This window comes from Bos javanicus, chromosome 10 (genome assembly GCF_032452875.1).
Source record: "Bos javanicus breed banteng chromosome 10, ARS-OSU_banteng_1.0, whole genome shotgun sequence".
In the NCBI taxonomy this organism is placed as follows: domain Eukaryota; kingdom Metazoa; phylum Chordata; class Mammalia; order Artiodactyla; family Bovidae; genus Bos; species Bos javanicus.
Window position 1 is genome coordinate 65,193,897 of NC_083877.1, and position 144,179 is coordinate 65,338,075.

At 39.1% G+C, this 144,179-nt stretch overlaps 1 protein-coding gene across 6 annotated transcripts; it reads right to left on the reverse strand.

Annotated features, from left to right (window-relative positions):
* Positions 1–232: 232 nt before the first annotated feature.
* DDHD1 (DDHD domain containing 1) lies at positions 233–66,428 on the reverse strand. 6 transcript variants are annotated; one of them, XM_061428907.1, is made up of 14 exons: positions 65,390–66,427; positions 47,185–47,358; positions 39,219–39,320; positions 37,218–37,346; positions 36,025–36,172; positions 31,985–32,091; positions 30,627–30,733; positions 20,756–21,018; positions 19,057–19,132; positions 14,574–14,723; positions 11,664–11,916; positions 10,469–10,660; positions 7,817–7,900; positions 233–2,878 (listed from the first exon to the last, which is right to left on the reverse strand). In XM_061428907.1, exons 1-14 carry the CDS (start codon positions 66,234–66,236, stop codon positions 2,697–2,699), a joined length of 2,814 nt encoding a protein of 937 aa, XP_061284891.1. In that variant the 5' UTR covers positions 66,237–66,427; the 3' UTR covers positions 233–2,696. The 6 variants fall into 6 exon arrangements, with proteins under 6 accessions (XP_061284891.1, XP_061284893.1, XP_061284892.1 ...); XM_061428910.1 differs by lacking the exon at positions 233–2,878 and adding an exon at positions 5,489–5,652 and having other exon boundaries at positions 65,390–66,428; XM_061428909.1 differs by lacking the exon at positions 39,219–39,320 and having other exon boundaries at positions 65,390–66,426.
* Positions 66,429–144,179: the final 77,751 nt, after the last annotated feature.

Consider the following 144,179-nt stretch of genomic DNA (forward strand, 5'->3'; position numbering starts at 1 on the left):
CTTCTGAAGTATAAATTAGTTACCAGGAAACCGAGAATATTTTGTAATAAGTGCTAATATCTGTAACACTGGATTATAACACAAGTATAATTACTGTCAAAAATAAAGTTATGAACTAACAAAACATCCTCCTTATTCTAAGTATAAATAATTCTTAGGGGCTGAACTGGATTAAAATTGTTTGAATGGTCTGACCAGTACTCAGAAGAATCATCAGAGCAGGTACACAAAGTAGAGAATAAAATTTTAATGTATCAAAAACAGAACTTTTTGGCCAATTTAGTACTTGCAGGAATAAAGTTGCAAAATGTTACTCAGTAACTGACTTAGCTTCTAAATCAAGCTAGAATTACACATACTCTGTATATTACTTGAGTATATACAAGTACATTCCATGATAACATGCAGAGACATGGAAACAAGAAGAGTACTGTGAAATAAAAAACGCCATGTTTATGAAATAATGAATTGAAAACAAAACACCTGTCCAATAATCCAGAATATCTCATTTCGAAAAGGTGGTTTTGAATATTGCTCTTTTCAAGAATTCAAATAACTTCCATGTGGCTAAATTGGATTTTTTCCCTAACATGAAAAAATGGAAGCTGATATCTTCCTATAGCTATGGGAGTATACTTTTCCTTTTACTGAATATCAAATTAAAAGGTTTGATAGGTTTTCACTCCCCTCAGGTGAAAGGGGCTCTTAACATTCTAGTGGTTAAGAATGAATCCCTTAAAGCTCTGAGGCATTTGAATGTCTTAAGACCCAAAGGCTCATGTACCTTTAATGAAACAGTATATGAGATGGAAGTTTAATTCTCCTGAAAACTAAATAGAACTATGAAATAAACAGGGTATGAGAATGACCTGAGTTCACAGGAATCTCTAGATTTGAAAGACATTGCTTCAGCTTTGCTAAGATAGCATCAAAAGCCTTTTATAGCAAGAGTTTCTTAGTGAGTCACATATTTGGCCATGAAGCCTTAGGATCTTTTTAAACACTAAGAAGTGCTTTATGTTGTGCAAATTCAATGAAAGGCCAACTAAGTAAAGCCTACAAGTAAGCCAAAGATTCTATATCTTCTAAAGAAGGAAGGTGAGATGTATAACTGACCAACTTTGCTCCTAGTTTGACAATGATTTCTGTGAAGCTAAGATAAGCAAATACAGCACCTTAAGGAGAACCCAGTAGAAGCCTCTCAGAAGTGAGGGTTGGCTGTGGCAGAAATGGCTACTGATTCCTTCTAAGTAACTCCTCCTTTGTGCGTGAGAACCCAAGAATGTATATGACCAGTAGGGTGAAGGACTGGTTTCAGTCATTTCTCCAAATTATGAATGGCAATTTGTTATTATTTGCAAAATAAAAGGTCACGTGTGAATTATAAGTCAATGAACAGCACATAAAAGAATATGGCCTGTCTTCAATCTGAGCTCTCCTGGTTTGCTATGTCATCTAATTCAAGGCACTTTATATATTTTGGTGCCTTAGTGTGTTAACATGTAACATGAGAATAACACTCATTCACTTACCTCAAGGAACTTCTACATAGATTATTTAATCACACAGCACTTTGAGCTCCTCAGATGAAAAGCACTGTGGAAAAAATGACAGCCAAGGAAACTCTTTCGATGCCTCAGAATCCTGAACATTGTGTCTATGTTGCAACTACAATTCCTCAAAACACTTAAAAAATGTTAGGGCACTCTATCCCCTTTTTATATGTTAATTGTTTGGCACACAGATGCTTATATACTTAATTAAAATAGTTATACTCCCTACTCCAGAGAAGTTGACTAATTTTCCAATAAAGTTTACTAAATGTACCTATTCTGGAGTATTCTGTGTCAAGTAGAAAACTTCAGTTTTCTTTGAGGTGCATGTGACATCATAAAAAGTTCACTTTCTTTTTCAAAATAATTGAACTAGTGTTATTTGTGTGAAACTACAAGTTTTTAATGGAAAAAATACTGAAATTATGCCACAGTGTCTATATATTCATCTGAAGAGTACAAAGATGGAGTTCTGAGAAAAAAGGGTCTTAACATTATAGAAAATAAATGTGGTTCTTAAATTGTTCAAAGAAATTTTAAAAAAATGTAATGTTTCATACATTGACACAAAGCAATTAGTCAGAGGTAATAAACTATAAATATAGTAGTTCAAATGTTTCTCTCGGCATTAGAGAGTTAAACAAGTTAAATTCAAAACATTTTAAACTTGTTATACTCATGTTTCAAAGAAATTGTGGAAATATAAGTTTTCATACAAATCTAAAACAATGATACCACCTTGTGATCTTTACATAGAATATCCTGGACCTTGATCATTTTAGATTTATAACATACTTTGGTTAATATATTAGGTTCAACCCATTAATATGCCTTTATATTTGGGAGAAATTAGATTGTGATTTATAAACTTGCAGGTTCCCAAATCTTCCTCAATTCCAGGTCCTCCTTGATTCTCTGCAGGGGGTTCTGTCAGACTCATAATTAAAATGATGAAAATTATAAATAACTTCTTTTGAACTGAACATTTGTTTTGCTTTTTTAAATAAAATAAAGTGCTTTCAAATTCAAATATTTCTTGCCCTAAACAAAACTGAAACATACTTAAACCTGAAACTTTCATATCTTGACACACATATTTAACAAGAAAAAATCAGTTTTGGGCCATTAATGTCCTTCAAGGGTTCAGACTGGATCTAAACTGGGTTTCACATTATTATCGTGCTCGTGTTTGTACATGAAGGTTAACAGGAAGAGGGCAACATCCAAGGATGACCAATAGGCAGTATGCGACGTGACAGCTGACCAATAGCGGCTCTCCACAAGGCCTTCTCTGAGTTCAAAGTCAATTCTGTGATCCAGTTCCACTAAAAAGAAGTCAAACAAATGAGTAAGTATCACAGTAAGATTGTTTCTACACAGACTTACTAGATTTGGAGAATAAAAATTTACCAAACAGAAGTGACTCTCCTAATTATTGTTACTATTTTTTAAAAAGTGACTTTCCACTCTCATCTTATGGGAAGAAAACACTCAAGAGCCTCAGTAGCTCAGGATTCTGTCTGGTGAATCCTCTCCTTTGTATGCTGAGGTCAGTATGGAATAATAAAGTAAGAAAACAAAAATCTCACCTGGTACCATACAGTATATTTGGAATAAAGAAACTGGCCTCAAATCCTGGCTTTCCTATTTAAAATTTGTGCCTAACCTGAAAGATACAGCAAATAGTCTTCTTGCAGAATGACGGGTCAGCCTTAGATGCAATAATGTCAGCAGGAGTGCAACAGCGCACGCAAAGGCTCCTTCACAGGTGAGGCTCTTTACGTTAGCTGGCTCAGGGGAACACGTTGGAATAACATCTACTACAGTCCTACGATGCTTTTCTCCCCACTATGCTGAATTCCTCAAAGGGCCACAACATACTCCTCTCCATGCTGTCAGCTGGGCCAAACAGGCACCTGGGACCGCTCGTGCTCAAGAATCCACTGGCGGGGAAGTGAGAGTGGGAGGAGCAGTGGTAGCCCTTGAGAGGAAGGACTTCATTTACAAACGTGCTGTCCTCAAATAGCTCAGTAAGTTCAATTAAGTTTTTTCTAAAACACACAGAAAATCCTTGTAACACGTGAGAAAAATCACCTTACCAAATCCAAGGCTATACCACTGCAATTGGTTAATCTAACAAATCCTTAAGAGATAAAACACTTAGACAAATGATAATTTCATCTTCAGGAATCCCTCAAAAGCTGTCAATAAGCCATACAGTATTTTGAAGGGTCTGTCTTAAAAATAAAAATCACTACCGTTCAGACTCAAAATCTGCTCTTTTGTTCAGCGTGCTAGCAGGTATAAAAAGTAAAAATTGGCAAAAATTAAGGAGGTTGGAGAAAAAGTTGGGTTTTGCTTTGGAAATCGCATAAAGGAAATCATATCATTTTAGAGCATGATTTCATATAAATGTTTAGCTACTGTTTAAACAATACCATTTGGTGATTTAAAAATGCCTTTATAGTTATTTTTCTATTCAATCGTGCTTTTCTGACAAAGAATGTCCATGGATCTTGTCTAAAAATTTTTAGATAAGGTTTATTTACACTCAAATAGTATAAATACCCAGTCAGGTTATAAAGCACTATGAAATATATTGACATAGACCTTTTACAAAACTGCTATTTTTCTCATTTAAATTATAAGCTAGTCCATAAGAAGTCAGAAATAGTTGAAATCCACATGATGAACTGTGGGACAGGAATGTCAATCTTTTATCTTTCATATTCCATGGGACATTTGTGTTAAAATTTGTAGGTATATTCTGGCACAAGAGACAAGAAGATGAAAAGAAGAAATGAATTCTTAAACACAACTTGACTCCTTGAAGAGGAGTCAAGGTGAAGTCACTTATGAAGAAAAAAAGGAGAAATAAGAGGAAAAACGAAGAGATGGGAAACACACATTAAAATTGGTGAAGCCCATACCATGTTATTTCTAAGAATTCCTTTTAAAGGCCACTGTAGAATGCCTTCCTAGGCCAACAGTCTTAAACAACTGTTATTCTAAAGTTAAAGGGAGATTTTTCCTGTTACAACCAGTGTTACTCGGCTCCACTTTGATTTTATGTCCCTGAAATGTATTCTTATTGTGCTATCACTGTGCAACACTGCCTTTCGTATACTACAAACTCAAATGATGAACTTATTGCCTCATTATGTGTCCCTGTCCTTCTTATCACCTACAGGATTTTTAATAAGTGTCATTAACTAGATTGGCTTACCCCATCCCCTCCCTATTTATCTGTAGGTTGTCCCCATCAAAATGGAAATTTAGGTAACCAGCTTGTACTCGATGAACCTATTTTACAGTCTCTCATCTTCCTTAAAAGGTTTACCCCAGGCAGTCTGGTTTGCAGCTGACACCTGTTGGTTTTACAGGTGGGTGGATGGATGGATGTAGGTGGGCCAATGTCTCATCTTTTTCTTTAAGTAGATCACAGAATTCCCAACGGTGTGAGGTCACTACATGGTAGTACTATGCTACATGTGATGTGAGATGTGCTCTTGGCCAAAGACGGCCCAGATCTACACGGAGTTGCCTTGGACCAGCCTTCTCATTATTATTGTATCAAGAAGGGGTGGCACTAGACAGGTTAGTATGTTCCTAGTTTCTTTCACTGAATTAGGTCAAGAAAAAGGAGAACATAAAATCACTCAATCCTTTTCTCTGGAGTGCCTACGAGTTAATATTCCTATATCTACGAAAAGAGAATTTAAGATTCCTCAAAGTTGAGGAGAGGTAAAAATGAAAAAAAAAAAAATTTGCTGGCTTTTAACAATCATCAATAATTTGCTTTCACTGTTTTAAAACATGGGTTGAAGGAAATGGCAACCCACTCCAGTATTCTTGCCTGGAAAATCCCATGGACAGAGGAACCCGGTAGGCTACAGTCCATGGGAGTCACAAAGAGTCGGACACGACTGAGCGACTTCACTTTCACCTTTTATTTTCTTTTTGGGGGAGTCATGCATATGGGCACATTTCCTTCCTTATTCTCCAAGCAAATGTCTGCCATCTACCCAGGCTGAAGGCAGAGTTTCCTCAGCACTCTGCCTTCAGTAGAGTGTTCTTTTGTGCACAGGGCTTGTCAAACCTGGAATATGGTGTTAAAAAGTAAAATACATGAATAGAAAGTAACCATTTTACCAACTGGACAAGTTTCTTCTATTTAAAGGGAGTGTCTTAACTAAGAAAACCTTAGTATCTAGTACTAAGTAGAAAGTACTAGTAAAGGAAACTGGGTTTCCAAATGACTGACAAAAGAATCATTTGCAATATATGCTCAGAGTTCTTGATAAATTATATCTTATTTTTCCTCTGCCTGAGAGCAACCATATATTTTATGTAGTTAGATGTTTGATAGTCAAGGAATATTTACATTTTGTGACTTATCATAGCTCCAAATATATTTAAAAACATTCTCTAAAAATCCTTTATTTAAAAAAAAATAGCAAAAACTCCATAATGAGCTTTATAATTAGTTGCCATTTTCTGATCTCCAAATTTCCCAACACTAATCTACTCTGAAAGACATTCAGACACCTAACATTTGACAACAGATGGGCTATTTGGGGAAACACAGGCTCATAAGAATACAAAGGAACTTCTGGGGATGGCCAGATCTGCTGGATCCTCTACCATCTGGTTGGAGAAATGTTCCTCAGCATATTCAAAACTACTCCCTTCTACTCATCCTTGGTTCTTCTCAGAACTAACTTCTAGATCTCTGCATAACCTGTGCTTCCCATCTCTGTGTTTTCGCTTGTGCTGTGCTGTTTCTTTTCTCTGCAATGTCTCTTCATCTCTGCTTATTTAAGTCCTACTTCCACAAAACCTTTTTTTTTCATTTCTCCAGGTGAAAACATTTTCTCTCCTTAGAATCTCTGTCATGAGGTTCAGCACATTCTACCATATATTATATTATTTCTGTAGTTATCCACCTTCCCTACAAGAATATACGCCCTCTAAAATATACTTAAGTTTCCACATAAGCATTTAACACCTTTATGGGCAGCACTGAAATTGGTTCATCCTGGTGCCTCTTCTAGTGACTATCTACTTGCCTCATGGTAAAACTGTTGAATGAATAAAAACAGGAGAAGAGAAAATAGAAGCCATATACATATTACCATCTGAATCAATGTGGTGTAGTTATGACAAGTGGTCTAACTGCTTAGGTAGCTGGGATGGTTTAAGGGAGTGGATAAAAGGACTACTTGAATGTAGGACAAATAGATTAACGGATTAATTTTCCTTTCTCTAATATTCAAAAAGCACAAGTCAGTTATTTCTTTACAGAAGTGACTATTACATGAGCAGGGACTAGAGACAGCACTTATAAAAATCATTTCTTGAGAGGAGTTCACTGAATTAGATCATCACAAACTGCTGTCACGGGGCTAAAAACCCAAATCAGCTTGTTATGCTGACACCCTGTTTTGGGAGCTATATCTAGTTAAGAATTTTTTTTTTGAAAGAAGAAAAAATGCATGAAAATTAGCAATTATAAACATGGAAATTGCAAAATTAGATACGGTTTGAAAACACAAGGAGAAACTTGTAACTTACTTTTTTGGTTAAAGACAAAATCCATTATTTTTAAAAAAGGAAAGAGAAAGGAGATATAGAAAAAAAGGAATGAGAAGTTAAGATAAAAATAATTTTAAACTGCTAAGATTAATTTTTACTAATACATTTTGAATCTGCTGAAAATCAGGAGATTGAAAATATCTCTTGTAGCCAATAATTTTTTTCAAAGCAAGCCTATACCTCTAAAGACCATTAAATATTTGTGTTGAAACCAGGTATCATCTGTGGCATACTAACAGTCCTAGGGATAGTGTTATTAATATCTGAAATAACTAGGAATGATTAAACTCTTTATACTATGAAATCCTTTTATATTTAAATATATTACACAAAAAGAACAGTGAAGCTCTCTGAAGGCTGGAGGGCAACAGAGAAGAAAGAAAATGGCCTAATGCTTTTCTTCTCTCTCTAAAGAGTTCCTTCTTTGGAGAAGCACATAGGAGTATGATATACTTTAGCACACTAAGTAACTAATGAATACTCCGGTTTCAGGACCACTACCATTTAAGATTAGGAAATACAGGAAGAGAATACATTTGAAATAGTCTGTTAATGGTAACATTCAAGCTGCTCTCATAGAAAAACTGAACAAGTTTTCAGTGAGCAGAAGAAATCTAAGTAGACCGTTTTCACAGCGTTCTGAATGCTATTCCTGACATATACCATACCGAGGGTATTATCTTTATTCTGTATTACATTTTCCGGAAAAAGAAGTTGTGGGAGATTAAAGAACGATTCTTGAAGTCTGAAATCTGTGGAAAAAAAAAAACAAAACACAAGATGCTTTAAAGTGTTGGCTGATGGTTACAAATGGCCTTCAGTGATGCAGTGGCCAAAAGTTAGAACAGTACTCCCAAATAAGCTGATTAAACCTAGCAAACAAAAAGAAGTACACAATTAGGTTTCTGTAAAGAGCTCTGTCGTGGAAAATGTAAGCATAATTAATTTTGAAATACAATGTCATAATCTGTTAACGCTCAAACATCCCCCAAATTTATAGTTCATTTAAGTTCTAACCTAGAGGCAAAACAGTGCTAAAAGAAACAAATTCTTTTCATGATATGTTACAAACACAAGGGGGTACAAGAAAAGAAACAGTAAAACCACCAGAAATAAGCCTATACTTTTCAAAAGAAATGAAAAGCAGCTATATAAGATGCTTCAAATTGATGTCAATGAAGTAGTTTCAATTGACAACACTAACTCTTCAAAGAGAGAAACCCTGATTGATCACGAATTCAGTCTGTGTTCATCTTACCCTCAAAAAGCAGGAGAATCAAAGTCGGTAGCCTTAGAATGAAGGTTATCGAGAAGAACTGAGGCAATCAATGTGAGCAAGAAGGAAGCCAGAATCACCTAATCACAGTGATCAAATTCCAGAAAGAAGATTTAAGGAAGAACGGTTTTATGATTTGCAAGATACAGCCAAAATAGCAATTATGATTTAAGAAATTTATCTAAACCAGGATTACAGAGAAGAGTATATTACTGAAGCAAGTCAAAGGTAAATCTAGAGGATTTGATTTAAAAGGCTTAATTCTTCTACAGCAGTTGTCCAATGTCAAAAGTTGGACTTTTAAAATCTGTATCTAAAGATGAAAACACAAAACTAAGAAATCATGTTAGCTCAGTTAGCTGAGTCTATAGTTGGTAGGGAATTTACCATTAGAACCAACAAAGAATTTATATGCAAGAATGACAGAAAACGTATTTTGTTAAAATATTATAACGCAATAAAACTAAGCATTTCTACCTTCACATGTCCTGGAAGAAGAAATAAGTTTCTTCTTTATTATCATTATCACTTTCAAATTTCTATGTTAAATAGCAAAAACACTAAAAGACAGTTTTTTCCCTCAGATACTATAGAATTCTGGTATCTTCCTTACCCCTTCTCTGGGGCTCAAATTTGACCCTGCTTTTCTTGTTCCCTTATTCACCCTCATGTTTACTAGCATCATTGCTGTGCATTAACATTACAAGTAATTGTGGCTTTTTACCCGCCATCTTACAAAATTATTTAAAGTTATTTTTCTTCAGAAGTTTATAGTTTTCTTTTGACATCTGTATGTTACAACAAAATTTTATACTTTCACAATCTCATTTCTGTTATTAAGCAATAAATCATAGAGTAACTCATAAAAATATGAATTTTGTACAAATATCAAAACCTAAAATGAATTTTTTAGGCAGTGTTCAAAGGCTTGAAATTATAAAATTTCTAGTATTCAGAGTCAGGCATAGGATTAAGTTTAAAAAATGGAATTGGCCCAAATAGGAATGTCCAACTCAGCAATGGCTAGGATAATTCATCGTGGATTGGGGCTGACTATGGAGAAAGATCCAGCCTTTAGGACTGTCACATCTCAACTTCCTTTTTAATTTTTTATGAACGGCAATGAATGCTGTTCATTTTAAAATTCAGAGCAGCAGACACGGTAAGAAAACAAAGCTAAGCATCTGAAATGAACTGTTTAAACATTTTTAGAGAATGAAAATAAAATTTTCTTCTTGCTATAGTTATGGAAAGGAAGTAACTAGTTTCAGAATCTACATTTCCTTATATAAGTCAATGGAAACTAGGACTCACTGGTTTTACTTTACTGGACATTTATAAATAAGCTTTAAGTTTAGACCCTCAGAAGTAAATATACACTAAGTGTTTTAGTGTTTCACAACTATTTAAGATTTTAGACCTTATAAATCCACTGGAAAAAATTAAATAAAGCATCATTCTATTGCTAAGTCCAGTATAATTACCCATTCTTTCATTCATTTCTTGAGTATCTACTTTACACAAGTTAGTAGGGACAGGATGGGAACCACAGAGTGGATCTAATACAATTAAAGTTTTGAAGGCTTTATAATTAGGTTGATAAAGGGAGCTATGGGATTAGTACCAGGATGGTTTTGGCAGAGCATTTTAAAAACGGTATCAAGAGTAGATACAGCATAGATCTGCAGCAACTAAATGAATTTTTAAAGCTGAGAAGACCATGTTTAAAAATAAAAACAAAAAACTACTTTTATGGGAGTGCTTACCACAAAGAGATTTGTTTTATCCTTGATGTGTAAGATCTCTGTGCGACAAGGCACTTACTAATGTTCTTAACTTAATTCACCCATGCAGAGAGTAAAACTGCATTTACCTGCGAATTATTCCTGAAAATGTAAGTAAAGAAAAGCACTTTTTTCTTTAAAAGCTAGGGCGTACTTTAGATTACAGAGTGGACTGCTAGTGTTAATATCTTAATGCTCTTTGTCTTCCTCCAGTTTAAAAAGGACACAGTATAAACCTGGAAAGAAGAGTATGAACTAACATGCAGAGTCAAGAAAGCCAGAACTGCTGTGTGGAAGGGTCTGCGTTGCCACGGTGGTCATGGGCGGGGAGGCAACTGGCTTCTTCTCGTCTTCTATGGAGTCCCTTGATGTCTCAGATGGCTGTGATGCAGATGAACGTCCAAATCTTGAGAACAACATTCCTCCAAGTCCCTTTCCAATGCTTGCAGCCCCTGCATTTCACAAAACAGGCCAGTCATTCTGCTGAATTACACCACGTACCAGGCTAAAGAGCACCACCCATAATTACAGTCAGTTGGCAGAGAGACTAAGCCCTAGTCATGTTTTTCCAGGGTGGGAACACAAAAAATTTGCAATTTATATTGTAGGTTTCTAAATAAAAATAGTGTTGAACAGAATGAGAGTTGTACAAACTGCAGGAATATAGCTTACAAAGAAAAAAAGATTCTATTTTATTCAAGTGATCTTTGTTTTTTAAAGTATTTTATAAGATTAAAAATATTAATAAAAAGAACCATTCTATTCATATGGGCATATATTTACTATTGGTATGCCTACTCCGGAAGTGAAGTGGATCTGTTATAAAAAGCTGTGAATAAACAATCTCTATGATGAATATCAATGAATCCAGCAGATAGAGCCTGCTTACAGTGCCATCTTGTGGCATTTTATATTAAGGCAACTTGTAACCAAAAGCAAAGGACAAATTAAGTGGCACACAACTGAGCTCCAGCGCCACACCAAACACTGTGGGTGGAACTGGAGACCACGCAAAGAGAAATTCAATATCCTTGTTGCTCTCAAGGAGGACACGATTTGAGAGACTTTTAGGACACAGATCAGAGAATGGGTTGGCAAGGGCACCCTTAGTACTCAAGCACACCCTCATTTCACAGATGAGGGAGACGAGCATTAAAAACTACGTGACTTCTCCAGATTTCACAGCAAGTGATGGGGCCAAGGTTAAAATGAGGAACTTGATGCCTCCACCTTTTGGGGTGTGTGTGCATCAAGGTTTCTTATATTCTCTAACTACAGGATCTGATCTAACTAGAGAATTTAGGGCTTTTGCCTTCAAATATAAGGAGAGTAGTTAACTCTATACATTAACTCTCAGATGTTTTGTAATATATAGAGTATTTCCAGGTACCTAAAATTTAATGACTATATAAAATTTCTTAAGTTCATTGATGAGGAATACCGAAGAGAAATTACCTAATATGCTTGCTTTGCCTATATTTGTTATAGATTCCCCATAGTGTCGGCGAGACAAGACTGGCGAAGTCACAGGGCTTGGTATTGTTGAGATGCCTTCATTCTCTGAAATTGAGGTAGGATCTTTCGCTGGGTGAAGAAAGCTTGGCTTCATATACTCATAAGGTAGAGGATTGGATGTATTATACCAGTGGATCTGCACAGGTGAAATGTTGCTGTAGTGTTTCAGTATTAATGGTTCTAATCTATAAGCCTTGATGTAAAAAAATTCAAAGAAACAAAACATTAAGGCACAATGCTTAGGTTTTAGTAAACTGTTCATTCTGATTCTACTGTGTGCTCAGAGGACCTTAGGAAATGATTAAAAACCTGACATTCCTAACATGTATTCCTATTTCTTCACTGTTAGTAATATATCCTTAATGATGAGACTACAAAAAAATTAGAGTTAGTCTAGGCTAACAGTGCCCTTTAAATTAGTTTTTCAGTAATATTAGTTGCTCAGTCGTGTCTGACTCTTTGCGACCCCACGGGCTGTAGCCTGCAAGTCTCCTCTGTCCGTGGGATTCTCCAAGCAAGAATATTGGGAGTGGGTTGCCACTCCCTTCTCCAGAGGATCTTCCCAGGGATTGAACCCCGGTCTCCTGCCTGTGGGCATGAGCTACAAGGGAAGACCTTGTAGCTACAGGGAAGTTTGAACTACAGGGAAGACCTTGTTTTTCAGAGGAATATTCATTTTTATTATGTTCTGATAACATCTAGCAATTAGATTATATTAAGTCTCATGAACAAAACTGAAGCAGTAAACAGTAACTTGGAACACAGTAAATAAGCTCAATTTTTAACATATAAGCTCTCAGTTGACCCTATTTTCAAGCAGATTAATGTAGTACATGAGATGATGATATAAGACCATTTGTCTAAGGTGAAATAGGGACGATATAGCAGAAAAGGCAATGGACTTGGCATATAATTCCCTGCATTCATATTCTGGCCTCTGCCACTTATTAACTATATGACACTCACCAAGTCACAAAGTCTCAGAGCCTCAGTTTCTTAAGCTGTAGAAAAGAAATAATACTTTCTAATTTCTACTACCTCAGAAGGATGTTGGGAAGAATAGATAAGTTTAGAAAAACTGCCTAGCACAGTTCTGACATAACTATTAAAAAAAAAAAAAAGCACAGAAAAATTGTAAAATGAATAACAAATAATTTGTAATAATGAGTTTGTAATCCTCCATAATACAGCTGACCCTTAAACAACACAGGAGTGAACTGCATGGGTCCACTTATACGTGTGTGTTTTTTTTCCATAAATAGATATTAAAGCACTACATGGTCTGCAATTGGTTGAATCTGTGGATACGAAACTGTAGATATGGAGAGCTGACTATCAGATTACACACCAATTCTTGACTGAGCACAAGGTTGGTACCCCAACCCCAGAGCTGTTCAAGGGTCAACTGTATAATAAAGTTTAAGATTATACAAAATATAGCTCACAGTTCACCTACAATCTTAAGTTCACTTTCAAGTTATAGGAAAATCAGTAAAATGAATGGATATAACAATACACTTAAGGTCTAATTAAGTGTTTTGCATATGTTTTACTTAATCCTAACAACCTTGAGGTAAATATTATCATCTGCGTCATATAGATAAAAAATAGATAGTCTCAGAAGTGACCTGGCCAAGATTGTACAGTCAGTATTTGAATTTAACACTAGATTCCATTTCAGTGAAATTTATTTCTTAAATATAGTAGTTTTGATTTTTTTAACATATGGAAAATTTTCTAAAATTCTAGCGTTTAGTCAATGTTATATTTATTTGGTACTAGCCAAAGATCTTTTGAAAGACTTTAGAGTCATATAAAGCTGTTTTTCAGAAAATAAATGCTATTTAAAATAGTTTGTCTTAAATTTAGTTATATTTAATACTTGTCCCCAATATGATTTAATGAAGAATTTTTCTCATCCAAAAATCTTACTTCACATTAAACTGTTCACCTGGATGCAAGATCCTTATTTACATTAGAAAAATTTATTTTTATTTACAAAAATTTAAATTTATTTACATTAGAAAAATTTACAAACATAACAGAGAATGCAAAAATCCAAAATGTTGTAATTCTACCAGACTAAAATAAATTCTTCCACTTTTCCATGTTTAATACACAGTATTTAAATATTCTCAATTTTAAGAGGATCTACTACACACATTTCAATGTTGCAACATGCTTTAGAGAACAAAGTATTTAAAGTGGATTTTTAAATTTTATGGCTACTACATTATTGGAATTACAACTGGTTAAGGTTTGAAAGTTCAGAAGACTCCTGTCCTTTGGATTAACTGGATCCATTAACTGGATAGTACTTTTACATTATGCTTTCATTCTACAAATACAACATAAACAGAACATCTTTAAGGTATTTTACTTCCTAATCCCTAAACCAAAGAAAAATATTTAAAAAATATGAACTTATCAAGCGTAATAGATAAAGCATACCTCAGAGGTACTGCATGTTTGCTTCCAGATCACCGCAATAAAGTGAATCACACAATTTTTTTGGTTTCCCAATGCATATAAAAGTTAAGTTTCCACTATACTTAAAAGTCTGTTAAATATGCCACAACATTATGTCTAAATAGCAAAATATATACCTTAATTAAAAAATAATGCTGTTGGAAAAATGGCATCAATAGACTTACTCAATGCAGGGTTGCCACAAAACTTCTTTGTAAAAAATAAAAAACAAAACTGCATTATCTGTGAAGTGCAATAAAATAAGAGATGTCTGTAAATGAATACTTTCTCATCAATTCAGCAGTACCTTGCAAGATTTCTTACAGATTCTCTTAGGAAAAATTTAATATTGAGACACAGATATCCATATTTACAACTCACCACTGGATCTGTCGGATGGAAAATGTTTAGTAATCGGTTACAAATCTCTCTGGGCAAAATATGGTCTTGACTTCCAGTGTTTCCCGGGCGGATGCCACGCAGTGCCAAAAAAACTGCTAGTGGGGATCCCATACAGAAGAAATTTTCAACCTACAATGATAAAGTCACCCTAAATTTAAAAAATGGTGAACTGTTTTTCAAAGAATTTGGACATAATGTAATATATGGTAAAATACAAATAATAAAATTATTTCCAAAATATATAATTTTAAATGAGTTGTCTAGATTGTATTTGCATTACTTGTTAAATATATAACCACCATTAATTATTTTAAACTATCCAGGAGCAGCTTTAGTACCTTTAAATGTAACAGAAAATGAAGAATGAGAATAAGGAGAAGGAAGACTTATTAAGCTACTATTTTGTGTAAAGTAATATTAGGTATTCTGAAACATATATAGACCAATAAGGCTGAGCTTCTACACCCAAGAGTTTATAATCCTGCAGAGGAGACAGAGTAAAATAGTGCATAAGAGAGGGAAAGTGTGCTACAGGTGAGTAGATAAAGGATGTGCACTGGCCATAAGAGATGAAGAGGATTTCCAAAGTTGGGGTTGGGATACACTGGGGCTGGAAAGATATTCCATACTGATAGAACCACATAACCTAAAGCAGAGGCGGAAAAGAACTTGGCTTAATTTTGAGGAGAGAAACAATCTGATAAGGTTGAAGACTGGCTATGGGGAAAATGTAACTGGAATGAGAAATGTACAGAACCTTGACTATTTGACTAAGAAAACAGGGCATAATTTATTTTACAGGTAGTGAAAGACAACAGGATTTGACCCACATTTTAGGAGGTGAGTAAATCTGGTAGTAGCTTGTGAATGAACTGGAAAATTAAGTAAACCACGTTTTTGTTCATAATTAGTTTGAGGTATCTGTAACGTACCTAACAGGTAACTGAGAATTTAGGACAGGAGATATAGAATTGAATATGTCATCATCTAAGTCTATGTGTCACCATTATAGAAGTGATATATAACATTGAGAGAATGGATAAAACTGCTTAGGAATCACATAGAATAAAGTGGCTTTAGATAGAACTACAAGGAACGTCTGCATCTGATGAGTAGGTAAAACTACAGAAGAGAGGGTTAAAGAAGAAAGAGAACCAGGATAATGCAGCAGCATGGAAGTCAAGGGAGGAGAGGGCTTCAAGAAAAACAGGGTAGTCATGAGTACTGGATTACATACAGAACATGATAGCTTTCCCTCCTAAACCCACTTTACCTCTCTATGTTCCATATCTTGATTCAAGATATCACAAATTCATTCCTCCCTCTTATCTCCAACACCTAAGAAGTCATTCCAACAGATTCTAACATTTCACTTCATCACTTCTCCTCTGGACTATACTGTAACAGTGTCCCTGCCCCCAATCTTACATATCTTTAATCTCTTCCCATGCCCTTGGAGATTTTTTTTCCAAGTGAAAAAGTATATATGAATGAATATATATTTTGAAATGGTAGCTTAAAGCTAAATAAAGTTTAAGAAATTTTTGTTTTTAAAGAATGGAGTAACTTAAAGATGTTTGAAGGCTGAAGAACTGTATGAAGAAAAATAAAAAATATAAGAAAAAGCATCTGGAATAACAGTGACAGGGATGAAAGCATCAATTCTGAAAGGATTACTCTCATTACTTCTTCTATAAAGTGAGAAAAGAATAAAAGATAAAGATACAAAAATAGTTAAGATAGAAGAGAAAGCTCTGTAAATGAAGAGAAAGCTCTGTAAATCCTTTCTGCTTGATATACACATGCACGTGTGCATGCACACGTACACCCCGGCAAAATGGTTTCTACACTGGTCAGGCACTTCATAAATGTTTAACTTGCTAAACCCATGGATTAAACAACTTTTCTTCGTTTATGATTGATTTGCAGTTTGGTTGACAAACACAAAGGAATTCCTTATCTCTCCAGTAAGAGTAATGACTGCTTTAGTGTTATCTACAGCTGTCAAAAGAATTTTGTGGGTGAAGAAAAAATACTTTAGACATTTAGTCTAAGTACTCTGTATAGAGATCAATGAACAGAGGAATTCAGAGATATTAAGTAATCTGGCTAATATTACATAACTAGTTAGTGGCAAAGCCTCATGATCACAATCGAAGTCTTTTACTCTCCAGATCAATGTTTGTTGATACTTTTTTTACTCTTTTTAAAGTTCAGTGGTCACATGTGACCAATCTAATATTTTATTCTGAAAGTAAAGCCATCTGCCAGTCAACAGGCATATAAGACTTCTGTTTCTTTTAGAACTCTGAAGTTCTAAATAAATTTGCCAATGTATTACATATTCCTTTTTGAGCATGCATGCTAAGTCATTTGTGTCCGACTCTTTGCAACCCCATGGACTGTAGCCTCCCAGGCTCTCCTGTCCATGGGATTCTCCAGGCATGAATACTGGAGTGGGTGACCATTTCGTTCTCCAGGGGATTTTCCCGACCCAGAGATCAAACCAGCATCTCTTACGTCTCCTGCATTGGCAGATGGGTTCTTTACTGCTAGTGCCACCTGGGAATTTTAAATTTCAGTTATCTATATATTTTTCTCTATAAGTAATTACATAAGTAAAAATTCATATTATTAGACTACATGACCATGTATTAGAAAGATATACCAACTATAGGGTGTCGACTTAAAAAAACACGTAACAGGAAAGTTGTGAGTTAGGTTTTATTTGGGGCAATATGAGGACCGCATCCTGGGAGACAGCACCTGAGGCAGCTCTGAGAAACTGTTCCAAAGGTGCAGGGGGGAAGGTCAGTATATATGTGATTTTGGTGAAGGAGGAATACATGCAATCAAGCACATATTTTTCCAGAAGGTTTCTGCTAGTCACGAGCAACAGTCATCACTATGAATGATTTTAGTGCTTTTAAAGACATGAGGAGATACAAGAATTGTGCTCATAAAATTGGCTCTGGAAAATACCTAGCTATCTGAAGACCTGTCCTGCCAGTCTTCCCAACCACCCCCCAAATCCCTCCCGCCCCCTGCCCTGAGTACAGAATGCCTCATTTCTGCTCTTCACCCTGAACTCCTTTCAGGGGGCTGCTGAAGGTTAGCAGCTGCAGCAGCACATGATTTAATCCTTATGGAGGTAGATGGCAAGTCCCAATTTGTGGTTGACAAGGGCATAAATTCTAGTAAGGTGATAATTGAATTTTGAGATTCTAATATACTTAGTGGATAATACTCAACAAAACCCAGGACATGAAATAGAAGAGTTTATTTTTCCTATCAGAGCAATTCTACATATTTAACATTGATCATATATAATAATGGTGGTAGATATGGAACTCAAATTCCAGGTGGGGGTGACTCCAAAGACCATGCTCTTATGGGTTTTGAATGTATCTTATAACTTTTTTATACGGCTTATAAATGTTTAAGTTAAAAAAAAAAACTTTATAAGTCAGAGAAATAGATTGAATAAGTATGTCTGCATCATTCTAGCATGTAACATGTATGTTAAGTTCCTATGATAAAACAAACAAGTATCAAGAAGAGATAACACAGTACACTAGACATGGGCATATATTCAACTGGAAATGAGTATTAGGAGACTTATGTCATGCTCCATTTAACACTGCAAATAAGCTGTTATTCAGCTATAAGCTGTGTCCTTTCCAATAGGCCAATGTCAATGTCTCTCTGCTACTTTTTATTCTTTAAACCACTGCTAAGACAGATCTATTCTGATGCTCAAAAACCCTGAAAAGCTTTCCACTATCCCATCAAATCTAGGTTCTCTTCCTACTTTCCCACAGCCCCCATGCCCTGCATCTTGTATCTTCTAGCTGAACTGGCTTGCTCACCTTGCTCCAAACTAACTGCATTACGTGCACATCTTGTGCTTCTGTCACACACTTCAGCTGACACGCCAGCTTTCCATCTGTGGAATCATCACTGATATACTTCCAGCTATTTTCCTTACCATATACAACTAGTTGGTCACAAACGTTTAATTTTAAATACTAGATATTTCCCAGATCTGTCTCTATTTTTGGACATACTATGGGTTATATCCCTCCACACCTTGGTTTATGCTGTTTCTTTTAAGAACAGAGCGTTTCTTCTTTCCTCTACTTGGCAATATCCAATTTACAGAGATTAAGTACAAATGTCATTCATTTATAAACCTTTATAGGCAAAATTAAACCTCCTTCTTGTGCCTATATATTATTCTATATAATAACCCCAGTAATGCTGTGTTATGTATTTTGAGCCTTGTCCATTCTTTTCTTAGTAGAATCTAGAAACCAGCAGGGTCCAACACACTGTAAGGGTTCAAAAAAAGACTCATTTCAAAGAATAATTAGGATTTCATTTGATCCCTAATGTCATGCTTCAAATGATGCTTGACAAAAAACTGAGATGAACAATGAAAATCTGATCTGTCTTTCCTTACCTTAAATTTTAAGGCAGGTGTTTGTGTCATAGATGATGCTTTCAATCCATGTAGCCGTTCTTCAATTTCTCGTAGCCTAGGGAGGAGTATGAGATTACGTACACATTCATATTCATGATTTCGTAAGTATTAGATGCTCACTAGTCTACTAAACATAAAGAAATCATCCAATTCCTCAAATTAATCCTTGACAGTATTTAATAAATGAACTTGCTGTAGTACAGAAAGTCTATAAAAGTTTACAAAGTAATTAGTAAAAGTATCCCATTCTTCCAATACATGCTGTTAATAGGTTTTGGAGGGGGGAATCTTTAGTAAAATGTGAGGCACATACAAGCATATACACACTTTAAAAAAACCACACCAAATGTTCATACCACACCCTTTTCTATGGCTTTCCTTTTTCTACAGTTAACAATGAATCTTAGCAATCTTTTCACTTCATTGCCTCCTAACCTACTTCAGTCTTTATAACAACTTTAATTGCCCATATCATATAGATAAACCCAGTTTAGCCTTTCTCTGTTGATGAACACAGGTTATTTCAACTTTTTCCTAATACAATGCTCTGTATGTACTTACATTTAATAAACAGTGGAACAAATTTAAGAAGGTTCAGTTCATTTTCTAAACCTTTTAAAAACATTTTACTTGAATTTGTCTAAAATACAGCGTTACAAAAACAAAAAACAAACAAAAAATACAGTGCTAAAGTTTGCAACATGACATTTTCTTTCACAACTATTAGCTACTTTGATACTATAAAAGTTATGTGTTTTCCCTATGGTACTTATTAATAAAATTCTAATGAAATCCTTAGACAATTTCTATATGATGAAAATAAATTCAATTCTTCCTGAGTAAAGGTTTAACTTAACTAAATTGGCTGTTTTATATAATGCTATCAAAATGAGTGATGTTTCACAGATCTCTTAGAGTCAGTTGAATGACCATCAAAAGAACAAGAGCATATAATTAGAGATATAGATAGGAATGTAGCAAAGAATTAAAAGACAGTATCAGGCATATTCTAGGATTAACAGAATCAGGGGCTTATTAACTTAATGGATACTTATAATCTCGAGTGCATCTGATACAATAGTATATATATTTACTATTTTTTAAAGAAAATATTCTAACACATTAACAGTTCTCACATGAGATTATGCATGATTTTTATACTCTTCTTTCTACCTGATTTATGTTTTATATTTTGTTCAATTAACCTATCTACCAGTTGTATCAGAAGAAAAAAATAGATAATGCATCCAACTAAAAAAGATAGTATCAGAAAGGATGTAAATGATTAAATAATTATAAAATCTGTCTAAAATATATTTGCCAAGAAAAAAGGGCTTTAAAATTATTTTCAGAATACTAATAAGGTGGAGGCCCATCAGATTCTACACAGTGACTCAGCATGGAATAAGTTTTAGATTTCATTTCTAATTAACTGTGAAGAAAAAAAGAGAAGCAAAAAGAGGAAGATGGTAATTTTATGCTACAGAAAACACATGTAATTAGTATCAAAATTAATAGTCTCTTGCTTGATTAGGCATATTATTCAACAATCTTTGAATATTCTATTCTGTACCCTAAACAATGTATTTTTTCTTTATTATGAAAAATCTGAAGTTTTCTACTAAGAAGTCCAGTGATTCCATGAAGACATTTTAATTTCTTTTAAGAGATTTTTTACCGTCGTTTTGTTATATAGAGTTCATCAAGAAGATGACGTTCTTCGTAGCTCATCCATCGTTCATCAGGCAACTCTTCTTCCTTCTGCAGCAACTGTTCATAGAGTCGAACTGGATTCCAGCCAGTCATTATGTCATAAGTGATCACACATCCCAAGGAATGTGACACTATTGAGACTTTACCCCCTTTTTCCTCAAAGTTTGGATTCCGGGAACAGAAAAGGGAATATAATCGATTGAGCTCTTGCTGAAGGCCTTTAACTAGCTGTTTGAAATCAGAAAATATCAAATTAGAATAATCACTTCTATAAAGGTTACTTCTAAACTCAAATACGCTAAGAAAGAAAAATCTATTACTAGCCAGATATATCTAGGTTATTAAAATTACCTCAGCTGCTTCAGAACCCTACAGGAAATGATGTAAGGTAAAAGTGAGTCACTCAGTCATGTCCGACTCTTTGCAACCCCATGGACTATACAGTCCATGGAATTCTCCAGGCCAGAATACTGGAGTGGGTAGCCTTTCCCTTCTCCAGAGGATCTTCCCAATGTAAAGATGTACATAATATTATAATCCATAGCAACACTAAAGAACAAAGACAGATGTTACCCACAAAGATTCTTTCAGTCCTTAAACCAACTACTTAAGCCAACAGTTTCATGCGTTAAAAAAATAAGTTCCATGTAGATTCTAGTAAGATTTCCAAAAAGCCTCTGGATATTTTTTCTTCATTGTAATGGAGTTATATGTTATTCTAAAGTCTTGTACCTTGTACTTTTTAAGCCGCAGTAAATTTAGGAAAAGAATATCTGAGTTTATGATAACAGGGTTACTAACATATTATAAATGCAACATATTATATACATTATTACTTTCTGCATTTAGATAAGAGTAACGTAATGAAAAGTCACTGTATGACTAAGGAAAATGGTTATGTTGATGTACTTGATATCCCAAAATTCCCATCACATTGGTAATAAAAAGTATTTTAAAATACTTTTAAAAAAAGTTCTATTTTAAGCAAGTAGGAATTTTTTAAGGTTTAGAAGTTAATAATGTGGGAAGTATCTTAGCCATTTTTATTTATAAAACTGCTTTCTTTGGAAATTTAGCTTTAATAAATATTACTGAAGTATTCTATGAAGTGAGAAGAACAAGGTTCTTTTGTTACTCAAATTCATTCATACAGGGCCCTGACCTGATTTTTAAGGTAGTCCTCTCCTCTTCCTATCACTGCTTACTACTATTTGGTTATAAACTTCCTGATACTCAACTTCTCATTTCAGTTCTTTTTAATATGTCAGCTGTTATTCAGACATACAAACGTTAATTACTAAATGCTTCCATATCTTGTTATTTTGTTTCAAGAGACAAGTTGCCTCCATTTGGTTCACTGAACGTTCTTTAGCAGAATCAAACTGGAAATTATTTGCGCATTCATGCTTGGCTGGGTTGGCAGTGACATGAATGAAGGTGCAATGTTCTGGTTGCTAACCTCACAGACCTCTACTGTACAATACTGAGGTCCTTGTTAAAGCTACTGAAACCATGTACATGGTCTGGAGGGCTTGTTAAATATAGATTGCTAGGTTCCATCCTAGAGTTTCAGATTCAGCAGTTCTGGGGATCACACATTAGTGGTAAATGCCTATAAAAATATCCCAAGACATGGGCTGTAGGTAATTCTAGTCAACAGAATTTAAAAAGTAGGCAGTATGATGTGAAATTACATGCTTTGTTCAAAGGGAGCTATAATGTAATGCTTTGGACTTGGCTTTGATAAGAATATGAACCAACCCTTAAAACTTTGTAATTTTCTTAATTGATAATCTACATGAAGGGAGGTACTGAAAAAGCTAATTTTTTAATAAAATACATTTCTTTAAAAGCAACATTTGTTGATAGTGTTTACTTTTGAAGGGCTCGATTTTAAAACTCCTACCATGAAGTCTGCTGCTGCTGCTGCTAAGTCGCTTCAGTTGTGTCTGACTCTGTGCGACCCCATAGACTGCAGCCCACCAGGCTCCCCCATCCCTGGGATTCTCCAGGCGAGAACACTGGAGTGGGTTGCCACTTCCTTCTCCAATGCATGAAAGTGAAAAAATAAAGTGAAGTCGCTCAGTCATGTCTGACTCCTAGCGACCCCATGGACTGCAGCCCACCAGGCCCCTCCGTCCATGGGATTTTCCAGGCATGAGAACTAGAAACACTAAAAGATAAATACCTAGGTACTTTGGCAAAAGATAACCCAATCTTTTTGTTTTTTTAAAATACCACCCCCATTAAAATTAAATAGTAAAAAATGGAAAAGATCTACCAGTTCCTCTACCAGTGATTAAGCTATTTCATATTTTAAAAATTTAAAGCATCACTCATTATACCAATAACTTCCTTAATCTAGCAGTCATAAAAAGTAAATATCCAACAAAGAGAAAGTCTTATTCAACACTGAAGTATTTCACCATGGACTGAAACAGAGAATGTATAGTTTCTGAAGAGCTGATGTTTTCATCTGTTTTAATAATCCTCTATGTGACTAGAAAAAATCTTTGTGTTTTCTTATTAGAACATATCCAGATATAGTAGAACTTAAAATCTCTGTCTGCAGCTTACACATTTAGGAACGTGTGTGGTCAATATATTACAATTTTGAAAGACAACTTTTCGTGCAAAACAGCCTTGCACTACCTTTAAATGTCTTTATAAATCATCCACTCAGCAGCAAAAGAAGAAATTCACCTTGATGTTATGTCCAAAAAGTCTACTCTAATTAGGGTTTGTTTTTCCCCTTCTCCTTTCTGATCCATTTATGTTTCTCCAGCTAGCATCCCTTTGTGACCAACTATATTCATTTGGGATATCTGAACCAAGATTAATGATATACCCTGTTATCTTAATTTTATTAACTCTATAATATTATCTAATCAATTTAGCTAAACTCTCACACAGAGAAAGCATTAGATGGCTCTTCAAAAGTTTAAGTTTCTCATTTTCATAACCATTGCTCAAAAATTAAAATTTATCAAGAAAGTCAACCAAAAAGGAAAAAAAATCCAGCAGTTTCAAGAGAGATTCTAAACACCTAAAATATGGCTGAAGAACATAATTAGTCATTTGTCTTTCTCTCTCCTTCAGGAAATTTTAATGAGAATAAGTAATTTAGAGTTGTAGTCATATATAGCAATTAAACAATTTTCAAATAGCAATGGCAAGATAGGACCATGACAATTCTTTTTAGCTCTTCATTTTTAAAAATCCGTTGAAAAGAGAGTTCTGTTGCACCAAAGAGGTAACAGTTCTCTCTGGAGTTTCCATGTTACTTTATTTAGGGTTGAACAAAAGAGCCAAAGGCTCTCTAATGATGTCTTGATAGATTGCAGTTAGTTCCTTTAAAAAAACAAAAACAAAAATTGGTCCTCAGAAAGTGTGACCTGAGAAGTACTGTTCAGTATATACAAATTTTCCCCAAAGCACAACTTTTTAGTGCACAGTCACTAATTAGGGTCCTCCCATGAGCACTGAAGAAATCTGAGTGAAAAGTGGCCTCAGAGATGATTTAATTCAAACTCCTGTGAAGATAAAAGTCCCTTCAGTAACACCCATGTAAAGGGATAAAGAGCTCAACATCTACCTCAGTGAGTACCTTTATCCAGAAGTGGTCACTTCTATTTAAAAAAAATTTTTTTCCCTCAGTTTTACCAAGATATAGTTGAGATATACACTGTGTAAGTTTCAGGTGTACAATGTAATGATTTGATACAGATATATACTGTGAAATGATTAACACAGTAAGTTTAGTTAAAATCCATCAGCTTACATTATCTACAAGTTTTTTCCTTTTAACACTTCTGTATTTTTAAGGCAACTACAGTTATTTCACAGTTCTTCATTGAGTAATCAAACATGTTCCTTTCCATATTTTCCTTATTTTCCTTTCTAGAATTAACAGAGTAAATCTATTCCTTTTTTTAAATGGTAGCCCTTGAAATACATAAAGACAGATATATACTTAATTACAACTTGAAAATCTAAGCTCAAAGAACTGTACTGGAAACTATATCATAATATCTTTGATCCTCATGACAATCTTTGTGTACTAAGTCACTTCATTGTGTCCGACTCTTTGTGACCCTATGGACCCTGTAGCCCACCAGGCTCCTCTGTCCATGGGATGTTCCAGGCAAGAATACTGGAGTGGGTTGCCATGCCCTCCTCCAGCGGAGCTTCCTGACCCAGGGATCCAACCCGTGTCTCCTGCATTGCAGGCGAATTCTTTACTGCTGAGCCATGGGGGAAGCCCCATGACAATCTTTATCAATTGTGTAGTGTATGTCCATTTTAAGTGAGGAAGCTGAGAAATTGAGAAATTTTATGTAAGCTAGTTAAGTGGCAGATTTTAAAACTGCATCTATTTGACTACAAAGGCTGAGGAAGAGGAAAAAGGCTCTTGTGCCTATCAAATAAACCTAACAAGGTTAATTCACCAGACAGGCCTTAATCCTACAGAATCTTTGCTGGCTGTTATTTGTCATTACTTCCCTCAGGAAACATACACTATTGAAAAATAATTCAGTCTAGATATTGCCTAATACCAAGGAGTGAAAGTCGCTTAGTCATGTCTGACTCTTTGCGACCCCATGGACCAAACAGTTCATGGAATTCTCCAGGCCAGAATACTGGACTGGTTAGCCTTTCCCTTCTCCAGGGGATCTTCCCAAACCAGGGATTGAACCCAGGTCTCCTGCATTGCAGGCAGATTCTTTACCAACTGAGCTATCAGGGAAGCCCTGCCTAACACCAACCTTGTGCTAAATGAACTTTGATTTGCAGAGTCAGCTTTCCTTTTTAAAGAATAAGAACAATTTTTGCCCACTTCTCACTAAGTCTTTTTTATTTTCTTTCATTCTTCACAACGACTTAAGAAATGTTTGTCAAACTTTTCTGATGGTACCACCTGCGGAACTGTCAACAACACAAATTCCCAGGCTCTATCTCAGACCCACTGAGTCAGGATCTCCAGAGAAGGAAACTGCACAAGTATTTTTTTTAGTTTCTTTTTCGTAACTTTTCATTTGGGAGTAATTTCAAATTTATAAAGCGTTGCAAAATAAAAAACTATACAAAGATCTTACACAGGCTTTATCCAAGATTCACCTAATGTGAACATTTTTCTATTTGCCTTATCATTTGTTCTGTTTCTATTAACACACACAACTTTTCATTTGGGAGTAATTTCAAATTTATAAAGCGTTGCAAAATAAAAAACTATACAAAGATCTTTCACAGGCTTTATCCAAGATTCACCTAATGTGAACATTTTTCCATTTGCCTTATCATTTGTTCTGTTTCTATTAACACACACAGAACTTTTTTGTGACCCATTAAGTACATGTTATGTATTTCATGGTCTTTTACCCCTAAATACTCCAGTGTATATTTCATAACAAGCACGGTGCTGTTATCAAGTTCATAATTCAGTCACATATTTCATCTAATCTAGTCCCATTCAGATTTTGTCAGTTGATCTTATAATATCCTTTGTAGTGTTTCCTCTGATCCTGTAAAGTATATAGTTTAGTATGAGAAGTTAAAATTAACTATCATGTCTCTCTAATCTTCTCTATCTGAAACATTTTCCACAGCCATTCTTTTCCTTATTATATTAACATTTTAAAATAATACAGTCTCAATTCCTACTTTTAAATTACAACTTCCTCATTTTACATTCGTCTGACGTTCCCTTCTAATTGGAATGCTGCATAAATTATGCTCTGTCCTCCTCTGGATGTCCCTTAGAAACAACCCATAAAGGCGTTGCTGGATTTTTCCACTGTATACCTTTCTTTATTTTTTAAAAGCCATTCTGTTTTTTTCTTTAATTATGGTTTTATTCTAATGAGAGTCAACCAAGAGTTTAACCCAGGGAGTGACATGATTTAGTTAGTGTTGTTTAAAGATGTTTTTTTCCCTTGGTTGTGCAGCATGTGAGATCTTAAGTTCCCCAACCAGGGATTAAACCCACGTCCCTTGCAGTGAAAACATGGAGTCTTAACCACAAAACTGCCAGGCAAATCCTTCATTATTTTTAAACTAAAAGCAGTCGAGAGGATACACTTTATGCAAAAACTCTGTTCTGCATCAAACAACTACCCTCATTTTATTTTTTTTAACATAAATTTATTTATTTTAATTGGAGGCTAATTACTTTACAATATTGTATTGGTTTTGCCATACATCAACATGAATCTGCCACGAGTGCACGCATGTTCCCCATCCTGAACCCATACCATCCCTCTCTCCCCATACCATCCCTCTGGGTTATCCCAATGCACCTGAGCATGATACAGTCCTGAGCATCCTGTATCATGCATTGAACCTGGGCTGGCGATTTGTTTCACATATGATATTATACATGTTTCAATGTCATTCTCCCAAATCATCCCACCCTCGCCCTCTCCCACAGAGTCCAAAAGACTGTTCTAGACGTCTGTCTCCTTTGCTGTCTCGCACACAGGGTTATTGTTACCATCTTTTTAAATTCCATATATATGCGTTAGTATACTGTATTGCGGAGAAGGCAATGGCTCCCCACTCCAGTACTCTTGCCTGGAAAATCCCATGGATGGAGGAGCCTGGTAGGCTGCAGTCCATGGGGTTGCTAAGAGTCGGACACGACTGACGACTTCACTTTCACTTTTCACTCTCATGCATTGGAGAAGGAAATGGCAACCCACTCCAGTGTTCTTGCCTGGAGAATCCCAGGGACGGGGGAGCCTGGTGGGCTGCCATCTGTGGGGTCGCACAGAGTCAGACACGACTGAAGTGACTTAGCAGCATACTGTATTGGTGTTTTTCTTTCTGGCTTACTTCACTCTGTATAATAGGCTCCAGTTTAATACACCTCATTAGAACTGATTCGAATGTCAACCATCCTCATTTTAGCATTCACTGATGACTTTTGCCCAGTTCTCTCCTGCTTGATCCTATCATGATGGCTGCAAAATGAGATCTTTCCAACTCCAGCTTTCCTTCCATACTTACTAGTAAGCTCTGGGCATTCTACTGTAAGCAAAGGACCTCTCTTCTTCCCAATTTGTTTATCTATTTATAAGCGATAAGGACTTACAAACTTTTCAGTGATTTAAAATTCTTAAGTACATTAACCTTATTATAATTCTATAAAATATACTAATAATTCCTTACATACTTGTAATAGCTGTTTAGTTGCTAAGTCATGTCTGACTCTTTGTGACCCCATGGACTGTATAGCCCACCAGGCTCCTCTGTCCATGGGGTTCTCCAGGCAAGAAGACTGGAGGGGTTGCCATTTCCTTCTCCAGGGAATCTTCCCAATCCAGGGATTGAACCCAAGTCTCCTGCATTGCAGGTGGATTCTTTACCACTGAACCACCTGAGAAGCCTACAATAAGTAATAATACTAAATTATTTTGGTGTTCAAATTCTTCCAGATTTGGTCAGTGGGATCTGCTTCTTTAAGTCATTCTATGTCCATGCGTCTTGCCTCATCGTTCTTTTGAGCAGTTTTCCACCTTCTGTCAAAACAAGTTCTTTCGGCTTTGACTTGAACCTATACTGCCCTAGTCCTGGAAGCCATTTTCCCAAGAAACTCTACTTTTTCTTAGTGGGGAGTAACAGTACTAGGCAAAGATCTGGGTGCTAGGTGTGTTCATTAAGTTGGGGTGTCTGCTTCTTAGTCCTTTCAGTGGACAGAGATAGGAAATACATGCATATATTATGCATAACATAACATAACATAACATGCATAATACATGCATAAACATATATATATGTTTAAACATGTATGCTTAAATATATAGATGTTATCCACATACACCCACTTCTTTTCAAAGTCATATATTCACATTAATATCCTCAACTCCAATGCCTCCCATGGGGGTATTTTTAACGGGCACCATAACTGATTGTTCTAAAAAGGTATGTTTCAGAAACACTGCTGAAGATTGCTGATGAATCTCAGACACAAGTTCTCAGTGCTTTTCCATTAAATTCAACTGGATCAAAAAACCAACTAATTTAAAGCCCTGGGTGTTCTCCTTCCATTTCACTTACATTAGCTATCAGTTCCCTTCTCCTACTGAATATCTGTTTTACTCAATTCCATTCTGAGGAGAATATCTTTGAAGATACAAGAGCAAAATAAAAGGTGATCACTTTCTCAGTCATCATTCGCCAATGGCCAGAGGTTTGAATGTGACAGTTTTCCCTTTTTAGTTTTTCTGGATATTAATGCCAACTTTTAAAAAAGCACGTGCTACTTTTAGAGGACATGACTCAGAGCATGTTAATCTTGAAGACTCAGGATACCTTCTTAGGGATACTACCAACTGTGTGTGTGTGTGTGTGTGTGTGTGTGTGTGTGTGTACAGTAATATGCTTTCAGCCCTTTTCTTTCCCTTTTCCTTCTCTCACTGGTTTACTTGCAATACTATAGTTCAATACCCACTGTACACTATAAAGGCCTATAAACATGGAAATTATTAGAATTCTACTTTACCGACTAGGCCTTCCTTTTTGATCAGAATTAAGTCCAGAGGATGAGATGGTTGGATGGCATCATCGACTCAAAGGACTTGAGTTTGAGCAAGCTCAGGGAGACAGTGAAGGACAGAGAAACCTGGAGTGTTGCAGTCCGTGAGGTTGCAAAGAGTCAGCCATGACTGAGTGACTGAACAACAAAGTCCAGAAGAGCAGTTCTGCTTACAGCTCTTGTGTGTATGTGCTCAGTTGCTCAGTAATGTCCAATTCTTTGCAATCCCATGGATGGTAGCCTGCCAGGCTCCTCTGACCATGGAATTTTCCAGGAAAGAATACTGGAGCTGGTTGCCATTTCCTATTCCAGGGGATTTTCCTGATCCAGGGATCAAACCTTCATCTCCTGCATTGACAGGCGGATTCTTTATCACTGCACCATTTGAGAAGCCCGAAGCTGCTTTTACTATTTTCAAATACATCAAGGCAAACCTTGCCCAATACTGGCATATGGCAATGGGGGATACAGAAAGAGAAATAAAGAAAAATCCTAAGGGAATGGTAGTTGGAAGAGAAGGAAGCTCCTATGGCAACTAAGCAAACATGCTTCTATAGATATACAAAAGATATCATGGATAAAGTTAGCGAATGAATGTGAATGAACAAAATTCGCAATGGATTGGCTTGGAGCAGCACAGCTGCTCTACTGGTAATTACTCCTTGTACTAGTTTCTTCATCCTTCAGATGAAGATACTAATCACACTGACTTCACAGGTAAGAATTAAACAAGTTAATGCATGTTAGGTACTTAATACTGCTATTTCCATGAAACCGAATTCTTTTTCTCTTACCAATGAAGTGACGAATTGCATTCATAGAAATTCTCTCATCCCTCTGATTAAACTTTCACTCCCTCACCTCCTTTAGGGTTACTTTTATGATGGATGAGCACCATTACCATTTGAGATCTATACAAATCCACTATAGAAATGATACAATAAAAGTAGGCCTATTATATACAAAACTCTAAGTGTCTAAAACTTTTGTGAGGACAATCCTCAAAGATATTAATCAGATTTATGAAAACTGACATATTTTCACAGAGCTATTTTCTAACCAAACTCTCACTTCCAAGATTATCATGTTACAATATTATTATCATGTTACAATATTGTTATCATGTTACAACATTAAGGGTCCCAATGGGCAGCTTAAGACTATCAAATGCACTATGAAACAGAGGCTATAATTTCTTATTTGCTTGTAAAACAAAAGAGAACATAAAATGTTAAAATTCAGGACACACATGCTATCACTCTAAAAAATAACCAATAAGCAACAAGATAATCATGATACTTACTTCATCTCTATACAGTGGGCTAGTATAATACATTATGTCCATTGCACTGCTGTTTAACATATCCCTTAAACCTCGCACTTTGTCTGGAGTAATGGAATCAACAGTGTCTACAAGTTAAAAAAAAAATGAACTGAGAAGATAATTTTAGGGAAAAAAACAGTGAAAAAAATACATTCCCTCAGTGTTTCATATTAAAGTTTAAATATTCAAGACTACCTTTGAATCTGATGAAACTTACCTTCTTGAAATTTTACTATTTGTTAACTGAAAAATGATGAAGGGTATTTAACTACCACAAACATCAATGTACTTATTGGTGCTGAAAGACTGAAAACATTTCCTTTAAATCAGGAACAAGCTATTTAATAAAATTAGAAAAATTTTATTGATGTTCAGCTGATGTACAATAAGCTTTAGATGAACATAGTAATTCAAAAATTTTTAATGGTTATACTCCATTTAGAGTTATTGTAAAATATTATCTATTGTCCTTGTTTTATACAATGTACCCTTGCAGCTTATTTATTTTATATGCAGGAGTTTGTACTTCTCAATCCCCTTTCTTGTCCCTGTCTTCCTGGTAACCACCTGTATGTTCTGTTTCTTTTTGTTATATTCACAAGTTTGCTTTTTTTAAAGATTCCATATATAAGTGATATCATATAGTATTTGTCTTTGTCTTATTTCATTTAGCATAATATTCTGAAAGTGCATTCATGTCAGTGCAAATGGCAAAATTTCATTGTTTTTTATGATGTATTGGAGCTTCAGCTTCAGCATCAGTCCTTTCAATGAATATTCAGGACTGATTTCCTTTAGGATGGACTGGTTTGATCTCCTTGCTGTCCAAGAGATTCTCAAGAATCTTCTCCAGTACCACAGTTCAAAAGCATCAACCTAAACATTCTATTTTAATGGTTTTAATATTCAAAGGGCAAAACTTATTGTAAAGATGCATATTTTATGTAATTTCTCTGTGTTAGAGTAAAATTCATCAGCCCAAGGAATGCAGGAATGACAATAAAACAAAAAACCTAAGATTTTATCTTCCAAATACAAGGGAGGAAAATTATCAGGAAGAAACTGTAAACTCATATGAAATTGTACAACAAATGCTTTAAAAGTATTGACAAGTCATTTTTCTGTCAAAAACTTTAGGGCATTCATGAAAACTGTACTATCAGAGAAATCTATATGGTGGTCCAAAATGATGTTAAGTCAATATAATAATTTTTTTAAAAAATGGATTTTATTTTCCTAAATAATCTAGAACAAAGAGTGAGTATACATCAAGACAAATAGATTAAAAACACTTCATTTCCATTGACTAAATCATTTAATTTTTAAACAAAATGTACCTCCATCAAGAGTAAGTTTTGACCGCCACTCAACAGGCAGAAATTCAACATGTGTTGCATGGTTGGAAAAATGCCTTTCTTCTATTTTTCTTGCAGCCTCTCTCATCCTTAAAAAAACCAAACCAAAACAAAACTGTATCAGAGCAACTTCACATACGCATTTACATGGTATAAAATGCCTTCAATCATAACACTTCCAAATTGCTTATAACTCTGTCCAATTACGTTTAAATTACTGCTACATTATACAATAGTCTGTAATACTAAGACACCTTCATTTCAAAACTGTTTTCTTAAATTTGTCATCTCTGATTGCAAATATTTCAAGATTTGATACTATATTCTAAATAATTATAAGTCTTTAGTGGAGAGAATAATATATAATAAAATACCCTGTGTGTGTGTGTGAAGTCGCTTCAGTCATGTCCGATTCTGTGACCCTATGGACTGTAGCCGGCCAGGCTCCTCTGTCCATGGTATTCTCCTGGCAAGAATACTGGAGTGGACTGCTATGCCCTCCTAATAAAATACCCTACCTCTAAATAATTAGCACATTGTGGCCTGCCTTATTTCATCTATTTCTCCACACAATATAGGTTTTTAAATTCTACTTTGAAAATTAAGGTACAGCAAAATATTTTTTTAAACTTTTGAACTGAGCTCCAAACACAGCTCATGCATTGCAAATGTTAGATGTCTCTTAAGTGTCTTTTAATCTATAGATCCTTCTCTTTCTTTTTTTGGCTTTGTAATTATTTTTATGTCCTGCAGAGTTTCTCAGTCTAATTTTTAATGACTGCATCCCCATAGAGTTCCTTAATTAGTGCTTCTTGTTGCCTATTTGGTGGTGAGATACAGGGGTCTTATCAGATTCAAGTTCTACTGTTTTGGCTAGACTACTACTCCATATATATACACACACACACACACACACATATCTGGTTTTCTCTTTTTCTGGTGATACTAGCAAATGCTGTGATCACTGCTTAGCTCCACTAATTTACTATGGTTGCAAAAAAGTGCTTTTTAAATCTCACTACTCCTTACACTTCAGGAAAGAGAAATTCTCCCACATCAAATACTTGCTTGCTGCTTTGTGATACAATCAAATAGTTTCTGTATGAACTGAGGAAAAGCAGGATAAATGGTTAAGTCTTCTCTTTTATTAACAATTAAATACTGAGTTGTTAAGAGGTCTTATATTTTTTGACATTATTACTAACTCATAGATTTAAAACATATTTGAACTGTTCTAAACCATTGTAGTTATTATCTTTACTGATGCTTAAATCGTTTCCTTTCTGGTCAGTGAGTCTCTTCAAATTTACTTCTGTATTCTTTTAGATATGACCTCGGTAGCTTTTACTTATTTATTTATTTTTAAACAATTCAGTTGCTTTTAGTATCATTAAGTTGTATAACCAACACCACTGTCTAAGTTCAGAACACTTTCATTATTCCCATAAGAAACACTCTACCCAGAGTAGTCAAATCCCATAATTCTTCCCTCTAGGCCCTGACACCATAAATCAACTTTGTCTCCATGAACTTGCCTATTTTGGATTTTTCAGATAAATAACATCTATAATATACGGTCTTTTGTGTCTGGCTTCTTTCACTTAGCATAATGTTTCAAGGTTCATCCATGTTGTATCATGAATCAGTTTTTCTTTGCTTTTTAAGGCTGATTGATTCTATTGTATAAATATATCACTTCTGTTTATTCATTCACCAGTAGATGGACATTTAGTTTTTTTGGGGGGGCTATTATAAATAATTCTGCAGTGAATATTAAGAAGTTTTTCTGCAGATACATGCTTTCAATTCTCTTGGGTATACACCTAGAAGTAGAATTGCTGGCTCACATGTTAACTCCACATTTAACTTTTCTGAGGAAAGTGCCAAACTGTTTTCCAAAGCAGCTGTACTATTTTACAATCCCATCAACAACATATGAGGGTTCTTATTTTTTTTTACATCCTTGCTAATATTTGCTATTTTCTATCTTTTTGATAAGAGTCATTGTAGTCAATAGGAAGTGGTATCTCCCTGTGGTTTTGAATTGCAATTTCTTAATGACTGATCTCCTTTAGAATGGACTGGTTGGATCTCCTTGCAGTCCAAGGGACTTTCAAGATTCTTCTCCACCACCACAGTTTAAAAGCATCAATTCTTTGGCGCTCAGCTTTCTTCACAGTCCAACTCTTATATCCATACACGACCACTGGAAAAACCATAGCCTTGACTAGACAGACGGACCTTTGTTGGCAAAGTAATGTCTCTGCTTTTTAATATGCTGTCTAGGTTGGTCATAACTTTTCCTTCCAAGGAGTAAGCGTCTTTTAATTTCATGGCTGCAATCACCATCTGCAGTGATTTTGGAGCCCAGAAAAATAAAGTCTGACACTGTTTCCCCATTTATTTGCCATGAAGTGATGGCACCGGATGCCATGATCTTAGTTTTCTGAATGTTGAACTTTAAGCCAACTTTTTCACTCTCCTCTTTCACCTTCATCAAGAGGCTCTTTAGTTCTTCTTCACTTTCTGCCATAAGGGTGGTGTCATGGAAAGACGGTGAGTCCAGCAGATCAGATCATGGTCGTGTACAGATTCAGGCAGTTGCAGGTGATACTACCAGTCATTAAAATGCATAGACTAGCAGGGACTTCTGGAAAAAAAGACTAATTTCCTTCTTCCTGAACTCGAATACAAGATGATATAAACCACATCTAGAACCACAGGAGATGTCTGAAAATAGCTAAAAAATGAAGGCGTGTAGAACAGATAGAAACTGGATTCTGATAACTTGTTTGGCAAATCTTAGACTTCTCAGTTTTATGGACTACTAAATCCTCCTTCTGAGTTAAGTTTTCCCTCACTTGTACCCAAAGAAATCAAGCTGGTACCTTTCCAAATATGAACAGCTCCAGAGAGAACATGTTATTAAACCTACTTCTCAGATTCCTTAGGTAACCAAGGAGAAGATTAGCATCTTGCCACAAGAATGTAAATATTGTGGGAAGTACAAATCATCAGAAAAGAAAATCAGAATCAGAGGGAAGAGATCTCTGTAATACAAGCTACAGAGAATGACAAGGATCAGAATGACCTGGCAGTGTCTGACAAAAGATTTTTTGTTTTTTTTCAAATTGAACTGTACTTTTAATTTAACCCATAAGCTGGCATTAAAAGGTATTACAATAAAAAGTAAAATAGAACTCAACATTGTATTATTATAGAGATATTGCTGAGGACATAGTTCCTGGTATCATACAGGATTTGCTTTATTAGGACTCAAGAAACACATTTACTTGAAATTTCAGAACCTGATAAACTGTGTTCTCAACACTTGATTTTTTCTCACCACATTATAAATCTGATCAGATTTTTCTTTATACTGGCTGCAAGTTGAGAGCCAAGTTTGTGGCAGAACCCATAACTCTAAAATTTCCTTTTCACACTGTCCTAAATATTTTTGAAACTCATATATAAACATTCCTTCTCCCAACAACATCTTAACAAGCTTTTAGAATAAAGCTGAATACAAATAACTGAGGTAAATAACCTGCCTAGCATGTTGGCAAAACACCCACTGTTTGTTCTCTATAAAATTTAGGGTTCAGTTTCCTCTGGTTATAATTAATTGGACAAGTTAAGCTGCTAACTGGCAACTTACACAATTCTTAGCTTTTTCAGAATTATACAGTATTCTCAGTTTCTGCAATGCAGAGATTAACACAGAAACTTAAAACTAGACTTTTTTCTTGCTTTCAACTTTAATGTAAACTAATAATACATTAAGTAAAAAGGCTTTCTTATCCCTTCACTTCTCCATGTTAAGAGGGGAAAAAAATCAAATAAATATTATATCATCACCTAGATTATGATCATTCTCAAAATTTGGTCCAAAAGCTTCATCTACAACTGAAACAGAATAGCTGCACCGGAGAAACATGTGGACTAATGATTAAACTATATTATACCCTGGACAAAAGTTTGGACTCTGACTAGATGGAGAATGTAGTCATCAAAACACTCACATGGCAGTATTTTTGATAATTCTTCCTTGGTCCATTTTCTGTCCAATGCCATGCACAACAAATACGATATGGGTAGTCTGAGATGGCTTGTCTTCTAATGTCGCTTCTTCTACATAACCTCTATGAAGTCTGGTCCCACTACTTGATGCTGTGGGAAAATCATGGTTCTAAGTTTATTACTTATTACAGAGATAGCATTTTCATTATATTGAAAAAAATAGGGGGGATAAAATTTGTAAGATATAGAATGATTAGCTCTAATAAAAAGGACTGAACTAGACATGACAGTGAAGCCAGAAACAAGGCAAAAAGAAAAAAAGATGAACTGAATACATAAAAATTAAAAACATCTCTGTAAGAAAATATTATGAAGCAAAGATAAAAGAAGAATGACAAATGGGAAAACATCTTGCAAAACATGACACACAGTAAGTTAATTAAAGAACTTATTAATCAAAAAGTGAAATGAATCATCCAAATAGCAAAATGGGCTAAAGGTGTGATAATCCACAAAACAAATACAACTAATGAACAAATAAATGTGTAAGCACATCTATTAACAAAGAATTTAAAAAGATAGTAAAAAATTATCAGACAGAAAAAATTTTTGAAAAAATATTTTTGATATGCACTCACATCTTTTCCAGGTATCAGTCCCTCTTTTCTTCCTTTTAGTCAATTTTGTTTTGTTTAAAGATTTGTCTATTCTCAATGCCTCCATTTCTTCAGGTTCTACTTAAACTTCAACTCATGCCCATCTGTCTCTGTCCCAGAAATTCATCTAAGTCACCAATGATCTACATTTCACTAAATCCAAAGAAAAATTTCCAGTCTTCACTTTTCCTGACACTGTTTCAATTGCTTGTCAATTGTCGTTTCAACTGACACTATTTCAACCGCTATGTTTTATTTCACATCACTGTCTCAGGTCTGACTGCTTTTGTGCTTTGAGAAGTAAAAAAAACATATTTAATAATCTTGCCAGATCATTCCTAATATATAATTATTTATTAATGAATACACGTCAACTCAGTCACTTTAATTAAAGTTAGTTTAACATGGTAGAAACTGTATTAAACTTAATACATATTTAAAATATACTGAAAATAAAATCTGAATTGTCTATTTTAAATATAAGAGAAAAAGTCAGAGTCCCAACATTTTGACAAACTCTAATAATATTTAACAAATACCTTTAGAAAATCCCAGTTTTTGAGTAACTGTTCTTGCAATTTTGGATGTTGTTGCATCACTATAAAGATATACTTCATCCACACTGTGCCAGTCCACGTGGTTTCGACTCAATTTGAAACTATGAATAGCTGTTGCAAAAAGGAAAAATCTGAAGTTCTCCAAGACAAACTTCATTTAAGTGAAAATACACAGATTTTTTGGAATGAATATTTTAACTCAGTTCAACAAAAAACTTTTATTGAAACATATATCAATGTGAAACAAGTCACGGACAGGGACTTTATTTTATAAATTATTAAACATGCTATAGGAAAAGGGAACTTGTTAGAACAACATGGAATAAAACTGGCTTAACTACCATAATTTTAACCTCTTTAGGAAATATGCTTTGATTATTAAAGAACTGCTTTCCCAGGTTATCTGATCATTCCTTAGGTCTAAGGGATATACACCTTCATGAAAGTCCTCAGTACCTTTGATATAGAAACTTAAGTTCCATTTCTTCTGTTGACTTTACTTTTTGTTCTGTGGAAACTACTCAGCATAAGATAAAACAAGACTCAGGTGAAAAAAAAAATTATCTTTAAACTGGGAAGAGAATAACCTAATTTATTAGAATATAAGGTATTTTGGGAATGGGTATTAAAGCCAATTATCACTGGATACTGCTCACTCTAACAGAACCCCAAAGTTGAAAGAGCTTTTAAAAAGAAATCAGTTTTTTCCTACTATTATGTTCAAATTAGTATGGTTATTTCATTTCTGTAATGAGGTATGCTTGGTGAAATGAGCTCTAAAGAAAAAAAAAAAGCCAAACCTATATTCTCTGGGAATAAAACTCTGTGAGGCAGGGACTATACCTTAATCACTTTGTATCACTACCACCAAACACAGTCCTAGCATACTGTTTGACATGTATCACAAATTTAGTAATGTTTGTGGAAGCAACAGATTAAGGTAATTCTCAAAACATGTCCACCAATTCATCTTTTGATAATTCTTACAGTCTGAAGGACTTAAACTTTTCTCTTTATCTCTTATATAGAGGTAAGAAAAATTCACATACCTTTATAAAACCAGTCACCTTCAAATCATTGTGCCTAATTTATGTCTTTAAAACACTCTTAAAGCAAAATATTATGTCCCATTATATATAAACACATAGAGGTATAAAGAAAGGGATTAAGTGACTTGCCACAAAACTAGCTAGTGACAGAGTCTGACTCTTCTGTTGAGGATAGAGTCCTGGTGAAGATCTAAGACCATAAGACACTTTTTGTGAAAAGGTATTTCTTACTAGAATACAAAGAAAAGCAAATCCTTGCCAAGAAAATGTACTTCGGAGTTATGGTTAAAAATGCCATTTCAAAAATTTATGAAAAACCAATTTATACCTTCCTGACCTACCAGGACACATTACTACTAACATTGAACACAAGACCAAGATGCAATTAACATAACAAACCTGAATAATACCTTCTCTTGCAAACAAAACAAAACAAAACACAAACCCAGTGTAAAAACTCAGTCTTTTAACTAAAAGAACTTTCCATAATTAAAAAATCTTTTGCAAGAGTTTAAGTTATTTACTTTCCTAAATCTATGTCTGATTCTTAAGTCAGTACTTTAAGCCTTTTAATCCAATGTTTCAAAACTGCATTTTTGTTAAAACAGTTCTGAGTAACATATTCTTAAAACATTAAAACTATAAGACCAAGATATTAACAGTGTTAAGTCAACAAAATTTTGTTTCTCTCTAAACCATTCACATTGTCTTAAAGCATGTTAATATTGGCAAATATCCTATTGCTGAACTATATACATGGTTTGCAAATGTTTATACCACTTATAATTAATACTAACCAAAATAACACACTGGATACATTTCTATAAAACTAATAATTTCTATGCTCTAAGTACAACTGAATGCTATAGATGCAACTGAAAGCTACAAGCCAGGAATATATCTACAAGGAGAAATAAAACTACAATTACTGTACCTTGGGAACGCTTTCGTTTAAGACCTGCTGCATCTGTACTCTCCTTATATCCTCTCCATTTGAACAGAGAAGGGAGGGAGAAGGGAGGGAGGTGGTAGACAACTAAGAAAGCAAAAACACTGAGCTTCAAAGTAAATTTTAAATGAGGTTTACCATTTTGCCTTTTTGTTGTATTAACTTTAAAAAATTAGTTGTATTTGACAAACATTATTCTAAATGCTTTATATAAATTCCAATTAAAAATCAGTGAAGCAAAATATTAGTTTAATAATGTTTATCAAATATATGCTTCTACTTTTACTCAAAGTAAAAAGGCAAATGATATCTAAATATATCAAAGACACCTACATGATCACCATTTTTAACATCTTTGTATAGATAGAATAAAAAACAAAACACGGCATTTTTGTATGCATAAGAGAATAATAAATCCCCATCTTTACAATACTAAGGTCATTTACTCTCAACAAATTTGTGATTATGACACAGCCAACATCTGATATGCAAATTGAAAATTCAATAAACAATATTAAACATCTAATGCAGCTTTCCTGAGAAGGTACCATAGTACACATTCTACTAGATGCTTTCCCTCCCTGAAGCATAATACAGCCTTCCTGTAGAAATATTCTTTTCACAATTCTATTCAACAAAGTTGTTAACATATTTTCAAAAATGAAAACATGAAACTTTTCAAAAAAATTAAACTGAAAGCTCTACTTTGAACTGATTTTTAGTGATAAAATAATGAAAGATTTATTAGTGACAGAATTACAAGAAAAAGTTATTAAAAATGTATGCTGTGACATCTTGTAAGTATAAAACAGACAACCGAGTAAAGCCAGACAGACTTGATATTTGGCAAATCAGTAAATAACCTTAAAATCAACACTTTCCCTGTCAAATATTGCTAGTTATATATCAACAAATTTCTTCACATTTTAAAATAAGCAATTATTAAAAAAAATCCACTAAGAATTAAATCTTACAATCAGTTTCTCTACAGTCCAGTTAATGAATCACAGAATCTTTATGATTTAGTTCAAATTTGATTCCCTGGTAGCTCAGCTGGTAAAGAATCCACCTGCAATGCAGGCGACTCTGGTTCGATTCCTGGGTTGGGAAGATCTGCTGGAGAAGGGATAGGCTACCACTCCAGTATTCTTGGGTTTCCCTGGTGGTTCAGCTGGTTAAGAATCCGCCTGCAATGTGGGAGACCTGGGTTCGATCCCTGGGTTGGGAAGATCCCCTGGAGAAGGGAACGGCTACTAACTCCAATATTCTGGCCTGGAGAATTCCATGAACTGTGTATAGTCCATGGGGTCGCAAAGAGTCAGGCACAACTGAGCAATGTATATACTTCACATGTTTGATTTTCATCCTCACTCTCTTCTACATTAATGTGACATTCAAAGATTAAATACTGCTCAAATACAAAAATACTTAATTCCAACTGTATAGTACTAGAAATTAAAAAAAAATCTTACATATAAAATAAATTTAAAGACACATGTGATAAAGGTAATTGAGAAATGCTTACAAGGCATTTCATAACTTTATATGTAATTAGGTGATTATAAAAAAAGTACAGACAATAATTACAAGCTGAGTTGTAACATCAGGATTATAAAAATCTTTCGCTGTCACAGAAGGGTGGAAAATGACAACCAAAACAATTTTCTGCACTGAACATATTTCTTCTTTCATGTGCTTTCTGGTCACTTACTAAGGGGTAGATATACCACTTGCAGGAAAAAAAATCATTAGGAAAAAGCTAACATATCCAAGTAGATCAAATCTGAAATATACTTGAGACTTTACTGCTCAAACAAAGCCTAGACTTACAAGTCTACTAGCAAAACTAACGATGCCCTCACTGAGAAATAACTAGAGGGAAACATATGGACCACCCGATCACACTTTAAAATTATGTAAACATTTTCTAAAAGCTAGTCAATATATAAAAATGAAAGCTTTTACCTAAAGGAATACTAATGTAAGGATTAACAACAAGACAAATATCCCAATATACTAAAATCAGAGAAACATATTCAAAACATTTTCACAAAATTAAAAACATGCTTATTAACCTTCTTCTCATATTTAATTCTTATTTTCACTTGAAAAGCATTGGCTTTGTTACAGCATCCTGTAGCATGGAGAGTTTAATTTTTTTCAACCCAAAGCAAAGAATTAAGTACCACCACAAGTAGACACAAAAAGGTGATCCTTTTTGTCCTTTGATCCTTCCAACAAGGATCACTAAAATAAAGTTTTAGTTAAGAATTCTTACATTGTGTTTGTTAGCAAAAGTATGCACAAACTCAAAATACAACTGAAAATTCTAATTAAATGCTAACATTTAATAAAACTTTTCATTTATGTAGTAAAGTCTTACACAGCAAGGAAAAAGATTTTAAGTACTAAGACACTGTTTTCAATAAATTTCCTTACTATAATTCATGTCTTACAGAAATGGCCTTCATTATATAATTCTGAAAGCAGAGTATCAAAAAGGAGGTTGCTGAAGTATACTACTCCCTAAAATAGAATAACTTTATAACTTTTCCCTTTGCAAAAGCTGGCAACCTGGATAATCTCAACTTCAGGGAAAGGAGATTTGCACGTCTCATATCTGCCAACTAGAATGAGAAAACTCCTGTCAATCTTCTTGGATCTCACAGAACTAAATACATACATTTGTAAAAATTGATTAATAATTAAAAGCTAGAAGATGGGAATCCTGTTAGCCACCAAACAGGAAAAGAAAAGCTGGTGAGAAAGGGTTATTACTCCTTCCTTCCTTTTCCGCATTCTCCCTTCCTCTCTCCCCTTCCTGGCCTTAGACTTTGGAAATGATATATTCAGTTTGGGATATCCTTATCCCGCAATAGGATAGGTATATAGACTACATGCCGAATTGTTAAATGCTATAAATCCCTGGGGATCCACCAACACTTGTGCTGTCATAGCATCCCAACTTAGCTTGAACAGTAAAAAGTCCTTTTTTTTAAATTTTTTAACTTTCAGCCTATGTGTGATTTTATATTGAGTCCCTGATAGCTCAGTTGGTAAAGAATCTGCCTGCAATGCAGAAGACTCTGGTTCCATTTCACATTCCTGGGTTGGGAAGATCTGCTGGAAAAAGAATAGGCTACCCACTCCAGTATTCGTGGGCTTCCCTTGTGGCTCAGCTGGTAAAGAATCTGCCTGCAAAGAGGACCCCTGGGTTCAATCCCTGGGTTAGGAAGATTCCCTGGAGGAGGGAATGGCTACCCACTCCAGTATTCTGGCTTGGAGAAGTCCATGGACTCTATAGTTCATGGGGTCCCAAAGAGTAGGACACAACTGAGCACCTTTCACTTTCACTTTCTTTCACTTCATGACTCTTGCAGACACATATAGTTGGATTGTGCATTCCAAACAAATCTGTCAATCTCTGCCTTTCAACTGGAGTGTTACTTCACTTACATTTACTATAGTTTTTGATACGGGTGAATTGAGGTCTATCATTTCCCATTCATTTTCTTTGTTTTATCTGTATTTATTTCTCCTTCTGTTGTTTCTTTTGTTTTATATATATATATATATATATTTACTATTTTAATTTCTCTACTGGCCTTAAGAAAAAAAAAATAACATCTTTTTATTGTGGAATAATTTTCAACCTACAGAAAAGCTGCAAAAACAGTACAGAGAGTTATCACTATCATATATATCCTTCATCCAGCTTCTCCTAATGTTAGCATAACCATACAGTACAATGATCAAAACTAAGAAATTAAGGTTGATATAATACTATCAGCTAAAATACTGACTTTATTCAGAATTTTCCCGCTTTTCTACTAAAGTCCTTTTCTGTCTTTGGATCCAATCCAAGATACCATGTTGCATTTTGATGCTATGTTTCCTTAGTTTCCTCTAAATTGTGATGAATTCTTTAATCTTTCCTTGTCTTCCATGGCTTTGACACTTAAAAAAATTTTTTTTTCAGCTTTACTGAGGTACAATTGACAAAATTATAAGAAATTTAAAGTTTACATAATGGTGATTTGATAAACACTATTAAAAGGATCCTGACTCCATCCGGTTAATTATGACGTTGACATTTCCAAAGAATACTAGTGAGTTATTTTGTAAAATGTCCCTCAATTTGAATTTGTCTGATGTTTTCTTGTAATTGGATTGAGGTTATACAGTTTTTGACCAGAGCAGTTGTAGGACTAATTCATTTGATTAAACCATTTTTTACTGATTACTGCTTGGATAGATAAATTATAAAATGAGGGAGATACTACTCTAGGACTTTTAAATATTTACAAAGTAACTTATTTGAAGCCCTGCCTTTATTTTATGACTCAAGCACTTCCCTGGTGGCTCAGATGGTAAAGAACCTGCCTGTAAGGCAGGAGACCAGGGTTCAATCCCTGGGTTGGGAAGATCCCCAGAAGGAAATGGTAACCCATTCCAGTATTCTTGCCTGGCAATTCCACAGACAGAGGAGCCTGGTGGGCTACAGTCCATGGGGTTGCAAAGAGTTGGACGTAACTGAGCAACTAACACTAACTCTACAATAACTTTAATCCCCAGTGAACTTCTAGCTTTCATTTGTTAGGCTGCCAGATAAATGTATCCTAGCCTCGGAGGTGGGGTTGGAAGAGAATCATTTTTTAACTCAGAGAAAATGAAATTTAAACCACAAAATACGATTATACTTTGGGGGGTTTATCTTTCTTTGAAAGATAAATAAGTTATGCTAAACTTCAATTTAATTCAGTGTTTAAGATTAGTAGGATAATTAATAAGAAGATAATAAATATATTCAGTGTATTTGTGTCAATAACTACACTAACCAAGATACAGATAAGGTCAGAAGGAAAAGGAATTAGGATTTTATTTGAATGTCCTTCAAGGAAAGAGGGACTTTCCTTGTGGCTCAGCTGGTGAAGAATCTGCTTTATGCAGAGAGACCTGGGTTTGATCCCTGGGTTGGAAAGATCCCCTGGAGAAGGGAAAGGCTACCTACTCCAGTATTCTGGCCTGGAGAATTCCATCGACTGTATAGTCCATGGGGTCAAAAAGAGCTGGACACGACTGAGGGACTTTCACTTTCACTTCAAGGCAAGAACTCTGTTAAGCTTCTTAGGAATTCCCCAGAGAACTTAAAAAGAGTTCCTGAATAGGTTTTTTTTTTTTTTAATTTTAAATTATTAAATATGATACTTTCTCAGAAAGTCTCATTTGAGTAACTCCACTGCACTGTGATTGCCAATTCTATATCTCTTTTTCAAGAATGTATAATATGCACTGTCTACTTTGTTATCTTGTATTTATTCTCTGTAACTTCTCATCTGCAGGCTTTGTCATCCCCAGTGGTTTAAAACTCCTTGAAGGACAAAACCCTGTGTTTTTTTTTTTTTACAAAAGTAATGAGCATAGTACTATTTGCACAAAGAATCTTCAAAATCTTCTAGCAATATGAAGAGTCAAGGCTTTACTTAGGTACAATAAGAAAATTTAAGTGGAAAAACTATTTTCCCCCTAAAATTAATAAAATAGGAAATTTCAGAAACTTAAAGGTAAGAAGCAAAATAATCAAAAGATAATACTTTTTTATTTTTGTATTGCAAATTTGAGTTATTTTTCCAACAACCTAGCTTTTTGGACAGCAAATGTTCTTTCCTCAAGACCAGTGATAATTTTCAAATGTACTACAGAACTTCCCATAATCTTCAAAGTCAAAAGTCACATTTTAATACATAAATGTATGTTCTGTGTAATACTGAATAACAAAATGGCTGGAAATTCATGACAACAGTACATACAATGAATTGAACTTTGTTGATAATAAAACATCCTGATGTTTTATGTCACAATATATTAAAAAAATCAATTTTTCTTCTAATGAACCTCAAAAGATCATCAATTTGAAAGATTACAATACCAAAGTGTTCTATACTTTAACAATTTTCTATTATTACTAATTAGAATTTTACCACCCAATCTGTATCTTTAAAGCTATCAAAAAATACAGTAATATCCTAGATTGACAAGCCCAAAGACATGCTGAAAAATTTTTTCATACAAATAAACCATGTTCTTTTATCAGACTTAAATGACTGGCTCATAAAATTAGAGCACTTTGAAGAAAATTTGAGTATGCTGCTCCATTTAACATTTCAGATTCCAAGTAGATGGGATCTAGAGATGAAACAGAGCTAATGACTAACTTCCACAGGGCGAATTAGCAAGTGGAAAAGAAATGCTTTGAACGCAGTATGAGAAAGGGGGACAATATACTCATTTTTATTTTTCATACTCATCCTTTTCTCCCTTGAAGCTCTTGGGTTTTTCCCATGCATTAATAGTAAAGAATCTGGGAGTATAAACTGGGTTGTTAAGGTGAATTGCCATTTTTGAGAGAAGACTTAAGGAGAATTAATAGAAAGGAAAAAATCTAGAATTCAGTCTTTTCCAATAGATATGAAATTATGAAAAAAGTTCAGCCTTTCAAATACTATGAAGTAGGTTTTTGTGATTATTTAGAATGGTGATGAGAAGTTCTAAAACATGTCAGTCACCAATAAAAGATCAGACATATACAAAATTTGATATTTGTGCTTTAATCAAAGTATTGTCTTTATGGCAGTCTTCAGGAATGTAGACACAGCTGTGCCTTATAGACACTGAGCTGTTCTTATATACTGATATTTAAGAACCTTGAGCTTGAATTTTACAGTGAAATAAGAACATATTTGACTCTAGGGATTAGGAAAATGAAATATTTAAAATTCCTAGAGTATGGTATCTGGCATATAATAAACATTTCTTAGATTTAATCACTGATTTACTTAGAAGCCAGCATTTTCCTCAGTTATGTAGAGTTTTAAAGATATAAAAAACACCCAATTTTAAGCTTATTGTTAATGGACATGAGTTTGAGCAAGCTCTGGGAGATGGTGAAAGACAGGGAAGCCTGGCGTGCTGCAATCCACGGGGTTGCAAAGAATTGGACATGACTGAGTGACTGAACTGAACTGATGTTATATAAACAATTACTTCCAACTACATAATTCATTTCTTCCAAGCTGGATCCTGTGAATTACTTGATCAATAATTGAATTTTTCTGCTTTATAGATGTTTTACAAGGGGAGGGAGAAAAATCACTAATTCATAGTCTAATTTACTCGCTTAAGTAGGACTTGCCAAGAAACTTCCCAAACAAAGGCAAACATGGATGAAGAAACACTTTTAGTTAAACAAAGAGAAATCTAAAAATTCTAATCTACCTATACTGTTATACTCACCAGAATAGTTGATCCCACTGCCTGCAGTAAATGAACAATAGAAGTATTTTTAACTTGACCACACATTTTGAATTTTACTCAAGATCAGACACATAATGAAACATGATCATCTTGGCTAGTATATAAGTATTTTAAACTATTGTCAAAAAAAAGAAAATCCAAATGCTGAATAAGGAAATATAAGGAGTAGATTGTTTCAAATTAAAAATTGATATGGTTATCAATATCAAGACAGCTAGACAGGACTTACACAAAGGAAATTAAAGCTTTTTTAAACTTCAGGAGAACCAACATTAAAATATTAGCAAAAGTACTCTTTCAGTAGAATAACAAGGGATTTTGTTATAAGTTCAATTTTCTTTCGTAACTAAAAAGCTACTCAAAAGGACTAATTCATAAAGTATATTACAACAATTTGTACATTTACGGTAAATCATGTTAGTGTCATATCAGTGAAAGTACATGTTAAGTAAAATGGAAATAGTTGAGAAATTTATAGCAATTTTTGTTCTAAAATAACAATCAAATGTTTGAAATAACCAGAAATCATATACATTTTAACACTTCTGAATTACTATTTCAAACTTAGGAGCCACTCTAAGTTTTGTCAATAACTTACTTGTTTATAAAACATATTAAATGTATTAATTGGTCTTACCATCTTTTCCATCTATGGGTTTCGACACTTCAATATCAAAACTTTCCTGCATCTGCTGTCCTCTAAAACGGCTAAGATGTTCTTGCTCAATTAAATTACTTTCTTCTTCTTCTAGTGGCTGCCAGGTACCATCAATAAACCACTGTCCACGCATTACTGGTATTTTATCAGACTCTGAAAAGAGAAACCACAGAATTATGCTTTATGATCCAACCTCCCAAGAAGTGACATAATAACTACAAGTTTATATTTTGCTACTGCTATGGCAAAAACAGACTTTTGTGACCCAATAGAATCATTTAAAGTTTTAAATTTCAGATTTCAAGCCATAGTATATAATTTTTTTACAACATATAATTTTACTTGTATTAAATATTAAACATAAAAGTTACCTGATGTTAGAAAGGGAGAGGAGCAGTTATCTATATAACTGAGGCCCCAAGTAACCAAATCAGTAGGCCAAGTGGTTGACAAACTTCATGCAAGACTCTATTGATAATTCGAATGTCTTAGAAAATACTGAGATAAATACCCACAAATAGTTTAGAAACAGTATATTGTAGTAGTGTGGTACATTCTTTAGGGCTGCTTTAGAGATCAAGGGCTCACAGTGAGCATACAGAAACAAATGAAACTGTTAATTACAATAAGTTCCTCACCCATTTCAGGAAAAAATTGAGAAAATTTTTTTTGAAAAACTGAACGCTTTTTTGATTAAACACTATCTCCAAAACTTAATACTTTTAGTTGTTATTTATAAACCATGACTGTCATCTAAGTTATCCTGAATTCCTTAATAAAAAAAACCCAAAAGCAAAGCAAAACAACAAAAGCCTAAAAATAAAGAGAGTTGGTGGTTTAACTACACATAGAAAAATTACTTCAAGTGGATTCAAAAGACAGTAATTTGTATATATATATTAGGATATAACCCTATGGACAGAAGGAACTCCAAATACATCTTAAACCTTTTGCAGTAGCTATACTAATTGCTAATGATTGTAGTAATATTGGTATTGTTAATTTCAAAGTGCAGGTATTAAGATGAATAATTAATCTTGTTAATATCATTAGAAACTAAGATTTTCTAGCAAAAGTAAAAAGAAATACAAATATAAAAGTGAAAGAAATAAACCTGTATTTTAAATTTCAACTAAAAATGTCAGCATGAAACAATGTATATTTTCTCTTAAAAAAAAATACATATATATCCTAAGCTTTGTGTACTGAAAAGACTTAGAAAAGAAAGACCAACCCTGTTTAAGTGAGCAATTCTGATATGAAGATTGTGATCTCTAAATATCATTTCCCATTCCCGTTAAAAGAAACCAATGGCCAATTTCTACTTTGAAACAGAAAATTTATTAGATGATCATGAATCACTTATACCAGACTGATGTACTGGTATAAAAGTACATGAGTACATTAGTACATGTACTAAATATTATGTGTTTCTATTTTTTCTTGCATTATCCTTTATTCTCCTGTAGCAATTCTGCAATAGTCAGGTGTTTGCTGTATTTGGTGGATATTCAAAAATATAAATTCATTGAGAATTATGGGGTTTTAACATAAAGCACACTGCTGTGTTTGATTTTTTTTTTTACTAGATTCTACTTTGTCTATCAAGATTACAACTGCTTTCTTATTGTTTCCATATTCCTGTGATGTTTTTGCACATCTCTTTATTTTTAACCTTTTTCACTATTTTAGATGTGTTTTTCTTTTGACACGTGAGTTAAACCCACTTATGCTTATTGATATAACTGGTATGTTTGAAATATTTGTCTATAATCACCATTTTTATTATTTCAACTCTTTCTCCAGTTGATGATTTTGCTTTTCAAAAAAGTCTTCCTTTGGTATTCAGGAATATTTGCATTTTTGGTTCTAGTGGTGACTTTTACACATTCATGTGTTTATTTATGCATTTTTGAGCGTCCTAAATCCCTTTTTTGTTTACTCAAACCTTTACTATGCGGTGTGTCCATTTTAAATGGTATCCAAAATTCCCACTTACTATTTACAATAGGGAATGATCTTATTCTATTTTTCCTTTGTCTCCTGACTCACTTACATATAACAATTGTACCCATATCCCCACCACTGTTTTAGTCTTGGATCTATAATCTATTAGATTCTCATTGTTTTTCTATAGCCTCGATACTTGAAGGACAGGTTGGCAAGCTTGAACTGTGCTTCCTTGAGTTTTAAAAAATGCTGTTTCACTGCAGCCTTCCTTTGTATATCATTTCTAGAGAAGTCAGATGCAAATCTAATTTTTAAATTAGTAATATGAGTTTTTTTCCCCCACCTAGGGTCCAGAAAAAAATTTACCTTCAAAATCTAAAACAGTTTTTCTAGTCTCTAAAGTCTAACAGTCTATGTCTCAAAGTTCATTGTTTTGGATCTATCTGCCAAGGTGGGTCCTTTTAATTTGTAGATTTCAGTTTTCCTCTTATTTCTTAAAAGTTTCCTTGGACTATAGTTTAATATTTAGTTCTGTTCCACTGATTTCTTCTGCAGTCAATCTAGTTATAAATACATTGGGGCTTCCTTTGCCTATATTGTATTTTAAGGACTTTCTCTCTGAAGCTTTTCACTTCTTTCATCTCATTTTCATTCTTTTGGTTGTTTTCCTTTCTTTTATCAGTGCCCCTTACATCAACATAACTTTCATTAATGTCCCTATTAGTATGCCCATAAATTTCAGAACATTTGGTTGGAGTGTTACATGTACGGTCTCTCTTGTTTTGTGTTTGCTTTTTGGGGAAGAACTATAATCAGTGGAAATGTACTGATTCACACTTCCTGCATTCCTCTTGCAGTAGCTTTGTATGGCATTTATTTCTGTTTGTGAGTATTTTAGGGACAGACTTCTTAGTTTCAGAGTGTCTGCTGCTGCACATTATTAAGAGCAGCTCCTATAGTGGTGGCAGGGGTGGCAGTGGTTAAGTGAAGACTGGACTGGTGTTTCTTGTTTTTCTTTCATTTCTCCAGGACCCTTCATTTTCTCCTTACTTCTTTCCTCTTATTGTCACAGCTCCAAAGCGCAGTATCCTTTTCTCCTCTCCCACCTGCAATGTTTCTCTGATGCTGCTATTTCTGTCCCTCTCGCTTTCACACACCCTCCCTACAGTTCAGTTCACAGTTCAGTTGAGTTCAGTCGCTCAGTCGTGTCCGACTCTTTGCGACCCCATGAATTGCAGCACACCAGGCCTCCCTGTCCATCACCAACTCCCGGAGTTCACTCAGACTCACTTCCATCAAGTCGGTGATGCCATTCAGCCATTTCATCCTCTGTCGTCCCCTTCTCCTCCTGCCCCCAATCCCTCCCAGCATCAGAGTCTTTTCCCATGAATAAACTCTTTGTACGAGATGGCCAAAGTATTGGAGTTTCAGCTTCAGCATCATTCCTTCCAAAGAACACCCAGGACTGACCTCCTTTAGAATGGACTGGTTGGATATCCTTGCAGTCCAAGGGACTCTCAAGAGTCTTCTCCAACACCACAGTTCAAAAGCATCAATTCTGCGGTGCTCAGCTTTCTTCACAGTTAAGTGTTATTAATTACCAAGCTTCAAGTCTATGGCCATAGTTTGCTTGATGTGTGGGGGACATTTTCTTTCTGTGAGTGGTTTTCTGCTTCATTTTAACCTCTGATCTCTCTTCTTTCACTGTCTCTTAAAAAGCAGAGACTTTTCCAACAAAGGTCTGTATAGTCAAAGCTATGGTTTTTCCAGTAGTCATGTATGGAAATGAGAGTTGAACTATAAAGAAAGCTGAATGCAGAAGAATTGATGCTTTTGAACTGTGGTGTTGGAGAAGACTCTTGAGAGTCCCTTGGACTGCAAGGAAATCCAACCAGTCTATCCTAAAGGCGATCAGTCCTGGGTGTTCATTGGAAGGACTGATGTTGAAGCTGAAACTCCAATACTTTGGCCACCTCATGTGAAGAGCTGACTCATTTGAGAAGACCCTGATGCTGGGAAGGATTGAGGGCAGGAGGAGAAGGGGATGACAGAGGATGAGATGGCTGGATGGCATCACTGACTCGATGGACCTGAGTTTGAGCAAGCTCTGGGAGCTGGTGATGGACAGGGAAGCCTGGCGTGTTGCAGTCCATGGGGCCAGAAAGAGTCAGACACGACTGAGCGACTGAACTGAACTGATAATGTTTGGCATGTCTATATATATACATGGTTTTAATTTTATATTGGGGCTTCCCAGATGGCGCTAGTGGTAAAGAATACACTTGCCAATGCAGCAAATGCAAAAGATGGGCATGACAGAGAGACTGAACTGAACTAAGCCTCTCCTTGCTGCACTCTCCAGATTCAGAGGTTTATAGCAGTAACAAGAGCTGTTGTAACTTGCTGTTTCTTTAATTACAGCTAACTTAAAATTTATGGTATCGTCCATCCTGTAGTAATGTTGGATGTGTCACCTATGTATGGTTTAAATGTATGTGGCTTTTGGGGAAAATGTGTGGAGATTAACATTTGGATAGCTTCCATTATCCTCCAGATCCATAAGCTCATCTCACTTAATCTTAAAGATAGCAATGATGTCCCCAGTTTTACAAATGCGTAAAATGAGTCTCAGTGAACCTAAATAATTTGCTTAGAGGCACACTGTTAAGTATTATGAGAACCAAGATTCCAACCAAAGTTTGACTCCAAAGTTCATTCAAACTCTCTACCATACAATGCAACCTATATTCTTAAACAGGAGAAGTCCCTTTTTAGCTCTCTCCCTAAATAAGAAATACAGTCTATTCAGCTGTAATTTTAAAAGAAATAATTTCGGAAATTTTACACTGCTAGGCTATAATAAGACTTACAAACCAGAGCCAAACATGCTTCTCCATAAAAAACATGGAAGTTAAAAAGCAGAGTCAAAAAGAGTAAAACAAATTTTAGCACACATCTACATCCCCAAACTTTTCTCCTCTTAAGCCTAATAAATCTAAGCATTTATTCTTCTGGATGGATATTTTAGGAGCTTTACACCTAAGCTTTAAATTCCACCAATATGTGGTCAAGTACTACATCTTTTTGGTTCAGGCCTCTGTCTCAAACTCTAAACCCAAACATTCAACTGCCAATTAGACGACTCCTGCTGCTGCTAAGTCGATTCAGTCGTGTCCGACTCTGTGCGACCCCAGAGACGGTAGCCCACCAGGCTGCCCCGTCCCTGGGATTCTCCAGGCAAGAACACTGGAGTGGGTTGCCATTGCCTTCTCCAATGCATGAAAGTGAAAAGTGAAAGTGAAGTTGCTCAGTCGTATCCGACCCTCAGCGACCCCATGGACTGCAGCCTTCCAGGCTCCTCTGTCCATGGGATTTTCCAGGCAAGAGTACTGGAGTGGGGTGCCATTGCCTTCTCCAAACGACTCCTAGTAGAACAATTAATAGCTACCAGAATCACAAAAAGCCATGGGACACAGGAAGTTCCTGGAAGAAACAAAACAGAATACAAATCTGTTATTCCATCTCTATTCCGTATCATGACAAGTGGTGTACTGACAGTATTTAGCAGGTCACCTGGTGAGCTGCTGTCTCTGGGGTCGCACAGAGTCGGACACGACTGAAGTGACTTAGCAGCAGCAGCAGCAGCAAGACAGAAATCTGGGATCATCCAGGATGTTTCCTCTTTATATGTGCCTTACAACTATGATTGGACACACAATGAGTACTATTTATCTTCTAAGTCACCCTCAAATTCACCCCTTACTCATCAGGTTTTGGGGTGTGGTACTACTGGTATCTAGGCCAGGGGATGTTGGTAAAGAGAACAGCTACCCCCAACCTAAGGTGCAACAATGAGTTATCTGGCCCAAAATGTCAATAATGCTGAGACTGAAAAACTCTGGCCTAGCAGTACTTTTTAAAACCTAAAAACACATGTATCTTTTATAGACCAATTCTAGAAATACACTTTATAGAAACTCTTACAAAAATGCCTAAAGATATACTACAAAGGCATTTATCTCATTTTATAATAGAAAACAAAATCAAACAAAATGAGCTATAATTTCTACCAACAGATGATTGAATATATAAATGATGCTTGGCTCAGTAGGTATTAAAAATATTCATTAAATACATCAAAATATGAATGGATAATAATCCATAGTGAAATAATATTCAGAAGACATGGAATAACGTCTAAAATTTAAATGAAAAATTAAATCATAATACTACATGCATATATATTTGTGCATGTGCATATACAGTTATAAATAGTATAATCCTGTTTTATAAAAGTATACATTGGTAAATGTACTGAAAATAAGTGGAGAAAAATACCCTAAGCTATTATTAACAGGTATCTTGGGGAAGTAGGACTATAAGGAACTTTCTCCTTCTACATTATAAATGTCTATAATGTTTGGCGTCAGATACGCAGATGACACCACCCTTATGGCAGAACACGAAGAAGAACTAAAGAGCCTCTTGATGAAAGTGAAAGAGGAGAGTGAAAAAGCTGGCTTAGAACTCAACATTCAAAAAATAAAGATCATGGCATCCGGTCCCATCACTTCATGGCAAACAAATGAAGAAACAATGGAAACAATGACAGACTTTATTTTTTTGGGCTCCAAAATCACTGCAGATGTTGACTGCAGCCATGAAATTAAAAGATGTTTGCTCCTTGGAAGAAAAGCTATGACCAATCTAGACAGCATTTATAAAGCAGAGGCAATACTTTGCCAACAAAGGTCTGTATAGTCAAAGCTATGGTTTTTCCAGTAGTCATGTATGGGTGTGAGAGTTGGTCTATAAGAGAGCTGAACACCGAAGAATTGATGCTTTTGAACTGTGGTGTTGGAGAAGACTCTTGAGAGCCCCTTGGACTGCAAGGAGATCAAATCAGTCAATCTTGAAGGAAATCAGTCTTGAATATTCATTGGAAGGACTGATGCTTAAGCTGAAACTCCAACACTTCGGCTACCTGATACAAAGAACTGACTCACTGGAAAAGACCCTGATGCTGGGAAAGATTGAAGATAGGAGGAGAAGGGGATGACAGAGGATGAGATGGTTGGATGGCATCATCGACTCAATAGATATGAGTTTGAGGAAGCTCCGGGAGTTGGTGATGGACAGGGAAGCCTGGTGTGCTGCAGTCCATGGGGTCGCAAAGAGTTGGACACAACTGAGTGACTGAAATGAACTGATAATGTTTGGCATGTCTATATATACATGGTTTTAGTTTTATATCGGGGGTTCCCAGATGGTGTTAGTGGTAAAGAATACACTTGCCAATGCAGCAGATGCAAAGATGTGGGTTCGATCCCTGGGTTGGGAAGATCCCCTGGAGTAGGAATCCCACTTCAGTATTCTTGCCTGGGAATTCCATGGACAGAGGAGCCTGGCGGGCTACAGTCCATGGGGCTGCAGAGTTGGACACGATTGAGCATGCACAGTTTTATATTCAGTGTGATTAATCTTTTTAAATTTAAAAAAAAATTTACTTATTTATATTTATTTTTGGCTGTGCTGGGTCTTTGTTGCTGTGTATGGGCTTTCTCTAGTTGCAGCAAGCAGGGGCTAGCTCCCCGAGTTGTGGTGTTCAGGCTTCTCATTGCACTGGCTTTTCTTATTGCAGAGCATGGGCTCTAGGGCACTTAGGCTCAGTAGTTGCAAACACGCAAGCTCTACAGTTTGAGTTCAGTAGTTGTGGCATATGGGCATAGTCGCCCCGTATCATGTGGAATCTCCCCGGACCAGGGATTGAACCTGTCCCCCATACTGACAGGAGGAGTCTTAACCACTGGACCACTAGGAAAGTCCTGGTGTGGTTAATCTTAGGCATCAACGTGACTGGGCCAAAAGGTACCCAGATATTTGGTCAAATGTTCTGGGTGTTTCTGTGAAGGTGTTTTCGTTCTTATTTATTTATATTTCATATTTGAGTACAGTTTGTTAGCAATGTTGTGATAGTTTCAGGTGTACAACAAAGTGAATCAGTTATACGTACACATCTATCTATTCTTTTATAAACTCCTTTCCCATTTAGGTTATTACAGAATATTGAGATTTCCCTGTGCTATTCAGTAGGTCCTTGCTGGTTATCTATCTTAAATACAGCAGTGTGTACATGTCAACATGAGGATGTTTTTGGGTGAGATTAACATTTAAATCCATAGACTTGAGGAAAGGAGACTGACCTTCATAATGCGGGTAGGCAGCCTCATCCAGTCAATTGAAGGCCTGACTAGAACAAAAGGCTCACCCTCCCTCAAATAAGAAGGAATTCTATCTGACAGCCACCAAGCTGGAATATTAAGTTCTTCTTTTTGGTGATCTTTGAACAGGGATACTGGCTCTTCCTGGTTTTAACAGTGGCCAGTTGGCCTATGGATTTGAATTGGGACATCTCTGCAGATTCTAGACTTGCCAACTTCCCTAATTACATGAACTGATTCCTTATAATCTCTTTTATTCTCAGGAGAATCTTTATATATTCAGCAAAAAAAAAAAAAAAAAAAAATCACATATTTTGGAAGAAACTGCTAGATGCCTATCCTATATCTATTCTCGCTCTCTTTCTTGTAGCAGAACACCAATTTATCCAGGGCAGTAGTATGCTCAATAAAAAGACTATTTCTAGTTTTCTTGGGCAACTGGGTTTGGTCATGTGATTGAATCTGGGTGATAGGATACAGCAGAGTTTACTGGTGGTATAGCTCTTTGACCTTCCCCTCTTATCTTTTCTGCTTCCTATGTCTTGAGCTTCTGAAGCTCTCTTAGATCAAGTCACAAATGAAAAGCTGAAGAGCAGAAGGGACCTCCATTCCCCATTACAGTGGAGCTGCCACATAGCTCTGAACTCTAGGTATCTATACTTCTTTTAGGTATAGCCTCTATTTTAGAGAAACGGACCCTTTTGTGTTTAAAGCCACTGTTATTCTGGCTTTTAAAAATCGTAAGCAGTAGAACCTCATGCTGATAGGGACTTGCATAGATATATACTTAAAATGTCACTTCACTTAGTAGTTAATGGAATAGAAAGACCTAGATACATAGCCAGGGACCAGAGACAAATTTTTCAAAGGGCTAATGGACTAATAGGCTATAACTAGATTAACAAAGGTATTATGTTTCATTTATAACAACACTTATCAAGAGTCAATTTAAACTTAATATAAAGATTAGTACTTATCATGACCACTTGCCTGGAAGAAAACAACCAGGTAATTATAACTCTTAGGTAATCATGATAAAAGGCAGGTCTTTACTGGACCCAAAAGAAAAAATGTGGGTCTTCCTTGACAAGAAAACAATTGCAAGGCACATTTTCCACTATGAACACTTCATTAAGCCTGAGTGACTCTCTTATGTGTGGGTAGAGGAATTCTGGCAATAAACATTTTATGTATTAAAAAGCTACACTTATACCAGAAGGCAGACGGAACAATTATAAGATTCCTAAAGGACTATTTTCAAGAACTATTTCAACCCGTATTGTACTCCTCAATGTATGATATGCACAGACAGAAAGTCTTGGCACTTTTCCTCCAGCTTAGCTATGTCCTTACAGCTTTACCCACTTAGGGTCCAAAGCATGCCTATAATTCATGACTCTAGAAACTTCCAGGGAAAATTTGACCACACAGAACTTAAAGAGGAAGGAGGTCACAGAGTAAGGGAAAATAGGAATGGCAGAGTGCTGCTATTCAGTGGGAAAAGAGATAAGCAAGGACAAGAGATATAAGAAAAGTAGAAGACACAAGGAAAAGTGAAGGAGATATGAGAGACGAGGCTAGAAAACGAAGAGGTGGAAGATTAAGAAAAATATGTTGTCATTTAGTATGGCTTGTTGTAAACCTACTATCCAGTACCATACACTCTGAATATACTTTTCATAGAATTAATGCTGTAAATGATGGCTAGGGTCTCAGATCAACCCCACAGAGGCCCACTTAAACCATTATATGGCTAACATATTGATGAACTACTTCTACCAAACTGTCCTTTGTAACAGAAAAGGAAGGGGTTTCTCTCTGGTTTCAGTGTGCTCACCTTCTGAATTCTTACAGTGTGTGGACTGTATTTTTTAGCAGCGCCCAGGTGCTAACAGCAGTGGCACCTTCCCACGGTCAGCTTCAGCCAGGACCACAACTCTCCAGGTAGTTTCACGGTGGAATATCACCTGCCAGGCACCTCCCTTGAACTACTTCTCCTACACCCCTGCAGGCAGCCTGTGGCGAGTTCCAAAGGAAGCCTTCCCCCAGCACTGGTGATCTCCAGCAGTCCCAGAGGGGCAGCACATGAGACCGCTGCCACACTCTCTGGGTCAGAATCTCAGCACTGAGCGGTAACGGCCTTTTCCTTGGGTGCTCTATCTCAGTCCTAGGGACAGTGGCTGCTACCTGCACCTGCTATTTCTGATGTTTCATAGAGAATAAACCACAAATTTGGGAGAGGGATTATTTTTGGACTGAAGAAAAGGGAATGGGAGATGTCACAGACGAGATTTTGATTATACCTGTAATGTTTAATAAGCTAAGCAAGGGAGAATACTAATTGTTGGTTATGTAATCTAGACTTTTGTACATATATGAGATAATTCACATTAAAATCAATATTAAAGTTAACAAACTTTCTCAAAACATGGGTGACAGAGTAAAAACATTATGTATGAAACTAATTATGTTTAATTGGTAAATAGAATGAAAAGTAGTAAATTAAGAACTAAATAACAAGACGCTGCCTTCCATTCTAATACTTGAACACTTGCTCATTCACTAGACAGGAACTATGTTCTAGAGGAATACTGTAGGACAAAGGTGACTAAACAGTCACTGTCCTAATCATCATTAGCTTGGCTACAAATGTTGCAACTCCAAAATTTCATTAGTTGCGAGCAATCATAAAAAATTCTACCTTATGAAAGAAATACCTAAAACCTCAAAACACATTGGGGATCCCACCTGAAAGTAACAATTACATTAAGAATACTAATTTAATTTAGGCAAAAGCTACTGTTAATATTTATGACTCACTGAGTTTAAATCCATTTCACAGGGGTAAGAAACTCTGGACAATATAATTATACCTTAAATACTATTTGCTTCTTTTAAGAAACAAGGCCATAGGGGTTTTAAAGAATATATTTCTTATGTCTTAATTAGTATAACAGTAAAGTTTAATAGTTCAGTTGCTCTGTCGTGTCTGACTCTTTGCAACCCCATGGACTGCAGCACGCCAGGCCTCCTGGTCCATCACCAACTCCCAGAGTTCAGTGGAATAAATGGTTTGTGTGTGTTAGTTGCTCAGTCGTGTCCAACTCTTTTTGACCCTATGGACTGTAGCCCACCAGGCTCCTCTGTCCATGGGATTCTCCAGGCAAGAATATTGGAGTGGGTTGCCATTCTCTTCTCCAGGGGATCTTCCCAGCATAGGGATCGAACCAGGGATCTCCCGCACTGTAGGCAGATTCTTTACCATCTGAGCCACCAGGGGGTACTTAACATTAAAATGTGTTGGTTGTTAAAATGCAAACTTTCCTGACGATCTATCCTAGGTGAATCAGGTAGAAATGAGATACACCTGAGGGGCCTGCCTATTAGCAATTCTATAGAATAAGAAGAAAATAATGCACTCGTGTCTAAAATATTAACTGAAAGTTGATCATCTGTAGTAAGTAGTAAAATACAATGCGAGATTGCATTTATCTATGTATATCAAGGCTCAGAAGTAATTTCAACTCTGTTCCTTGTACTTCACCTAAAGTTATTTTTGCAGCTCCTTCTATGACATGTGATTTAGAATCTTATGTTTTAGCACAGTTCATCCAGTTCTTTGTTCTGTATCATGTTTCCCAAGGACTATCTGCATCAATGTTCAGAATGATGGTTCTCTAAGAAGTAGCCAAAGAGGGAAGAGTAATATTAGAGTTTTCCATTCACACAGTTAAAATTATACTTTTGCAAATAAAAGCTTAACTCTCAATAGATGGCTATTTGGAAAAGCCATCTATTCAGATGGAATTTATATTTCTTAGAGTCCAGATATCTGAGGTCCTGGGGTACAGAAATACTACTAACATTATAATTTCCAAAGGCCAGCCTTGCCTCCAATAGTCAGTCAAGAGAGTTTATTTGACTATACAAGTGTAATAAATATAAAGATTACCTATATAGCTAAATGTAACAAGTGTTTAGAACAAATATTAATGATTGTATAGTTTATTCTTATGTATGGTAATCTGGCAAAATTAGAAAGCAATACAGAATATAGAATACAACAATATAGAATTTTATATGCCTGTATCAATATTTCTACCAACTTCCCTTAGTTCTCTGGCACAAGCAATTTCTACTTTTCACCACTTTGAATTTCACCTGTCCCCTAAATCAGGGATATAAAAAAGTATCTGCATTATGCTTTTCATCCCATTAATCCACTCTTCTGTCAGTGATTCAACATCTTTTTTTAAGCACAATCTCCCTTTACCAAGGCAAACTCAAAAAGTAGAATTGTAGGTTATATACAGTGGCTATAAAAATGTTTTTCTCTGTTTTACTTTTTAACTGAGCTTTTAGGAATATATTGTGGCAAAAAAAGAAGAGACTGTATCTATACCTTTCGTCAGTGTTGAAGTTCTTCTTGATAAAGGGCACAGTTTAAATTTCATCAGACTCATGAAAAGATAAAGGTCTTGGATCAGATTCCCCAACAATCAGGGGTTCTGGAACTGCCTGCCCTCCGCATCTCTTCTGCCAGTAATCTTCATCTTAGGCTTCCTGTGAACACAGGCTGCATTTCCCTCTCTCCTTTTAATGCCCCTGCTCTTCTCACCCAGTGACCGTAATTCTCAGAGGATTTCACGATCACCACAGCATATCCAGCTTTTCCTTGTTCTCTACAGAAAAGAATCAGCCCTAGGGTTTCAGACATCAAAGATCTTAGCAAAACAGAAATTAGAGGGTGTGATGTGAGGATAAAAGACCCAGGAAATACAATTTGGAAGAGATTTGGGACCCCACGGATTGTAGCCCACCAGGCTCTTCTGTCCATGGGATTCTCCAGGCAAGAATACTGGAGAGGGCTGCCATGTCCTTCTCCAGGGGATCTTCCTAACCCAGGGATTGAACCTGCATCTCCTGAATCACAGGCAGAGTCTTTACTGTTTGAGCCACTAGGGAAGATATAATTTGGGAGAACAAAGAGTACAAAAAGTCTTTTCAAGGGCAAAATAGTAAAGGAAGAAAGAAGAGAAGACGGTGATGACAGATGGAAGAAAGAAAAACATACTAATCACTCTGAACATTTATATAAAGTAACTTGCAGAACATGTAATATCACATTTGAGCTGTACACAAACAAGGTGGATCAATAGCTGATATCAGTTTTTAAACTAATGGCATAGTGCAAAGGGAAAGAAAAGTCCTGAATGCCTCCATCGGGTAGTGCCAAGTCCTGCCCTCCGTACAAGTCACCCACTATTCATTCATTATCTTTGTGCTGTTTCAGTAGGTCATTGAAAAATGGTCTAAAGCAGGCTTAATCTGGAATGGAGCTCTCAGAAGACTTCTGCCAGGGTTCTAAAAACCTGAACAAATAGAATTCCAATGATACCCAAGGCTGCTTTCCAGGCTGAACGAGTGGGAGATAATGCAATTCTCTGATAGTTTTTCAGAGTCAGGCGTGTCTAGTCCCTATAGTTCTGCTTTACTGGAGGCAGAAACTGATCAAGAAAGATTACCTTCTAACAGCTTGGACTCTCTTTACTTTCTCATGATGCCGTGTGCTTCATAAAGGATTATTACTTATCAAGGTTATTAACCCTTAAATAAAAAAGACCTAAAAGACGGTTACAGCTGTGCCAAATTAATAAACACCATATAATTTGGGTACTTGCAGAAAAAGCCCTAATTTTTCTACCTTTTTATTGGGATAATAATATTTTCTCTTCAATGTATCATAAAGACCGATTAATTTCTGAAGTATCTGAAACTACAAATGGTTTAGGATAATAATGCATGTAGGTCTTATAAGTACAGAAAAAGAGGGGAGGGTGGGGTAAGGGAAGCTGTGGCTTATAATTAATAACTGTTTCTGGAAACTACACATTCATAAAAACATTTGGTCAATTAAAATAACTTTAGTTAGTGAATGGAAATTAGTAATATATATTCCCTAGTGCATGCTGCACACATCACTGCTACCAGAATTGCTTTAAAACTATTCTTAACTCATCAAAAATCTCTATGATGTTCTAAATGCCTTCCCATAACTACTACTAAATGCTTTGGCCACTTTCCTGCTATTATTCCTGACACACATTTATAGGATATACATATACATATATGTACAGCTGACTCACTTTGCTGTGCAGTAGAAACTAACATAACACGCTAAAGCAATTATACTCCAATAAAAATTAAAAAATAATCAGAATTTAATTGAGATGCCAGGTTCATAGCAACTTACATCTTTCTTTTTCCAGATAATCTGAAGATCAGAATTCAAAAGATTTTTTTCCTTTTTTTCTTTAAACTTTTTATTTTGTATTGCAGTAGCTGATTAACAATAAATGATTTTTAAATTAAAAAAATTTTTCACCTGTGATGAGGTAAAGACCAGTGAAAACAAACTTAACAATTTGAATACCCAGTCTTACTAACCAAAAGTTTCTACAAGTAAGGTATATTGCTTTCTTGCTAAGTCACTTCAGTCGTGTCCGACTCTGTGCGACCCCAGAGACGGCAGCCCACCAGGCTCCCCCATCCCTGGGATTCTCCAGGCAAGAACACTGGAGTGGGTTGCCATTTCCTTCTCCAATGCATGAAAGTGAAAAGTGAAAGTGAAGTCGCTCAGTCGTGTCTCTTAGCGACCCCATGGACTGCAGCGTACTAGGCTCCTCCCTCCATGGGATTTTCCAGGCAAGAGTACTGGAGTGGGGTGCCACTGCCTTCTCCAATATTGCTTTCTTAGATCCACACAGATACAGTTAACACCTAGTGCTTGCGCCACCATTGTTCTAAGCATGTTATAATAATTCTCAAAACAAGCCTATAAAGAGGCTACAAAGAGCTTAGTTAAAACATGGGGAGTGAGGGAGTTTACTCAGCCATTACTCAGCAATGATCAATTTTTATCTAAAAGGTCCACATGCAGTCAGAAAAACATCTAAACAGTCAATAAAACAAAAATAAGCTTCCTATAAGTAATACTTCTTTTCGCATGTAATAATATGGGCTTCTAAGCTATTGTAGACAAAACTTCTATTCCCCTTCCAATTCACGTACTCCAAATTGGTTCAAATTTTATCTATTAGAAAGGAAGAGTGAAAATAAATTAACAGCTTTCTTTATAGCTAACTTATTGGCTTCAATACCCAGATAAAGTGACTCAATTAGGTCACAAAAGTCACTGGAATCCTATCACCATGGTATGTAGGAACTTACTGGACTTTTTAAAACTTTTTATCAGTAGTCAGAAAATTCCCAGAAAGGTTTAAAAAGTAAAATAAGAGAAAGGTCAAAAGCTGCAAAATTTATAAATTTTTCCATTTGAAAAGGCTGAAGAAATCATACTGGGATTGAACTCTCCTTAGACAGTGTGGAAACTTATATAATAATACACCGAGACCTGAAAAACCAATTAGAAGGAAGTTACATGGGATTTTGTGAGAAGTAGTAAATCATGGACAAAAAGCACTATTGCATTTTCGTCGTAAATAATATTAAGCCTTGGGACACATACTGGATTGTATCTTGCAGAAAGCTATCTAGAAAATGCAAAAATTGAGTCAAAATAAGTGTTGCTGTTATGCCAAACAAAAATTAATTTATAAGCTATAACTAGTCTACTGGTGATCTGATCTAGGAAAGATGATTTGAGAGGACTAAGACCACTTTTCCTTTCAGGTTAATTTTTGTAGGCCCTTACTGTTGCTCGATTTATGACACTAGCATTCTAATGATCTTCTCTACCTGTCCAATTCAGCCTTTATGTGGTCCCTAGTCACTTAAGAAATAGACAGCCTTCAAGGGTTTGGTTCCCTGACGCTCAACAGGGTAAAGTCCAAATTCCTGAGCACTGCAAATCCGCCCTCCTCCTTTTCTAGCTACTCTCCTAAACGTAGCACTCACAAGGCAGGGGCTTCCTTCACAAACTCTGGTCTCTGATCAAACACCTCTATCTCTGTGGTGGTCAAATTCCAAAGCTAGGCTCTGTGTTTTGACCCCTGCAGGTACAGGCCTAGTTTCTTCAAAATGCCATGCAGTTTCATGCTTCTGTATCACTGCACATGTTATCCCATCTAGCTGGAATGCCTTTCTGTTTTACCACGTTCCAGCTGGGTGACCTTGGACAAGTTCATTAACTTCGCTGAACTCTGCTTCTTCATATAAAGAACATTAGCACTCATTTGCTATCACTATGAAATAATGAATGCGAAAAGTCGCTTTGTAGACAGTCAAGCACTATGCAAGCATTAACAATCTTATCATAAATCAAAAGAGCACACAGTATTCTTGGTAACTATACTTGAGTTGACCTAAAAGGGTAAGATTCATCTCTTGGTTTCCAGCCCCCTCTCCAAGAATGCCCTGCATTTATCCCACTTTCTGACTCCAATAAGTCCTTGTCCTTCTGTCTTCAAAAGATAAAAATCTATCATGATGTCTAGGTCATTTGAAGAAAAAGACTTAGTGGGAAGCTCCTCAAAGGTAAGGACTGTCCTTTCTTCCACCTTTCCTATTGCCTTCACAAGAGTACTGTGTGGTGCACAAATACTGGTAAAAAGGAAAAAGATGAACGAATGAGTGAATGCAAGCATATCTTGTCCTCTGTGAGCTTATAATCAAAAGAAGTGAGTGAGTGACATGGTGGGTCCTAGATGAATCTGGCTTTATGAAAGTGGTAACAAATGCCTTCAATGTCATCAAAGGGACGTAAGAAACTGAATTTCCTGCTATGCTTGTTTTATTTGGTGATTTGATACGTGTTGTAATTGCTGTCTTAGTGACTCATGCTTAACATGTGAATATTTTAACATTAGAATCACAATATACAATTCAATATCTGTTTTTAAAAAATTTTCTGCACTAGGCTCAATGAGAACATGAAGATAAAGATGATGGATTTTCCCCATTAGATGCTAAACATACAGAAAAGAAGCTAAGTCATCAATACATGTAATTAATACAAGGCAGAATGTTATAAGGTGTATGGAAGACCTAAGGCTAGTGACAGTGAAGGAAGACATCTGACCTAGGGCACTGGGCCCATAAAAATTACAGCTATATATTACAAATTACTGGGCGCCAATAGCTTATGTACCATCGAATATTTATTTTACATATAAAACATGTTACATGCAATGGCGGATATTTCTGACCGTCTTCCTCCTTAATCTAATTGCAAACCTAACTGCATTGTTATCTAAGGAATAAGGACTTACTAGTCACATGTGTGCCAAACACAGTTCCCAGGCCCTTAAGCATATTACCTCATTTAATTTCCGTAACAACCCTACGACACAGATACAATTATCCCTATTTTACAGATGAGAAAAACCAAGGCCCAAGCCTTGTAACTTTTCAAGGTTAAGAGGCAAAAATGAAAATACGTAAGCAAGGACCTGGGAGAGAAATATGAGTATTCCACATAGAGTGTGAGCGGACGCACTTGTCACAACTGCTTCGAGCAGTGCTTTCCCACCTCTCCTGAACGTACCGGTGAGAACAACCTCTATCCCTTCCCTTCCCGCCAGGGATTGATTTTCTTTCCCAAATCCATAACGGAACCGTTATTCAGATTCTCTCAAACATTTCCAGTCCAGAAGCCAAACCGGTATTTAAATCATAAGCAGTGCAGGGTAAACGAGACCGAATCAGATCCCTGGATGGACAAAGCTCAGGTAGGAATCACGAAATTAAACCTCTCGGGTTGGCCATCCATTCCTGGATCACCTCCAGGGGATGGCTGCAGCACCCGGCTTACCCAGGAGGCGCTACCTCGGCAGTATCCTCTCCTCCTGACCCCAGGCGACTGGGCTTTTGCCATCTGCTCGCTTTACCCTTCACCTGCCGGCGCTTGCCTGCACGGTCTCCATCCTGTTCGGACCAATCGCCAGGCCTCACGCGCCTCGCTCTCCCCGCAGTTAAGTTCCAAACCCACCCGGGTGCGTGTCGGCCCCTGCAGAGGCAGCCCGTCCCGCTCCCTCCCCCGGCCGGCTACTCACGGTTCCAGTACACCGGGTAGCATTCTCCTTGGGTCACATCCACCTCGTAGAGGCCGCCCCGCACACACACCCGCTCGATGTTCACCAGCTCCTCCATCTCGCGCCCGTGCCCCGCAATGCGCGGGCAGAAGCCGCAGACGCGGTCCTCGTCTTCGTCCTCCACGGAGCTGGAGGCCGGACCCGCGGGTGAGGCCGGGCCGCACACATGGTCGCCGTCCGGGTCTTGGGCCCGGGCTCGGGCCCCCGTGGCCTGCAGCAGCGTTCGGAAGGCAAGCTCGATGCGGAGCGAGTCGTAGCCGATGAAGGGCTTCCAGGTCTTCTTGTCCTCCTTGTAGAACCAGCGCACCTCCTCCGGGCCCAGCTCCGTCACCACCTCGTATCTGTGCCGGGCGGCCGCGCCGCCGGGCCGGGTGCGCTTCCTCTCACCGGGGCCTCCTCCAGCCGCCCCGCCGCCCCCCGAGTTCGACGGGACCAGCGGCTGCTGAGGCGGGTGCAGCGACGAGGAGCTGCCGCCGCCTCCACTCTCGCCCTCGCTGTAGTAGCGCAGCGAGGAGCCCGACTCGGCCGAGCTGAAGTCATAGTTATCGTCACTGAGGCAGGGGTCCAGCGCCAGGTGATGGTTGTGGTCCTCCGCGCCCGGCGCCAAGTGCAGCCCGGGCTCCCCGCGCAGCAGGGCCAGGGGCACCTCGTCATCGCCAGGGTCCCCGACTGGCAGGTGGTCGAAGCGGCAGACGCTGCCCCCGAACGCGGGTTCCGTGTCCGAGCCCAGCTCCCAGGCGGCGCCGTCGCCGCCCCGGCCGCCGTTACGCTCGGAGCTCCGCGGAGACCCATGGCCCGGGTAATTCATGCTGTGGAGACGCCGCCGGCCGCCCGGCTCGGCGCCGAGCCGTGGTCCCCAACGCTTCCGCCACACATTCAACGTCGCGGCCCTCTCCACCCGGAGTTTTTAATCTTTCAAATCCCGAAGGGGGCTGCGGCGGTAGAGGCAGCGGCGGCTCCACCCACCCTGAGTCCCCCAACCTCCGCAGCCGCGTGCCGCCGCCCGCCCCATTGTCACGCAGCCCGACGTAGGCGGTGCTTGCCCCTGGGCCCCGCCCCGCCGGCCGCGCGCGCCGTCCCGGAAACCCCTTCTCAACCCGCACAGGGCAAGCGCGGCGCCCGCTGCTTCTCCCGCCGTGGGGTCCCGGTCAGCTCAGGATTCTTCAGTTCTCCTCCCCTCCGCTCCCATTTCCCTGCGGTGCTGCTGCCTCGGCCCCCGTCCTTCTGCGGGTCAGAGCCCAGGTGTGGAGAAGCTTTACCGGATTCATCCTTGCAATCTGGGTCATGAGCCAAGGCTTAAGCTACCCTTTGAGAGGGCCCCGGGAAATTGGATTCTCCTGACACTGCTTCTGTGACCTTAGGCCTGCCTGCAGCCCTGGGTGGACCCTATCAGCCACCTGGCTCTGGTCCCTTCAGAATTGGCCCACGCGAGGACACTCCATTCCTTGCCCACTGATTCCTAATGTGGCGTCTCCACTCCCACTCAAACCCAGGTCTAGATCTGCTTTCATATGCCGTCTGGTATTATTGTCTTTCAATACTTATTTCCTGTTTTCTCAACCTCGTGAGGCCCCTGTTGGAGACCAAGTCTGTATGTCTCAATCTCTCCCACAGTGGATGCACAATGTTGATTATTATAACGTCAAGTCCAGCCAGTTACGATAGATTACTAAATCGAAAACCAGAAAGTCAGGTTCTAGAATTAGTTTTGATAACTAGCTAAGGCTAGTTACTTAACCTCCATTTTTCTGGTTTCCTCATCTGTAAGATTAAGTAATTATTGGACTAAGTGATCTCTTGAAAAAAGTCTCATAGCAATGTGATTCTGTAACCTTCAAGTTTTCTTCCTGTTATCTATGCATCTCTGATTCTGTGGCTCATTTTCTGGAACAGGCTGAATGCTGAAGCTCCCCTATGTGATTCTTTGACACTACAAAAAAAAAAAAAAAAAAAAATGCTTATAAAGCCAATCACCCTGTGTTGAGAATCCAGAGAAAAACAATCTCCAACATCAGTATTCTCAAGATCAGACAATATTCAACTTTTTGTTTTAAGATTTTTTGGTGTGCACCATTTATGGAATTTGTTACTCATTGCTCCTATTTTATGTTTTGGTTTTTTTGGCCTTGAGGCATGTTGGATCTTAGTTCCCTGACCAGGAATTGAACCTGCAGCCCCTGCATTGGAAGGTGAAGTCCTAACCACTGGATTGCCAGGGAAGTCCCAATATTCAGTTTCTTCCCCCTACCCCCACCTCCATCTGTGGTGGAATCAGACTGATAGAGAATTTTTTCTTGCCCTTGAGATCTAACCTGTCATTATTTAAAGGACATTTTAATTATTTAAAAGATAATTTAAATTCTCTTTAAAAATGGCATTGTTTCCCATGGGCAGATACAAAGTACTGTTGGGGTTCATGGCTTGGTAAATAGAACATACGAAAGGTATCTGCTCCAATTTGTGCCCTTGGCTGGATAATCTTGCACAATGAAAAACCAGCTGGACATTGCAGCCCTGACTCAGAGCATGTAAGATCAGAGCACTTGTTTCTGTTTCTGTTGCTTTCTGAGTACCCCTGTGTGTCAATTTCTTCCCCAGTCTTTTCTATGGACAGTTTTCAGAATCTGAAATAAGGTCTGAGCTTTGATCTATTTGTTATCCATTATAGCATTAATTCTACAGGATTTTGATGTCACCTATGCACCAGAATCTAGATGTGCTAGATTCTAATTCAAAGATAATGGGAGAGACTCAGTTCCTTCAAGGATCTTACTGCCTAGTGGGGGATACATACAAGGAAACATACATGGTATAGTACAGGGTGCAAAGTACTATGTGTGTGTGTGCTAAGTCGCTTCAGTTGTGTCTGACTTTTTGCCACCCAATGGACTGCAGCCTGCCAAGCTCCTCTGTCCAAGGGATTCTCCAGGCAAGAATACTGGAGTGGGTTGCCATGCCCTCCTCCAGGGGATCTTCATGATCTAGGGATTGAATCCAAGTCTGTTACATCTCCTGCACTGGCAGGTGGGCTCTTTACTGCTAGTGCCACCTGGGAAGCCTGAGCAAAGTGCTGTAAGTTCAGTTCAGTCACTCAGTTGTGTCCAACTCTTTGTGACCCATTGGACTGAAGCACACCAGGCCTCCCTGTCCATCACCAACTTCCACAGCTTACTCAAACTCATGTCGATTGAGTCAGAGATGCCATCCAACCATCTCATCCTCTGTTGTCCCATTCTCCTCCCACCTTCAGTCTTTCCCAGCATTAGGATCTTTTCTAGTGAGTCACTTCTTCGTATCGGGTGGCCAAAGTATTGGAGTTTCAGCTTCAACATCAGTCCTTCCAATGAATATTCAGGACTGATTTTCTTCAGGATGGACTGGTTTGATCTCCTTGTAATCCAAGGGACTCTCAAGAGTCTTTTCCAACACCACAGTTCAAAAGTATCAATTCTTCTGTGCTCAGCTTTCTTTACAGTCCAACCCTCACATCCACACAGGACTACTGGAAAAACCATAGTTTTGACTAGATGAACCTTTGTTGGCAAAGTAATGTCTCTGCTTTTTAATATGCTGTCTAGGTTGGTCATAACTTTTCTTTCAAGGAGTAAGTGTCTTTTAATTTCATGGCTGCAGTCACCATCTACAGTGATTTCGGAGCCCCCAAAAATAAAGTCTCTCACTGTTTCCATTGTTTTCCCATCTATTTGCCATGAAGTGATGGGACCAGATGCTTTTATCTTAGTTTTCTAGATGTTGAGTTTTAAGCCAACTTTTTCACTCTCCTCTTTCACTTTCATCAAGAGGCTCTTTAGTTCTTCCTCACTTTCTGCCATAAGAGTGGTGCCATCTGCATATCTGAGGTTATTGATATTTCTCCCGGCAATCTTGATTCCAGCTTGTACTTCATCCAGTCCAGCATTTCTCATGATGTACTCTGCATATAAGTTAAATAAGCAGGGTGACAATATACACTCGTTTTCCTATTTGGAACCAGTCTGTTGTTCCATGTCCAGTTCTAACTGTTGCTTCCTGACCTGCATACAGATTTCTCAGGAGGCAGGTCAGGTGGTCTGGTATTTCCATCTCTTTAAGAATTTTCCACAGTTTATTGTGATCTACACAGTCAAAGGCTTTGTCATAGTCAATAAAGCAGTAGTAGATGTTTTTCTGGAACTCTCTTGCTTTTTCGATGATCCAGTGATGTTGGCAATTTGATCTCTGGTTCCTCTGTCTTTTCTAAATCCAGCTTGAACATCTGGATGTTCATGGTTCACTTACTGTTGAAGGCTGGCTTGGAGAATTTTGAGCATTACTTTGCTAGCGTGTGAGATGAGTGCAATTGTGCAGTAGTTTGAGCATTCTTTGGCATTGCTTTTCTTAGGGATTGGAATGAAAACTGACCTTTTCCAGTACTGTGGTCACTGCTGAGTTTTCCAAAGTTTCTGGCATATTGAGTGCAGCACTTTCACAATGTCATCTTTTAGGATTTGAAATAGCTCAGGTGGAATTCCATTACCTCCATTAGCTTTGTTCATAGTGATGCTTCCTAAGGCCCACTTGACTTTGATTTCCAGGATGTCTGGCTCTAGGTGAGTGATCACATCATTGTGGTTTATCTGGGTCATGAAGATCTTTTTTGCATAATTCTTCTGTGTATTCTTGCCACCTCTTCTTAATATCTTCTGCTTCTGTTAGGTCCCTACCATTTCTGTCCTTTATTGAGCCCATCTTTGCATGAAATATTCCTTTGATATCTCTAATTTTCTTGAAGAGATCTCTAGTCTTTCCCATTCTATTGCTTTTCTCTATTTCTTTGCATTGATCGTGCAGGAAGGCTTTCTTATCTCTCCTTGCTATTCTTTGGAACTCTGCATTCAAATGGGTATATCTTTCCTTTTCTCCTTTGCCTTTCACTTCTCTTCTTTTCTTAGCTATTTGTAAGGCCTCCTCAGACAACCATTTTGCCTTTTTGCATTTCTTTTTCTTGGGGTCGTCTTGATCCCTGTCTTCTGTACAATGTTATGAACCTCCATCCATAGTTCTTCAGGCACTCTATTAGATCCAATTCCTTGAATCTATTTGTCACTTCTACTAATTGTATAATTGTAAGGGATTTGATTTAGGTCATACCTGAATGGTCTAATGGTTTTCCCTACTTTCTTCAAGTCTGAATTTGGCAATAAGGAGTTCATGATCCGAGCCACAGTCAGCTCCCGGTCTTGTTTTTGCTGACTGTATAGAGCTTCTCCATCTTTGGCTGCAAAGAATATAATCAATCTGATTTCGGTATTGACCATCTGGTGATGTCCGTGTGTAGAGTCTTCTCTTGTGTGTTGGAAGAGGGTGTTTGCTATGACCAGTGCCTTCTCTTGGCAAAACTCTTATTAGCCTTTGCCCTACTTCATTCTGTACTCCAAAGCCAAATTTGTCTGTTACTCCAGGTATTTCTTGACTTCCTACTTTTGCATTCCAGTCCCCTATAACGAAAAGGACATCTTTTTTGGGTGTTCTAGAAGGTCTTGGAGGTCTTCATAGAACCATTCAACTTCAGCTTCTTCAGCATTATTGATTGGTGCATAGACTTGCATTACTGTGATATTGAATGGTTTGCTTTGGAAATGAACAGAGATCATTCTATGGTTTTTGAGGTTGCATCCAAGTACTGCATTTTTGACTCTTGTTGACTATGATGGCCACTCCATTTCTTCAAAGGGATTCTTGCCCACAGTAGTAGCTATAGTTGTCATCTGAGTTAAATTCACCCATTCCAGTCCATTTTAGTTCCCTGATTCCTAAAATGTTGATGTTCACTCTTGCCGTCTCCTGTTTGACCACTTCTAATTTGCCTTGATTCATGGACCTAACATTCCAGGTTCCGATGCAATATTGTTCTTTACAGCATTGGACTTTCCTTCCATCACCAGTCATGTCCACACCTGGGTATTGCTTTGGCTCTGTCTCTTCATTCTTTCTGGAGTTATTTCTCCACTGATCTCCAATAGCATATTGGGCACCTATCGACCTGAGGAGTTCATCTTTCAGTGTCATATCTTTTCGCCTTTCATACTGTTATGGGGTTCTCAAGGCAAGGATACTGAAGTGGTTTGCCATTCCCTTCTCCAGTGGACCACGTTTTGTTAGAACTTTCCACCATGACCTGTCCATCTTGGATGGCCTTACATGGCATGGCTTCATGGCTTTAATGGTTTTATTGAGTTAGACAAGGCTGTGGTCCATGTGAGATTGGTTAGTTTAATGTGATTGTGGTTTTCATTCTGTCTGCCCTCTGATGGAGAAGGATAAGAGGCTTTTGGAAGCTTCCTGATTGGAGAGACTGAGGGGGAAACTGGGTCTTATTCTGATGGGGTGGGGTGGGGCATGCTCAGTAAATCTTTAGTCCAGCTTTCTGTTCTTGGGCAGGGCTGTGTTCTCAGTGGCCCCAACCCTGCAGCAGGCCACCGCCAACCCATGCCTCTGCTGTACACTCACAAGCAAGTCTGGATTAGTCTCTTGTGGGGTCACTGCTCCTTTCTCCTGGGTCCTGGTGCACACAAGATTTTGTTTGTGCCCTCCCAGAGTCTGTTTCCGCAGTCCTGTGCAAATTCTGGTGGTTCTTTGGTGGGGTTAATGGCAAGCTCCTCCATGAGGGCTTATGCCATACCCAGGTCTACTGCACCCAGAGCCCCTGCCCCTGCAGCAGTCCACTGCTGACCTGCACCTCCGCAGGAGACATTCAAACATAGTTCTGTCTCAGTCTCTGTGGGGTCTCTGAGCCCTGATGTGGACAGGTTTGTTTGAGCAAAGTACTATAAAGCTCGTTTAATATAAGGCATATCACAACATTTAAAATATCCCTATCCCCTTAGGTTTCTTTTCTTTTTTAAAAAAGGACTTATTTATGCTTTTATTTATTTAATGTTGGTTGCTCTGGTTCTTTGTTGCTGTGCATGGGCTTTCTCTAGTTGCAGTGAGTGAGAGCTACTGTGCACAGGTTTCTCTTGGATTCTTTTATGGAGCATGGACTCTAGGCATTTGGGGTTCAGTAGCTGTGGCACACAGGCTTAGTTGACATGCAGCAATGGGGTCTTCCCAGAGCAGGGATCAAACCTATGTTCCCTGCATTGGCAGGTGGATTCTTAACCAATGGACCACCAGAAGCCCACCCCATCTTTAGATTTCTTGATGGACTACCTGTACAGCACTCTGATCAGAGTATCAAAGTCTAACTCTTGAGGACAGCGCAGTTCCCACTAGTGAGTATTATTCTCTGGGAGAAAAAAGAAAGAAAATTGTTCCCTCCTCTGTATTGAATGAATGTTTCTATTGTTTCAGTGTTATGCTTTTTAGGTTATATTGAGAAGATTATCTTGTTGGGGATCATTGCATAAGGCCACAGTCTTTTAGGTTGCATGATATTTCTTAAAGATGTTGATCCTCAGAGATGATGAAAAAAATCACAATCCAGTTGGCAGGAGGAACAGGGAACCTCAGGTTATTTCCTGACCTTTCTATTTTGATTTAGACTTTGGTGAAGGCACATGCCAACCAGTATTTGTGGGAGTTGAGATTGCCTCTGCCCTTTGGAATGAGCTGGTTCTAGGAAAGAACATGTAGTCAACTTCAGGCTGACAGTGAGTAAAAGATATTTGAAAGTGTAATATCTAATTTCACATAACTGTATGTGTTTATTTCATTGTTATTCCTTAGCCATATTGAGGCCAAAGCCACAAAGCTGCTCTATTCAGCGTTTTCTGCTTTAAGAAGTCATCTTTTATCTGATTCTACCTGCTACCACTATCCTACCTTTGCTTTCTAGACCATCTTTTCAGATCATATAATCTTGAGGGGGGAAGTGTTCCTCTGTTCCAGTCCCCACCTGTTGAAACAGGTGTCAGGTGACTCCTTACCATTCTACCTTATTAGTGTATGTGATTCGCACAGCAGTATTTGAACTTCCATGGTTCTATGTAAAGCATTCTATTTTATTTTAATAATTACCCAAGACCAAAGCTTCTTCACATAAGCCAAATAAGTATGATCGATTCAGACTTTTGGTATTTGTGGACCCATGGTGCCACAGTAACCGGGCAGATGTGGAGCCAAGTCTGGAAAGTTCTTGTTGGTAGGGGAAAGGAAAAGAGGAAGAGCCAGCTGGTTTGTAGTATAAGAGACTGAAGCGTCTCCTTTGCACATCCTGTCGTCCTCCCTTCACTGTGGGGCACAGGGCAGGGGCTATCTCGCAGTAACAGGCATCTGCCCCTCTCCACCTCTCAGAAGTTACATGGTGCAATTTCGTGGCCATGTTCCCTTTCCTTCTCTCTTAAAGGTTGTCCCTACTGTCCATTTTAATTCATTTTCATCTGTGTAAAATTATTAGAGTTAGACTTATGCCATATAATTTATTGAGTCAACAACCCACACTTCCACTTGAAATAACTTTGTCCAAAGTATATGACAGAATATTTACAGTGAAGAAAGTGATATAACCGTACCCTTCAACCTCTGCATTTCCTATTTGATAAGACATCCGGTGCATTAAAATTTATATTTTATTTTTTATTTTTAGGATTAGAATTTATTTCATTTCTTAAAATGTGCATGTCTTGGTCCAGTCAGGGTGCTATGACAAAATATAATAAACTATTTCTTATAGATCAGGAGGCTGGTAAGTTCAAGATCATGATGCTGACATATTCTGTGTCTGGTGAGAGTTTCCTGCTTCATAGATGGTTATCTTTTCACCGGGTCTTCACTTTTGGAAGAGGCTGAGGAGCTCTGTGAGCCTTCTTTATAAGGGTTTTCATGACCTAGTCATCTTTCAAAGATCCCACATCCTAACATCATCACCTTGGGGATTAGGATTTCAACACATGAATTTTGGAGAGACACAAACATTCAGACCATAGCAGAGAGTGTCTTTGGTTACAGACTAAATGCAACGATAACTAGCCTGAAGCAGGAAATATTCATTTGAACATGTATAAGATGTCTATAGAGTTTCAGGCACTATGCTAGACCCTACAGTGAAGAAGTCAACATCTAGAAAGCGTTAGTCGCTCAGTCGTGTCCGACTCTACGACCCCATGGACTTCAGCCCACCAGGTTTCTCTGTCCATGGGATTCTTCAGGCAAGGATACTGGAGTGGGTTGCTATTCCCTTCTCCAGGGGATCTTCCAAACCCAGGGACTGAACCTGGGTCTCCCACATTGCAGGCAGATTCAGACTGCAGCCACATTGCAACATCTAGAGGTATCTTTAGATAAACCCAGAATGCCAACTCTTTAGTTCCTGTGAGGAAAATAACTGTAATTCCAGAATGACCACAAGAGTCACTATTTCCTTAAAGGCAAATCAATACAGGAAGCTGAGTTACAATCAAAAGGCAGCTAGGCAAGCAGAAATAACAAAAATACATAATGAATAAAGTCATTCATCCTTTTGTTTATTCATTCAACAAATATTTATTATCTAGAGCTATTTTACTGATGGTTGTTTTTATGTTTAATTGAAGTCACACTTAAGATGTAGAATTACTAAATCCATTTACTTAACGATTTGTAAGAGGTCTACCCACAAAACTATACTTATCAAAACCTCATAAATTTTAAAAATATTTCTTCTGGACATAAAGGTCAACAGTATTGAAGGTATATGTTAAAATGAAAAAGTTTATATTGAAGGTATGTATCCAAATGAAAGAAAAGGTAGATCAATACAGTATTGCATACTTAATGGTGGCAGCCACAAAATCATCATCAACTTATTTATATCAGAAAGAGGAGATTGGCTGTCTCCCTGATCTTTCATTATATAAAAGTGAGTTGGGCTATAACCATAGGCTGCTGTGAGGTCCACATTATGTATCCATTAGAGATGCATTTGATGACTTTGGTGCTTTAGGATTCTTTCCTAGCTCACCCTGAGGATAAAGTGAAAGTACTTATTTATTCACAAAGTATATAATATATAACTCATATGGGTCTTCAATGCAAAATAATTAATAGGCATAATATTAGGCTGAGAAAGAATCAGCCTAATCTTAAAGCAGAATCTTGTATGTGTGTAGTTTATTCTGGTTTTCATAGGACAAGAGAAAAAGCAGAGAAGAAAGAAGCTATGTTTCAGTAGAGATTTCCATTAGAGTAACTCTGGGTGATTTGCTGAGTTTTTAAAGGACTGAATGGCAGAATCAATTCACTGTTTTTGCAACTGCTGCTTAAGAAAGTATATTTATCCTTATATCACAAATCAGCATTTAACATATAAGGTTTCAGTTTGAATAATATGTAATTCTAGATTCACTAGCTCTTTCACAGCTTTCCTATTGGCTTTTTGAAACATGCTAAACAGTTGCTAGTGTGAGGTCATTAATAAATTAAAATAGGATGATAGGAAAGCAAATTTCTTCAGAAATATAAACTTCAAGATTAACAACCTCTATTTTAAATACGAGAAATGAGTATGGAACTTCTCTCACGGTGCAGTGGATAAGAATCTGTCTGCCAATGCAGGGAACACAGATTCAATCCCTGGTCCAGGAAGATCCCATATGCTGTGGAGCAACTAAGCTCCTGTGCCATAGCGTCTGAGCCCTGTGCTGTAGAGCCTGCAAGCCACAGCTACAGAGCCTGTCTGCTGCAGTTACTGAAGCCTGTGGGTTCTAGAGCCCAGGAACTTCAACTACCGAGCCTGTGTGCTGCAGCTACAGAAGCCTGCACCCTAGAGCCTGTGCTCTGCAGCAAGAGAAGCCCACATGCCACAAGAAGAGGAGCCCCGGCTTGAGGCAGCTAGAGAAAGCCCATGCACAGCAACAAAGACCTAGTGCAAAGAGAAAAAAAAAAAAAAAGAAATGCGTGACAGTGGCTTTGTCATTATATTCTTTCTTTCTTCGCTTCTTATGTTTGGCAGTTCGGATTCAACCTAATACTTAATTAGCAGTGATGGTGAACAAAGAGTTCTTCATCAGGTTATTCGTATCACCACACTTCTCAAATTGGAAATTGTAAACCTTGGCACTCATATTACTGTATTTCCAGGTTAGAAACTATAATCCACAGGTGCTCTTGAGATAATTTTAATGAAGGTATAGAAGGATTGTGTGTTCATTTCCTAAAGTGTTGTGTTAGTTGCTCCTCTGTCCATGGAATTCTCCAGGCAAGAATGCTGGAGTGGGTTGCCATTCCCTTCTCCAATTCATTTCCTAGGGCTGCTGTAATTGATTTCACAAACTGTGTGGCTTAAAACAGTAGAAACTTATTCTCTCCTAATTTTGAATGCTGGAAGTTCAAAGTCAGGGTCTTGTCAGGGCAGCTTCCTTCTGGAAGCTCTAAGGGAGAAACTGTTCCATGCTTCTCCTAGCTCCCACCGGTTGCTGGCAGTCTTTGGGTTTATAGCTGCATCAGTCCAATCACTCCATCTTCATGTGGGCTTCTCCCTTGTGTGTGTCTGTTGCTGTGTGTCCTCTCCTCTTTTTATAAGACACTGGTCTTTGGATTTAGGTCCCACTCGAATCCAGTATGACCTCATCTTAAATCATTGTATCTGCAAAGACCCTATTTCCAAAAAAGGTCACATTCTAATGTTCCAGGTGGATAAGAATTTTAGAGGAGACACTATTCAACCCACTACAGACAGTGAGTATGCAATCAAGTGTTTAAACAACTTTGTTGAACATATATATATATATATATAAACAATGTCTAGATTAATTTTTACTTGGACAACTCTTGTATATGTAAGTGAAAATGGTAAATGTAAAATCATAAATACAGATTCAGGAGTTCAACATTCCAAATACTGAAAAGCATATGGTACAAAGGAGGCTTTGCAAAAATGTTTACTACAGTAAGGGCAGTTATTTGTTAGAAAACAAAAATGATATCTGCAGAGGCAACTCAAAAAAGTGAGCTCATTCAACTGTTTCCATTCTCCACCCTTCCAATTATCTGTTCACCCTCTCACCTATTCAAAAAGAATTTAAAATGATTTCTAAAAGTGCATTCAAAACAACGAGTATAAGTGAAAAAATTGGATAAAGGGTAAAAGTGAGTTTAGAAAAATAAGAAGTCAGGAACTAAAACTAGATTAAGTCTGATATATTTGTGAAACAGAGATGGACCACAATTTGGTTCTGAACTTTCCAGTAGATTAGTTACATGGTCCATGGTCTTGGTAAAATGAAACAGTTATTGATAAGTTTCTTTATATGTAAACAAGGAAATAGAACATTATTTAGCAAATGGAATTACTTATTTTCATCTTTAGAATTTTAGATGATAAATATATTTTTGTAATACTTTACTTGGATAGTCTTTTCCTAAATTTCTCAGAAAAGTCACAGGTTTTCTACAGAACTTTTTTTGGCCGGGGGTGGGAGAGATGGGAGAGAGATTATCTTTTCTAAATGCTTACAAACAGAGACATAGTATATTATCTCTGTTTTGAAAACAACACAGTAAGAGCAAACAAAACAAAAAAGCAACCAAGAATAGGAAGTATTTTGGTATTGAAATAAAAGTAGAAGAATGGTTAAATAATCTATTCTACACCTGTGAAACTATAGAATATTATGCAAAGAGCAATTGCAGAGAAGGTACTGGCACAAAAAGGTCTCTAAGTCATATCACTAAGTGAAAATAATGAGTTACAGAAGAATGACCTATGGTTTGATTGCACTTTTACATTAAAAACACAAATAAACCCACACTCTATATATGTGTATAGATACATGTTTGTGTATATTCACCTTTGTTGTTGTTTTATTGCTAAGTTGTGTCTGACACTTTTGCGACCCCATGCATTGTAGCCCACCAAGCTTCTCTGTCCATAGGATTTCCCAGGCAAGAATATCGGAGTGGGTTGCCACTTCCTCCTCCGGGGGTTCTTCCCAACCCAGGGATCAAACTCTTGTCTCCTGCATTGGCAGTCAGATTCTTTACCACTGGGCCACCTGGGAAACCATATATTCACCTACATATGTGTAAATAATCGGTAAAGTTTAAAAGGATAAGCTGTAAATTACCCATATTGTTACTTCTGTGGTAGAGAGAAAATGAAGTTGGACCTTAAGTTCTATATTAATTGAACTTTATATAAGCATACATTTGTATGTTACCTGCATAATTTAAAAATACTCTACAGATATTATCATCTTTCTCATAATGTCCCACCAGGGGCTTATCCTCTTTGTTCAGTTTTGATGGGAAGGACATTGCAAAGCTCAAGCTAATTCAAAATATTTCTTCAATAGCCTGCTGTGGTGGGTTCTCCTTTCCTATCTTGTCTGATATATGCCCATAATTTGAAGCACTTTCTTGAGTTATATAATAAAGGTAGGAGTATTATTCTTGTATATGTATCCTTAAAATGTATACAACTGGTATGGCCAGGCTTTTGACTAAAGCATAAATGAGGTCATATTAAGTTTTTAATGTCCAGATTATAACTTGAGCTCCTACTTACTTAACTGCTAGTCAGTCATTTCTCCAGTGTTTCCTGTTACCCCCAGAATGATGCCTTACATCTGCTTACAATTTGTTCTGTCCACTGCAATAATCATCCTCGCCCACCACGTTCCATTTCAACTGCTCTGGTAACACTGTGTCTACCCACATGCCCTTACTGACCTCCAGGAATCTTGAAGGGACCTTATTGTCACCTTGCTAATGTTCTGTCCCTTCCTGATTATTGGTGGTAGCTTTACCAAGTCATTGTCTTTGGACTCTTCCAGAGCCTCCACCGTTCAGGTCCGAGAACAGCATGGGGCTGAATTAGGGGAAGGAGATATCAGCCCTCTTCCGGGCTCTGAGCCACACCTTCCACCTGCAACTTAAAGACTCTGCCTAGAGTCACAAAACTTCCCCTTCATTCTCTCCCTTTAATTTCCAGTCCCCAAGGACAACTGTCAGCTCCGCTCTTCTCCCTGTCTTTCCCCTTCCCAACACATAAGAGGAAGATAAAGCTTAGAATCCACTAGCACAGAACTATGTGATCAGAACATCTAGCATCTGTGGTCAAGTTAACATACTAAAAAGGTCAAGTATCTTAATGGTTTCTCCCAAGAACAAAGGAATAGTCTCCTACAAAGGCAAAGAAAGAAGTCTCACTTCTGGGTACAAAAGAAACTGCAACTCTTAAATGACAACTTTCTCACCACATAGGAAAGCCCTCAACTTGCCCCTTCCTCTTATGTAGGGAAAAACCCAGTTCTTCCCTACTGCCTTTCTCCCCACTGTGTCCCCTTTATCTTCACACAGAAACTTCACTTTAGGCACTTCTGGCCCCTGAACGTATGGAGGTTTTCCCCCACACCGAGAAATTCTCCATGACACCAGTTGGGTGACACTTTAACTCAGTTCTGACACTCTCTACCTGGAGATAGTGTCAGATCCTGCAAGTTAAGAGCTCCATCCCACAAGATGTCCCACCCCCCACACTTCAGATGCAGACTGCAAGAAGCCGGTCTCCAGGGCATTCACCACTTCTGTCTAATTTGGCTTCAAATCTGAGATTCTTACAATTGCTCCTTGTTTTTTTTTTTTTTTTTAAGATATATTTATTTATTTTATTTTGGCCTTGTTGGGTCTTAGTTGCAGCACACAGGATCTTCCTTGCATTATGCAGGATTTTTCCTTGCGGTGCACAGACTCTCTAGTTGTGGCATGGGATCTGGAGCTTGCAGACTCAGTTGTCTCGGTGCACGGGCTTAGTTGCTCTGCAACACGTGAGATCTTAGTTCCCTGACCAAGGAATGAACCTGAGTCTTCTGCACTGCAAGGTGGATTCTTCACTACTGGACCACCAGGGAAGTTCCCCCTTGATTTTGAATGATTTGCTCGAATGGCTCATAGAACTCAAGGAAACGTTTACCAGTTTATTAAAGGATATGACAAAGGATACAAGCGAACAGATGAAGAGAAACAAAGGGCAAGGGATGTGGCAAGGGGCCTGGAGCTCCCACGCCCTCTCCCTGCATCTCCATGTGTTCACCAACTGGGAAGCTCTCTCAATCCTGTACATTTGGGATTTTATGGAGACATCACCACAGAGGCAAGATCAATCACTAACTCCATTTTCATTCCTTCTCTCTTCTCAAGAGAATGAAGGGGTAGGGGCAGGTCTGAAAACACTAAACTTCTAATTAAGACTTAGTTTTTAGGGTAGCCAGGCCTCATCCAGAAGACACCCAGGAGCTGAATCACAATCTCTTTATTAAAGCAAAAGGCACTTCTATCACCTAGGAGATTACAAGGGTTTCAGGAGCTCAGTGCCAGGAACTGAGGCAGGGGGCAAGGGGGAGAGTGGGCAGAGACCATATTTTCTACTATATCGCACTAATAATCTAGGGTTGAAAAATAGTAGGACCCAGGCCCAGCTAGGGCATTGTGGGCACAGAGGAAGCTCTACCATCCAGAAGGAAAAAGGATAACTTTTCCCCCATTAACTCTATAAATTTACAATAGTTTATCAAATTGGTAAAGGCACAAAGAGTTGAAACTCATAAGACCAATCAATGTCAGTGTATGAAAGGTCTGGAGCCAGAAAATACTCCATAGTAGTTCCCATATAAATCTGGTAGAAAACAGGAAGGACAGAAGGTGAGAGAGGAAGTTTCCAAAAAGAGATTCTAGACATGAGTTGTGTGGAAGACAAACTCTGGCCCTATCAATTAAGCAGTAAATGCTTTGACTCTCTAAATTCACCCATAAGTTAATATCATCAACAAACTGGAAAAGTTGTCATAAAGATGACTGACATGAGATTATAAATCATATAAAGAGTTCCTATTTGTAGATTGGAAAAGCTAATAAGCTCCCATCAAAAAACTGGGCAAAATCTACGAACAGAAAATTAGCTGAAGGGGGAATAAAAGCTTAAAAATGCTTAAAAGAATTGGATAAAAGTTTCATTTGGCACATTAACAAAACCAAATATAAGGTAAAACAATAACTACTTTCCACTTTGTGCCAAGCAAAGTTTGTTTGTGCTAGATCATAGAGGCTCTCAAGTACTGTCCTTGTGTGGCTAGAATTTATTCTGTAATACTAGGAACACACTGATAGAATATTTTTTTCAGCAGAAGAGTAACATCATTTCAGCCCACTCCTTGATGGGGAACACATGTATATCTGTGGCAGATTCATTTTGATATTTGGCAAAACCAATACAGTATTGTAAAGTTTAAAAATAAAATAAAATTAGATTTTGCATAAAAAAAAATAAAATTGGGGAAAAGGATGGATTAAAGAAGATGAGATTGTCTACAACAATTGTAAAGACGGAACAGTTCCAAAGATGGTGTGTGCCGGTATGTTGTTGGAAATCTAACTCTGGAAAAACCCATGAGGAAGGACTGAATTATGTACCGACTGCTTCCATCCATTATACCGTCTCTCAGTAGACCTCGTTGCTTGATCAGTGATGCTAATGTATCATGAGGCTCTGTGTAAGTGGATATCACAAGAGAGCAGCCCCGAACACATTTCTCAAATTGAGCAAAGGTGTCCTTCTAAAGAAATGTTGTCTTTCCACAAAAGCTAGGAGGCACCAGCATCAAGAATTAGGGCATTTCCATTTTCAGAAAGTGCTTTGCATTTTTTTTTCTCAATGTTTATGACCCATGAGGAACAATTTTTCTCAGCCTCCTTAAAATGTCAATGCTATCCATTTTTAATGGTCCTGCTTCATTGCAAAGATAGCCTACCTTAATGAGAGTTCCTGAAGTTTGGCTTTACTCCAAGAACAAAGAGTTTTCAGATACATATTTTAAAAGATATTGCAACCTCTTAGATGACTTTCTCCAAATGAACATAAATATTATTCCTTCTTTCACAGAAATAACTGAAAAGCAATTCAATTTGATGGGCAATAGTATTGAGCAAAGCCCATTTTCCTGCTCAGATTTCTTCTGTTTACTTCCTATGCTTTAACCATGTTCTCTACAGCTTACCATGGACGTGGTTATGCAATGATGGCTTACCCTTTACCCTGCTGTCATCTGGCCCGACAGCTGTACTCAAATGACTGGAGAGCTAATTGACTGTTTTATTATTATTGTTTATTACTATTACATGGAAGTATTTTTCAGAACTTTTCCAGGCAGAGTGCTAGGTGTGCAAAAGTAGTATTTGGGCTATAGCAACTTCCTCTTTCTTTTTGTAGGTGGGTGCAGTAGGCCTTGTGGATCCCAGCAGTCCTTAGGAGGGTCCTTCACAGAAATGGAAGGATAAAAGTTGGTACAACTGACAGAGATCAGGGAAAGCATGTGTATTCCAAAATGTGGAGCGAATGGTAGCATGTGGGAATGAAAGAGTGGAATAAGTATGGGACAAGAAATTAGAAAACTGGGATTTTAGACTCAGATCTGCCACTAACTAGACCTGTGACCTCTGGCAACCCTTTCAGCCTCACAGGGTCTGACTTTTCTCATCTGCAATAGGAGGAAAATGAGCTAAGGTTGTGTCTAGCTATGATCCTCTGTGATTAATTTACCTATTCCCAACTTTGATATCTGTGACTATGTAAGATTTTTGACTCTTTTGCCGAATGGAGGGCATCTGGCCAGCCATTGTTAGCACTAACCGTGATGTAAGCAACTAAACTGATCTGTTATGTTAACCCAGAGGGAACTAAAGCTATTGAAACAGTGAGAGTGTCCTGAGGGCTAGGGAGATATTGGATATGGCTTAGTGACTGCTTACATGATCTTAATTATTATCTCTATGCGTCTCTCATTTTTTCATTCTTCTCTTATCTTACTATGTTTTATATTACACTTCCAGCTGCTCTGACTCTTTCCTTTCCAGTGTTCAGGCTTTAGTGTTCTTGAAAAGGAATTTTCAGAATTTAAGAGTCTGAAAGAAATGTCATATTGTAGCTCTTGCTAAATGAAATACAATCCTGGCCAACTTCATGCATCGGTTCACATTGGCAAAGCCTCTGGAGGATAAGGGTAGGGGGCACTGCCCCAGCAGGAGTTCCAGGTACTGGGGTCCCGAAAGACGGTTCTTCTACATGGCATCCAAGCCCATGTGACTTATGTGTCATGAGACAGAGGCTCTCAATTTTTGCTTCTATCCTTCTGAAACTTTTGCCCTATTTTCTTGTTTCTTTTTTTAAGAAGTAATTAATTCATTTGGCTGTGTCAAGTCTTAGTTGAGACATGAGGGAACTCTTGCATCATGTGGGATCTTTCATTGTGGCGCACAGACTCTCTAGCTGCAGCTCATGGGCTTAGTTGCTCTGAGGCCTGTGGAGTCTTAGTTCCCTAATCAAGAATTGAACCTGCATCTTGTGCATTGCATTGGACCACCAGGGAAGTCCCTCTTGGGCCTCTTTTATAAGGGCACTAATCCCATTCACTAGGGCTCTACCTTCATGACCTAATCAAGTACCACCATCTCCTAATATGATCACTTTAGGGGTCAGAATCTCAACATATGAATTTTAGGGGGACATAAACATTCAGTCCAGAACACGGTCTTACCTCTAAGATCTTCCATCATAGTTGGATCCTTCCCTTCAACCTTTGGCCCAGTTTCTTGGGTCAGGGTCAGTACACCGGCAATGTTCTCAGTACACACCTAGAATGTTCTCTGGCTCCCACTGTTTTGCCTGATCTGCCTACACCTGATTAGTGTCTCCTTATGTGACTTAGCTTGTCCCAACACATCTGCATTGGCTTAGTCAACCCTCAGCTGATTGGCTATTATTCTGAACTTTGGCACCAATCTCTAGCTTTCCTGATCTCAGGTCTTTACCCTTGGTCAGATTCTGGATGCATGTGTTGAGCCCTAGGACCTCCCTTTGATATATTGTTGTCCAGACACAAGGACCTTGACTGAGTTTGTTCCAGTGATGGAGGTCAGGATTGAGAGCAGAAACCAAATAAAGACATTTAAGCTAATTGAATTTCCTCTACTTGTCTTTATATATTGAAAAAGATGCTATATTTGGGGTACTAATTGTAATTCTATAAAAACCTCTTTTCAATAGTTTATTTGTAGTCATGTCATCACTGATGGTTGGGCTTCCCAGGTAGTGCTGTGGTAAAGAATCTGCCTGCCAATGCAGGAAATGCAGGAGACACACATTAAATCCCTGGGCCAGGAAGATCCCTTGGAGTAGAAAATGGCAACCCACTCCAGTTATTCTTGCCTGGGAAGTCTCATGGACAGAGGAGCCTGGCAGGCTCCAGTCCACGGGGTTGCAAAGATTAGGACATGACCAAGCACACACCATCACAGATGGTTAGTTCATTGAAATAAAACAATTTTTTTCACCTCCATTTTTCCAGGTGATTGTCAGAAGAACACACATTTAGAATCAGGTGCTTCTTAAGAATTATTAGCAAAAATGATTATTGACTGAAAACTGACAAAACTTGCTTGGAAGGCTCTCCCAAGTAAGTCACTCTGTCACTCACTTTAGTGAGAGAAAGAGGAACTGAAAAGCCTCTTGATGAAAGTGAAAGAGGAGAGTGAAAAAGTTGGCTTAAAGCTCAACATTCAGAAAACGAAGATCATGGCATCCGGTCCCATCACTTCATGGGAAATAGATGGGGAAACAGTGAAAACAGTGGCAGACTTTATTTTTTTTGGGCTCCAAAATCACTGCAGATGGTGACTGCAGCCACGAAATTAAAAGACGCTTACTCCTTGGAAGGAAAGTTATGACCAACTTAGATAGCATATTCAAAAGCAGAGACATTACTTTGCCAACAAAGGTTCGTCTAGTCAAGGCTATGGTTTTTCTAGTAGTCATGTATGGATGTGAGAGTTGGACTGTGAAGAAAGCTGAACGCTGAAGAATTGATGCTTTTGAACTGTGGTGTTGGAGAAGACTCTTGAGAGTCCCTTGGACTGCAAGGAGACCCAACCAGTCCATTCTAAAGGAGATCATCCCTGGGTGCTCTTTGGAAGGAATGAAGCTAAAGCTGAAACTCCAGTACTTTGGCCACCTCATGTGAAGAGTTGACTCATTGGAAAAGACTCTGATGCTGGGAGGGATTGGGGGCAGGAGGAAAAGTGGATGACAGAGGATGAGATGGCTGGATGGCATCACTGACTCAATGGACATGAGTCTGGGTGAACTCTGGGAGTTGGTGATGGACAGGGAGGCCTGGCGTGCTGCGATTCATGGGGTCACAAAGAGTCGGACACGACTGAGCAACTGAACTGAACTGAACTGAAGATGAATCAACTTCAGACCAAAGAGGAAATGGAAATAAAAACACATCATTCCAAGCTTTAGATTTGGGGAAAATGACAGGAAGAAACAAGCTGGCCAAATGCTTAAGAATGGTGTTGTCCTTTCTGAGAAACATTTCAGAACAGAGGTTAATTAGAAAGGTTCACAAACATGGTCCAGGTCCAGTCTTGAAGAGAGCAACCTTACTTTACCCAGACTTGCTAAGAGAGCAAGCAGTCCATTAGCTCAGCGGCCAGAGCCTGAGCCTTGGAGCCAGACACCCCTGAGTTGAGGTTTTGAGCCCTTGGTTTACCAGCTGTGTGCTCTTATGCAAGATGACCAAATCTTCCTCAGCTTTGGTTTCCTTCAGACAGAAAACAGAGGTAGCAATACTCATCTGAAAGGTAATTGTAACAATTAAAGACAATGCATATAAATCTTTTGGTCAATAAATGATAGCTTTTATTTCAGTGAAGTGTTAGTCACTCAGTCGTGTCCAGCTCTTTGCGACCCCATGGACTATAGCCTACCAGGCTCCTCTGTCCGTGGGATTCTCCAGTCCAGAATACTGGAGTGGGTAGCCTTTCCCTTCTCCAGCGGATCTTCCCCACCCAGGGATCAAACCCAGGTCTCCCACATTGCAGGCAAATTCTTTATTGACTGAGCCAGCAGGGAAGCCCTTATTTCAGGGAAGGAAGGTTCAAATTCCAATAGCTCATAAGGCTTGTTATCTGGCTATGAGAGATGAAATGCTTACTTTCCTGGATTCAAAGGCACAGCTCAGGATGGTCTATGATTGCCAGCATGTTTCACAGAAGCCTGCATTTAGACTTCCCTTATTTTGCCAAGTAGCAATAAATACTGATAGAAACTGTCACTTGTCATATTCTCAGAAGTCAGGTATCTCCCTTATCTCTCTTTTCCTCTCCAAGAAGGCCATCTGGGGAGGCAGATCAAGAGTTCCGACAAGAGGCTGCTGCTTTGGCATCATCCTCTGCCCACTGGTGAAGATGTGCCAGATGCCCAGAGTTTGCTGGAGGAAACCAGCTTATTTTCATACAAATGGAAACTTTCACACATTGGTTTTGAGGAAAGGCTTCTATGTTTGTAATAAACATTACTCCTTAAGTGTGGTTATGGCTAGGATCAATCACAGTTTTAAGCTGTAGTGCTGCAGTGTAAGCAAATAGGGGGTCTTGGGAAAGTGTCCTGAACTTCGCAAATTTATCTCAAGAGAATTTATAGAACTTCTGGGTGTTATTGCTGACATGGATTCTCACTTCCATACTAAATAGGTTCTCATTCCCTTATTTAATTACCAACTTATTTCAGAATAAGAGTTTAGTCTCTATGAACTTGACTACCTCTATTGTGGAATCAAGGGCTTCCAGGTGGCAGCAGTGGTAAAGAACACACCTGCCAATGCAGGAGATGTAAGAGACATGGGTTTGATCCTTGGGTTTGAAATATCCCCTGGAGGAGGACATGGTAACCCACTCCAGTATTCTTGCCCAGAGAATCCCATGGACAGATAAGCCTGGCAGGCTACAGTCCATAGGGTCGCAAAGAGTTGGGCACAACTGAAGCAACTTAGCATGCACACACACACATTGTGGAATCATACAATATTTGTGTTTTTGTGTGAGATCTAAATTTTTGATGGGGTTTTCCCTAAAGCTATGGTTTTTCCAGTAGTCATGTATGATGTGATAGTTGGACCATAAAGAAGGCTGAGTCCCAAAGAATTGATGCTTTTGAATTGTGGTGCTGGAGAAGACTCTTGAGAGTCACTTGGACAGCAAGGAGAGCAAGCCAGCCAAGTCTAAAGGAAATCAACGCTGAATACTCATTGAATGTAGTGATGCTGAAGCTCTAATACTTTGTCCACCTGATGTGAAGAGCCAACTCAATGGAAAAGACCGTGATGCTGAGAAGGATTGAGGGCAGGAGGAAAAGGGGGACAGAGGTTGAGATGGTTGGATGGCATTACCAACTCAATGGACATGAGTATGAGCAAACTGCAAGAGATAGTGAAGGACAGAGAAGTCTGGCATGCTGTAGTCTATGGGGTTGCAAGTAATCAGACACAACTTAGTGATTGAACAATAACAATCCCTTAGAACAGAAAAAGAATGCATCAGAGGCAAAATTTAAGAGAGGATTGCTAAGATATCCATATGAGATGATGGTTGGTGGTTTAGTCGCTAAGTTGTGTCTGACTCTTTGCAACCCCATGGACTATAGCCTCCCAGGCTCCTCTGTCCATGGGATTCTCCAGGCAAGAATACTGGAGTGGGTTGCCATTTCCTTCTCCAGGGGATCTTCCCAACCCAGGAATCGAACCCAGGTCTCCTGCATTGCAGGCAGATTCTTTACCAACTGAGCTAGGGACATGAGATGATAGATGTTCATTAACCTTACTGGGATAATCACTTCATGATGTATGGAAATCAAATCATTATGCTGTACCTCTTAAATTTATACAGTGTTGTATGTCAATTATATCTCAATAATACTGGAGGAAAAACAAACAAAAAAAGAGTTTACCTCCCACTAGGTTTGCACAGAGTTGGACACGACTGAAGTGACTTAGCAGCAGCAGCAGCAGCAGTGAGCATTATGGTGATGACAATTTCATAAAGTCAGGCCTGGAGAGAAATGAGGTTTGTTTTCACTTGGTATCTTCTGCTGTCTTTCAGTCAATTTGCTTATGAGGAGTTTGTTCATTCAGTGCCTCCACTGCCTCAGATTGGGTGACAGAAAACTTGAGAATCACTATTTCCACAGACATCATCAACACTGAGTAGTATTTATCATAAATTCACCTCTGCGTGTTGCCAAGCAACACAGATAGGCAAAATAATTGTCCATGAGTTAAGCCTGTTAAACACACAGACAATTTCACAGACCTTTGGGTAATATGCAATGGGTCTTTGGTAATTTGCAACAAAGATAAGTTATGTAGATAAAGGGGCAGGAGAGTTGGTAATATTCTGTTATTTAATTTAAAAATATATTTCTCTATCCTTTTACCTTCAGTTCAGTCGCTCAGTCGTGTGCGACTCTTTGTGACCCCATGAATTGCAGGACGCCAGGCCTCCCTGTCCATCACCAACTCCCAGAGTTCACCCAGACTCACATCCATCAAGTCAGTGATGCCATCCAGCCATCTCATCCTCTGTCGTCCCCTTCTCCTCCTGCCCCTAATCCCTCCCAGCATCAGGGGCTTTTCCAATGAGTCAACTCTTCGCATGAGGTGGCCAAAGTACTGGAGTTTCAGCTTTAGCATCATTCCTTCCAAAGAGCATCCAGGGCTGATCGCCTTTATAATGGACTGGTTGGATCCCCTTGCAGTCCAAGGGACTCTCAAGAGTCTTCTCCAACACCACAGTTCAAAAGCATCAATTCTTCGGCGTTCAGCCTTCTTCACAGTCCAGCTCTCACATCCATACATGACCACAGGAAAAACCATAGCCTTGACTAGACGGACCTTTGTTGGCAAAGTAATGTCTCTGCTTTTGAATATGTTATCTAGGTTGGTCATAACTTTCCTTCCAAGGAGTAAGCGTCTTTCAATTTCATGGCTGCAGTCACCATCTGCAGTGATTTTGGAGCCCAAAAAAAATAAAGTCTGACACTGTTGCCACTGTTTCCCCATCTATTTCCCATGAAGTGATGGGACCGGATGCCATGATCTTCGTTTTCTGAATGTTGAGCTTTAAGCCAACTTTTTCACTCTCCTCTTTCACTTTGAGGCTTTTTAGTTCCTCTTCACTTTCTGCCATAAGGGTGGTGTCATCTGCATATCTGAGGTTATTGAGATTTCTCCCGGCATTCTTGATTCCAGCTTGTGCTTCTTCCAGCCCAGCATTTCTCATGATGTACTCTGCATATAAGTTAAATAAGCAGGGTGATAATATACAGCCTTGACGTACTCCTTTTCCTATTTGGAGCCAGTCTGTTGTTCCATGTCCAGTTCTAACTGTTGCTTCCTCACCTGCATACAAATTTCTCAAGAGGCAGATCAGGTGGTCTGGTATTCCCATCTCTTTCAGAATTTTCCACAGTTGATTGTGATCCACACAGTCAAAGGCTTTGGCATAGTCAATAAAGCAGAAATAGATGTTTTTCTGGAACTCTCTTGTTTTTTCCATGATCCAGCAGATGTTGGCAATTTGATCTCTGCTTCCTCTGCCTTTTCTAAAACCAACTTGAACATCTGGAAGTTCACGGTTCACGTATTGCTGAAGCCTGGCTTGGAGAATTTTGAGCATTACTTTACTAGCGTGTGAGATGAGTGCAATTGTGTGGTAGTTTGAGCATCTTTGGCATTGCCTTTCTTTGGGATTGGAATGAAAACTGACCTTTCCCAGTCCTGTGGCCACTGCTGAGTTTTCCAAATTTGCTGGCATATTGAGTGCAGCACTTTCACAGCATCATCTTCCAGGATTTGAAATAGCTCAACTGGAATTCCATCACCTCCACTAGCTTTGTTTGTAGTGATGCTTTCTAAGGACTTCAAAAAAGGAAAGTGGAGTCAGGGTACTATAGTTTAGTGATTTCTAAATTTTTTTTCACGAGTCAGTTAAATTTAAGAACAAGATTGGAAGGACTAATATAAGATTGCCAACTTTTTTGCAAATTTGTCAAGTAAGAAAATTGAAAAAGAGATTGACTACAAACTATTGCTATCATTTCATGAATAAAGACATTTGAATACCAAAATAAAAGAGTGGATATAATTTCAGAATAAAGACTGATCTTTCAAAGTGAATAACAGTCAATGAAACTATTGAACATATTATATGCAAGGTACTGTTTTCAGCCATTTGAATGTACTATTTTGTTCATACAACCTTGTGGGATAGATACTATTATTATTCCCATTTTATGGATGAGGATATTGAGGTACAAAGAGGTAATGTATCCAAAGTAACACAGTAAGGGTACAGTTTGAATTCATTTCTTTAGAGTCTATGATTTTCAAAACTACATGATAAGTCTTGATAAGGTCTCACAAGCATTTAATTTTAGTGAAAAAAAAAGTTATATAACTTATTTTTCCTATTTTGATATTAACAGGTGAAAACCTTGTCACAGATTTGCATTCATCTGAAAATCAGGTTCTCTCTCAAAGAAGGGGCAAGAGTAACGGTGCAGCATCTGCTTGGGCCTGAACTTCATGAAAGGCCTCAACTTTAGACTTTTGATGCTGTCTTCAAATAATGTTATATCTATAGATACGCAGAAACACCAACTTAGTTAAAAGACAACCAAAACCAGTTATTCACCAAACTTCTTTTTACATGCCTCCTGTAGTGCACTAGGAACTGACTTTTTTCAAAGTAAAGTTTCCAATTATTTTGTGGAAAATGTCATTCAACTAGCACTGAGGACCTCCCTGGTGGTTCGGTGGTTTAATACTTTGTGCTGCTAATGCAGGAGGCCTAGGTTCTATCCCTGGTCAAGGAACTATAGCCTCCATGCTGCAACTAAGAGTTTTCACACCAGAAGTGAAAAAAAAAATTCCTTGGGAAGGGGTTTGGGGGAATGGATACATGTGTATGTATGGCTGAGTCCCTTCACTGTTCACCTAAAACTACCACAACATTGTTAATTGGCTATAACCCAATACAAAATAAAACATTTAAAGTTACCGAAAAAAAAAAAAAAAGATTCTGCACACCACAACTAAGACCTAGAACAGCAAAATAAATAAGTAAATAAAAATAAATATTATTTTAAAAAACGAGCTTTAAAAAATTCTATGTTGTGAAAGAGACAGTATTTATTTCCCATGCCTCATGTTTCCATGCAGGGATGGTTGGTCCATTTCCTCGTCAGGAGGAATAGGCACGTCAGGACTCCTTTTATCTTTGTCCCCCATCCTCCCCTCTCCCAGTGAGATTGGATAACTTAACCTGATTGGTGACTGGGCTTGGCTCTGGCCCTTTGGGGTTTTATCTTTCTGGGCCAGTCTGTCTCTGGGACACCCGTATCTTCTGCTCTTCTCTGTGGTCTGCTCACTGAGGCAGCTCTGCACCTAAGATGAGGTCTGCTATTTCAGAGCTGGCATGAATGGATTTTGGGAAGGGTCTTATAAACTCCTTTGGCTTTGCAGCTAAAATCACCTTGTCCCATCTGCTTTGCCTGTTATAAAGTTAACAGGTGTTTATTTTTCTATCTCATGTTTTCTTTCTTATTTGGTTGCATATTTTGGAAAGGAGGAAAAGAGCTCTTATTTAGTCCCTAAATGCCAACGGGGCTTCCCAGGGGGCGCTAGTGGTAAAGAACCCGCCTGCCAATGCAGGAGACATAAGACATGTGGGTTCTATCCCTGGGTCAGGAAGATCCCCTGGAGTAGGGAATGGCAACCCACTCCAGTATTCTTACCTGGAGAATCCCATAGAGGAGCCTGGTGGGCTACAGTCCAAAGGGTACAACAGAGTTGGACATGACTGAATCAACTTAGCACAGCACAGCACAAACTCCAAAACTGTGTGATATCACACAATTGTAAGAGGAGATTTGGAAGGAACCCTAAGAGGTCATGTGGAACCATATCTAAGCTAAAAAGTATGAAAGTCACTCAGTTGTGTCTGACTCTTTGCAACCCCATGGACTGCAGCCTATCAGGCTCCTGCCCACCAGGCTCCTTTCTCCATGGAATTCTCCAGGCAAGAATACTGAAGTGGGTAGCCATTCCCTTTCCAGGGGATCTTCCCGACCCAGGGATCGAACCTGGGTCTCCCTCTTTGCAGGCAGATTCTTTACCATCTGAGTCACCGGGAAAGCCCGACATCTTCCCCACAAAATAAACATACTTAACATTTTTCTTATCATTTATTATGTGATTGGCATCAGATCACTAGCCTCTGCATGAACGACCTCATTTAATTCCTATACAGTCCTATGACATGGGCGCTATTGACATAAACACTTCACTAATTAGAAACTTGAAGCTTGGCGAAGTTAAATAATATGCCAAGGGTTACAGAATGATTTGATCACAGAGCCCCCTGAAGGGTGAGCCAGCCAGATTCCATCCCATCCCTGCAGAGAGAAGACAGAAATTGAACAATTAACCAAATAAATAATTGATGATAGCCTTAAGAGTGTCATCCTATGTGCTGAGAATAACCCCTAGTCTGAAGGTCAAAGAAAACATTCTCCCCTGACCAAGGAACATTTAATTGTGAGCCTCAACACTGCATATGAGTTATTGAGGCAAATGGATGAGTGAATGGGTTGGCTGGGAGTCAGGATGAGGAGTGGGCAGTATTCCAGGAAGAGGGTACAACAGCTGGGATGGTCTGAAGTGAGGAGAGGCATGGCAGTTGAGAGCTGAAAGAAGGCTGCTCTAAAGAAGGTGAGGGAGCACCAGTTGAGGTGAGAAAGCAAGGGTGGGTTCCTGGTAGGGGATTTGCATGACAGTATAAGAATTTTGAGTCTTACTTCAGGATCAACGTGAGCCATTGAGCGGTGTGCATAAAGGGGTGACAATGGTGCCCATTTCTCTTTGTGTTAGTCACTCAGTCGTGTCTGACACTTTGCAACCCCATGGACTGTAGCCAGCCAGGCTCCTCTGTCCATGGAATTCTCCAGGCAAGAATACTGGAGTGGGTTGCCATTCCCTTCTCCAGGGGATCTTCCTGACCCAAGGATCGAACCCAGGTCTCCCACAATCCCGGCAGATTCTTTACCATCTGGGCCACAAGAAAAGCCCATTTCTCTCTGTAGCAACCCCTATTTCTACACTTTGAATTCTGACTCCATCAAAGGGAAAGATCCTAGAAGGAAGCTAGGAAAAATTCTAGCCACCTCATGGCTTCTGATGAACAACTCATCTCCCTCTTAATAAGGGCAGTGAATAAGTGTGTGAAGTCTGTCCCATAGGTGCTTGGCTGCACCTTCTGATCAACTGTCAAAATTTTAGACATTCTGATGTGAGGTGGCTCTCAAGACCAATTAAATCAGAACCTGATTTAGCTGGGACCCAAGCATGTGTATTTTTTAGATACAGCAGCCTCTGCAATGAACCCTACTGATCCTCAATCCAGGTGTTCTGTGAGATGCCAGGTATACAAAGCTGAGTAAGTGTGAACAGCAGTTAGCAGCGATGAACTGTTTGGAAGCTGTCACCACTGCAGTTGCTATAAAACTAAGCATGTTTACCACAGAGCACCAGGCTGAGCTCCCTGTGCTATGTAGCAAGTTCCCACTAGCTATCTATTTTACACATGGTAGTGTATATATGTCAATCCCAATCTCCCCATTCATTGCCCTTTCCCCACCCTTGTGTCCACACTCTGGTCTCTACGTCCATGTTTCTATTCCTGCCTTGCAAATAGGTTCATCAACACCATTTTTCTAGATTTCATATATATAGCACATATGCGTTAATATATGATTAATTGCTTTTCTGACTTACTTCACTCCATAGGATGGATTCTAGGTCTATCCATGTCTCTACAAATGACTCAATTTTCATTCTATTTTATGGCTGAGTAATCAAATTGCCAACACCCACTGGATCATGGAAAAAGCAAGAGAGTTCCAGAAAAACATCTATTTCTGCTTTATTGACTATGCCAAAGCCTTTGACTGTGTGGATCACAATAAACTGCGGAAAATTCTGAAAGAGCTGGGAATACCAGACCACCTGATCTGCCTCTTGAGAAATTTGTATGAGGTGAGGAAGCAACAGTTAGAACTGGACATGGAACAACAGACTGGTTCCAAATAGGAAAAGGAGTATGTCAAGGCTGTATATTGTCACCCTGTTTATTTAACTTATATGCAGAGTACATCATGAGAAACACTGGACTGGAAGAAACACAAGCTGGAATCAAGAATGCCGGGAGAAATATCAATAACCTCAGATATGCAGATGAAACCACCCTTATGGCAGAAAGTGAGGAGGAACTAAAAAGCGTCTTGATGAAAGTGAAAGTGGAGAGTGAAAAAGTTGGCTTAAAGCTCAGCATTCAGAAAACGAAGATCATGGCATTCGGTCCCATCACTTCATGGCAAAAGATGGGGAAACAGTGGAAACAGTGTCAGACCTTATTTTTCTGGGCTCCAAAATCACTGCAGATGGTGACTGCAGCCGTGAAATTAAAAGACACTTACTCCTTGGAAGGAAAGTTATGACCAACCTAGATAGCATATTCAAAAGCAGAGACATTACTTTGCCAACAAAGGTCCGTCTAGTCAAGGCTATGGTTTTTCCTGTGGTCATGTATGGATGTGAGAGTTGGACTGTGAAGAAGGCTGAGTGCCAAAGAATTGATGCTTTTGAACTGTGGTGTTGGAGAAGACTCTTGAGAGTCCCTTGGACTGCAAGGAGATCCAACCAGTCCATTCTGAATGAGTTCAGCCCTGGGATTTCTTTGGAAGGAATGATGCTAAAGCTGAAACTCCAGTACTTTGGCCACCTCATGCAAAGGGTTGATTCATTGGAAAAGACTCTGATGCTGGGAGGGATTGGGGGCAGGAGGAGAAGGGGACGACAGAGGATGAGATGGCTGGATGGCATCACTGACTTGATGGATGTGAGTCTGGGTGAACTCTGGGAGTTGGTGATGGACAGGGAGGCCTGGCGTGCTGCGATTCATGGGGTTGCAAAGAGTCGGACACGACTGAGCAACTGACCTGATCTGATCTGATCTGATAGCAGAAACTAACACAACATTGTAAAGTAACCCCTAGAATTATTTTTTTTTAATTCTCATAATAATAAACTTCAATATTTAAAAAACAAAACAAGCAAAACAAAAACAAAAACAAAAACAAAACAAGCAAGGTTGAGGCAGCCTCAAAAATCAGGAGGCAATTAATTAAAGAATTAAAAGACAAAGTCAATGAAAATAATCAATCATGTGGTTGTGTAGCCACAGTGTCTCACAGGGTCTTCGCACCGCATAACTCTTAGGAAGGAAACTTCAGAAATGAGAAACTTAGATCCAGGAAAGATGGCCGCTCACTCTCCCAGTGCCCTGTGTGAAGATTCAGAGTAGTCGAGGCAACCTGCCACCTCAGTTGCTTTTTCTACCCTTGCCTTGGAGAATTGGCCCGAGGAAGGAGGTAACACATCCATTTATTCATGTAGTCCAGCATTTATTGGGCATCTACTTTGTGCTTGGCAGGGTGCTAGGCACTGAAACTACAATGATTATCCACATTTCCTGAACTCAAGGTGCTTCAGAAGACAAGGGATCCAGTCTGTTTTTTAGTTTATTTATTGAATCAGAATGAAAATGCATTCTGAGTATGTGGCAAAAAAGACACAAGTATTTTACAAAATAAGAAGTACATGATGGATCAAGAGAATATTCTATACCTTGAGTCATGAAACCATAAACCTTAACAGTTTGCTTTTAATGCTACTGATTTTGGAATGTATTTTCAGAGAGCAGCAATGATTTCTTTTTAACTTGCTTTATGTATCTTCTCGGAGAATACAATGGCACCCCACTCCAGTACTCTTGCCTGGAAAATCCCATGGATGGAGGAGTCTGGTAGGCTGCAGTCATGGGGTCGCCAAGAGTCGGGCACGACTGAGTGACTTTACTTTCACTTTTCACTTGCATGCATTGGCGAAGGAAATGGCAACCCACTCCAGTGTTCTTGCCTGGAGACCCAGGGATGGGGGAGCCTGGTGGGCTGCCATCTATGGGGTCGCACAGAGTCGGACACGACTGAAGGGACTTAGCAGCAGCAGCAGCAGCATGTATCTTCTAGCATTATATCAGACACAAAAGGTACTTAACAAATGTTTTGATTATAATTAAATGACTCTAAGCTAGAAAGGATACTTCTTTTTTCCCCTTTTCCTAACAAAGTTAAGAAAAAAAAGAGGGAGAGAGGACTTTCCAGTATGAAAATAAGCCAAATGTTGAGGTCAATAAAATTTGGGCAGTTTTAGAACAATATAGAATCCAGTCTCATTTTTAAAGCTATGGGGGTAGCTACATTTATAATGGTTTCTGGGAGCTTGAAATTCTAAGGTTTCAATCAAAATAAGATAGGAAGTCATCTTTTAAAATATTAGTAAATATCCAAATTTTTATTGAGGGGCTTTAAGTGTTTCTCTTACTTGGCTTCGCTTAGAGATAAAGTGATAAAAAAAAATATTTTATAGCCTTGGAGAATCTTTAGAAGAGGGAGGATCCAGAAGACCATCCTGAATGACCTTGAAAGCTTTTTCAGAACATACCTGCTGGGCTTTGGCTGGGGTGGTCTGGAGTATAAGAGCTTAGGCATGGGGGTTGGGCATGGATGCTTTTGAGAAGCTCCTAGGTGATTCTAGTTCAGAGCTACTTATCAAGTCCAGTCACTCTATTTCATAGATGAAGAGACTAAAACCCAGAGATTTGAAGTAAGCTAGCTATTCAAAGTCTTACAGCTAGTTAATGCCAGAACTTACTATTGTGCTTTCTATTATATCACACATATTTCAGCTAATGTTACTATAGCCTCAAATCCATTGACACAGCTCTATAAATAATTTCAAAATATTTTTTCTTAGATCTTGTATAAGAGGGAAACTTAGCTCTGAATGGAACAGTATGCCTAATCAACAGCAGCAGTTAGGAGGTAAGATCATAAATGCCTCAAAAAATCATTTAGATAAAAGGTTAGGGGTACATTGGTGCAGTCTCTCAGGATTTAGAATTAAAAGGAAACTGAAAGATCATTCACTTGGTTTAAAAAATAAAATAGAGAATTCTCTGACAGTCCAGTCATTAGGACTTGGCACTTCCACTTCTGGGACCTGGGTTCAATCCCTAATCTAGGAACAAAGATCGCACCAGCTGCAGGCATGGCTGGAAAAAAAAAGACTAATAGTATTTATCACAGTCTCTTTTGCTCTGACTTTTGAAAAAAAATATACTTAGAATAGATCTTTTTTAGAAAACAAAATCATAGCCTTGTGTATTGAGTGGAGAAGGAAATGGCAATGCACTCTAGCATTTTTACCTGAAAACTCCCATGGACAGAGGAACCTGGTGGGCTACAGTTCAGGGGGTCACAAAGAGTTGGACATGACTGAGCATGCGTGCACATGTATTGAGAATACATTTAAATTTTTCTTTATTATTATAATAATTTGGATATAGGTACATTTTGTTCCCCACTTGCTGCTAAAAATTTAAGATACTTTTCATGAGGTAAATCAGAAAAAGAAAGACAAATTCCATATGATCTTACTTTTATGTGGAATCTGAAAAAACAAAAAAACCCAACTAACTCTTAGATTATAGAGAACAGATTGTGGTTTCTGGAGGTAGGAGTGGGGGATGGGCAGAAGAGGTGAAGAGGGTCAAAGGTATAAAATTCCAGTTACAAAATAAGTAAATGCTGGGGATGTAATGTATAGCATGGTGACTATAGTTAATAATGCTGTATGGTATATTTGAAAGTAACTAAGAAAGTCTTTAAAGTTCTCAACACAAGAAAAAAATGTGTGGTGATATGTATTAACTAGACTTACTGCCATGATCATTTTGCAATCTATACCTACATTGAATCATTATTTGTATACCTGAAACTAAGATAATTTTATGTCAGTTATATTTTAATTTTAAAAGTTTAAGATATCTTCCAACTCAATTTTAAGTATGAGCAGAAACTTGTATCTAACCTAACTAAATACATATTGAGTAGAAAGTTATGTCACAGTTTGGATTTCACACACATTCTCACTTATATGTTTTGAAATACTCTAGAGATTGCTTTGCATAAAATTATTTCAGTTCAGTTAAGTTCAGTTGCTCAGTCGTGTCTGACTCTTTGCAACCCCATGAACTGCAGCATGCCAGGCCTCCCTGTCCATCACCAACTCCCGGGGTCCATCCAAACCCATGTCCATTGAGTTGGTGATGCCATCCAATCATCTCATCCTCTGTCATCCCCTTCTCCTCCTGCCCTCAATCTTTCCCAGCATCAGGGTCTTTTCAAATGAGTCAGCTCTTCGCATCAGGTGGCCAAAGTATTGGAGTTTCAGCTTCAACATCAGTCCTTCCAAGGAACACCCAGGACTGATTTCCTTTAGGATAGACTGGTTGGATCTCCTTGTAGTCCAAGGGACTCTCAAGAGTCTTCTCCAACACCACAGTTCAAAAGTATCAATTCTTTGGTACTCAGCTTTCTTTATAGTCCAACTCTCACATCCATACATGACCATTGGAAAAACCATAGCCTTGATTAGACAGACTTTTGTTGACAAAGTGATGTCTCTGCTATTTAATATGCTGTTTAGGTTGGTCATAACTTTCCTTCCAAGGAGCAAGCATCTTTTAATTTCATGGCTGCAGTCACCATCTGCAGTGATTTTGGAGCCCAGAAAAATAAAGTCAGCCACTGTTTCCACTGTTCCCCCACCTATTTGCCATGAAATGACGGGACCAGATGCCATGATCTTAGTTTTCTGAACGTTGAGCTTTAAGCCAACTTTTTCACTCTCCTCTTTCACTTTTATCAAGAGGCTCTTTAGTTCTTCTTCACTTTCTGCCATAAGGGTGGTGTCATCTGCATATCTGAGGTTATTGGTATTTCTCCCGGCAATCTTGATTCCCGCTTGTGCTTCTTCCAGCCCAGCGTTTCTCATGATGTACTCTGCATATAAGTTAAATAAGCAGGGTGACAATATACAGCCTTGATGTACTCCTTTTCCTATTTGGAACCAGTCTGTTGTTCCATGTCCACTTCTAACTGTTGCTTCCTGACCTGCATACAGGTTTCTCAAGAGGCAGGTTAGGAGGTCTGGTATTCCCATCTCTTTCAGAATTTTCCACAGTTTGTCAGCAAATTTGGAAAACTCAGCAGTGGCCACAGGACTGGAAAAGGTCAGTTTTCATTACAATCCCAAAGAAAGGCAATGCCAAAAATGCTCAAACTACCGCACAATTGCACTCATCTCACACGCTAGCAAAGTAATGCTCAAAATTCTCCAAGCCAGGCTTCAGCAATACGTGAACCGTGAACTCCCAGATATTCGAGCTGGAATTAGAAAAGGCAGAGGAACCAGAGATCAAATTGCCAGCATCTGCTGGATCATCAAAAAAGCAAGAGAGTTCCAGAAAAACATCTATTTCTGCTTTATTGACTATGCCAAAACCTTTGACTGTGTGGATCATAATAAACTGGAAAATTCTGAAAGAGATGGGAATACCAGACCACCTGATTCTAAGACTAAAAATAAATGCAGATCCCAGTGGAATTTCAAGGATGTTTGTTCCAACAGCTGCAAATGATAAGGTGAGCGAGCTATTTTCGTGCTCTTTTTCTCTGTCCTTTCTAAAACTGCAAATTGTACAGCTTGGTTAGCCCATGGGTAGGCTGAAAAGGGACAGTGTGGTTGGAGGTGTGTGAGAGAGAGAGATGGAAGAAGAAGAGACAAGGTTAGGGAAGGGAGTTCCACTGAACCATTAAGGGTGGCCAGTCACCTTACTAGCACTTCCTGGTTCTTATTCCATAAGTGGCCCTTTGTTTTCTTTGGTCCTATGCTGCTATCTCTATATTTTTTAGAGAGACAATGTTATACCACTAATGTTAGAGTAATCATTCATAGTACCATGTACGTGTGTGCTCAGTTGCTTCAGTTGGGTCCAACTCTTTGCGACCTTATGACTGTAGACCACCAGGCTCCTCTGTCCATGGGATTCTCCAGGCAAGAATACTGGAGTGGGTTGCCATGCCCTCCTCTAGGGGATCGTCCCAACCCAGGGATTGAATTCATGCCTCCTACATTGCAGGTGGATTCATCATCCACTGAGCCACCTGGAAGCCCTCACAGTACCACAAAAGCACTAGACATAAAAGCACTAAAGTGACAGAGTGACAAATTTCCAGAAGCTCATAACCTTAAGAAAAACCAAACCAAAACCAGTTGAGATCACTTCTAGACTTTGATAGAATTTTGCCCAGGCCCTCTTAATGCCACAGGCCATCTTCTACTTTGTACCCTGAGTTCTACAGAGCCATGATAAGTACATTGTGGCCAGTACATGTAGGCATGCATTCATAGCCCTTAATCTGGTACCTTGTGCATATTAGGCACTCATCAAGGAGTACCAGAAAATTGCATCTCTGATAAGTCACCCTTGATAAAGGATACAGCATAAAATATTCATGTAAGGCTTGAATGTACCGGTTTCATTAAGGAACTACTCTCACATTACTTATCAATCAGGCAGATGCTTCAGGAATGTCATGTCATGGGACTTTGACAGGAGATATACATAATGCTTTAGAAAGCTCTTAAGAGAAGCTCCGTATCTCTCTAGGAAAGCTAAAAATAGGAAAGATGAAGTGAAGTGAAAGTCTCTCAGTTGTGTCTGACTCTTTGCAGCTCCATGGACTATATAGTCCATGGAATTCTCTAGGACAGAATACTGGAGTGGTTAGCCTTTACCTTCTCCAGGGGATCTTCCCAACCCAAGGATCGGACCCAGGTCTCCCACACTGGGGGCAGACTCTTTACCAGCTGAGGCACAAGGAAAGCTAAAAACAGGAAAGATGAAGGTCAAGTGAAAACCAACATGGAGGCTCTGAAATGTCTGTTACAACAATTCCCCAAATTGACAACCTCTCAGGGGCAAAAACATCCGACTCCAAACATTGCCTCTGTGAGAATTTTTCCTCCATGGTTCTCAAAGTTTGTTTCTGAACTAATAACCTAGAGTCCATGTTGCTTGGGAACCGGCTAGAAATGTAAAATTTCTGACCCTTCTGGGACCTGCTGAATCAGAGACTCTGGGGTGGAGCCTAGCAATCTGTTTTTTAACAAGCCCTCCAGGGTATTCTGCTACAGGCTAAACTCTGAGAGCTGCAAGAAAGGCAATGCCAAAGAACACTGAAACTACCGCACAATTGCACTCATCTCACTCACTAGCAAAGTAATGCTCAAAATTCTCCAAGCCAGGCTTCAGCAATACGTGAACCGTGAACTTCCAGATGTTCAAGCTGGTTTTAGAAAAGGTAGAGGAACCAGAGATCAAGTTGCCAATATCGGTGGATCATCAAAAAAGCAAGAGAGTTCCAGAAAAATATCTATTTCTGCTTTATTGACAATGCCAAAGCCTTTGACTGTGTGGATCACAATCAACTGTGGAAAATTCTGAAAGAGCTGGGAATACCAGACCACCTGACCTGCCTCTTGAGAAACCTGTATGCAGGTGAGGAAGCAACAGTTAGAACTGGACATGGAACAACAGACTGGTTCCAAATAGGAAAAGGAGTACATCAAGGCTGTATATTGTCATATTTAACTTATATGCAGAGTACATCATGAGAAACACTGGACTGGATGGAGCACAAGCTGGAATCAAGATTGTGGGAGAAATATCAATAACCTCAGATATGCAGATGACACCACCCTTATGGCAGAAAGTGAAGAAGAACTAAAGAGCTTCTAGATGAAAGTGAAAGTGGAGAGTGAAAAAGTTGGCTTAAAGCTCAACATTCAGAAAACTAAGATCATGGCTTCTGGTCCTGTCACTTCATGGCAAATAGATGGGGAAATAGCGAAAACAGCAACAGACTTAATTTTGTGGGGCTCCAAAATCACTGCGGATGGTGACTGCAGCCATGAAATTAAAAGATGCTTGCTCCTTGGCAGGAAAGCTATGACCAACCTAGACAGCATATTCAAAAGCAGAGACATTACTTTGCCAACAAAGGTCCGTCTAGTCAAGGCTATGGTTTTTCCAATGGTCATGTATGGATGTGAGAGTTTGACTATAAAGAAAGCTGAGTGCCCAAGAATTGATGCTTTTGAACTGTGGTGTTGGAGAAGACTCTGGAGAGTCCCTCAGACTACAAGGAGATCCAACCAGTCTATCCTAAAGGAAATCAGTCCTGGGTGTTCCTTGGAAGGACTAATGTTGAAGCTGAAACTCCAATACTTTGGCCACCTAATGCGAAGAGCTGACTCATTTGAAAAGATCCTGATGCTGGGAAAGATTGAGGTGGGAGAAAAAGGGGACAACAGAAGATGAGATGGTTGGATGGCATCATTGACTCAATGGACCTGAGTTTGGGTAGACTCCGGGAGTTGGTGATGGACAGGGAGGCCTGGCGTGCTGCAGTCCACGGGGTCGCACAGAGTCGGACACGACTGAGTGACTGAACTGAACTGAAACTCTGAAAACCACTGCTCCACCCAGACCCTCCCAGGTTGCTGTATACCAATGGTTCAAATCACCTGGGAAATCTCATTTGGGCTCTTGGACAGTGAAGAGTTTGAATATTTGTGAGGAGAGAGGGGAAAAGAGGCTTACAATCCCTTTCTTGTATTATTAAGGTTAAAATGCCCCAAGGTCTCTCTGCAAAAATATCACTTAAATTATCAGTTATAATCTTTTATAGGGATTTGCTAACTCAGCTGAGAGCTGGAATAGAGCTTGTTTGGACACTGTAACTTGATCTGGATGCGCTGGGCTGAGTCAGCCTGAGTTGACGTTTACCTTCTGTGATGGCCATAAAGGAGGGTTTAGTAAGATAATCTATAGTGTGTGAACTATTTTAAGAAGTACGTTTAATTTATATAACAAAAAATATCAGAGCTGCAAGAGGCCTTAAGGACTGATTGTTTTTCTGATCGCCTCCTTTTACTGATGTCTCATTGTGATAGAGTCAGGACCACAAATCAAGTTGTTACTTCTCCTGAAGAGAGCTTGTTCTAGGGATCCTAATACACTGCGGTGCCAGGAATACCTTACAGTATTCAACATTTCTCATACAGGGAATGGATGGTAGGACTAGACTGAATAGACCAAACCAAGATGCCAGCTTGCTCTCATGAATTTCAGTCTTATGGTTCACAGCCATCTCAATATTCATTCAAGTTCTAGTTGACCTAATTAAACTCACTCATCATTTGATCAAAAGATTCCAGAAAAATTATTATTTATAAATAATATATCATATATATAAACTCTAATACTATATATAAACTCTAAAAAACTATATATATATACTATATAGACTCTTGAGAGTCCCTTGAACAGAAAGGAGATCAAACCAGTCAGTCATAAAGGAAATCAATCCTGAATATTCATTGGAAGGACTGATGCTGAAGCTGAAGCTCCAATAATTTGGCCACCTGATGTGAAGAGTTGACTCATTGGAAAAGACCCTGTTGCTGGGAAAGACTGAGGGCAGGAGGAGAAGGGGGCAACAGAGGATGAGATGGTTGGATGGCATCACCAACTCAAAGAACATGAGCTTGAGCAAACTCCGGGAGATAGTGAAGGACAGAAGCCTGGCATGCTGCAGTTCATGGGGTCGCAGAGTTGGACACAACTTAGTGATTGAACAAGAACAATAAACTATATATACAAACTCTAAAAAAAGTTATTATAGTAATTTGAATTATTTTGGTTTCAAGAAATAGAATCTACCCGAGCCAGCTTAAGGAAGAAGGGAGCATTGCTTACAGTGGGATCAAAGAAAGAACTGGGCAAGCAGGCCTCCAAAGAATAGAAATCAGGGTCTGGAGCACTGTAAACAGCCCAGAAAGTCCTCTTTCTGGGTTTCTTTTTTGTCTATTTCTCTCTGCTAGTCAATCTCATTCTTTTTTCATGGAATAGAATGGTATTTTTCTGTTTCACAGGATACATGGGAGAAAAAAAAAAAAGCTATATATCATGAGTTCTATGTGTTATGTGTAGAACTGCCCACTTACATACTTGGTATTTTTTTAAGTAAAAAAATCAAGACAAAACAGCTTTAATGAGACATAATTTTAAAATTCACATATTATTGAAGCTGAGCAGGACCCTATCGGGCCCTCCCAGGTACAGTAAGTCCCCTACACATGAAACTTCAAGTTGCAAGCTTTCAAAGATGTGAACGTGCATTCCATCAGCATCAGGTATGAGTGAAATTGCAGTCTATCTTCCATCTTCTATTGCTGACAATCCTTCAACTCTACCATCTCCTGACTCCTCTCCCTCAGTCAGTAACTCTTCTTTCCTGTTCACTAGATGCTGGCTCCTGTATACCAGCTGTTGTACTGTACTACTGTACTTTTCAAGGTGTTGTACTGTGAGGTTAAAAATGTTTTCTTTATTTTTTGTATTTATTTGTTTTTTGTGTATCATATGTGTGAAAATATTATAAACCTATTACAATACAGTACTATATAGCCAATTGTGTTAGTTGAGTACCTAGACTAACTTTGAAGGATTTACAAACAAATTGAACCTATGAATTCACTCTCGGAATGGAACTTATTTGTATGTAGGGGACTTACTGTACAAAAGCCTTTTCATATTCCCTGTTATTTGTTTGTAGGGAGAGGCTTCAACCTTCCTGAGTTCCAAAGGCAGATTCAAGAAGTTGGTAATTAGGGGAGTGAGGAAATGCAAAAACAAAGGAAAGGTAGTCAAGAAACAATTTTTTGTTGTTGTTCAGTTGCTAAGTCATGTCCGACTCTGCAACCCCATGGACTGCAGCATGCCAGGCTTCCCTGTCCTTTCCTATCTCCTGGAGTCCACCCAAACCCATGTCCATTGGGTCAGTGATGCCATCCAACCATCTCATCTTCTGTCGTCCCCTTTTCCTCTCACCTTCAATCTTTCCCAGCATCAGGGTTTTTCAAATGAGTCAGCTCTTTGCATCAGGTGGCCAAAGTATTGGCGTTTCAGCTTTAGCATCATACCTTCCAAAGAAATCCCAGGGCTGATCTCCTTCAGAATGGACTGGTTGGATCTCCTTGCAGTCCAAGGGACTTTCAAGAGTCTTCTCCAGCACCACAGTTTGAAAGCATCAGTTCTTTGGGGCTCAGCCTTCTTCATGGTCCAACTCTCACATCCATACATGACACCATAGTACAGTGATGAGGCAGGGTCCTGATTCTTCCTCAAGAAATGCACATAACCATCTGATTCGTATCTTTGAGTTCTTCTACAGGAACTAAGGCCCCCACCCAGATTGAGGATTGTAACCTCAGGCTGAACACACAAGCTTTGGACCCCAGACTGCTAGGAACCAGAAGGATGATGATAGAGATTCCTGGAATATGGCTCTGTTACCTCCTCACCAGCCTGCCAATCAGAGAAAGATAACACATCCTGCAGACATCCCCACAAGTTTTCCCTATAAATCTTCCCTGAAAACCACTGGGGAGTTTGGGCTTTTTGAGCCTGACCTACCCAGTCTTCTTGTTTGGCCCTGCAATAAACCTTTCTCTGCTCCAAACTCTGATGCTTTGGTTTATTTGGGTTTACCATGCTTCAGGCATGTAAACTTGGGTTCAACAATACTGTCAAGTTCACTTTTAAAGTGTAAAACTCAGTGGTTTTTGATCTAGTTGCTCATTCATGGACCTGAGAAGAATGGTGAAAAATCTGAATTGCTGAACACACACTCTCATACTAGAAGCCAAGTACCTTTCCTGTAGTCTATTGAGGGCACATTTTTAACACTTTTGTGCTTTTGTTGGTGATATTGCTGTTTAGAATGGCCTTCAGCTATGGAGTGCTCAAAGTGCTGACGTGCTGGCTAGTGTTTCTAAACACAGGAAGGCTGGGAGGGAGATGACAGAGAAAACACGTGTTAGATAATTGTTTTTCAGGCATGAGTTATAGTGCTCTTGGTTATGAGGTCAATGTTAATTAAACAACAATGCTGTACCTCCAGACAAAGGAAGAGGAAATCTACCAAGTACTGATGTAACACTTATAGTGTGTGATGAGGTGACGGAAAAGTGGCCAAATTGGTAGATTCGTGAGATGATAACCAACTTTAAAAAAAGCACAAACTATATTAGGTAGCATAGTTGTGACATGGAAAGCCAAAGAAATGGACTGTCACATTATCCAGGGTGAATAAAATGTTAAACTCTTCCTGGCCAGTGTTTTAGTATAAAGTAATATTAAATAAGGCTCCTCCATCCATGGGATTTTCCAGGCAAGAGTACTGGAATGGGTTGCCATTGCCTTCTCCGAATATTAAATAAAATTAATTACAAGAAATCTATATTAAGTAAGGTGTCTTTAAGCAGAAACACACACAAAACAAGCTTTTGTAAGACTAATAGATGAAAATGTCATGACCAGAAACTTTGGGAACTCAATCCTATATTTCCCTTACGAGCAATACTCAGTAGTCACTAATCCAGTGTTTGTGGCAACTTTACAGAATAGAACTACCACAAAAAAGGAGAATCTATTGTATATTCACAAAATTATACCTCAGTCACCAATATCTAATTGCAGAACATTCTCATAATTCCAAAAGGAAACCTTATACCCATTAGTAGTCATTCCTCTCTACGCCCAGCTCCTTGCAACCACTAATCTGTTTCTGTCTCTAAAATCTGCCTAATCTGGATGTTTTGTATAAATAGAATCATATATGACTTTTTGTGTCTTGGTTCTTTCAGTTAGTATCATGTTTTTGAGGTTCATCCATGTTTTCCTGAGTGGCTGCACCATTTTTCAATCCCACCAGCAATTTACAAGGGTTCCAATTTCTCCACATCCTTGCTAACTCTTATTATTTGTTGTCTTTTTTATTACAGTCATACTGGTGGATGTGAAATGGCATTTCTTTGTGGTTTTGACTTGCATTTCCCTGATGGCTAATTATGTTTGACATTTTTTCATGTGTTTATTGGCTATTTGAACAATTTCTTTGAAGAAATCTCTATTCAACTCTATTTCCCATGGGACATTTGTTGATTATGAGAGCTCCTTATATATTTTGGATACAAGCCCCTTGTGTCAGATATATGATTTGCAAATATTTTCTCCTATTATGGGATTGTCTTTTTGTTTCTTGACACCTGTATAGACTTTGATCTGGATGCCAGATCACTGGGTCAATTTGCACAGGTGTCAATATTTCAGATGATGGAGCAACACTGGCAATTGCTCCCTATGTAACCATATGAAGTGGGGAAAAGGACAATTCCCAGAGAGGGGACTGGATAGGGCAGACAGATCAAATAGGGATTTACTGTCATTGTATAGTTATTATGTCATTTCCTTTTATCTTTGGGAGGTATACACAATTACTCTAGAGATTACAGACCTCTAATGGTTAGAGAGCTAAATATATGCTGCTGCTGCTGCTGCTAAGTCGCTTCAGTCGTGTCCGACTTTGTGCAATCCCATAGACAGCAGCCCAACAGGCTCCCCCGTCCCTGGGATTCTCCAGGCAAGAACACCGGAGTGGGTTGCCATTTCCTTCTCCAATGCTTGAAAGTGAAAAGTGAAAGTGAAGTCGCTCAGTCGTGTCTGACTCCTAGCGACCCCATGGACTGCAGCCCACCAGGCTCCTCCATCCATGGGATTTTCCAGGCAAGAGTACTGGATCGGGGTACCATTGCCTTCTCCAAAATATATGCTACTTACTAATAATGACTTTAAAAAAGACAACCACAATTCTTGAATCAAAAAATAACTTAAAAATGTCTGATTTCTTATGAAAGTGTATAAATTCTGGAAACAGAGATATTTTAAAATCATCTATTTTCTTTATTTTTTTTAATAGAGAAAAAGCTATATGGCATTTACAAAAAGCATTCTCTTCCTCAAATGACAGTCCTTTCTTTAAAATTTCAGAAGCTGCTCAAATAATGCTCCTAAAAATTAGCATTGCCTAGGAGAAGGCAATGGCACCCCACTCCAGCACTCCTGCCTGGAAAATCCCATGGATGGAGGAGCCTGGTAGGCTGCAGTCCATGGGGTCGCTAAGAGTTGGACACGACTGAGCGACTTCCCTTTCACTTTCACTTTTATGCATTGGAGAAAGAAATGGCAACCCACTCCAGTGTTCTTGCCTGGAGAATCCCAGGGACGGGGGAGCCTGGTGGGCTGACGTCTATGGGGTCACACAGAGTTGGACACGACTAAAGTGACTTAGCAGCAGCAGCATCAGGTACAGTGTACAGTTATAGGCAAAAAACATTGGAGAAATTTTTCAGTTTGTTCCAAATATGTACTTTGAAGTTGACTACCTTGAACAGATTTCAAAAAAGACCTGCATGATATCTTATATTCTTTGCCCAATTAAGCTTAGCAAAGGAAAGATCTTGCTTAATTTTATCCTTTGTCAATACAAATATTTTTCTTTTTAAATTTTACTATTGTTATGAGCTATGCCCTTCCCAAATTTATATGTTGAATCCCTAACCTGCAGTACCTCAGAATAGGACTGTACCTGGAGATAGTCTTTTAAGTGGGTAATTAAGTTAAAATGAGAGTGGGTCCTAATCCAGTATGACTGGTATCCTTACAAGAGGAAATCTGAAACCAGACACACATGAAGAAAGCTCATGTGAAGACAGGGAGAAGACAGCCACCTACAAGCCAAGAAGAAAAGCCTCAAAAGAAACTAACCTGGATGACACCTTGATCTCAGACTTTGGCTTCCAGAATTGTAAGAAAGACATTCCTGTTTAAGCCACTCAATCTGTGCTGCATTGCTATGGCAGCCCTAGCAAACTAACACAATTTGTGTTGCTGTAGAGATGATGTTTTTAAGGTATCAGCTTTCCCTCCGTATCTGAAAAGGAATGTGATGAAGGGCTTTGACTCTGTTCTTGTTTATATGCCAGTATCTACTAATTAAAATATGTCATTAAGGCAGATCCAGAGGAACTGCTGTCTAGACATTCTGTTAAATGAATTGCTGTTTATGCTTGTAAGAAACAAAACTCTTCAATTGTGTGAAAATATAACTTTACCAACTGGCTTCTCCTAAATTAAAGTGAATTAAGGAAGGGTTAGGTCTGCTAATTTAACAAAGAGAATTTTATATTTATGTTCAAAATTTATTTTTTCTTCTTTCTTTTCCTCTAGGACTTTCTTTCCATTGAGAACTAACACTTATATAGCACTGACAACCCTGATGCCAGGAAAGTTGGAAGGCAAAAGGAGAATGGGGTGGCAGAGGATGAGATGGTTAGATAGCATTACCAACTCAATGGACGTGAACTTGAGCAAAGGGAGACAGTGGCGGACGGAGGAGCCTGGCATGCTGCAGTCCACAGGGTCTCAAAGAGTCAGACACGACTGGGACCGAACAACATGAACCATGCTGTACTCTGAATGTTTGTGCTCCCTTCCCCCGCCTCAATTCATATGTTGAAATGTCGAACCCTCAAAGTGATAGTATTAGGAGTTGGGGCATTTGGGAGGTGAGCAGGTCATGAAGGCAGAGCCCTTGTGAATGAAATTAATACTCATATAAAAAAGGCCTGAGAGAGCGCCCTTGTCCCTCAGGCCGTGTGAGGACACAACTACAATTCTGTCATCAGAAGAAGGCCCTCACTGAGACATACTGGCCCTCTGGTCTCAGGCTTCCAGGCCCTGGAACTGTGAACAATAAATTTCTGTTGTTTATAACCAATTTAGTCTGTGATATTTTGTTATAGCAGCCTGGATGGACTTGGACAAGTCAAGTATTTTTTTAAAGTTCCTTACTTGTTCAACAGATATTTTTAAAGCACCTATGAAGGAATGATGCTAAAGCTGAAACTCCAGTACTTTGGCCACCTCATGCAAAGAGTTGACTCATTGGAAAAGACTCTGATGCTGGGAGGGATTGGGGGCAGGAGGAGAAGGGGACAACAGAGGATGAGATGGCTGGATGGCATCACTGACTTGATGGACGTGAGTTTGAGTGAACTCCGGGAGTTGGTGATGGACAGGGAGGCCTGGCGTACTGCGATTCATGGGGTCGCAAAGAGTCGGACACGACTGAGCAACTGAACTGAACTGATGATGTACCAGGTGTTTCGGATACATCAGTGAAAAAAAAAGTTTCCTGCTCTAGGGGAGTGAGCAGATGGACTGTTAACCATATTCCCCATAAAGAAGTAGATGACATAGTATGTTGGAAGGTGAAAACTGCCACGGAAAAGCTAGAGCAGGCTGAAGCATGTCGGGGGCTCAGGGGGTGGGAGGACCTTCGTTTTAAAAAGGATGATCAGGGTGGCCAAGAAGGGCTTCCCCAGCGGCTAAGAAGTAAAGAATCACCTGCAGTGCAGGAGACAAAAGAGACGTGGGTTCAATCCCTGGGTTGGGAAGATCCCCTGGAAGAGGGTATGGCAACTCACTCCAGTATTATTGCCTGGAGAATCTCATGGGCTGAGGAGGTTGGTGGGCTATATTCCATAGGATTGCAAAGAGTCAGACACAACTGAAGTGACTGCTTGTATACTTGTCTGTATCTTCAATGCAGCAAGACTTGGCAATGCAGCAAGACTATTTAAGGGAAGGCTGTCAGTCGTCCTCAGCTAACTGGGTAGCCCCGGCCCTCCTCGTACTTCAGCCTGGTCCTGGGTTTGGGCCTGCCCTTTGCAGCCTTAGCTATAGTGTCCCCTCACCATGCAACACATGAGCCATGGCAGTCCCTGCTCTCACTTCCAGCTCCCTGCTTGGAAATAATAACGTTCAGAATTTTTTTCACAGCCCTCTTGGGTGTAGGATGGGGGCTTCCAGGAAGTATTCTGTCAGGTTCTACTTTCTGCCTACTAATTTCTACTGCAATGACCTCCTTGGTGCTGAGAACTTTCTGAGGTGACCTTCCAACAGATTTCCAGAGAGAAGAAGAAAACAAGTATTCTCTGTTCACTTTGCCCAGGCCAGGGCCACAATGCCAACCTGGTTTTGGTTAATAGCATCCAAATGGCCACTGCTGCTGCTAAGTCATTTCAGTCGTGTCCGACTCTGTGCGACCCCATAGACGGCAGCCCACTAGGCTCCTCTGTCCCTGGGATTCTCCAGGCAAGAATACTGGAGTGGGTTGCCATTTCCTTCTCCAATGCATGAAAGTGAAAAGTGAAAATGAAGTCGCTCAGTCGTCCCCGACTCTTAGCGACACCAAGGACTGCAGCCTACCGGCTCCTCCGTCCATGGGATTTTCCAGGCAAGAGTACTGGAGTGGGGTGCCATTGCTTTCTCCGCCAAATGGCCACATCTATTGCTTAAGATCCCTATAACTTCTCGATAACACAGATGGATCTTGTCAAAGATCTTCCAACTCACTGGTTCCCCCAAGTCCATCATCTCAGACCAGGATCTCTAATCTGTAGCCATGTTTCGGAGATCAGTTTCAAGTTTTCCCAAATACATGTCTACTCTTTTACCATAACTCCTCTAGTCCAGTTGCTATAGAAGAATGGATTTAACCACATACTAGAGGAATGCCTGTGTACTCCTTACTTCCTGGCCCATTGAATTCACGCACTATCTAATTCTCTCTATACCTTAGAACAAATGCCTTTACTAAAACTATAGATTGCATTCCTATGTTTCTAGTCTCTTTTCTCAAGTATCCAGCCACCGCGTGATGAGTTGCATATCTACAAATACCTAAACGCAGACTCAGAGAGCTATTCAGCCTTAGCATATAAACACAGTCTGTAGGAGGACAGCCAGGTCAGGGGGGCAAGGTTTCAACATATTCACTGTGCTTGGCCTTGCTACAAGGCAAAAGAAAGAGTCCTGGGCTCATTACTAGTTGTTTCCTTTTTTAAAAATTATTTGTTTATTTGGCTGAATCAGGTCTTATTTGCAGCATATGGGCTTGCTTAATTGCTCAGAGGCATGTGGGATCTTGCACCCCTGACCAGGGATTGGACCCACATCCGCTGCATAGCAAGGTGGATTCTTAACCAATGGACCTTCAGGGAAGTGCCCTGGACCATTATTAGTTGGCCAACTTTGTGAACCTGTACCTCCAGCTCTCTCTATTCCCACCTGGACTTCCTAAACTAACTTGTTGTGATGTTATCCCAGACCTGCCATAATAAGGTCAGACTGCCTAGCACACAACCTCATGCCAGCAAGGTCAGCAGCAGCATTCTACATGGAAAGAGCACAGGCCATAGAGGTCTACCTGCAACTACAGCTCAGTTTCAACCCCAGCGTGTAGCTAAATTCTAGGACAAATTTTACACAGCCGTTTCTAATTCAATGATATCCCTTATAGGGATAATACCTGCAAGGATGCACATAAATAGTGAGTCCGTTGACTCCGGGGGAGACCCCTCCCAGTAATCCAGGGCAGCCTCTTTTTGGTCTGATCTTCATAATCATCTGAAGGCTACATGATCAACTGGTGATATTTCCTTAAAAACCTGAAGGTGTCTTATGACCACCCCTCAGGAGCAAAGTCATCCTGATTTTGAGAGAGGCAAGTTAATGCCTGGCTCCTGCACAAGAATTACATTCCTGGAGGCTCACATGGTGAGCCAGGAAGGAAAATGTTATTTATCGTTATTAGGTTTCTTCAAGTGAGACTTACATCAATCCAGGGCACAGGGTGACAGCACCTCCATGTAGAGTCCCTGTCACCTGACAAGCCTTCAGTTCAGTTCAGTCACTCAGTCATGTCTGACTCTTTGCAACCCCATGAACCGCAGCACGCCAGGCCTCCTTGTCCATCACCAACTCCTGGAGTCCACTCAAACCCATTTCCATTGAGTCAGTGATGCCATCCAACCATCTCATCCTCTGTCGTCCCCTTCTCTTCCTGCCCTCAATCTTTCCCAACATCAGGGTCTTTTCAAATGAGTCAGCTCTTCGCATCAGGTGGCCAAAGTATTGGAGTTTCAGCTTCAACATCAGTCCTTCCAATGAACACCCAGGACTGATTTCCTTTAGGAAATCTGCAGTGATTTTGGAGCTCAGAAAAATTAAGTCAGCCACTGTTTCCCCATCTATTTGCCATGAAGTGATGGGACCAGATGCCATGATCTTAGTTTTCTGAATGTTGAGGTTTAAGACAACCGATTTCACTCTCCTCTTTCACTTTCATCAAGAGGCTTTTTAGTTCCTCTTCACTTTCTGCCATAAGGGTGGTGTCATCTGCATATCTGAGGTTATTAATATTTCTCCTGGCAATCTTGATTCCAGCTTATGCTTCTTCCAGCCCAGCGTTTCTCATGATGTACTCTGCATATAAGTTAAATAAGCAAGGTGACAATATGTAACCTTGATGTACTCCTTTTCCTATTTGGAACCAGCCTGTTGTTCCATGTCCAGTTCTAACTGTTGCTTCCTGACCTGCATACAGGTTTCTGAGGAGGCCTTACAAATAGCTGTGAAAAAAGGGAAGCAAAAAGCAAAGGAGAAAAGGAAAGATATACCCATTTGAATGCAGAGTTCCAAAGAATAACAAGGAGGGATAAGAAAGCCTTCCTCAGCAATCAATGCAAAGAAATAGAGGAAAACAATAGAATGGGAAAGACTAGAGATCTCTTCAAGAAAATTAGAGATACCAAGAGAACATTTCATGCAAAGATGGGCTCAATAAAGGACAGAAATGGTAGGGACCTAACAGAAGCAGAAGATATTAAGAAGAGGTGGCAAGAATACACAGAAGAACTGTACAAAAAAGATCTTCATGACCCAGATAATCATGATGGTATGACCACTCACTTAGAGCCAGACATCCTGGAATGTGAAGTCAAGTGGGCCTTAGGAAGCATCACTACAAACAACGTTATTGGAGGTGATGGAATTCCAGTTGAGCTATTTCAAATACTAAAAGATGATGCTGTGAAAGTGCTGTACTCAATAGGCCAGCAAATTTGGAAAACTCAGCAGTGGCCACAGGACTGGAAAAGGTCAGTTTTCATTCCAGTTCCAAAGAAAGACAATGCCAAGGAATGCTCAAACTACCGCACAATTGCACTCATCTCACACGCTAGTAAAGTGATGCTTAAAATTCTCCAAGCCAGGCTTCAGCAATACGTGAACTGTGAACTTCCAGATGTTTAAGCTGGTTTTAAAAAAGGCAGAAGAACCAGAGATCAAATTGCCAACATCTGCTGGATCATCAAAAAAGCAAGAGAGTTCCAGAAAAACATCTATTTCTGTTTTATTGACTATGCCAAAGCCTTTGACTATATGGATCACAATAAACTATGGAAATTTCTGAAAGAGATGGGAATGCCAGACCACCTGACAAGCCTTAATTTCCCAGTTTAGTTTCAGTGATGGAGTCTAATCCTTATTTTTTGAGGAAATATCTGAAGGTAATCAGTGCAACCTGTTCTGCTTGTCCAGCCATCAGCTAGGGGACATCTGTCTACCACACAATAGGACAGAATGGAAATGGGGAAGACACCAGAGGAAGCACTTTGTGATTTGAATGGGAGATGCAGGATCTGGGGTCATCCTCTGCTTTTTCTCACAAACTTTTTGCTGAGGTTAAGGGGAATGGCAATCAAATCATGGTCTGAGCCATGGGTTAGGGGAGGACAAAGCCTCCAGTAAGTTAAATTGAAGGTGCTTGTAACCATTTCTAACATGGTATTTTTTCCTGCTTATAAATGGGGCATTTTTCTTTGTGAAGAAGACCCCCTACGGTGATTCTATTAATAAAACACAAAGATCATTAATGCTCCTCCTCCTCCATAACTCCGGAGTCTGAGGTGGTCCCTCCTGAGGGCCAAGGTGTTATTCTCCCTCCACCAGCACAAAACCTGTGTGACCTATTCCAGTATCTGTAACATCACTCCCTTCTTCCTCAGTCAGCCTCCACTGCACACATTTTGTCTGAAAGCCTCAGTCACAAGACAGACAAAGGATTTTTATAAAAAAATCACAGAAGGGCTTCCCTGATAGTCCAGTGGTTAAGAATTTGCCTTCCAAAGCAGGTGACAAAGGTTAGCTCCCTGGTCCGGGAAGATCTTACATGCTGTGGAGCAGCTAAGCCCCAGCGCCACAACTACTGAGCCAGGACTCCACAGCCCATGCTCCACAACAAGAGAAGTCATTGCAAAGAGCAGCCCCCACTCTCCGCAACTAGAGAAAGCCTGAACATAGCAATGAAGACCAAGCAGAGCTAAAAGTTAAAACAAAACAAAACTCACAGATACTTGTTATATCCCCTACTTTGACCCGTCTGTGCTGCTATGGAAGAATTCGGTGAGCAGCGTATTCAACAAAATGATTATTATCCTAATGATGTACGATGATATTGATCCAATAAGAGAATCCAGCTGACTGAACCAGAATCAGCTTGAATGCCCCAGGCTCTTTTCTGGCTGGGCATTTTTACTGGAAGATGTATACATCAGGCCAACCTGAGGTTGCCAAAAGAGAAAGAAAGAAGCATGCCCAGGGGTCAGTGTTGAATCCTGGATTATCAAAATGGGTTTGTATGAACTCACACCCCTTTCATCCTGGCCATTACCCTGGAAGCAGCTGAGAGATGAAGATCGCTTTCTGGAGACAGCTGAATTCAGAGACCAGGAGGAGGTGAGGAAGATATAGTCTCTCTGAGCTGACTTTTAGGAAGGTTGTTCCAAGCTCAACAATACCAGATTCTTATGCATGGTACAAAGTGTGGCAAGTCCAGCAAACACCTTTGTCGAGTGGCTTTGGTGGTAAAAGGCACACTGTGGTCCCAAAAGCCAAAAACATTATGTAGTTACTTGTTCTAAGGGTCACAATGGTGTGGCCAGAGTCAGCTGATCTAATTGCAACAACAGCTGACCATTTCCAGGCTCTCCTGGGTTTGTCTTAGTCTAAACTGAGGACCTGCTAACTTTTTCTGTAAAAGGTCAAGTTTCAGATATTACAGACTTGTGGGCCATGCACCCTTTCTTCTAATTACTCAACTCTGCCATTGTCCTTATTTATACAGTCATAAATGGACAAGTTCCAATAAAACTTTATTTCTATAAATAACCAATGAGCTGCCCACTCTGGTCTATATTAGAGTTCATATATTCTTTGAGCCAGATTCCTACTTTTTACATATGTTTGTGCTGTAACATAATCTTGTATATTTATTTTTCTAAATGCACAATTTCATCAGTGATAATTTAGCATTATAGTAGGTACTTTGGGGACCCTTTGATGTGGACAAAATTGTTCATTTGAGAGGTATTTTAGAATAAAAGAGGACAAAGTCTAAAACATCCAATGTTCTATTCATCCAATATTCAGTTTTGGGGTTGGTATAAAGAAGTACCCAAAGAAATTCAGATCACAAAATTGCTTCCTGAAGGGTTTACTTGGCCACAGAATAAAACAAAATTGTGAAAAACAGAAATGGACAGAGGAGCCTAGCAGGCTACTGTCCAAGGTGTTACAAAGAGCCAGATACAACTTAGAGACTAACCATACATAACCTCCAGGCAATGGCACCCCACTCCAGTACTCTTGCCTGGAAAATCCCATGGATGGAGGAGCCTGGTAGGCTGCAGTCCATGAGGTTGCTAAGAGTCAGACATGACTGAGCGACTTCACTTTCACTTTCATGTATTGGAGAACGAAATGGCAACCCACTCCAGTGTTCTTGCCTGGAGAATCCCAGGGCCGGGGGAGCCTGGTAGGAGGCTGTCTGTGGGGTCGACCCGCACAGAGTCGGACATGACTGAAGCGACTTAGCAGCAGCAGCAGCATACATAATCTCTACAGATCACAATATAACCTAATGGCCTTCATCCTACTCTTATTGCTCCTCCATTTCCCTCTGTCCTGTGTCTCTTGTCGGCTCCCCTTCCCTCTTGGGAAAACCCCCAAATAGCATTTATCTCTTAACTGAAAATAGGAAAAGTCATTTGTGGGTTGATTTTATTCCCTAGTCTCATTTTGACCTCAGTTCCATTTTAAGACTTTTGAAAGTCTAGGTGAAACTGACAGATATCTGCAAAGAAATTTATATTATTGTTAAAATGCATCATAGGGCAATTTTGGGGGAAACCTCAGATACAAAATAATTGGACAGAAAAGGCAGACTAAGATGACAGTGAGGTGACTTAAAAGATGCTGATTGTGCAAGAAATTAGAGGAATTTCTAAAAGCTATAAAAAAGGTGTGCCTGTTCTTTTGGAGACTATTCCGAAGTGTTCTCTATGAAAATAGGCTGGACTCTGTTTCAGTTCTATAAGCAGAGAAAGAATGAGTACAATTCGAGATGTCCAGGATCAGCTTTTTAATATCTTCTGTGTTAGTCGCTCAGTTGTCTCTGATTCTTTGTGACCCCATAGACTGTAGCCTGCTAGGCTCCTCTGTCCATGGAATTCTCCAGGCAAGAATACTGGAGTGGATAGCAATTCCCTTTTCCAGGGGATCTTTTTTACCTAGGGACTGAACCTAGTCTCCAGCATTGCAGGTGGATTCTTCACCACCTGAGCCACAGGGAAGCCCATCTTAGTAGATCCTAAAATGGATGTGATCCAGTTCTCTCCTACCTTTTCGTGCATGACCTTAAGACAATGACATGGGATTTAATTTAAGACACTTTGCTGAGCATATTGAAAAGAGTCTTAGAATAAAAACAGAGTAAGAATCAGAACAAATTGATAGGCTTAAAGATTAAAAAAAAAAAAAAAAGCTAGGTGCACTCACCTGTCATTAACCACTGGAAGAAGGAGAATCTTGATAAAGACACTTGTAGTTTTTTCAAACAGAAAAGATATTGGAAAAACTATTGTCTGTGTTAACTAAGAAAGTAGAGAGGAAACCAACGAAGTGAATGATCAGTGAAGGTGCTCCAAGGCAGAATCAACTGTCCAATTTTTATTTTACACTTAAGCCCACAGGGAGAAATTTCTCCAATATAGGCAGTACAGTATCAATCATAAATTCTATTGTTATCACACAACTGCTTCCCCAGGGTCAACAAACTATGTAGTTAGTACTTCGCTGTGCTCAGTCACTTCAGTCATGTTAGACTCTTTGTGACCTATGGACTGTAGCCCGCCAGGCTCCTCTGCCCATGGGATTTTCCAGGCAAGAATACTGGAGTGATTTGCCATGCCCTCCTCCAGGGGATCTTTCCAACCTAGGAATTGAACCCATATCTTTGGTGTCTCCTGCATTGCAAGCAGGTTCTTTATACTGAGCCACCTAGGAAGCCCATTAGCACACTAAGACCCCCTAAACCTTGTTCTGCTTAGTTTGTGGTATTAGAATGTGGAGAAGCAAACCTACAGATCTGTCTCCTGACTACCCTCATAAGGCATGTAACTGGTCTGTTATCCACTGCACACAGGCCTCCTGAATGAATGGTTTCTCCAGCCCTGCAGAACCCCCGAAACTGCTGTTGTAAGCAACATATACAGTAAGCAAGGGCACCAGTGTAAAGACAAATGCTAAATGAATAGTGTTGGAGCAGCATTCACATACTCCCATCAAGCACAGGATATGAAGTAAGTGAAGAACAGAACCAGGAGAAATCATGTCCTAGAGCAGGGCTGGTAGGCACTGCAGGTGGGCTGTGCAGCAGTGTCCTGTACATTAGCAGGAAGCCAAGAGATGCACTCTATACCATGTTTCTACCAAGAAACAGGAAGAAAGGGGTCTGACAGGAAAACATTCTACCCCTAAATAAAAGCAGAGCATGGTTCACGGACTCCGAAGGCACATTGATGGCATAACAGAATTTCAGTTCTCTGTTTTCATAAAGCAAAAATCTCAAGTCTTTGTGATTGAGTTTCACATTAACTGGCATTTTATTTGTTTAAAACATAAACATTGTCAGTTTGAGAAGAAATCCACTGTGAGATATGACTTCCTGGTGGCTCAGGCAGTAAAGTGTCTGCTTACAATGCAGGAGACCTGGGTTCAATCCCTGGGTAGGGAAGATCTCCTGGAGAAGGGAGTGGCAACCCACTCCAGTATTCTTGCCCCCTCTCTCCAAAAATAGGGGCTCAAAGAAATATATATATATATACACAGATATCCCCATTTAAATTCTAGGGTTTCTTCTTTTGATTCTTGGTAAAATTTTTTATCCAAGAAACAGAATAGATACATATATATATTTAAAAACATGAACCATTAAAGAATGAGATAGGAAATCAAGAAAGATGTTAAGTTTTGGTGGGTGTCCCTAATTATTTTCAGATATTCTCCATGACCCAGACCTTAATTGTCACTCTGGGACCTTTAACTGAGGAACAGTCTTTCCTTCTTTGTGACACTTCACCCACCAACTTAAAAGAGAGGGATTCATTATACAAATGAAATTGCCAGGTTAAATGCTTTCCCAGTGGTCGAGTCCTTGAAATCTCTAGCCACTGTTTCAGTCGTGTCGGATTCTGTGCGACCCCATAGACGGCAGTCCACCAGACTCCCCCGTCCCTGGGATTCTCCAGGCAAGAACACCGGAGTGGGTTGCCATTTCCTAGAGACTTCTCTAATTATAAGGCAGTTGTAACTAATTTGAGCATTGACTTACAGATACCTTTGAGCCTAAATCAAGCTGAAATTGAATGTATTAAAGAGTAACAGCAAAAAATTATATTGCTATCCGCAGGATTATTGGGATTAAACCTATCAAAGTTCAGATTTATCTAAACCTCTATCCAAACTTGCACAATATCCTTGTAAGGGAAGAAATCTTTTCCTTTCTTCGCTTCTCAGTTCTTTGGCTGGTCTAATTAAATTGACAACACACAGATTTACAGGAGGAAAACAAATTTAATTACATGTGTATGGGGACCCCATAAGAATAGGAGACCCCAGGCAGTCAGGAAATTGAAGCTTATATGGCATTTGGAGCTAAGAAGAAGGCAGTAGGAGTGGGAGACTTCAAAAGGGAAGATGATTTATAAGAAGATGGGAAGAGTAAATGTTCGGTAAATAAACGTTTGCTAAGCCACACAGAGACAAAGGACACAGAGGAATTTGATCTCTAGGCCCTGCCGAGCTTCCCCTGCAGCTTACCACATCTTGCCCATATTCTTTGTAGTTATCTTTGATGATAGTTCTTGGACTAGCTCCTCTATCTAAAATTTTTTTAGGCAGTTAAGGAGGAGGATAAAGCTCTTGTCAAGTCTGCAAGTTGTGTCCAACTTTTTGTGACCCCAGACAGTAGTCCACCAGTCTCCTCTGTCCATGAAATTTTCCAGGCAAGAATACTGGAGTGGGTTGGCATTTCCAACTTCAGGACCACTGAAGGTCCTGGGTCAGGTCAACTTCCCTGACCCAGGGATCGAACTCACACCTCTTGCATCTCCTGATTGGTAGGTGGATTCTTTGTACTGGCACAATCTGGGAAGCCCTCCTTGTTGAGTAGGTTGGATCTTAATTGTCTTTAGCTTGAAATAATCTACATGCCAAAGTGGTACATTCTGGAGTGGCCAACCCTGAACCCCTGAACCTAGAGTTCTCAGGGGTCTCAACCTAAAGTTGAGAGCCTAACAAAGAAAGGATTCTTTATGCTTTGTTCTTGTCTTTGTATCACTCCTATCTTCTCAGAAGTAAAAAACCCAGTTTGGGGACTTTCTTGGTGGTTCAATGGCTAAGACTCTGTGCTCTCAGTGCGGGGGGCCTAGGTTGGATCACTGGTCAGGGAACTAGATCCTGAGTGCCACAATTAAAGATCCTGCGTGCAACAATTAAGATCCTGGCGCAGCCTAAATAAAGAAAGGAGAGAAAGCCCAATGGGCAGGGTTGTAAATTCATTCCAGTGGTCATGGGGACCACAAACAAGATAGTCATTCCACAATCTCCTGTTATTCTGACATCAAGTGAGGTCCAGCAAAACTATTCAATTCTAACTACTTAGAATAAGCAGCAGGCTCTCAGGTTAAAGGGAAGAATCCATAACAATTGTTCATTTCTGACTCCAGCTGTAAGTGAGGGCCCCAGGCCACCTGCAGTTTTGATCAACCAGCTACAAACCCAAGGTGTTCCCAAGACCCCTTTCAGGTTTGATAATTCACTGGCTTGACTCACAGATCTCAGAAAAGTATGTCGACTGAAAAAATACATGCAACCTAAAAGTTGACTTATGTTTTATTTGGCAGAAATTTTTAGGACTTAAGCCTGGAAGGCAGCATCTTAAGTAACCCTGAGAGAACTGGGGGGATAGGGTGGGAGGAGCCAGGTTATATAGAAGCTTGCAACAGGGGGCAGGTAGTCTGAATGTCAAAAGTATTTTTGTGAATTAAAGAAAACCAGATATCCCAAGTTAAGGAATTTAGCACTTTTCTGTGTATGGGAAGATGCAAATCTGGGGCTGGTATGTTGTTTTCACATCCTGAGTTCCTCAGGGCTCACTATTGAGAGTGACGTAGTCTGATAACTGCTAGATAGAAGGTATTCTCCTTTCTGAGTTCCCACAGGCTCATGGGCTCACATTGGAGGGCTGCAATTGCTGATGACTGATATGGCCAGAAATATTCCATTTCTCAAATGTTATACTTACAAATGGGGTTTCCCAGGTGGCGCAGTGGTAAAGACCTGCTTGCCAATGCAGGTTCTATCCCTGGATTGGGAAGATTTCTGGAGTAGGAAATGGCAACTCACTCCATTATTCTTGCCTGGAAAATTCCATGGACAGAGGAACCTAGGGGGCTACAGTCCATGGGATTGCAAAGAGCTGGACATGACTGAACCCACACACCACGCCCCATACTTACAATTACAGTGTTACTATAAAAGATACACATCAGGACCAGCCAAGTAAAGAGACTTACTGGGTGAGGTCTGGGAAGTTCTGCAGAGCTTCTGAGCCTTCTCTCTATGGAATCAAGGTGCCTTATCCTTCCAGTGCATTGATGAGGTCACCAACCAGGAATCTAGAGTTTTTATTGGGGTTTCATTGCAGAGGCATGATTGACTGAATTATTGGCCACATGACTGAACTCAATCTCCAATCCTCCTCTCCTCCCCTGAGGTCAGGCTGGCTCAAGTTACCAATCACTGAATCACATGGCTGGTCTTTCTGGTGACCAACCCCCATCCTGAAACATCTTATCTCTTAGCATAAACTCAGGTGTGATCCAAGGGGTTTATAAATAACAAAAAAACCCTATCACTCAGAAAATTGCAAGGATTTACCAACTCTTTTCAAGGAACTAGTGGCAAAGGCCAAAGAAATTCTTTATTATACTGTAGGCTACTGCTTGGCCTTTGGCTATCATTCTATTTATATGCTGAACATTTGGAGCAGCCAGTGAGGGGTGGGGATTGTTACTGTTGTTTGTTGTTGTTCAGTTGCTAAGTCCTGTCCAACTCATTACAACCCAACTCATTACAACCCATGCCAGGCTTACCTGTCCTTCACCATCTTCCAGAGTTTGCTCAAGCTCATGCCCATTGAGTCAGTGATGCCATCCAACCATCTCATCCTCTGTTGCCCCCTTCTCCGGCCCTCAATCTTTTCCAGCATCAGTGTCTTTTCCAATGAGTCAGCTCTTCACATCAGGAGGCCAAAGTATTAGAGCTTCAGTTTCAGCATCAGTCCTTCCACTGAGTACTCAGGGTTTATTTCCTAGGATTGACTGGTTTGATCTCCTTGCTGTCTAAGGGACTCTCAAGAGTTTTCTCTAGCATTGAAAGCATCATTCTTTGGTTTTCAGCCTTCTTCCTTCTTTATGGTCCAATTCTCACATCTGTACGTGACTACTGGAAAAAACATAGCTTTGACTATACAGACCTTTATTGGCAAAGTGATGTCTCAGCTTTTAATATGCTAGGTTTTTCATAGGCTGCAGTCACCAGCCACAGTGATTTTGGACCCCAAGAAAATAAAATCTGTCACTGTTTCCACTTTTCCCCCATCTACTTGCCATGAAGTGATGGGACTGGATGCCATGATCTTAGTTTTTTAAATGTTGAGTTTTAAGCCAGCTTTTTCACTCTCCTCTTTTACCCTCATCAAGAGGCTCTTTAGTTCCTCTTCACTTTCTGCCATAATGGTGGTATCATCTGCATATCTGAGGTTTTTGATATTTCTCCTGGCAATCTTGATTCCAGCTTATGGGTCATCCAGCCCAGCAAGATTTTAACTCCATTTCCTAATGCATTTGACTATCAATAACAATACTATCGGAGAAGGCAATGGCACCCCACTCCAGTACTTTTGCCTAGAAAATCCCATGGACGGAGGAGCCTGGTAGGCTGCAGTACAGGGGGTCGATAGAGTCGGACACGACTGAGCGACTTCACTTTCACTTTTCACTTTCCATTTTCATGCATTGGAGAAGGAAATGGCAACCCACTCCAGTGTTCTTGCCTGGAGGATCCCAGGGACGGGAAGCCTGGTGGGCTGCCGTCTATGGGGTCACACAGAGTCGGACACGACTGAAGTGACTTAGCAGCAGCAGCAACAATACTATATTCAGTATCATAATCTTACTAACAATGCCAGTGTAGATGTAACCTAAAATACAAAGACAAAAGATACTGTTACATTCCTACAGTCCCATTTAGTCATTAATAATTAGTCCAGTCCATCATCATATCACATGACAAAAGTATCTTCCAGGGTGAGGTCACTCAGGTTTGCAGGCTTTCATTTGATCTTTCCAGGTTCCAAAAGCAGGAATGATCTCAACAATATATAGCTTCACTTATTAGGGCATGTAGTGTGATTGAGCTAAGAAACAATATCATTTCTTGCTCTGAGTGTCTTTTGAAGTTGTATTTCCCTCATTGCATAACCTCATCTTTGTACTTATCCATAAATACCACCCACCCCAATCCTTTAACAGAGTTGCTTATAGTATGCATTTCTCAAATGGCAATTCTTCTGTTATTCTTGAGTAAATTCAATTTCTGAAAATTTGAACATGCCCTGGTTTACTCTTTATGCTGATAGTTATATAGTTACAGAACTGTGATAGGGAAGAACAAATCTGATTCTATATTAGATTTGTTTCCTTTACTTTAACCTTTATATTCTATTGCTTTTGCTACAAGTTTTTAATTACCAAAAGGATTCTGAGTATGAAAGTGAGTGTAAAGTGTTAGTTGCTCAGTCATGTCCAACTCTTTGTGACTCTATGGACTGTAGCCCACCAGGCTCCTCTGTCCATGGAATTCTCTATAGCTTTAAGTATACATAATCACCTATCTCTGGGAACCCTGTCTGCCTTGTCTGAATGTTAAGCTAAAATTCTTTTGTTCAGCTTACAAGAAACATCCTGACCCAGTCCACCTGTGAATGGGTGAAGGAAGAAAAAATTAACACATCCTGTCTGGAATTTGGTCAAAACTAGGAAATAATTGCAACAACTTACAGCTTTTTACTTTTAGGAATTTTAGAAATAAATTTTAAGAATTAGTGAACTAAGATGCACCAGAATGGGTTAATTTAATTCAGATGACCATTCTATCTACTACTGTGGGCAAGAATCCCTTAGAAGAAATGGAGTAGCCCTCATAATCAACAAAAGAGTCTGAAATTAGTACTTGGGTGCAATCTCAAAAGCGACAGAATGATCTCTGTTTGTTTCCAAGGCAAACTGTTCAATATCACAGTAATCCAAATCTATGACCCAACCACTAATGCCAAAGAAGCTGAAGTTGAATGGTTCTATGATGACCTTCAAGACCTTCTAGAACTAACTCCAAAAAGCAATGTCCTTTTCATCAATGGGGACTGGAATGCACAAGTAGGAAATCAAGAAATACCTGGAATAACAGCCAAGTTTTGCCTTGGAGTACAAAATGAAGTAGGGCAAAGGCTAACATTTTTTCCAGAAGAATGCACTGGTCATAGCAAACAAGGGTCCATATAGTCAAAGCTATGTTTTTTTTTCCAGTAGTCATGTATGGATGTGAGAGTTGGACTGGGAAGAAAGCTGAGTGCTGAAGAATTGATGCTTTTGATCTGTGGTGTTGGAGAAGACTCTTGAGAGTCCCTTGGACTGAAAGGAGATCAAGTCAGTCAATCCTAAAGGAAATCAGTCCTGAATATTCTTTGGAGGGACTGATGCTAAAGCTGAAGTTCCAATACTTTGGTTAACTGATGTGAAGAACTAACTCTTTAGAAAAGACCCTGATGCTGGTAAAGATTGAAGGCAGGAGGAGAAGGGGATGACAGAGGATTAGATGGTTGGATGGTATCACTGACTCAATGGACATGAGTTTGAGCAAGCTCTGGGAGTTGGTGATGGACAGGAAAGCCTGGTGTGCTGCAGTCCATGGGGTCGCAGAGTTGGACAAGACTGAGTGACGGAACTGAACTGAACAGCTTTTTACTTTACCTTTGACTCCCAGTCCCTGACCCCCAACCCTGTATCATAGAAGAAAATAGCATCCAGACCTCAGTGAGATGGTTCTTTGAGACAATACTCCCTTATCTTTTTAGTCTGTTGGCTTTCTGAATAAAGTCACTATTCCTTGCCCCAGTAACTCATCTCTTGATTTATTGGCCTGTTGTATGTCGAGCAGTACAAGTTTGGATTAGGTAACAGAACTAGTGGGCTATTTCTACCACTGGGCTGTACAGCTGCCCATTAGTTTTGTTACCTAGTCCAAGGGCCTGTTGAATTTTTTATTATACAACATGGTAGCAAACCCAAAGACTATTTCATCTCGGGTGCCTCAGAGACTATATATTTTATAGCTGTATATCTGTGTTCTGCTTTATTTAGTGTCCCTTTATATAAAAATAGTGAGTACTTGTTTGCCTTCTGGGAAAATCATTAGTATACCTGAATTGTTAGGCCACAGGAGTTTGTTGAGGTATCTTCTTAGGTTTTACAAGTCCTCAACCACTAGTTGTGGTTCTAATCTCATGTAATATGTGGATGATTTTTAGCTGGGTTCCAAAGATGAGGTACACACCAAGACTAATCCTACTATCATTTTACTGTTTTAGCTCAGAAAGACATAAGACTTCAAAAAAAGTTTATGATTTTGTTATTAGCTTAGACACAGTTTATCCTGCAGTAAATCCCTTACTGGTGACAGACTGCTGCTGCTGCTGCTACTAAGTCGCTTCAATCGTGTCCGACTCTGTGCGACCCCATAGATAGCAGTCCACCAGGCTCCCCCATTCCTGGGATTCTCCAGGCAAGAACACTGGAGTGGGTTGCCATTTCCTTCTCCAATGCATGAAAGTGAAAAGTGAAAAGTGAAAGTGAAGTCACTCAGTCGTGTCCGACTCTTAGCGACCCCATGGACTGCAGCCTACCAGGCTCCTCCGCCCATGGGATTTTCCAGGCAAGAGTACTGGAGTGGGGTGCCATTGTCTTCTCTACAAACTGTTAAAAATTTTCCCCTACTAGTGGTAGTGGTAGTGTTAGGTACTCAGTCGCATCTGACTTTTTGTGATCCCATGGACTAAAGACCACCAGGCTCTTCTATCCATGGGATTCTCCATTCAAGAGTACTGGAGTGGGCTACCATTCTGTTCTCCAGGGGATCTTCCTGCCCAGGGATCAAACCCGGCTCTCCTACATTGCAGGCAGATTCCTTACCATCTGAGCCACCAGGGACGCCCATTTGGACTGGTACAATGAAATATTTAGGAAGATTCCTAGATCTCCCTGGTTACTGAAATTGCCTTGCTATCATATGATTTAACTAAATTGTGGGTAACCAAAGCACTTCCCTGTAAATCTAAACCTTAACAGATCTGGATCTGCCTAATTATAAACCTTTCTACCTTAAATTTTTTTTTTTTCATTAATTTATCTTTTTGGCTGTTCCACAAGGCATGAGGGATCTTAGTTCTCTGACTGGACTCCATGCCTCCTCCCAGTCATGATTGTGGTTTTTAAATTTCTGTTATTTTCTATAATCTGAAGATGGAGGAACTCATAAATATTCAACCTCTTGTTGTGAACTATCTGTGCCCCAAACTGATTTACTAAAATCCAGACTTAATCTTGTTTTTTGATAAGTCATACCTTAAAACTGAAACAGGTGGGATGCACTACAACAGGTGTCACTTCATGTCCAAAACATGACCTCTTGCCAGAGGGAAATGTTTGTGCAGGTGGCAGGATTCATTGCACTCATCAGAACTTGCCAATTAGCCAGGGCTAGGAGATTCAACTCATGCAATGTGAGTAGATATGATTTTGGATAAGTCTATGGTTTTGGAATGTTTTGGATACAACAAAAGTTTTTAACTTTAGTAGGAAACCCTTTAAAAAATGGTCATGTAGTACATACAGTTTTATCAGTGACTATGATCAGCAACTTGACCTGCCTCTTGAGAAATCTGTATGCAGGTCAGGAATCATCAGTTAGAACTGGACATGGAACAATGGACTAGTTCTAAATAGGGAAAGGAGTACATTAAGGCGGTATTTTGTCACCCTGTTTATTTAACTTATATATAGAGTACATCATGAGAAATGCTGAGCAGGATGAAGCACAAGATGGAATCAAGATTGCCAGGAGAAATATCAATAACCTCAGATATGCAAATGACCCATCTTTATGGCAGAAACTGAAGAAGAACTAAAGAGCCTCTTGATGAAAGTGAAAGAGGAGAGTGAAAAAGTTGGCTTAAAGCTCAACATTCAGAAAACTAAGATCATGCTATCTGGTCGCATCACTTCATGGCAAATAGATGGGGAAACAGTGGAAACAGTGACCGGCTTTATTTTTCTGGGCTCCAAAATCACTGCAGATGGTGACTGCAGCCATGAAATTAAAAGACTCTTACTCCTTGGAAGGAAAGTTATGACCAACCTAGACAGCATGTTAAAAAGCAGAGACATTAGGTTGCCAGCAAAGGTCCGTCTAGTCAAAGCTATGGTTTTTCCAGTGGTCATGTATGGATGTGAAAGTTGGACCATAAAGAAAGCTGAGCAATGAAGAATTGATACTTTTGAACTGTGGTGTTGGAGAAGACTCTTGAGAGTCCCTTGGACTGCAAGGAGATCCAACCAGTCCATCCTAAAGGAGATCGGTCCTGGGTGTTCATTGGTAGGACTGATGCTGAAGCTGAAACTCTAATACTTTGGCCACCTGATGCGAAGAACTGACTTACTGGAAAAGACCCTGATACTGGTAAAGATTGAAGGCAGGAGAAGGGGACAACAGAGGATGAGATGATTGGATGGCATCACTGACTCAATGGACATGAGTTTGAGCAAACTCTGGGAATTGGTGATGGACAGGGGGGACTGGCGTGTTGTAGTCCATGGGGTCGCAAAGAGTCAGACACGACTGAGTGACTGAACTAAACTGAACTGAGCAGTCTTTCCTAAACACTTAAATATTCTTTTATGGCCTAAAACCTGAAGACTTGGCTTTTGGAAGAAATATAAGGGAATGACGGCTCTTGAATCCTGATGGGAAAGACCCTATTAGCTAGCTAGCATGGTAGTGATATCCCAAAGGGTTGTTTCTTGGATTTATGCCTCTTAATTAAGATCATGGCATCTGGTCCCATCATTTCATGGGAAATAGATGGGGAAACAGTGGAAACAGTGTCAGACTTTATTTTTTTGGGCTCCAAAATCACTGCAGATGGTGACTGCAGCCATGAAATTAAAAGACTCTTACTCCTTGGAAGGAAAGTTATGACCAACCTAAACAGCATATTAAATAGCAAAGACATCACTTTGCCAACAAAGGTCCGTCTAGTCAAGACTATGGTTTTTCCAGTGGTCATGTATGGATGTGATAGTTGGACTGTGAAGAAAGCTGAGTACCAAAGAATTGATACTTTTGAACTGTGGTGTTGGAGAAGACTCTTGAGAGTCCCTTGAACTGCAAGGAGATCCAACCAGTCCATCCTAAAGATCAGCCCTGAGTGTTCTTTGGAAGGAATGATGCTAAAGCTGAAACTCTAGTACTTTGGCCACCTCATGTGAAGAGTTGACTCATTGGAAAAGACTCTGATGTTGGGAGGAATTGGGGGCAGGAGGAAAAGGGGACGACAGAGGATGAGATGGCTTGATGGCATCACCGGCTCGATGCATGTGAGTTTGAGTGAACTCCGGGAGTTGGTGATGGACAGGGAGGCCTGGCGTGCTACAGTTCATGGGGTTGCAAAGAGTCGGACATGACTGAGCAACTGTACTGAACTGAACTGAATTAAAGAGGCGTAAGCCATGTTTGAGGGCTTCCCTGGTGACTCAGACAGTAAGGAATCTGCCTGTAATGCTAGAGACCTGGGTTAGATCCCTGGGTTGGGAAGATTCCTTGGAGGAGGGCATGGCAACCCACTCCAGTATTTTTGCCTGGAGAAGCCCCAAGGACAGAGGAGCCTGGCAGGCTACAGTCCATGGGATTGTAAAGAGCTGGACATGACTGAGCGACTAAGCACAGCTCACAAACCATGCTTGAATCACTGCAATAAAGTCACCACAGGAGACCTCAAACTGAAGATTCTTTTTCTTTTTTTTAAAATGATGGCTGCTCACTGTTTAAAATAGCCAGGACATGGAAGCAACCTAGAGGTCTATCTGCAGATGAATGGATAAGAAAGCTGTGTACATATACACAATGGAATATTACTCAGCTATTAAAAAGAATACATTTGAATTGGTTCTAATGAGGTAGATGAAACTGGAGCCTATTATACAGAGTGAAGTAATCCAGAAAGAAAAACACCAATACAGTATACTAACACATATATGTGGAATTTAGAAAGATGGTAACGACAACCCTACATGTGAGACAGCAAAAGAGACACAGATGTATAGAACAGTCCTTTGGACTCTGTGGAAGAAGGCAAGGGTGCGATGATTTGAGAGAATAGCATTGAAACATGAATATTATCATATGTGAAACAGATCGCCAGTCTAGGTTTGATGCATGAGACAGGGTGCTCAGGGCTGGTGCACTGGGATGACCCAGAGGGATGGGAAGGGGAGGGAGGTGGAAGCGGGCTCAGGATGGGGAACACATGTATGCCCATGGCTGATTCATGTGAATGTATGGCAAAACCCTACAATATTGTAAAGTAATTAGCCTCCAGTTAAAATAAATTAATTAAAAAAATTAAAATGATGGCTGCTTATTTATTTATTTTCATTGAGGCATGCAGGATCTTTAGTTGCAGCATGTGGGATCTAGCTCCCTGACCACGGATTGAACCCAGGCTCCCTGCATTGGGAGCCTGGAGTTTTAGCTACTGGACCACCACGGAAGTCCCTGAAGGTTCTTAAGAATCGTCCAAAGTAGAAAGTTTCTGGAAGGAGATGGCATTCACCCGAGATTTCAAGATGAAGCAGAAGATTACTGTATACAGCTCTATCCAGGATCCACTGAACACTGAACAAGACCATACATTAACATGTGTTCTTTTGTTCTTTGTTTCTATATTAATAGCTATCTTATTGCCTCTTTTGTTGGTATAAGGCTACCTTTGTATTCCCTATAAAGCCTCCATTCTCGATTCTGCTTTTTGTCTCCTCAATCATTCTTTGATATGAGTTCAATATCTGGCTATTTTTTAGTAGTGAACTGCCTGATGCTTTCAACAAGATTGACTCTTGGGTTTGCACACATTTTTCTTTAAGAGACACCCTGTCTTTCTTTGGCACTTGTTCCTTGTAATGAATCAGTTGATTTTCTGGGAACTAGACTTGACTGTGAGGTGGTTTTCTAGATGGCAATACCTCCACTGGCCCCACAGCCATAAATTTAAAACTCTCTGTCATATCTTATCTAGAAAAGAAGGTTCCTGTCTCTACCAAAACAATACTCAGGCACCTTTCATGGAAGCTAGCTCTGTAACTGAACTTTCACAGAATATAACTTGGGAGAGAATTAAGAAACAAATAGTGTATTTTTGAAGGCTGTCTTACTTTCAGAAGTCTTTTGCTAATGATCTTACTACTGCAAATTTCATTGCCTGGCCCTGGATCATTCCTGATTCATGATGCCAAAATGTTACAACACTGTATGATAATGTCTTAAGGGTATCTTGGCTAAAAACAGATCAAAGGGGACTCTTTAAGACTGGCATTCGAATAGTATAGAAAGGGCTGCTAGATACTCCTGGCACACTGTATGGGAACTCGTTAGGTTGGCAAACTGTTGCCTACTTCTAAGATAGTTTCTGACCCCACACAGAGCCCATTTTGGCCTATTGGTTTCTCTCTCAGAACAAGATGTTGTTAGATAATGTAAATCAAGGAGAAAACTTGGGTTTTGGAGAATTGAACCTCTAATTGCCCAACGGGAATTCTGGACTGATTTCTTCTCTCTTTCAGCCTCTTTCCTTCATATTTTAAAAGTATAGAATGTAGGTGAATGCTGTGACCCAGGGAGAGCCAGACAATTCTACCAAGGCTGTAGCTCTCATCCAAGAGGTTCATGAAATTGGACAGACACTGGCTCAGAATACAAAAATTTAGATATAATATTGGTCTCTTAAAGGGTATCTTCTGCTGGTTTTGGAAAAGAATGTTGTGTTATTGTATTTCTAGTCCTGCAGACCTCTTTGGGATCTTTAATATTGTTAAAATGCTCTAGGAAGCAAACAAAAACATGATAAAATATGACAATTTGGCTAATATGCCATACCTGGTTCTGTGGTATTTACACTGGGGATGAGATCATTTTTCTTACTTTAATTTAGGTATTATTGGATCCTGGCTGAAAAGTGGACTACAAACTCTGATCAGAAATCCTCTTAGTATTTGTTTGCACTGTGGCGTTCAAATGAGAGGTATTCTAAATCCTGCTGTATAGTCACTGAACCATCAAACGATCCAAGAAATGACCATCCAAAGAAGGAACAGAAAAACTTTACACTTATGGAGGTTGGAAAAAACCACCTTAGAAACTTGATACTCAGTCATGACAACTACAAGAGTAGTATGATCTGGGTTGATCATACTCCCAGATATTAAAGGGCCTAATCTTCAGCTCTTGCTTAAGAATGACCACAATGAGAAATGAAACTATCTATGAACAAACAGTATGTCTTCTACGTTAATATAATTTAAATATTTTATTGTCTTCATCAATATTTATTATTTCAGGAAACTTTTAACCAGGAAGATAAAAATTGCAAATACCTGTATTTTCAATTTCAAGAACTTCCCTAAATACCCATTTAAATAAATATCAAAGTGTTTAATTCATAACATCAAATGATGGTTTATTCTCCAAGACACATTAAAACCCTTGCCTCAGAACACTTACCTTGATGTATATGCTAATCCTAAACTTTTACATCATGATCCTTCCCCAATAGTAGTTAAGCCATCATCCCCTTATATGAAGAATAGCCTTAAATCAAAACCCAAAGCCTCATAAATATTCCAACTTTGCCTTTCCACTTCAACATATAACTAAGACTCTATCAATGTAGTTCTTTTCTTTTACTACAGTAAAAAAACCCCACAAAACTACAGTAAGCAATAAACTCAACTTTGCCTTATGAACAGATGATTTTGACAGTGTTTTGAGGGAGTCACCATTTTACAATATTTAGCAGCAGACATAGCATACTTGCCAATCTGAAGACATACTAACTGTGTCACTAGAGCAGGCTTCTAGAAGCTCTGGCTGTACCTGGCAATAACCCTTTAGTTGTTGGACTGTGGAGGAGGTAAAGAAGGTTCCTAGGACAGAGGAAAGTCAGGAAAGTCAGGTCTAGTCAGTGGAGGAATGTGCTTAAAGCAGTGTCTGTTTACCAAGTTGAAGTTTTCCAATATTTTAAACACTGGATAAAACATTGCACTGCCTTTACTGGTGGGTACCAGTTAAACTGGCACATCTTCCTTGTAGTTCAGTTGGTAAAAAAAATCTGACTGTAATGCAGGATACCTGGGTCAGGAAGATCCCCTAGAGAAGGGAGTGGCAACCCACTCCAGTATTCTTGGCTGGAGAATACCATAAACAGAGGAGCCTGGCGGGCTACAGTCCATGGGGTCAGAAGAGTCAGGCTTAGCGACTAAAGCACCAGCTCCAGTTAAATATCAGTCCTTGGTGAACTGATCATGGTAGATCAGACTGAAAAAAGATAATTCATCAAAGCCAATGTGGATAGATGACCATCTGAGGGAATAGATGTCTTTGTCTGTTGAAGGTCTTGCTAAGCTATCAGTTCAGTTTAATTGTTCAGTTGTGTCTGACTCTTTGTGACCCCACAGACTGCAGCACACCAGGCTTCCCTGTCCATCACCCACTCCCGGAGCTTACCCAAACTATTGTCCATTGAGTCGGGATTGCCATCCAACCATCTCATCCTGTGTCGTCCCCTTCTCCTCCTGCCTTCAATCTTTACCAGCATCAGCGTCTTTTCTAAGGAGTCAGTTCTTCATATCAGGTGGCCAAAGTATTGGAGCTTCAGCTTCAGCATCAGTCCTTCCAATGAATATTCAGAACTGATTTCCTTTAGGATTGACTGGTTTGATCTCCCTGCAGTCCAAGGGACTCTCAAGAATTTTCTCCAACACCACAATTCAAAAGTATCAATTCTTCATTGCTTAGCTTTCTTTATGATCCAACTCTCACATCCATACATGACTACTGGAAAAACCATAGCTTTGACTAGATGGACCTTTGTTTGCAAAATAATGTCTCTGCTTTTTAATATGCTGTCTAGGTTGGTCATAGCTTTTCTTCCAAGGAATAAGTGTCTTTTAATTTCATGGCTGTAGTCACCATCTGCAGTCATTTTGGAGCCCAAGAAAATAAAGTGATTTTGGAGCCCAGGAAAATGATTGATAGAACCACTCCTATATGGGCGGGCTTCCCAGGTGGCTCAGTGGGTAAAGAATCCTTCTGCAATGCAAGAGATACGAGAGACACAGGTTCGATCCCTGGCTGATGTTTTTGAACTGTGGTATGGAGAAGACTCTTGAGAGTCCCTTGGACTGCAAGGAGATAAAACCAGTCCATCCTAAAGGAAAAGAACCCTGAATATTCATTGGAAGGACTGATGCTGAAGCTGAAGCTCCAATACTTTGGCCACCTGATGCAAAAAGCTGAATCACTGGAAAAGACCTTGATCCTGGGAAAGATTGAGGGCAAGAAGAGAAGGGGGTGGCAGAGGATGAGATAGTTGGATGGCATCACTGACTCAACAGACATGAGTTTGAGCAAACTCCAGGAGATAGTGAAGGACAGGGAAGCCTGGCGTGCTGCAATCCATGGGGTTGTGAAAAGTAGGACATAACTTAGCGACTGAACAAAACAACAAGAAATTGTTTCTTGACTGCCTTTCCTTTTTTTCTGCATTTCCTCACTCCCCTAATTATTAACTGCTTGAATCTGCCTTTTGGAACTCAGGAAGATTGAAGCCTTTTCCCTATGAAGAATCAGAAATGACCAAGACACTAAACAATAATCTATCTAACAGTTTGCACCAATTTATATTCTATATCAACATACATGAAAAAGAATAATTCCTCTTATAACCACCACTTGGTATTGTAAATTTTGATATATTTTCCAATCTGCTAGGTGGAAAACGATATCAACAATATCCTTTTCAAAATGCTTATTTATTTAAGGAGGAACAAAGTTGAATATATTTTCATGGTTTTAGTGACCATTTGTGTGTGTGTGTGTGTGTATGCTGCTTGATCATATCCTTTGCCTACCTTTAGAATTTCTGTTCAAAATAATTTCAATTTGTATGGAAATACAAAAAACCTCGAATAGCCAAAGTAATCTTGAGAAAGAAGACTGAAACTGGAGGACTCAACCTGCCTGACTTTAGACTGTACTATAAACCTACATGGGAGAAGGCAATGGCACCCCACTCCAGTACTGTTGCCCGGAAAATCCCATGGATGGAGGAGCCTGGTAGGCTGCAGTCCATGGGGTCACTAAGAGTCAGACACGACTGAAGCGACTTGGCAGCATAAACCTACATTCATCAAGATGGTACTGGCACAAAGACAGAAATTTAGATCAATAGAACAAAATGGAAAGCCCAGAGATAAATCCACGAACCTATGGACACTTATCTTTGACAAAGGAGGCAAGAATATACAGTGAAGAAAGGACAATCTCTTTAACAAGTGGTGCTGGGAAAACTGGTCAACCACCTGTAAAAGAATTAAACTAGAACATTTTCTAACACCATACACAAAAATAAACTCAAAATGGATTAAAGATCTAAATGTAAGGCCAGAAACTATAAAACTTCTAGAGGAAAACATAGGCAAAACACTCTCTGACATAAATCACAGCAGGATCCTCTATGACCCATCCTTCAAAAAATAAACAAATGGGATCTAAGTAAACTTAAAAGCTTTTGCACAGCGAAGGAAACTATAAGCAAGGTGAAAAGACAGCCTTCAAAATGGGAGAAAATAATAGCAAATGAAGCAACTGACAATTAATCTCAAAAATATACAAGCAGCTCATGTAGCTCAATTCCAGAAAAATAAATGACCCAATCAAAAAATGGGCCAAAGAGCTAAACAGACATTTCTCCAAAGAAGATATACAGATGGCTAACAAACACATGAAAAGATGCTCAACATCACTCATGAGAGAAATGCAAATCAAAACCACAATGAGGTACCATCTCACGCTGGTCAGAATGGCTGCTATCAAAAAGTCTACAGACAAGAAATGCTGGAGAGGGTGTGGAGAAAAGGGAACCCTCTTACACTGTTGGTGGGAATGCAAACTAGTACAGCCACTATGGAGAACAGTGTGAAGATTTCTTTAAAAACTGGAAATAGAACCGCCATACGACCTAGCAATCCCACTGCTGTGCATATACATCAAAGAAACCAGAATTGAAAGAGACACGTGTACCCCAATGTTCATTGCAGCACTGTTTACAATAGCCAGGACATGGAAGCGACCTAGATGTCCATCAGCAGACGAATGGATAAGAAAGCTGTGGTACATATACACAATGGAATATAACTCAGCTATTAAAAAATAAAGCATTTGAATCAGTTCTAATGAGGTGGGTGAAACTGAGGCCTATTATACAGAGTGAAGTAAGTCAGAAAGAAAAACACCAATACAGTATATTAATGCATATATATGGAATTTAGAAAGATGGTAATGATGACTCTAAATGCGAAGCAGCAAAGGAGACACAGATATAAAGAACAGGCTTTTGGACTCTGTGGGAGAAGGCGAGGGTAGGATGACTTAAGAGACTAGCATTGAAACATGTATATTATCATGTGTGAAATAGATCGCCAGTCCAGGTTTGATGCATGAGACAGGGTGCTCAGGGCTGGTGCACTGGGATGACCCTGAAGGATGGTATGGGGAGGGAGGTGGGAGGGGGTTCAGAATGGGGGACACATGTACACCCATGGCTGATTCATGTCAATGGATTTCCTGGTGGCTCAGACGGTAAAGGGTCTGCCCGCAATGCAGGAGACCCCGGTTCGATCCCTGGGTTGGGAAGACCCCCTGGAGAAGGAAATGGCAACCCACTCCAGTATTCTTGCCTAGAAAATCCCATGGATGGAGGAGGGCTACAGTCCATGAGGTCACAAAGAGTTGGACACGACTGAGCGACTTCACTTTAACTTTCATGGCAAAACCACTACAATATTGTAAAGTAATTAGCCTCCAATTATCTCACACGGTAGTAAAGCAATGCTTAAAATTCTCCAAGCCAGGCTTCAGCAATATGTAAACTTTGAACTTCCAGATGTTCAAGCTGGTTTTAGAAAAGGCAGAGGAACCAGAGATCAAATTGCCAACATCTGCTGGATCATCAAAAAAGCAAGAGAGTTCCAGAAAAACATCTATTTCTGCTTCATTGACTATGCCAAAGCCTTTGACTGTGTGAATCACAATCAACTGTGGAAAATTCTGAAAGAGATGGGGATACAAGACCACCTGACCTGCCTCTTGAGAAACTTGTATGCAGGTTAGGAAGCAACAGTCAGAATTGGACATGAAACAACAGACTGGTTCCAAATAGGAAAAGGAGTACATCAAGGCTGTATATTGCCACCCTGCTTATTTAATTTATATGCAGAGTATATCATGAAAAATGCTGGACTGGAGGAAGCACAAGCTGGAATCAAGATTGGTGGGAGATATACCAATAACCTCAGATATGCAGATGACACCACCCTTATGGCAGAAAATGAAGAAGAACTAGAGAGCCTCTTGATGAAAGTGAAAGAGGAGAGTGAAAAAGTTGGCTTAAAGCTCAACATTTAGAAAACAAAGATCATGGCATCCGGTCCCATCACTTCATGGCAAATAGATGGGGAAACAGTGTAAACAGTGGCTGACTTAATTTTTCTGGGCTCCAAAGTCACTGCAGATGGTGATTGCAGCCATGAAATTAAAATATGCTTACTCCTTGGAAGGAAAGTTCTGACCAACCTAGACAGCATATTAAAAAGCAGAGACACTACTTTGCCAACAATGGTCCATCTAGTCAAGGCTATGGTTTTTCCCAGTTGTCATGTATGAAGATGAGAGTTGGACTATAAAGAAAGCTGAGCACCGAAGAATTGATACTTTTGAATTGTGGTGTTGGAGAAGACTCTTGAGAGTCCCTTGGACTGCAAGGAGGTCCAACCAGTCCATCCTAAAGGAGATCAGTCCTGGGTGTTCATTGGAAGGACTGATTCTGAAGCTGAAACTCCAATAGTTTGTCCACCCGTTACAAAGAGCTGACTCATTTGAAAAGACCCTGATGCTGGGAAAGATTGAGGGTAGGAGGAGAAGGGGATGACAGAGGATGAAATGGTTGGATGGCATCACCAACTTGATGGACATGGGTTTGGGTGGACTCCAGGAGTTGGTGATGGGCAGGGAGGCCTGGCATGCTGCGGTTCATGGGGTTGAAAGAGTTGGACGCGACTGAGGGACTGAACTGAACTGCTGCTGCCGCCAAGTCATTTCAGTCGTGTCCGACTCTATTCGACTCCATAGATGGAGACCACCATCTGCCTGGAGATCTTGCCTGGAGAATCCCCCGTCCCTGGGATTCTCCAGGCAAGATCACTGGAGTGGGTTGCCATTTCCTTCTCCAATGCATGAAAGTGAAAAGTGAAAGTGAAGTCATTCAGTCGTGTCTGACTCTTAGCGACCCCATGGACTGCACCCCACCAGGCTCCTCTGTCCATGGGATTTTCCAGGCAAGAGTACTGGAGTAGGGTGTCACTGCCTTCTCCAGAACTGAACTGAAAATAAATAAGTTTTAAAAAAAGAAAAGCAAAAAAAATTTCTGTTCATTTTGATGATATTGTTTGTCTTCTGAAGAATTTATTCTTAAATTTGTTTTGTGTGTTACAATGTTTTCTCTTTTTTTTTTTTTGGATGTGATTTGTGATAGTTTTGCTATGTGGAAGTTTAACATTTATATTTAGTCAGATTGCTAACTTTTTCTCTTTACTTTTTAATATCATACTTAGAAGGTTTTTTCTACTTCAAGAATATTACTTTTTAAAACCTCAATCATGTTCTATTATTTTTGTGGTCCTTTTCTTTTAAAGTCATTTACTGATTTCAACTTTTTTTTTTTTTCTGTCCACAGATGAAACCCCGTGCCCTTTGCAGTGGAAGCATAGGAGTCTTAACTACTGGACCGTCAGGGAGATCCCTGTGTTTCCCCTTTCATGTTTGAATCTCTGATATATTTGAAAGTCATTTTGATACTCTACTTGAGGTAGTGATCCAACTTGATTTTTTGAAAAGCTTTCAGTTTCTACTTGTTCAATATTGAGTAAACAAGGATTGATTGCTCATTTGTTTGGAATCTTTAATGACAGTTTCCCAAAGCTTTGTTAATGTGAGTGCTTAAAATTCCACTTTTGGGGTAGTCTTTAGCAATTCACTCTGCGTACTGTTTTCCCACAACTGCTGGCTGATGGCAATGAGTAAAAAGATTCTGTTGAAACTAGGACAGACTGCAGCTCACATGGTAAGGCAGTGGTAAAATTCACAACAGGAAAGTCGGTTCATTGTTTAAAAAAAAATATCTTGACTGACTTTTTGGATGGGAAAGGTGAAGCCCTCTCTGTCCATCAACCTCAGCCCGGGCATAGTCCTGAAGCCTTGGGTGAACTGCTTTGCATGAGAAAAGTAAAAGGAAAGTGAAGGTCAGAGGCTGGCAGCTAGGAGAATCAGGGGCTGGCAAAAAGATCTGGAGAGAGAGATGGGAGAAGATGGCAACAAGCCAGAGCCTGAGGGAGAATACGGCCAGCAAGAAACAGCCCACCAGGGAGAATAGGTAGTAGCTTTTTAGATCAGCAATATTTAATACTACATTTTAAGTTGTTGCTTGTATTTCATTATGCTATGATATGCTCCTTCTGCTACCCTTCACCTATAAAAACCTATTATACACCAATTTGTATTAGTGGCTTTCTGTGGGGAGTGAATAAATTGAGGGTGGTATTTTGCACCAGGGCAGAGAGAGATGGCAGCAGCTACCAGGATACAAGGGACTACAGGCTTCAGAATGGACTCATTCTGAAGAAAACAGCCCCTCCCCACTCCAACTTCTCTGCTCTCAGTACACACAAACAACATAAGCTCCACGAGGGCAGGAGTTTTCTTTCTTTCTCTTTTAACATATAGCTGAGATTTTTTGTTGTCATTATTGTTGAACATACAGCTCTCTCTTTTTAAATTTGGCTGCTGGGTCTTAGTTGCTGCACATGAGACCTAGTTTCCTGACCAGGGGTCAAACTCAGGCCCCTGCATTGGGAGGGTAGAGTCTTAACCACCGGACCACCAGGGAAGTCCAAGGACACTTTTTTAAAAAACTGGATATTTCTTGCTTTATTTCTACTGTCTAGAATAGAGCTTGACACACAGTAGTCACTCAGGAAGAGATTGTTGGAATGAATGAATGAAAATCCCACCAGAGATCTGGTTTGACTATAGTATTTAGAATGGGGGTTTCAGGCTGTGCATTTAATTGTTAAAGAGAAGGTGAATCCAGAATGCCAGGATTTGGGATTCTGGCTTTGATTTGTCAGCCTGGAATCCTGCCTGCTTTAATTCTGATCTCTCATGTGAGATGTCCCTGCATATGTTTGAATTTACTCTCAATGGATAAGCAATTTGTGACACTGTGGTGATGGAGACGTCTTTAATGTCTTCTTTAATTACTTCCTAAATGGAATTACCCTGAAAATGAGTCTTTCACTGCATATTTTCATGACACTTATTATATAACTCAATTAAATCAGCCCCTCACCTCATACAATGAGGTAACTTGAGAACTCGAAGGCAGTTTTTAATCAGAAGCGTATTCTCCATTATGGGATCATTTAAGTTTTGGAAGAGAAAAGCAACAGGAGGGGATGACCTTAGTTCTCAAGTCCTAGTGTGACCATGGTGAAGAAGGTCATTGTCAATAAGGAATGGCCTTTGTGAGTCCAGACAGATGAGAATTGGGACTTCAGTGAAGAATTCTTTTGGAATTAAGGATGCCTTCCCACAATTGTGATTGGTTGATTCTCAGTGACCAGGATCTATGATTGTTCTGTCCTGAATGTGAAATGCACATGCAGAAGTTTTCTGCTAAAGTAAGGGATGGCCTTGGAATTTGGTAGTTTGGGGCTTGGATTGGGGGCTACCATTCCAGGATGGAGGCTTCTCATCTGGTGCAGTGGTAAAGAATCTGCCTACCAATGCAAAAAACACAAGAGATGTGGGTTCAATCCCTGGGTAAAGAAGATCCCTTGGAGTAGGAAATGGAAACCCACTCCAGTATTCCTGTCTGGAGAATCCCATGGACAGAGGAACCTGGAGGGCTACAGTCCATGGGGTTGTGAAGAGTCAGACATGACTGAGCGACTGAGAATACAGCACATACCAGGATGGCTAAAGTATTTGAGGACAGTTATCTGACTTCAGGAGAAGAGAGAAGGTAACCAAGGGACTTGACCACTGATTCCTTTGAACATACAAGTCTCTGTGATCTTCTGAGTTGCAGTTTTCTCATGCATAAAATGGAAGGAATAATACCTACCTCACTGGGTTTTGGTGAAGTATAGTGATACTCTACCTATGGATACCTTTCTGAGTGCTAGCTACACAGGAAACACTGAATAAAACACGATTCTGTTTAAAGGGCTTCCCCGGTGGCTCAGATGGTAAAGAAACAGCCTGCAATATGGGAGACCTGGGTTCGATTCCTGGGTTTGGAAGATCTCCTGGAGGATGGCATGGAAACCCATTCTAGTATTCTTGCCTGGAGAATCCCCATGGAAGAGGAGCTTGGCAGGCTACTGTCCATAGTGTTGCAAAGAGTCAGACATGATTGAGCGACTAGGCACAGCAGAGCACATTCTGTTTAAAAATGTTTTTCAGATTTGCTTGGAAATAACTATACAGCAGGCAGCTCAGGAAAGTTCAAATAAAGAGCATGTGGGAGGGCAGATTACTAATCAAGTACATGATTGGCATCTCTCTTCTCCCCTAATTCAGCAAGTGAGGCAAGATGGCAGCCACTCATACATTCGCCAGAGTAGAAACATGGCACAAAATGCAGGGCATGACTCTAGCCTTCAACTGTTTGAAACTTGTTTTAAAAGATTTACTTTTCTGGCAGAGCCTCATAACTAAAGAAAATAAAGATGAATAATAAGATGATCATAATAATAAAATTTGGGGCATATAGCTATGTGCCAGACTCTGTCCTGAGCAACCTCTTGGTATTCCTCCCATTCATCAGCTCTGAGAAGTAGATGAGCTGGATCAGGGAACTTGATGTTCATCCTGTTAAATTCAGTCAAATTAGGTCTGGCCAGTTGGTGCAGGCAGTTGTAATCTTTTTGTAATCTGTTCAGTCCTTGAAGACTCTTGAGAGCCCCTTGGACTGCAAGGAGATCCAACCAGTCCATTCTGAAGGAGATCAGCCCTGGGATTTCTTTGGAAGGAATGATGCTAAAGCTGAAACTCCAGTACTTTGGCCGCCTCATGTGAAGATTTGACTCATTGGAAAAGACTCTGATGCTGGGAGGGATTGGGGGCAAGAGGAGAAGGGGACAACAGAGGATGAGATGGCTGGATGGCATCACTGACTCAATGGATGTGAGTCTCAGTGAACTCCGGGAGTTGGTGATGGACAGGGACGCCTGGCGTGCTGCGATTCATGGGGTCGCAAAGAGTCGGACATGACTGAGTGACTGATCTGATCTGATCTAATCTGATCTGATTCAGTCCTTGACCAGGGCTTTCCAGGTGGCACTAGTGGTAAAGAACCCATCCGACAATGCAGGAGACATTAGATGAGAGTTCAATCCTGGGTTGGGAAGATCCCCTGGAGAAGGGCAGGACAACCCACTCTGGTGTTCTTGCCTGGAAAATCCCATGGACAGAGGAGCCTGGCCAGCTACAGTCCATGGGGTCGCAAAGACTTGGACATGACTGAAATGATTTAGCATGTGGTCCTTTACCATTATTGCTCTTTTCCATCTTCAACTTGTCTGAAAATTTGATCATTGGGCCACAAATACCCCCATTCAAATTGCCAGTAAAACAATGAACTAGTTTAAGAACAGGATAAAACTTTGCATAATGCTTTTGGAAAATCTCTTTGCAGAGACTTTGATTCATAACTCAGCATTCTTTGGGTTTGGCTCTACCCAAGCTTTAAAGTGATTAATGTTTATCCATCTTGTCCACAAGGATATTGTGATTGCTGAAATGCAGATTTATAATATCTACAGCAGGTCTGTGATTCCTACCACACCAGTAATCTTAGGGGAAAAAAACCTGTCATGAGTGTTCTTGAAATCAGGGTAGTTCCTAATGATCACAACTTCCTCTTTAAGTGCTTGATATTTTGAAAATAATTGATTCTAGATTTTTTCCTACAATCAACGGTGGGCTTACCAATCACTCACTTTGATTTTATAAAATTCACATTCTGTCCTTTGCTGAAAATCAGAAATTATTTTTAAAAAAGATATCCTTCAGATTTCTCGCACCTCTTTTTTTGTGGGATGCCATTGATGATCTTAGGAAAGTTTCAGAAAAACGATAAATCTGGACACTGAATTTTAAGGTGTGGATTAATGAGGAGAGAATAAAAGTCAGATCTTAGATTTCACACTGCTTTTCCTTAATGAGTTCTAAGCACCTTTGTGTTTTGAGTTCAGCATAAGAAAAAGAATTTTAGTTCACTAGGCAATCTATGTGCAGACAGCTCTTGGGCTTATTTATGGAACATCTCCTTTCTGTCAGGTGGTTGTTTTTTGACAGCACAATGTATTGAATTTGGCACTTACTCATTTTACTCATTTACTCATCTTACTCATTTTTACATGCAAGTCATGCTGTTTCAAATATGTCTTTGATGATTACAATTGCCTGAATATTTAAGATTATCAGAAAACAAGTACAACTCCTAAGAATTGTACTTAATGAAGAGTTTCCACTACTAGTTTTTCAAAGCTTTTCATTCCAAACTTTTATTCTTAAAAAACAAGAGCCCTGATAGAGGCCTAATTCCTTGAACTCAGCTTTGGTTTGTGCATATGGATAATTGAGCTTCTCTTTTTTTCCCTCAGAATCAGGTACAGAACACTGGAGTCTGCAGCACTGGCCAAGTGTCTCTCCTGAGTACTGTGTATGGCATTTCCACACACTTCTGGAAAGGGGTGGCACTAAAACCTGCTGCTTGTAGCCTGGGTGGTAGGGACCTGAGATGGATTACGCAGCTTATTTCTAGAGGAACATCAAAACAGATCACCCCATTTCCGGAAAGCTTAGTATTATTTGGGCTGCTTTTTTAAACACCAAGATCAAAGTCAACCATAGAGGCATTCCTTTACATCATGGCAAGGTTGGGTTTGTGAAAAGTTGCTATAAACTGACTTGCAGATTGGATTCTATTTTAAAAGTACTCTGGTGGTTTAATAGTTGAAAGTATGTGTTAAGATCTTTCTTCTTTAATGTGAAAGAATACTCTATTATGTATATTCTGTGTAAATATGGATTTTTATTTGATAATTTATCTTTAAACAGATTAAAAAAAAATCCTGACTCTGCTTCTTTAAGACAGACT

What these genes read in the sequence shown, in the direction of transcription:
- DDHD1 (XM_061428907.1), bottom strand. Translation starts at nt 66,236, where the DNA reads ATGAATTACCCGGGCCATGGGTCTCCGCGGAGCTCCGAGCGTAACGGC. An exon ending in ACCCATAGATGGAAAAGATG is followed by an intron (nt 39,321 to 47,184) that starts GTAAGACCAATT and finishes TTGCTTTCTTAG; the next exon opens with TTGTCTACCACCTCCCTCCC. An exon ending in AGGCAAAGCAAGCATATTAG is followed by an intron (nt 10,661 to 11,663) that starts GTAATTTCTCTT and finishes TGTGAAATGCAG; the next exon opens with GGGCTGCAAGCATTGGAAAG.